The sequence below is a fragment of the Pseudorca crassidens genome, chromosome 9, assembly GCF_039906515.1.
Source record: "Pseudorca crassidens isolate mPseCra1 chromosome 9, mPseCra1.hap1, whole genome shotgun sequence".
NCBI classification, from domain to species: domain Eukaryota; kingdom Metazoa; phylum Chordata; class Mammalia; order Artiodactyla; family Delphinidae; genus Pseudorca; species Pseudorca crassidens.
In genome coordinates, this window is record NC_090304.1 from 70,025,492 (window position 1) to 70,161,354 (window position 135,863).

General features: G+C 37.8%; 1 protein-coding gene across 15 annotated transcripts; it reads left to right on the forward strand.

Moving 5' to 3' along the window:
• Nucleotides 1-1,080: 1,080 nt before the first annotated feature.
• On the forward strand, nt 1,081-114,631 carry DEUP1 (deuterosome assembly protein 1). 15 transcript variants are annotated; one of them, XM_067750680.1, is made up of 17 exons: nt 1,081-1,213; nt 2,470-2,523; nt 10,272-10,550; nt 12,314-12,386; nt 39,981-40,152; nt 41,554-41,649; nt 48,647-48,781; nt 53,682-53,795; nt 55,802-56,044; nt 61,978-62,123; nt 65,522-65,627; nt 70,490-70,687; nt 72,403-72,489; nt 90,033-90,056; nt 93,236-93,387; nt 98,864-98,978; nt 114,169-114,631. In XM_067750680.1, exons 4-17 carry the CDS (start codon nt 12,340-12,342, stop codon nt 114,343-114,345), a joined length of 1,812 nt encoding a protein of 603 aa, XP_067606781.1. In that variant the 5' UTR covers nt 1,081-1,213; nt 2,470-2,523; nt 10,272-10,550; nt 12,314-12,339; the 3' UTR covers nt 114,346-114,631. The 15 variants fall into 15 exon arrangements, with proteins under 15 accessions (XP_067606781.1, XP_067606782.1, XP_067606783.1 ...); XM_067750681.1 differs by lacking the exon at nt 2,470-2,523 and having other exon boundaries at nt 1,083-1,213; nt 5,265-10,550; XM_067750682.1 differs by lacking the exon at nt 2,470-2,523 and having other exon boundaries at nt 1,102-1,213.
• The last annotated feature ends 21,232 nt before the right edge of the window (nt 114,632-135,863 follow it).

Genomic DNA, 135,863 nt, shown 5'->3' on the forward strand with positions numbered 1-135,863 from the left:
GATTTGTGGGTGTGGCTTTTGTCTAATGAAGTAAACCCTGATAAGATTCATGGCAGGCCCACAGAGTTTCTAAAAATAATTATAATTACAGAAATAACACCAGCTTAGACTGAAGGAGATAGTACACAATGAAAACAGGCATTTGGAACTCCAAAATTTTACTGAGAAAACTACACAGCTCCAAAATAGGCTAACTTTCAAGGAATGAATCAGGAAAGTAGAAAATGTACCTGATGTACCAGGTGACCTTCAGAGGTTCTTGAAGCCAAGAACCATGAACAATCATTCCTGGTCAGGAGTAGGAATGAGTTTGAATCAAGAACTTCTAACATGTAGCTGAGTGGATTTCAGAATTGCTATGGAACAGTGACTGCTTTGGACATCTCATTTTTTCTCTTTTTGAACAAGAATGTCCAGAGTGGTTATCCTGTGCCTGTCCCGTATATATATAGGATGAGTTATCCCCTCATGTATGTATTTATGTATGTGTATATGGATGTATATATATATGGATAACTTGTCTCTTTAGTTCACAGGGCTTGAGATCTAAGGAACCATACTCAAGGAGTTTCACTTAAGGAATGACACCTGACAAGCCGAAGCCTCACCTGGATCTGATTAAGTTGACATGTTTCTGGACTTTAAACCGATGCAATAAATTGTTGAAACAGGTTGGTTGGGGGATGTTGGAAGGGGATGAGTATATTTTCTATGTGAGAATAATTTTAATCTGTGGCCAGAGGACAAGTTAAAGAGTTTTAAAATACATCCATAAATCATTCAACACACTTTCCTCCAAAAATGGAGCCTAATTCACTTTCCCTTGAGCTTAGACTGGATTTGTTGACTTGGTGCTGCTGAATAGAATATTATAGAAATGATAATGTGTGATCTCCAAGACTAGTTCATAAAAGGCATTGCAGCTTCATTCTTGCTGTCTTTTAGATCATTTTTCCTGAGAGAAGCCAGCTTCCATGTCATGAGGATGCTCAAGAAGCTCCATGGAAAGGTTCACACGGTCCATGTAGAGAGGGACTGAGGTCCTCTGCCAACAGACAGGAGTGGGCCATCTTGGAAGCAGATCCTTCAGTCCCAGTCAAGTCTTCAAAGCCTCCAGTCCTGTTCAACATCCTGACTGTAATCTCATGAGAGACTCTGAGCCAGAAGCACCCAGCTAAGCCAAAACCAAATTCATGACCCTTAAAGAAATAAGGTAATAGATATTTGTTGTTTTCAACTGATAATTTTGGGGGTAATTTGTTACACAGCAATACATAGCTAATACAGGTGTACACTATTCTGTTGCTCTCCCCCTTCCTTTTTTGCTATTATAAACAATGCTGCAACAAAACCTCTTTGTATGTATATCTTTATGTCCTCAAGAAATTATTTCTATAGGATAAATTCTTAAAATTGGAATTTTAGGCTTGCACATTTTAAATTTAGGTAGATATTGTTAAATTGCCTCCCCAGAATAATTGTAACAATTTATACTCTCCCAAACAGTAGATGAGAATGTCTCTCTCTCTTTGCCAATTTTAAATGTTATTAGTCTTTCTAATTTTTCTCAATCCTATTTGATATTTTTATTAATTTGTATTCTTTATTGGTGAGGATGAGCATTTTTTTGTATATTTATGATTTGAAAAAAGCACCTTGCTTATCATATGAATTTCTCTTTGCATGCTCCTACCCCTTGATCTTTCCTCTCCCACAATGCCTAGCATATAGTTCACATTACATAAATGTGCTGTTTTTGAATGCATGAATAATGGAATAGTAAATGAAATTTCGACACACAGAAAGTCTTTATTTAACCCCATGGGATTGACTTTTAATTGGGAAAAATACCTTAGCAACCAATTAATTTAATTACCTTTCCCTTTCCCTTTATCAATATTTAATTATCATTCAGGTGTTCTCTGAATAAGCTCTTTATTTTAACTTGTCCAGGCTAATTTGCTTCTAAAAGTTTTTCTCTCTGAATATATAAAACACAGCAGAATAGTTATATAACAAATAATAACACTACAATAGAAACAACCATGTAGTGATGCTAATTCCAACTATTCTTAGGTACCTCCTGAGTGACAAGCACAGCACATTAAATACATCATTGACCTAATTTAACATTTACTACAGCCCTGTAACTACTGTTATTTCCCACTATGGAACGAGGAAACTAATATTCAGTGAAATTAAATAAATTAGCCAGTCATATGGCTGTTAAATAACAGAGTTGGGATTCAAACTCTTATCTGTCTGAATTCAAAGCCCATCTTCTTTCTGTAATGCTCAGCTGAATTTCTCAGAAATAAATCACTTGTATAGTTGTATTTTAATATTGTATATTCAAAGGAAAAGAAGGGTTCAAGATAAGAATTCCACAATTTTAAATGATGAACATTGAAATTATATATTTTTTCCTGCTTGGAGGGCACTGTCTACTGCTATTGATTCTTTTTTCAGAAGAATGAATTTCCTTTCCTTCATTGTTAACAAACCTAATTCAGCCATCGACAGGTAAGTGATTTAGCCCCAGTTAAAGTGAGAAATGCAATTGAAACATTTAACAATGAAAAGAGAAAAAAAAAAAGAAAATGTGGTTTCTTCTCACAGTGATCATCAGTCTCTACCATCTAAGGATCTATGTCAAGCTGAGAAAATTCTCCCAGTCAGTTCAGATATAGGACTGCATAATGAATTTCAGCACAACCCCATGATAATGAGATTGATGCCTTCTTTACAAAGCAATTTACAAACTTTCAGAGATAATTTTGGTTTCTGGATGTTGAGGTTACCATAAACTGAAGGCAAGTATACTTTTCAGGTGACACTCCACAATGTTCCATCAGAATGATGTAAATTTATTTTTTAGAGATGATCAATCCCTAAATTGTCAAAAGTTGTTTTCTAACAAGTTTTCTGTAGAATCAAGCACTGTAGAATGCAAGCAGGTGGGGAGTAAGCGGCACTATATGTAAGGGCACTGGGAACTAGATTTTATGGTACATGTTTCTCTGCTTCCTTTTCTGAGACATAGCTAAGAGATTTCATCATTTTTGTCCAGGAAAAGGAAAAGAGAAAAATGTTCTGGTTTTCTTTTTTCCTATTGAATGTGGCAAACTCATGTTCCCTCAACACTGAACTCAGATGCCTCCTGGAATAACGTTTTATTATAGGCATAACAACTCATATTAGGTAGCAACAGGGACAGTGCTAACATGCTTTATACCAGGAACAAAAAGAGGCATAATGGTGGCAACATGATGAGTAGTCTTGCAACACAAACCTAAGAAACAAAGGTACTAGGAGTCACTTTCCTTCAACCTTCATGTTGTTTCATATGCTCATTGAAGGGTGACACTAAAATGGATAAAACACTGATATCTCTCTAAAACAGGAGCTGCAGTCTCTCGTGGTGATGATAGAATGTTTTTCCATTGGAATTTGTTTCTTCATGTATCTCTAATTCAGTTTTACTCAGCCACCTGCACATTAACCACTGTTTATAGGATAACTAGGAAACATGACACTCAGAGATACACAGAAAGTAATTCTCAATTCATAGAAGTCATTTCAATAAAATTAAATAACAATAAAATAATGATAGTTAGATTTCCTAATATAAAATCTGTGTTCTAAATATATTTTAAAGCCATATTCTCTTACTCTACACATTGCTATAGTCTGTTCTCTAATCTCTCACTAACAACACCATCTATAGCAGATGGGGGCTGATCTTGAAGCATTATTTATTTAACTCATTCATAATTTTTACTGTTGCTGTTTCTAAAAATAAAGAGCTGAGGAAACTTAAAGAACATTTATATATAATATGATACGAAAAAATTTTAAATAATGTAGAAAAGACTTCCATTTCTGGCAGCATGTTTGATTAGGTATACTGAACAACCCTCCTTATCAAAACAAATAAAATATAAAATATAAATATATTGCTGAGTTGGAAAGAAAGAACGGAACCGATAGATTTATAAACCCAAGTAAAAGCAAGACCTCTAACAAGGGAGTGAATGCTAACAGCAGCTTTGCCCTGAGTGTTTCTTCTTACACTGTGATGACTATGGGCAGAAGGGCAATGGATATAAAGCCCAGGACCAGCCCAGGTGAGGATTCCAATAGAAGACCCCTGCAAAAAACTGGGATCCCCGAAGTCTACTCTCACTATAAAAGTAAATGACAGACAAAGAGTAAACTTTAATGCATACAAATTTATAAAAAGTGATTTAGGGGGTTGAAGGATCCCAGGATGGAATGCAAAATGTGACATTCTAACTGTATTATAAATGTATGAAAGAGGTAAGGGGAAAAGGTACTGATCTAAGTAACTTTGGGTATGAATAGAATCTGTAAAAAAAAGGCAAAATTAACTATACATAAGTACTGTACTCTAATTGATAAAGTTGTTTTTCAGAGGATACAGGTTAACGCTTCCAATACTGCGATACCTGTATACTTATGCAGTTGAGTAATTAAGTAAATAGATGGTGGATGGTGGGAGCCAGTTTTTTCCTGTTGGAGTAGGAGTTTACACATAAGCAAGGAGAGGAGGTTAGAATGATCCACATAATAGGTTAGTTGGAGATTACAATGGGAACTCATGTTTAGCCTAATAAAGAAATAAATGGTTACATACAGAAGCATTCATAGATACTTGTAGATATAGACATTTATAGATATAGATGAGCCTGGAACATCTTATAATGCCAGAAATTCATGAAGTGCTTCAAAAAAACCCAAAACTAAACTAAACTAAAACCCACAATGATGAGAGTATGTCAAAGGGACATAGAAGTTAACTGAAAGAATTCCCAATGGCCAAAGCTGGAACAATTTGAGAAACAAACTAAATAAAAAGGCTTTGAATTATAATTCAAAGTATACAATAAATATCCATGAGTCCATACAGATATAAATAAATGATAGAGATGAGACAAAACTTCCATGCAGAGGAATTTCAAATAATTTATATAGAGACCCTACCCTTAAGGAGGTGATGGAGCAAAACTCCTTACTCCTTAAGTGTGGGCTCTACCTAATAACTTCCATCCAAAGAGCACAGAGTGGAAAGGGAGGGGAGAGTAACTTTACAGTGGGGAGACCTGACAAACACTATCTCAATCAGGTGACCAAGATCAACACCCACAGTCATAAACCATGTTGACAGTAGGTACCCTTGATACAACGTGATGAAAATGGCAGTTTACTTCTGTGATCTTCTTCCCCCAAACCCATAATCCCAGTCTAATCATGAGAAAAACACAAGACAAATTCCAATTGAAGGACATTCTACAAAAATACCTGACCAGCACTTCTCAAAACTGTCAAGATCATCAAAAACAAGGAAATTCTTAGAAGCTGTCACAGCCAAGAGATGCCTAAGCAGACATGATAACTAAAGGTAATGTGTTATCCTGGGTGGGATCTTGCAACAGAAAAAAGGATGTTAGGTAAAAACTAAGGAAATCTGAGTAAAGTACAAACTGTAGTTAATAATAATACATCAGCATTTGTTTATTAATTGTAACAAATGGACCATACTAATAAAAGATGTCAATAATAAGGGCTATTGGATGTGGGGTATATGGGAACTCTCTGTATTATCTTCATAACTTTTCTGTAAATCTAAAACTATTCTAAAATAAAAGACACTTATTTTTGGTCACAAAAATGGAACAGCAGAACACATACCTATCTTAACTTTGACCCTAAGTGAAGGAAAATTCTTTCTCTGGAAATTTATATCATAAGTTGTCCCTACACTTATTTTTCATTCATTCATATTACCTGTGTTGTCTTAAAAATCTCCTGTCAAGGGCTTCCCTGGTGGCGCAGTGGTTGAGAGTCCGCCTGCCGATGCAGGGGACACGGGTTCGTGCCCCGGTCCGGGAAGATCCCACATGCCGCGGAGCGGCTAGGCCTGTGAGCCATGGCCACTGAACCTGCGCATCCGGAGCCTGTGCTCCGCAATGGGAGAGGCCACAACAGTGAGAGACCCGTGTACCACAAAAAAAAAAAAAAAAAACTCCCGTCAAAAATTTAATATAAAATAATTTGGGGTTGGTTATGCTGTAAGGCAACTCTCAAAAGCAAATGCAAATCCTCTGGAAGAATTTAACCTCAATTCTAGCCTCAAAGATGTCCCAGAAATAAATCCCCCCCCAAATTATCTTATAGTCAAAACTCATAAAGCATACAAGAAAATAAGATAACATGATAAGAAATAGCAGTAATAGATCCCAACATTTCAGAGATTGGAATTATGAGACACAGAATAGAAAATGACTATGATTAATATGTTTAAAAATTAAAAGAGAAACCTGAATACTTTGACAAAGAAATGGAACTTATAAAAAGTGACAAAGATGATTTGTGAAATAACCAAATTTCAAATTCAACAAATACTTCTTGAGTACCCACTAAATGCAAGGGCATGTACTAGATACTTTCATATATAGTATCTATTTTTATTTTCATAACAACAAATAATTCTATTAATAAGTACTAAAGTTGTAAACCTTCATCTTAAAATATTTTCCAATATTTTGTCTTTTCCCTACAATCTGGAAAATTTCTTCTGATCTATTTTCCAGTTCACAAATTCTCTCTGTACCTGTATCAAATCTACTATTACACTCATCTGCTGTGTTCTTAATTTTTGTTATTAGTAATTTTTTTAGCTTTAGAATTTCTATTTGGTTCCTTTTCAAATACGCCAAGTTGCTTTTTATATTTAGCACTCCTTACAGATTTTTCAATCTTATTTTTATTTCTTTAATCATATTATCCATAATTTTATAATCTTTGTCTGATTCCAGTTATAAATCTTCTGTGGTTCTGTTTCTGTGGTCTGTACTTTCTACCAGTTTTCCCTGTTTCCTGATCCTAGATTATATTTGCATCTGTTCCGCTATTTGAGAAATTATTCTTAGGAAGAATTTGAGGCCTAGAATGATTTTAATCTTCACCAGAGAATATTTTTGCTAACTTTCTCCAGGTGTTTTAATCTACCAGTCCAACACTGCCTTATCCATGCTCAGAGACTGAGATTGTCCTGAATTACTTAGGTGATCCAAAGCTGGGCTGCATGTTAGTGAGAGGACTGATTTATTTCCACTTCCCATTTTCCTGAGGGCAAAGCTCTTTGGGATTCCAGCTTAAAGGCAGAGGGTATTTATTGACTCCTTATCTGGGGTGAGCCCAGGCTTTGTCTTTTGGCCGCTTTGCTTCCCAAGACTACCAGAACTGCTGCTCAGTTTTGTGGTTATTCCTTCCAGAACATCGAATGCCTTCCAGGCAAAAGCAGCATTGAGCTCTGGACTCACTTCTCTAGGTCCTTGCCTTTCTTCGATTTTGACCCAATAATTTCTCACTATCATATTAGTTCGAGACCTGAAAGGTTTTAACAGAGATGAGCTTTTGGAAAGAGTTGACCCCTGGCTCCAAATTTGTCTTCCCCGTTGGGAACCTTTCACTTCAGTATTAACCCTGCCATACCTGATTCCAGGAAATAAGCTATTCCACCCACGAAACTTTAGCTCAAGACTGTAAAAAATCTTTGCTTCCCTTTAATATCCAAGAGAGGGTTACATTTTCAAAACCACAAAGCAAAACACTAAGGACCTCTAAGAAGGAAAACTATAGGAAAAAATCATGGTAGCCATTTTCCAAAAAATTTAGTTTTGTTTTCTGAACCTAAAATGAGATCCGGTGTTCCTAATTCCCATCAGGAGGACGTGCTTCTGTGGCACCTGGGCCCCTGGCCAGCCCACACAAAGAGGCCCTCCCATCAAACCTGAATTGTCTGGATTCTCTTTGGAGAAGCAGCCCTGTTGAGGAGAATTGACAGGACTGTGAGTCATGATGCAGTGAAAGGCCTCACCCTGCTTTGCTCCAATCCCTCTCCCAATGCAGAGAAGGTTAATGAGGATTTTGAGGGAGGAGACTTTCATAGTCCCTCTCAAATCACACCCAAATTACTTAGAATCTCTCTCATTGTATGACCCTTCACACTTAACAAAGGGCTTTAGTACATTGACCAGGCACCCGTATTCCAGGGATATGCTGTCCAATGTGGTAGCCACCAGTCATGTGTGGCTATTGAGCACTTGAATATGGCTCTAGGAACTGATCGTGCTGGAAGTAAAAACTACACACCAGATTTTGAAGACTAAGTATAGAAAAAAAGAATGTAAAATATCTCAATTTTTTATACTGACTCTATGTTGAAAACATATTTTGGATATGTTGGGTTAAATAAATATGCTTTTCAAATTAACTTCACCTGTTTCTTTTTACTTTTTAAGTTTGACTACTAGAATATTTTAAATTACATGGGTGGATAGGTGGTATGCATTATATTTCTATGGGCCAGTGCTGTCTCTAGGGTGGCCTTGGTTCTAAAGACCGAATCTCCTTTTCCTGAATGGCTATTTTCTCAACTGGAATATGCATTGAAGCATCTCCAGAAAACTCCCTCAACCTGCTTCCACTTATAGAAGTGGCAAGATACCATAAGGAAAAAACCTGGACTCTAATCTCTATTTTTGTCATTAACTAGAAATAAAACTAGTCAAATCATTTTAATTCTTTGGGTCTGAGTTTCTTTATATAAAATGAAGGGTTGGACTAGGTGCCCTTAATGAATTCTTCCAATTCTATGGTTATTTCATAATTATTATTATTAAAATTTTTTTCTAAAATATTTTCCATGCATAAGGTAGTCATAACTTTTCATTGTAATATATATATATATAATTTTTTAGCCTTCTTTTGAAAATGATATAAAAATAAATATTCCCATGTTGATAAAAAGACAGACATAAAGATAATTTATATAACCTTCCATATATTAAAGTTGTATGTTTGTTTTCTGTACTACTATTATAAATTTTGGCATGAAAACTGTTTTGTTAATGAAGGTTTTTCAATGTTTAAGGTTCAGTCTATAATGATTATTATGTATTCTACATAATTCATCCCTTAGTTTTTCTTCCAAACACCATCCTCGATCCTCTCCTCATCCCTTTCCAAACAATTTCACCTGAAAAGATCTAATAATAGGTACATTTCTGGGTAAATTCAAGGCTTTGCAGTTCTTACTTGATGGCGGGGAGTCATGGAGCAGTGAGGAGGGGGGGAGGGTAGGTCTTTGCATTTTAAGTTTTAAGTCTCACCCTGAAATGAAACCTTTATTCCTATTAAATTGAATGGGGTATTTCTATTCTGTATTGAAATTTTCTTTAAATCTGTCATAGTATGTGAACTCTCACATACCTATGCTTTGCAAGCCCTGCTCACATTCATTCTTTCTTGTGAAAATATGGCTTTAAATACATCTACAGTTACCTGTGCAAGATTCTGACTGCTAAAGAAACCTGCTCAACCTTAATTTTAGGACAGAGTTTGAAGAGCACTGGATTTGAAGTAAGATGATCTTGGTTCATATCTTAGCTGCACTTGAACTAGATGAATCCTCTTGGACAAAATTTTTTTATTCTCCCTAAACCTTAGGTTCCTAACATGCTAAAAAGAGCTACAATAACACCTGTCACACTTGTGTTGCATGGTACATTTTGAGCATATAAGGAACTAATGAACATAAAAGTACTTACCAATGGTAAAGAGCTACACAGCAAGAGTGATGTTGGGCATCCTGAAACTTCATTAAATTTCATTCCTAGTTCCATTTTCCCTTCCTGGGGTCAGAATAAATACATTGATCCATTCAGTTTAGACAAGAATAGAGAATATGACTAAGGTTTACAGAATAATGGAAGGTCTCAAGTTAAGATAAAATGATCACTTTCTTCATTCAAACATAATGAGAACTATGAAACACTTATTAGCACTAATGACCTGAGTTACTTGACACAATTCATCTATGAAACTCAATTTGTCGAGAAACAGCAAATGTTATTTTGGAATTTGGATGGAGGAATTGAGGTCAGTATTAAATTGATAGCCATATTAAAGTAGCAAATTAATGTTAATATTATGAAAGTGGAGTGCAAATAAAAGATTTTAAGAATTAGGAATTAATCGACTGAATGTATTGCAAGGAATTCTGTCCCTAAAATAGATGCTAGAATATTTTCCAAACACAAAATCTAAGTGCTTAAAATATCACTCGTGGTATCAGTAGAAAAAAAATGGGTATATATATATATGTGTGTGTGTGTGTGTGTGTGTGTGTGTGTACGTACAAGTATTTATGCATATATTCTTTCCTATCATTTCTTTGAAATCAGAACCATGAAACAGAGCTTCTGTCATCAGTTATACTTGGAATTTGGTGAAAAAAAGAAAGAATTTGGAATCAATCACTCTGAGTTCCGTCCGTGTTCCCCCACTTAGGAGGTATTTCCTTCTCCCTAAAAGGGAAGCAACACTATCTGCTCCGTCTAACTCGCAGAGTTGCTCTAAGGACCCAATGCGCTGGATGGGAAAGACAGGTACAGTTGCTGCTGAAAGTAAAGCTCTTCCTAGCTGGGGCCACTTTGGTGACTCGAAAGGCAGCTCTCTTTGCCGTAAGTCTATTTCTTTTTCGTATCATTTCAAATGTGGGTAAGAGGAGGGGGAAGCCAGGGGGATTTAAGGAACCTGGATGCAGAACCCTCCCTCCCCCCAGCTGTTTACACTTTGTTCCCTCGTTATTTCGTTCATTCATTCGACAAATATTTCTCGGATCCCCGTCGAGTGCCGGACACTCTGCTAAGCGGTGGGAGCCACAAAGTGGACAGCACCCAGAATGTGGTCTCGGGGAGCCCTCCGTCTGCTGAGCAGACCCCACACGCAGAACTGCAGGGCGGCGAGGTCCCGGGTAGCCCGGCAAGGCGCGGCAGCCGCGGCCTCCCGCGGGTCAGCCCGCCGCGCCGCCGAGCCCATCCCCCGCCTCACCCCCCGCAGCAGCGAGTTCGGCCGCGTCCCCATGGCAGCCAGCGGCGGCTCTGTGGAGGCGGCGGGCCGGGAGCGAGAGGCCGTAACGGCCTCGGAGGCCGCGCGGCGGGCTGGCGGGCTCGGGCGGCGGGCGGCGGGGCCCCTCGGGGCGGGCCGGGCTGGCGGTGGCCCCGGCGTTCCTACTCTCGGGGCTTCAGATCTCTCGGGAGAGCGCGGCGCGGCGCAGGTAACCCTCCTCGGACCCTCGACCTTTAGCCCAGCTTGCCCAAGAGGGGCGGGGGACCCCCAACAGACAGGCTGTTCCGCGGAGGCTGGCCTTGAACCCTCCCGGGGGGCGCGGGCTGTGGGACGGGTGGAGAGAGGCTCGGACTGACCCTGTAGAATTCAGAACAGAGATTCTCCCTAAACTGGAAGGTCTGTGTTCTAGTTGTGTGGCTTTGGGCAAGTCACTTGGCTCGTCTGTGCCTCAGTTTCCCTGATGTTAAAGTGAGGGATTTGAGAACCTACAAAATGAAATTATTCATCTGAACGTACTGGTCAAGTTTTCATTGCCCATTCCTGCTCCTCGCCCTTCTGCTCCACTCGCAATTCCAGGGTCTCTCTTTAATCCCTTTGATTTGAGAGGGACTTGAGCCCGCCTGTCTTCCTCCTCTTTCTACCATCTTGAATGCTGTTTAACTTTTATTCAGAGGAGTCAAAGTCCTTTTCAATATTTGTCCATTTATCCTCATAGATTTTTTTCTTTTTAATTAAAACTACGTTGCTGGGAAAACCTTTTTTTTTTTTACTTTAGGAAGTACTAACATCCCTATATTGTCAAAAGGGTGAGCAGGTGCCCACAGAGCTACTGAGGAATTGTTAAGATTTCTATTTTTCTATTTTTATTTTCTTTTTCTATTTTTATTTTCTATTTCTATTTTTCTATTTTTAGGCAATTTTACGTTTTTTGTCCTAAATCTCGTGGTATATTCATTCTAACTAAATCCAGACAGGACCAAAGAAAGAATCTACTCAAATAAAGGTAGACCTTTAGGGGAACCACCAGGAAGGAAAGTTTGAGTCCCTTCAGCTGGGACCCATCTGGAGTAGGAATTCTGTTTTACTCATCTCATGTGTTGGCACTTTGCAAAGTACCTGGCACCAAGCTGTTGTTCATTAGATAGTGAATGAATGTTCACTTCAGTCAGTAGCATCTATTTCAACTCATCACTAAGCCAGTAAATGCATGGGGCACACACACACATGCAAGTTTCTACGTTTTGTGGAACCAAGAGTACTACACTCAGAAAAACTCATATAACAGCATGGTTTGCCAGTAGCAAAATTTTCTTGTTTTATAGGTTAATAAATGTAAGCATTTTAGGAATCTAGATCATTTTTTTCCTCCTCACAGATTAAAAATCAAGAAATACAAACCAGATGCAGCAGTTTCTTGACATGGAGAACCAAGCCCATAATACAGTGGAGTAAGTGCTGAGACATTGCTTTTTAATGACGTTGGTACTTAATTATGCCAAAATCTCCCTGATGATATGTGAATTTTGAAATTTAGTATTAATAGAGGATGTACCAATTATTTTTGGTGAAGAGGTTGGGAGAAACTCAAGTGACTTTAATTAAGAATCTATAGTTTGAGTCTTTCCAGTTTTGACTATGAATCTGTAGTCAAAAATCACCATTTTCCAACTTTTAGTGAAATTTTCCAGTTTTCTAGGGTGATGGATGCCCACATAGGCCTCATGTGCTCTTGGGTTTCCACAGTGCAGCAGCTCCTGGCCAGCTTGCTCCTTTCCTGCTGCATTGAGTGTCCAAGCATCCCTCCAGGCTTACCCTTAAGGCTGAACTCAAAACGTAAACATAGCCTCAAAACAGACTTAGCTCCTCAAAACTGCAGCAAGAACTGGATGTTTTACCAAACATTTCAGGAAGAGATAAGGAATAGAGTTTGTATGGCATTTGCCATTGTAAAAAATTAAATTCTTTTTGACAAATGTCTGTCCTGCCCTGCCACCAGCACCATAAAGGTTTCTCTTCCTACTGTTTCATTAGCCAACTGGCCACTGGCTGACCCTAGAACTTAGGGAGTTGAGAGGGAGTGGAGAAAAGTGGGAGAGGGATTGGGGATAGGAGTGATACTATAGTGCCTGATCTTGACTGTGACTCACTTTGGCACTAGTCAAACACTCCAGATATCTTACTTTCAGTTATTCTGCTCAGACTGTGACTTTGACAGCAGGCTAAAAGCTGCACAATTCTTAAACTTCTACTGCATACTCCTCCTTAGAACAGCCCTGCTAGGTATCATTCTCATTTTACAACTAACAAAATGGAGCATATTAGTTAGAGTATAGTCTAAGCTCTTGTGACAAAGAGACCCCCAAATACAGAGGTTTAAAAAAGATTGAAGTGTATTTCTGTTTCGTCCACAAGACCAGAGATGAGCAGACCAGGGCTGGTAGGGCAGCTCCGCCATTCTCACTACATGATTTCCAGCTCTGGGCCTGAAGTGATTACTTTAGCTCCCACCGTCATGACTGTGCTCCTGCCAGAGGGAAGGGGGAAGGGCAAGAGGAGAGAGTAAGACCGGTTCCTCTTAGGAGTATGACCTGGAAGTGACAAGCCTTGCTTCTGTTCACTCCGCATTGGCCCGAACTTAGCCCCAGGGCAAGAGCTAGCTGCAAGGAAGGCTGAGAAATGCAGTCTCTAACTGGGCAGCCATATGGCCAGTTAAAGCTTAAAGGTACTATAATAAAAGGAAAAAGAATGGATATTGGTGAACAACTAGCAGCCTCTGTCACACTGAGTTCAGAAAGGTAGAAAGAAAGAGAAATAAAGCAGGAACTTGGCCCAGAATACACAGCTGGTTTCTGGAGAAGGTAGGCTTTGAATTCAGCAGATATGTCTGGCTCCAATCCCAGCATTTTGCTACATTAGAAATGGATGGCAAAAAGATGTGGGGAGCATCCTGCCTGGAACCCATAGCAGAGCCAGGATAGGGTTCTGAATTGAGCAGGTGGTAAGTCCCTGGTGTGAAGATGGCACTAAGGGCTATGATGCAGATTGAAGGTCTTGAAGCTAAGGTTGGGTACCAGATATCACTTCACTCCTGCAAATCTGAGGCATGGAGACTGCTGTTTCTCTTCATTCTTTTGGAAAAAAGTATGGAGGACTGACTGTATGCCAGGCACAACACTAAGCTCTCTGACTCATACAAAGACCGTTAAGGAACAAACCTTAAAGAACTTAGTATTTAGTAGGGAGCCATAGAGCTCATTTGGGTACAATGTAATTACAAACCAGAAGTGAATGAGAATTACTGGAGGTTTCCATGAGAAAGCCACCACTTACAACAGCAGACATGGGACCAGACCTTGTCGACCTTGGTCTCCAAAGAATGGAGAGCCGGGTTGGCTTTGCCTCTGTCCCATGCATTATTGAGAAATACGTAAAAATTTAGATCATGAAGATGATAAAACCTCACTCATCACGGATTTGTTATATGCTTATCAAACTATGTCACCTATATACACAGTAATGATTTGTGGAGCAACCTTCATTTGACGAAGATTTCATTTATCTAAAGTCTACAATGAGCCATTCATTGGTCTAAGCGCCAGGAAGACAGCAGTGAACACACCAGGAAGACAGCAGTGAACACACTAGAGCCCGCTCCTCCAAGGGATTTTTACATTAGTGGGAGAGACAGTGGGAGATATCAACATGTTTCATATGTGATATGAAGAAGAATAAAGCAGGCTGAGGATGAAAATGGGGTGGTCAAGCAAAGATTCCTGGTAAGGCAGCATTTGAGCAGAGCTTATGTCTGGGAGAAGACGGTTCCAGACACGAAGAACAGAAAACACAAAGGCCTGAGGTGGGACCTTTTACACAGAACATTTATGATGTGGGTGAGTCATGATTCTCTGACATCTAGGTTATAACAGGGTTTGATTTTTATTTATCCAAGATTTCTCCCAATTATAGGTGTTTGTGCCATGATTATCAACCTAAACTTCTAAATGAAACATTTATTTATTTATTTTTGTCATGGGGTTTTTTGTTGTTGTTTTTTATACATCTTTATTGGAGTATAACTGCTTCACAATGCTGTGCTAGTTTCTGTTGTACAACAAAGTGAATCAGACAAGTTTGTCCTTTTTCTTTTCAGAGTGTATGCCCAGAACATAAATAACTATAGAATGAATAAATAATCTACTTTTATTGGACTTGTTAAGAGAACCACGTCTACATTTTACTTTGTTTTTGTTTTATTCATGAATTACTGCTCTTTGTCCTTTTATGTTTTATTTTACTTATCCTGTTCTGATTTTTGAGTTGAAAAATATGATTCAGTTATTTTCGTGATTTCTGGATTTCATGATTTCTTTAAATAATACAAGCATTTAAAGCTAAAGTTCCTCTTGGGCTCAACTTTGCTGCAGGCCATAGAATTAGTGTTCCCACTCTCATTTTCTAAATTGTCTATTATTTCAGCTTTGATTTCCTCTTTGACTCAAGAGATATTTGGGAGATGTAACTTCTGGGGGCGGGGTTTAATTATCTTTTTATTATTACTTTCTAATCCACCTACATCCATGGTCATAGAATATGACCTATATGATAGTTCAGTTTCATTAAGATTATTCTTATGCTTTGTTACATGATCAACTTTTATTAATGTCCTTTAGGCATTGAAAACAAATGTATATTCTCTTTTGCTTAAGAAAAAAGGTTAAAAAGTTATACATATATAGCCAAACTGTTTAATTGTTATTATTATTATGTTTAAATTATGCTTTTCAAATCCATTATTACCTTTTTGTCTATTTGATCTGTCACATTTTAAGACAGATCTTTACTATAATTGTAATTTTTATCCAATTCTTCTTTTATTTCAGGCAGTTTTAATTTTCTATGTCCAGTGTTCTGTTGCTCAATATATTGAGGTTCATGGATGTTATAGCTTCATGGTATATTATATGGTTTAGCTTCATAGAATGTCTCACAAGTATAAGTGAGTGATTTTTATTTGAATTCTACTTTGCCTGATATTGATATTGCCATCTCTGCTTTCTTCTTAATTTGCATTAGTCTGTAATAGCCTTCTTCATCCCTTTTATAAAGGAAAAAATTCAGTCTTCTCATTCCTTTGTAGGGAAAAACCCATTTCTTCCCTACTGTGTCTTTCTTCCCTGTGTGTCTCCTTTACCTTCACAGAGAACACTTCACTTCTGGTCACCAAATGTGTGGAGGTTTTTTCCCCCACCAAGCAATTCTCTGGGACACCAGCTGGGTGTCCTGCAATTCAACTCAGTTCTGACACTGTGTACCTAGAGACAGCACCAGATCCCACAGGTTGAGGACTTAGTCCCACAAGACTGCTCACCACCCTCTTCAGCTCCAGTTGCAAGCCCAGGTTGTCACCCGTGCTTCTGACCAACCAGTTACAGATCAGAGGTTCCAATAACCCCTCCTTGGATTTGATTAATTTGCTAGAGTAGCTCACAGACTAGGGAAAACACTTACCTTTAAACTCTTACTTTCATCCAGCTTGTTAAAGGATACAGGTGAGCGTCCAGATGGAAAGGATGCATAGTGCAAGGTATATGGGAAGCGGCATGCCACTCTCCCAGCACCTCCACCTGGTCACCAGCCCAGAAGCTCTCCAAACCCCATACTTTGGGGATTTTTATGGAGGCTTCATCACGTAGACATGATTGATCACTAACTCCATTTTCAGACCATCTCCCTACACAAGGGAATGGAGGGGGGAGAGGCGGGGCTGAAAATTCCAAGTTTCTAATCATGACTTGGTCTTTCTGGTGACCAGCCCTCATCCAGGAGTCATCTAGGAACCTGCCCAAAGTTGCCTCATTAGAACAAAAGACACTCCTATCGCCCAGGAAATTACTAAGGTTTCAGGAACCAAGGTCTAAGACCAATATTAGAGCAAGAGATGCCCCTAGAGTTCTTATCACTTAGGAAATTACAAGGTTTTAGGAACTTTGTGCCAAGAACGGGGGGCAGAGACCAATACATATTTTCTATTCTCTCATACCCTTGTTTGCAATATTTTTTTAGTATCATATTGTGTCTCTTATAAGTAGCATATGGTTAGATTAATGTATATATATACCTCAATTGGAATGTCTTTGCCACTAAAAAGAGGATTTTATGATCATTAATATATTAACATTTGACCCTTTTTGCTTTGCCAGCATTTGCTAGTCTTATCTAGTTTTCTTTTTTTCTTAGAAGTTCTACATCCTATTTTATAAGTTTTTAATTTACATTTTTTACAAATTTTTTTTTTTTTTTGCGGTACGCGGGCCTCTCACTGTTGTGGCCTCACCCACTGCGGAGCACAGGCTCCGGATGCGCAGGCCCAGCGGCCATGGCTCACAGGACCAGCCGCTCCACGGCATGTGGGATCTTCCCGGACCAGGGCACGAACCCGCGTCCCCTGCATCGGCAGGCGGACCCTCAACCACTGCGCCACCAGGGAAGCCCAACAAATATTTAAAATTTGGATTTCTAGTCTGGCTTCCCGAATTTTTAGTGTAACTTTGACCTCCCTCAATCCTATGTAAGACTTCACCTTTAGTACTGTTTTTGCTTCCGCATTCCCTTACTTCACCTCCAAGAAATAATCTGGATTTCTAGTCCTGATTTCTATTAATTTATATATAAATGATTATATATAGGATAATGTTATCTATTTTATTCCTCTTTTAAGAATCCTCTTTAACAGCTGTAAATTTTATTGCATCGCTTATTACTATTATATAAAATTTTCCCTGTTCTTAATTTAATTTATTTAAAATTCATTTTTAATTTGACTGAAGTACTGCCTTAGGTAATCTTTTCATAAAAATGAACATAGGTAGTGTACTTCTTAACTTTTTTCATGTCCAAATGTCTTATTTTTACCCTTACACAGGAACTCTGTAACAGTCATTACTCCCATGGTCTTGAAGTGTAGTGTTGAAGATGGAAAGTCCAATGCCAGTCTCATTCTCTCCTCCAGGTTTTGTTATCCCTTTCTTTTTTTTTTTTTTCATATCTGGAGGCTTATGGGATTTCTTTTTATCCTTGAAATTTACTAATTTACCAAGATAACTTTCTAGGTATAGATCCTTTCTCAATAATCCTTCACAGCATTTGGTGAACACTTTTATTACTGAAGATTCAAATCTCTTCAGCTCAGTGAAATTTTCTTCTATTCCTTTGATTAGTAATTTTCCACCATCTTGTTTCAATCTACTAGAATGCCTACATCTTTTTCTTTTTTTCTCGTAATTTCCATCATTGTCTTTTTTGTTCTGTGTTCTGGAGGAATTCCTTGCATTTTGTCATTTTTATTTCAGCAATGATTACATTCTGGTTTTTTATTGCTTCTCTTGAGATCTTTAGTATTGACAACCATATTTTTATTTCCAATACTTCTTTTTTGTATGTTTATTTCATTGTTCCTTTTACATAGTAAATTGCTTTTCTTTATCAATGCAATACACCCTTTGACTCATTAAAAATATGAATAAGAAATGTTTGAAATTATCTCTTGCTTCTTATATTAACTCCTTTACAGTCAGTCATTCTGTGGGTGTGGCTCTGGCATATTTCTCCACATCCTTCAATTTGTGCCTCTTTCCAAACCCCAACAATTACTCCACGGCGCTGCCTTTCTCCCAGCCTCTGCTACTCTAGAAGAGAAATCAATTACGTTTCCAGAGAAATCATTCCACCAACTACAGTGCAGCTACAGCTCCCTAAGGGCTCAGTATAACCACCATCCAATGTGCTGTGCAGTCTAATATATTTAAGATTATTAAAGCTTATGTTTAATAAACTTATCTCTGAAGGTCATTTCTAAATAGGAATTCCACAAATGCACTGAGCAATGCTAAGGTCAATAAAACACAGAGAGTCCCAAAATTTCTGAATTCTGGAGTGATGTTTTGAAAAATGTCATTTTCCTTGTACAATATAAGTGGATGCACATATGATGGATTTTTTTCTTTAAAATATCTTTTCTAACTGAAAAACAATATTTATCCAGATTTTCCTTTACTTAGTTACTCATGTATGTAATTTAAAAAGTCATTTGGTTCTTTGTCCCTGTTACCAAAAAACAGCAATCTCCTATTCCTGCTCCAGTTTTCCACTCCCGAAAGGCAAGCACTTTCATTTCTTTTGGCTAATCCTTTGATATTTATCTCCATATCTCTAAAGAACATGCTTACATTGCTACTTCTTGATTTTTCAGTTTTGGTCACCTCGTCATCCCTGCTACACACACACACACACACACACACACACACACACACACACCATTCCTCCGTTCTCTCAATACACTATAATTTTGGTTGGATCAATATTCTGTTTGCCTTGTTATGACTTTATAAATACCTCTACCTTTATAAATACTCTTCACCTCTGAGCCATATAGTATACAGTGATTACTCTTCCTTTCCTGCATGTTTTGTTTTTCCTGGCGCTAATACCTCTAGTATCTTAATCATACATTTTTTGACGTTTTCTTCTTTCTGCATAATTTTCTTCAAACAATGTCTTTCTGTGTGTATTTGACCTCGCTGTGTGAACTGCTTCCCTCAGATGTCTGTGATCTCTGACTGCTTGCTCCTATTTAAGAGTAATGGCATTGGAAGCTGATGGGAGGATCCAGTGTACAGGGGTAGGGCTTGTTAATAGTGGTCTTCACTGTCTGATTATCAGGGTAGTCTCTTTCCTTTGTCTCAGGCTGATCAGTTTCCAGAGAACGTGATTCAAAATCCTCCTGCTTACAGGGTATAAGTTGGGCAGCCAGCGTTCACCTCCTACTTCCAGAAATATCTAGTGGGTTGCTTCTTGGCTTTTTCCAATACCAGCTCCCATTTTTTTTGTCCTGTAGGTTTAACCTTGTAGGTTAAAAATATTCCTTTGCTTTATTTTAGTAGGATTTGGGAAGGGAGCAAAATTTGTATGTTCATCCACCTTCAGCCAAAAGTCTCATTTTCTCTACTGAATCATTTACTCTTTATTCTGTGACTTATATCTGAGTCATTGATCTCATTCATAGAATCTTGTAAAATCCTTCCTAAAATCAAGGTACTGCTACATGATCTACCAAAATGTTTTTATCTGCTGTGAAAGTCATATTTTCAAAGACCAAGACAGATGAATATTAAAGCACATTCTCACATCTGAATTCAGAAAACTCCTTTAAAGGAGTACTCTTCTATGTATACAACTTTCTTTTTTTTTTAACATTTTTATTGGTGTATAATTACTTTACAATGGTGTGTTAGTTTCTGCTTTATAACGAAGTGAATCAGTTATATATATATACATATATCCCCATATCTCTTCCCTCTTGCATCTCCCTCCCTCCAACCTCCCTATCCCACCCTTCTAGCTGGTCACAAAGCACCAAGCTGATCTCCTTGTGCTATGCGACTATTTTACATTTGATAGTGTGTATATGTCTATATATACACTACCACTCTCTCACTTTGTCCCAGCTTACCCTTCCCCCTCCCTGTGTCCTCAAGTCCGTTCTCTAGTAGGTCTGTGTCTTTATTCCCATCTTGCCCCTAGGTTCTTCATGACCATTTATTTATTTAGATTCCATGTATATATGTTAGCATACGGTATTTGTTTTTCTCTTCCTGACTTATTTCACTCTGTATGACAGACTCTAGGTCCATCCACCTCACTACAAATAACTCAATTTCGTTCCTTTTTATGGTTGAGTAGTATTCCATTGTATATATGTTCCACATCTTCTTTTTCCATTCATCTGTCGATGGACACTTGGGTTGCTTCCATGTCCTGGCTATTGAAAATAGAGCTGCAATGAACATTGGGGTACATGACTCTTTTTGAATTATGGTTTTCTCAGGGTATATACCAAGTAGTGGAATTGCTGGGTCGTATGGTAGTTCTATTTTTAGTTTTTTAAGGAACCTCCATGCTGTTCTCCATAGTGGCTGTATCAGTTTACATTCCTACCAACAGTGCAAGAGGGTTCCCTTTTCTCCACACCCTCTCCGGCATTTATTGTTTGTAGATTTTTTTTTTTTTTTTTTTTTTTTTTTGCGGTAAGCAGGCCCCTCACTGTTGTGGCCTCTCCTGTTGCAGAGCACAGGCTCTGGATGCGCAGGCTCAGCGGCCATGGCTCACGGGCTTAGCTGCTCCGTGGCATGTGGCATCTTCCCAGACCGGGGCACGAACCCGTGTCCCCTGCATCTGCAGGCGAACTCTTAACCACTGCGCCACCAGGGAAGCCCTGTTTGTAGATTTTTGATGATGGCCATTCTGACCGGTGTGAGATGATATCGCATTGTGGTTTTGACTTGCATTTCTCTAATTATTAATGATGTTGAGCATTCTTTCATGTGTTTGTTGGCAATCTGTATATCTTCTCTAGTGAAATGTCTATTTAGGTCTTCTGCCCATTTTTGGATTGGGTTGTTTGTTTTTTTGATATTGAGCTGCGTGAGCTGCTTGTAAATTTTGGAGATTAATCCTTTGTCAGTTGCTTCATTTGCAAATATTTTCTCCCATTCTGAGGGTTGCCTTTTCATCTTGTTTATGGTTTCCTTTGCTGTGCAATTTTTTTTTAAGTTTCATTAGGTCCCTTTTGTTTATTTTTGCTTTTACTTTCATTTCCCTAGGAGGTGAGTCAAAAAGGATCTTGCTGTGATTTATGTCATAGAGTGTTCTGCCTATGTTTTCCTCTAAGAGTTTTATAGTGTCTGGCCTTACATTTAGGTCTTTAATCCACTTTGAGTTTATGTTTGTGTATGGTGTTAGGGAGTGTTCTAATTTCATTCTTTTACATGTACCTGTCCAGTTTTCCCAGCACCACTTACTGAAGAGGCTGTCTTTTCTCCATTGTATATTCTTGCCTCCTTTATCAAAGATAAGGTGACCATATGTGCATGGGTTTATCTCTGGGCTTTCTATCCTGTTCCATTGATCTATATTTCTGTTTTTGTGCCAGTACTGTATTGTCTTGATTACTGTAGCTTTGTAGTATAGTCTGAAGTCTAGGACCCTGATTCCTCCAGAATCCAACAGCACATTAAAAGGATCGTACACCATGATCAAGTGGGGTTTATCCCAGGAATGCAAGTATTCTTCAATATACGCAAATCAATCAGTGTGATACACCATATTAACAAATTGAAGGAGAAAAACCATATGGTCATCTCAATAGATGCAGAGAAAGATTTCAACAAAATTCAACACCCATTTATGATAAAAACCCTCCAGAAAGTAGGCATAGAGGGAACTTTCCTCAACATAATAGAGGCCATATATGACAAACCCACAGCCAACATAGTCCTTAATGGTGAAAAACTGAAACCATTTCCACTAAGATCAGGAACAAGACAAGGCTGCCCACTCACACCACTCTTATTCAACATAGTTTCGGAAGTTTTAGCCACAGCAATCAGAGAAGAAAAAGAAATGAAAGGAATCCAAATCGGAAAAGAAGAAGTAAAGCTGTCACTGTTTGCAGATGACATAGAGAATCCTCAAGATGCCACCAGAAAACTACTAATCAATGAATTAGTTGAAGTAGCAGGATACAAAATTAATGCACAGAAATCTCTTGCATTCCTATACACTAATGATGAAAAATCTGAAAGTGAAATCAAGAAAACACTCCCATTTACCACTGCAACAAAAAGAATAAAATACCTAGGAATAAACCTACCTAAGGAGACAAAAGACCTGTATTCAGAAAATTATAAGACATTAATGAAAGAAATTAAAGATGATACAAATAGATGGAGAGATATACCATGTTCTTGGATTGGAAGAATCTACATTGTGAAAATGACTGTACTACCCAAAGCAATCTACAGATTCAGTGCAATCCTATCAAATTACCACTGGCATTTTTCACAGAACTAGAACAAAAATTTCACAATTTGGGCTTTCCTGGTGGCGCAGTGGTTGAGAGTCCGCCTGCTGATGCAGGGGACACGGGTTCATGCCCTGGTCCGGGAAGATCCCACATGCCGTGGAGCAGCTAGGCCCATGAGCCATGAGAGCTCAGCCTGCGCGTCCGGAATGGGAGAGGCCACAACAGTGAGAGTTCGCGTACCACAAAAAAAAAAAAAAAAAAATTCACTATTTTTATGGAAAGACAAAAGACCCCGAGTATACAACTTTCTTAACCTTTAGAGTGTCCTTTCCCTCTGAGGCCTATTCATAATCACAACTTTATTTACCTGTTTCTTATGAGTTAAATACAGTTTTAATTATAATTTGTAAATAATTCTAATATAAGTCAATATATATTTGTAGTTTAATAAATTGTCATGTATTATTTTTGCACATTGAAAATTATTTTTAATTTGATTGATTCTCGTATCTGAGTGGCCCAGACTATACCCCATTATTCTCCCTCCCTCATAATTTATCCCCCACAAAATACACTTTTTCCTCTCCAGAGTAATCAAATTTAACAAGTTCTAGTTTCTTGTTTCTCTGAAGAAGCAAAGTGAAGTGGACCTAGGGTAGAATTCTGATCTCTCAGACTTTGAAGTTAGACCTGAAGTGTTAGCACAATGCTAAGTGGTTGTAGGAATTCACTGAGTGACTTTGAAAGGAGGGAAAGACACATAGGAAGAAAGGGGAGGGAGTGAGATAGAGGGGAGGAGGGAGTGAGGGGAGAAAGAAGGGAAGAGAAAGATTCCTTTGAAAGACTCGTTAAGCTGCTATTAAGTTAAGGCAAAGATTAAAGATTACCTCTGTGTAGGATAAATTTGCACGTAATTTTTACAGGACAATGTTTACAAAAGGTTGGTTGTATTAGTTACAAGTTACATTTTTTAAAAAATGAAAAAGAAATAAGCCATGATATGTGTAAACCTAGGCATGTACATCAGGATCCAGGCACACTCACCCTGACCTGACATTGCAGATGCTCCATGGTCTGGCACCTTGGAAGCACTTGGAGCAGTTGCAAGCCTCTTGTCAGAGCACTGGTGAAACAGAGAGGTGTTGAAACATGAAAATGATAGAAACAGGAGGAGCTCGTTAGTTCTCTCCCCTGCGGCGGAAAAAGCAGTTTCACTGGACCGTAGCTCATGTAAAAGCTATGTACAAAAAGAGCATAACAGAGCCAGGTGCACTATAGAATCATGCAGTGAAATGGCTTCCAAATTTTCTCTAAAAAAGAGAAAAGCAGAAATGCAAATATCTTGTGATAATCTTATTTTCAAATTATGAAAATACTTTTAAAAAGTTCAAGAATAGGAAAAAATGGGTGGATCAGCAAAACAACTGACTCATGAAGGACAGCTGGTCAGAGTACAGATGAAGTCTGTACCATTCATATAAGAAACTGAAGTGGGATATGAGGCACATTTGGTGCTGTGGCCCAGGGACCCTGGAATACCCAAATCTTGCCTCAGATCACAGACAGTCTCAGGGAGATACATACATACTTACGATGGCAAAGAAAAACAGACACTTTGAGCAGTGAATGATAACGAGGCCACCCACTTCCCACAGTGTCCATGGGGGCCATGAGGACACCCCTGCCCCTCTCAGCCATGGTGCTATTGGCAAAGGACTAGTGGGGAGCCTGAACCCCTCCCCTGGCCACCCAGCAGTAATGAGGAGTCCCTTCTCCCAAGTAGCAACAGATGCTTAGTCAAGAACGTGGATTCCACCATGGCCTGGCAGGAGTGAGACAGCGCCCCATCTCTCTGATGGTGCATTCTCAGAAAAGGCCTGTTGAGCACAAATTTTATAAAGGATTCAGAGTCTCATAACACAGTACCCAAACAGATTAGGGTTTTTATTTTTCTGCAGGTTGGCAGTTCAGAGCTGACACTGGCTCTACCATACCATCAGGGATTCATGGAGCTTACAGTGCCGTGGGGGGAAAGATTTTAACAGATAAATGAGGGTATATTCTGTCAGAGGGATGGTAGTGACTGCTTTGAAGGAAAATTAATCAGGTTATGGTAGTAGAGAGTTACAAAGTACATCTGATAAGGTGACATCTGAAGAAAGACCTACAGAAAGTGAGGATTCTCTTCATATGTATTCATATATATGAATATATATATGAAATATATATATGAATATATATGAAAATATATAATTCATATATATATATATATTCAATATGGCCTGGGGAATGGCATTCCAGGCAGAGGAGACAGCAAAAGCAAAGGTTCTGGGACAGGAACATGCTTAGTATTTTCAAGGAACAAAAAAAAGGCCAGTGTGTTTAGAGAGGAGCAAGCTGGGAGGAAGGTGGTAGGTGGTGACCTCAGAGAGACAAATAGAACCAAGTCCTGTAGGGCCTTCCAGACCCTGGTAAAGACTTTAGGTTTCACTCTGTACAATGGGAAGTCACTGGAAGGCTTTGAGCAAAGCAGTGACATTTTCTGACCTAAAGTTTTGAAAGGCTCATTTTGGTTGCTTTGTGAAGACTAGACCATAGCAAAGCAAGGGTAGAAAAGACAGACAAGCTGAACTCTAATTCAGTGGGAGATGGCAGTGGTTTGGATCAGGTTGGTAGAAATAGTGACAAATGGGGATGTTGTGACAGAAAAGCTGATAATATTTAGAAATCATAGATTGAATGTGGAGTGTGCAGGAAGGAGATGCGATGGTGGGCTTTTGTCCCACCAATTGGAAAGATAAGATTGTCATTTATTAAAATAAAGAAGACTGGAGAAAATGCAAGCTTGGTTTGAGATGCTGTTAGCCATCCAAGTAAAGATCAAATAATTAGATGTATATCCAAGTCTAGATGTATCTTTCTGCTTTATCACCCTCAGTGTGTGGCTTTATTGTTTGGCCCCAACTAATGATTGCAAGATGGCAGAACCATCTCCAGCATCGCATCTGCCTTCCAGGAAGGGAGCAGAGGAAGGGCAATGGGTAAAAACAAAAGAGAGCATGCCAGCATTTTATTTTGGGTTCCTACAGAAGCCAAAGCCCTGAAACAAGGATTTGGATACAAGTAGTTTATTTGGGAGATGAAAGTATGGTCTATTAGTTTCCTATGACTGCTGTATAACAAACTCAGTGGCTTAAAACAACTAAAATGCATTTACTCACAGTTCTGTGGTCCGGAAGTCCAAAATCAGTGTCACTGGCCAAAATCAAGGTGTCAGCAGGGCTGCATTCCCTCCAGATGCTCTAGGGGAGAATCCGTTCCTTGCTTCTTCAGGCTTCTGGTGACTGCCAGCATTCCTTGGCTTGTGGCTACATCACTCTGATCCTTAAGGCCAGCATCTTCACATCTGTGTCTGATTCATCTTCATATCCCCTTTTCTTGTGTGTGTCAAATTTCCCTCTGCCTCTTTCTTAGGAGCCACCCAGATAATGTAGGATAATCTCCCCATCTCAAGACACTTAATTTATACAAAGAACTTTCTTCCAAATAAAATAACATGAACAGGTTCTGGGGACTCAGACCTTACATCTTTGGGGGCCATTTTTCAGCCTATCACCTGTAGGGTTGGGGAAGTAAAACAAGGAAAGGCAGGTTATCAAACCAAGTACCATTGAGGGTGACTGGAGCAAAATCCTGATGGGGAAATTCTGGAACCCAGTATAAATCACACTCCTCAGAGTTCTTCCATCCAAGAAGCAAATGAATGTTTATACACCAGTAACCGACAGTTATTGGTTGAAGGTTGCTCCTGGGACGGCTTCAATTCCCTGTCACTGCTGGCCTATCACACAGGAGGCAAAGAGGACTCCAGTAGCAAGAGAAGACACTTAGGCAAAGAAATGCAGGTTCTGTCCACTGGAAGTCAGGCTGAGTGCCCTGAAGTGGTAAGTGTGAGAGATGTGAGGGACACCAACAGCAACTGCTGTGGCCTTCTTTTCAACAGCTTCACGGCAACTTCCGCTTACATTTCATAGGCCAGATTTTGTTACATGGCCATGCCTAGCTCCAGGGGAGACTGGGAAATGTAGTTGTTTTTTTCACTGGACACATTTCCACACTGAATAACATCAGAGCTCTGTTGGTATGGAAGAAAGGAAAGCTGGATGTTGAGTAGGCAACTAGCCACATAGGAGATAAGGATGGAAGCAGGCAAGAGATAAGGATGACTCAGACTAGGGTTTTATCACTGGATATGGTGAGAAGTAGTCAGAATTTAGTATACTGGAGGCAGTGCCAATAGGACTATGGTTCTGGGGTTTGAGGAAAACCCAAATCTAGAATCATGAAGAGTTTTTTATCTTGAGTAACTGTAACTATGGTGCCAATTAAAGAAAAGGAGTGGACTGGAGTGGGAGCAGGTTTGTGGCACAGGGAGTCTAGCATTCTGCTTTGAACTTGTGAAGATTGAGATGCCTATAGACGCCTATGGGAATGTCAGTGTTGAATAGGTAGTTGGTTAGAGAAGTCTGGAGCTCAGCAGCTCAGGCTGCAGATACAGATTTGGAAGTTATCAGGACAAGCTGGCATTAGAAGTTTCATTAGAAATTTCTGACATTTAGGGAACAGTATATTTCTTAGTTTTCTAGCATTGGAAAAACAGATTTTATCAGTGTTTGCCTAATTCTTCACTGTTAGGATCCAGTGAAATAGACGGCTGTAGTTTTAAATAGAAAAAGGGTAAAGTGACTGTCCTCACATGTACTAACACTGCAGTCTCTCATCAGATAGACCTTTTGGCAGGAGGGAATTTTAATTGTCTTAAGAGATTGGCTTATAGAATCCATACTTATGGTTATTAGTGGAAGTCAATTATTAAATATTTAAATGCTTAAATAGTCAAAAAAATTACAAAGGGTAATTATAGATGTTGAAAATGGGATAGCAATATACGTCAGATACAAATTTGATTTTGGGTTCATACTTTTTCAGTGGCTTTATAATATGTCCAGATTTGCTTTAGTTTCAAACTCTCCCATAGGCTTAAGAAAAGAAATATAAAAAAAAAACAAAAAAATCTAAGCTAATGCGTGTGTAAATATTTATTTACTATTAATTGTATCCTATGTTTGTATGTATTAATATGGAATCATTTTTCAGATAATTATTTATGCTTCTAGATGATTGTAGAAATCACCCTGAAGAAAGAGGGTTAGTGCTTGCTAACATTTCACTGTCTCCTTACCTCATTCGATCTGTAAACCAAGATGTTACTCAGAATGTGAATAATTATCATAGAAAAGTTTCAAGAAAAAGTTTATCTGTAATGTAGATCTTTAAACAGAATTTCCATTCCCTTTAGAACATAAAAAAAATGAGATTTTAAATTTGGATGTACCTAGAATTCTTATAAAACATTGATAGAGACTTGAAAGCTATGACATTGCATTTTCTTTCTATAAACATCTTTTTTTGATGATTATAATGAAGGCTTTAGAATAAGGCCTTTATAAGTACAGTTAAGCATGCTTTATTGGAATAGTGGGATTTACACCTCCTCCACTTCCTAACATTAAGCTTATCACAAATGAGAGCAAAGAATGGACTGAATATGAGCCACCATCTCAAATATGCAATAAGAATAGGCATTGCGGGCTTCCCTGGTGGCGCAGTGGTTGAGAGTCCACCTGCCGATGCAGGGGACACGGGTTCGTGCCCTGGTCCAGGAAGATCCCACATGCCGCAGAGCGGCTAGGCCCATAAGCCATGGCCGCTGAGCCAGCATGTCCGGAGCCTGTGCTCCGCAACGAGAGAGGCCACGACAGTGAGAGGCCCACATAACGCAAAAAAAAAAAAAAAAAAAAAGAATAGGCATTGCAATGCTAGTATGTCAGCAAACACTCATGGTGACAGTAAATAACATTTTTTGGACAACAAAAAAAAGTGCTTGAGAAAAAGCTACTTTTAACTATAATTCAATAATTAATTTTGAACAAGGACAACCATGAAACTATGACCTAAAAATCATAAAGTGATAAATCTTTCATTTACTGTTTTAGGAGAGACAGTTGACTAAAGAGCAGGCTGACACCACAGACATGTCTACAAAAGTGAGTTCTAGGAGTTCTGCTGGAGTCTCTCTCATTTGGTTCTAATTATGTTTCAGGTGTAGTACAGAATGTGACGTGCAAATAGGATTTGTGAGCCACCACAGAAATGTTCAATTCTATTTATTTATTATTATTTTTGAAACTGAAAAAACAGTTTATCCATTTCTCCTACCTCCACCTCTTGCCTCTGGCCACCACTAATCTGTTACTTGTATCTATGAGTTTGGTTTATATATACATATATCTTATATATATATGTATCTTAGACTCCACATATAAGAGAGTACATATGATATTTGTCTTTCAGTGTCTGACTTATTTCACTTAGCATAATACCCTCAGGGTTCATCCATGTTGTTGCAAATGGCAAGATATCACTCTTTTATGTGGCTGAATAATATTCCATTGTGTGTGTGTGTGTCTATACACAAACACACACATATACATACATGTACCACATCTTCATCCATTTATCCATCAATGGACGTTTACTTTGTTTCCATAACTTGGCTATTGTTAAATAATGCTGTAATGAACATGGGGATGCATATATCTTTTCAAGTTAGTGTTTTCATTTTCTTCAGATAAATGCCCAGAGGTGTAATTGCTAGATCGTATGGTAGTTCTAGTTTTAATTTTTTGAGGAACCTTCATACTGTTTTCCATAAAAACTGTACCAATTTACATTCCCACCAACAGTGTACAAGTGTTCTCTCTTCTCCACATCCTTGCCAACGCTATATATTTCTAGTCATTTTGATAATAGCCATTCTGACTGGTGTGAGGTGATATCTCATTGTGGGGTTTTTTTGCATTATGTTTAACGATTAGTGATGTAGATTAATGATAAAGAGCATTTTTCATGTGTCTTTTGGACATCTGTATGTCTTTTTTGGAAAAATGTTTATTCAGATCTGCTTTTTTTTTTTTTTTTTTTTTTTTTTTTTGCGGTATGGGGGCCTCTCACTGTTGTGGCCTCTCCCGTTGTGGAGCACAGGCTCCAGACGCACAGGCTCAGTGGCCATGGCTCACGGGCCCAGCCGCTCCGTGGCATGTGGGATCTTCCCGGACCGGGGCACGAACCCGTGTCCCCTGCATCGGCAGGCGGACTCTCAACCACTGCACCACCAGGGAAGCCCCAGATCTGCTCATTTATTAATCATATTTTTTTGTATTGAGTTGTATTAGTTGTTTATATATTTTGGATATTTGCAAATGTTTTCTCCATTTTCATTTTGTCAATGATTTCCTTTGCTATGCAGAAACTTTTTAGTTTGATGTAGTCCCACTTGTTTATTTTTGCTTTTGTTCCTTGTACTTTTGGTGTGAGAATCAAAAAATCATCGTCAAGGCATAATGTCAAAGAGCTTTACCACCTGTTTTCTTCTAGGAATTTTATAATTTCGGGTCTTACACTCCAGTCTTTAATCCACTCTGAGTTAATATTTGTGTATAGTGTAAAAGTATTAGTCCAGTTTCAATCTTCTGCATGTGGCTGTCCAATTTTCCCAAAACCATTTATAGAAAAGACTGTCCTTTCCCCATTGTGTATTCTTGGCTTCTTTGTCATCAGTTATCTAGCCATATATGCTTGGGTTTATTTCTGGGCTCTTTATTTTGTTCCTTTGATCTGTGTGTCTGCTTTTCTCTGAATATCATACTGTTTAAATTACTATAGCTTGTAATGTAGTTTGAAATTAGAGAGTGTGATACCTTCAGCTTTGTTCTTTCTCAAGATTGCTTTGGCTATTTGGGGTCTTTTATGGTTTCATACAAATTTTAGGATTATTTGTTCTATTTCTGTGAAAAATTCCATTGGGATAGGGATTTTGATAGGGATTGCATTGAATCTGTAGATTGATTTGGGTGGTATGGACATTTTAACAATATTAATTCTTCCAATCCATGAGCATGGAATATCTGTCCATTTACTTGTATTGTTTTCAATTTCTTTAAGGTCTTGTAGTTTTCAATATACAGGTCTTCCAACTCCTTGGTTAAATTTATTGCTAGGTATTTTATTCTTTTTTGATGCAATTGTAAATGGGATTGTTTGCTTAATTTCTCTTTCTGATAATTCATTATTAGTTTATTTAAATACAACAGATTTTTGTATATTGATGTTGTATCCTACAATTTTACTGAATTTGTTTATTAGTTTTTTGATGGAGTCTTTATACTATATATATATATATATATATATACATATATATATATATATATATATATATATATAGTGTCATCTTAATAGAGTGACAGTCTTACTTCTTCCTTTCCAATTTGGATGCCTTTTATTTCTTTTTCTTGCCCAATTATTCTGGCTAGGACTTCCAATGCTAAATTTAATAAAAGTGGTAAGAGTAGGTATCCTTTTCTTGTTCCTGATCTTAGAGGAAAAACTCAGCTTTTCACCATTGAGTATGATGTAGGCGTGTCACATATGGCCTTTATTATGTTGAAGTTCTTTTGTATGTCCCCTCTGTACCCACTTTATTGAGGGGTTTTGTCATAATGGATGTTGAATTTTGTCAAATGCTTTTTCTGCATCTATTGATATGATCATATGATTTTTATCCTTTATTTTGTCTATGTGACATGTCACAGTGACTGATTTGTGGTTGTTGAATCATCCTTGCATCCCTAGAATAAATCCCACTTGATCGTAGTGTATGCCTGTTGAATTTGGTTTGCTAATATTTTGTTGAGGATTTTGCATTTGTGTTCACCAGGTAATTTTCTTTTCTTGTGACATTCTCGTCCTGTTTCAGTATCAAGGTAATGCTGGCCTCATAAAATGAGTTTGGAAGAGTTCCCTCCTCCTTTTTTTTGGAAGAGTTTGAAAAGGATTGGCATTAATTCTTTGAATGTTTGGTAAAATTCACCAGTGAAGCCATCTGGTTCTGGACTTTTGTTTGTTGAGAGGTTTTTGGTTATTGATTCAATCTCTTTACTAGCAGTCAGTCTGTTTAGATTTTTTATTTCATTATGATTCAGTCTTGGTAGATTGTATATTTCTAGGAATTTATCCATTTCTTCCAGATTGTCCAATTTGTTAGTGTATAATTTTTCATAGTAGTCTCTTATGATCTGTTTATTTCTGTGGTATCAGTTATAATATCTCCTTTTTCATTTCTGATTTTGAGTCCTCTCTTTTTTTCTTGGTGAGTCTAGCTAGAGGTTTGTCAATTTTATTTATCTTTTTCACAGAACCAGCTTAGTTTCACTGATCTTTTTTTATTGTCTTTTTAATCTCTATTTCACCTACTTCTGCTCTAATCTTTTTATTTCCTTCCTTCTACTAACTTTGGGTTTTGTTTGTTCTTTTTCTAGTTCCTTGAGGTGTAAAGTTAGATTGTTTATTTGAGACTTTTTTTTTCTTGAGGTAGGTATTTATAGCTAAAACTTCCCTCTTAGGACTACTTTTGCTGCATTCCATAAATTTTGTATGTTACATATCCATTTTCATTTGTCTCAAGGTATTTTTTACTATCTCTTTTTATTTCTTCTTTGAACCTTTGGTTATTCAGTAGCATGTTGTTTAATATCCACACATTTGTGAATTTTCCAGTTTCCTTGTATAATAAATTTATAGTTTCATAACACTGTGGTCAGAAAAGTTGCTTGATATGACTTCAGTCCTTTTAAATTTAGTAAGACTTGTTTTGTGACCTAACATATGATCCATGTACACTTGAGAAGACTGTGTTTTTGTTGCTTTTGGATAGAGTATTTTATAAATATCTATTAAGTCCATCTGATCTAATGTGTTGTTTAAAGGCTGATGTTTTTTAATTGATTATCTGTCTGGATGATCTATCCATTAATGTAAGTGGAGTATTATAGTGTCCTGTTAGTGTATTGCTGTCTATTTCTCCCTTTAGGTCTGTTAATATTTGCTTTATATATTTAGGTGCTCCTACGTTGGGTGTGTAAATATTTACAAATGTTATATCTTCTTGTTGGATTGACTTCTTTATCATTATACAATGCCCTTTTTTGTCTCTGTTACAGTCTTTGTTTTAAAGTCTATTTTGTCTGATAAAAGTATAGCTACTCCAACTTTTTTTTCAGTTTCCATTTGTATGAGATATCTTTTTCCATCCCTTCACTTTCAGTCTATGTGTGTTCTTACATCCTAAATGAGTCTCTTGTAGGCAGCATATAGATGGGCCTTATTTTCTTATCTGTTCAGCCACTCTGTGTCTTTTGATTGGAGAATTTAGTCCATTTACATTTAAAGTAATTATTTTTTTTAATTTTAAAAATTATTTTTATTTATTATTTATTCATTTTGCCTGTGCTGGGTCTCAGTTGTGGCATGTGGACTTCTTAGCTGTGACATTCAGACTCTTAGTTATGGCATGAGGGCTTCTTAGTTGTGGCATGTGGACTTCTTAGTTGTGGTGTGCGGACTCTTAGTTGCAGCATGTGAACTCTTAGTTGTGGCATGCATGTGGGATCTAGTTCCCTGACCAGGGATGGAATCCAGGCCCCTGTGTTCGGAGTGTGGAGTCTTACCCACTGGACCACCAGGAAAGTCCCTAAAGTAATTATTAATAGCTGTGCACTTACTGCCATTTTGTTAATTGTTTTCTAGCTGTTTTTACAGTTCCTCTCTGTTCCTTTCTTCTTCTCTTGCTCTCTTCCTTTGTGATTTGATGACTTTTTTTAGTGGTATGCTTATATTCCTTTATCTTTTGGGTATTTACTATAGGTTGTTGCTTTGTGGTTACCATGAGGTTTACATGTAATAATTGCTATCTATAACAGTTGATATAAAGTTGATAATAACTTAAGTTTGATACCATTGTAAAGCTTAACATTCTTACTCTTTCCCTTGCTGCATTTAATGTTTTTGATGTCACATTTTACATCTTTTCATCTTGTATATCCCTTAATTGTTGTAATCATAGTTATTTTTACTACCTGTTTTTGAATCTTCTTACTAGCTTTATAAGTGATTAACTTACTACCTTTACTATATATTTATCTTTCCAGTGAGATTTATTCTTTCATATGTGTTCTTGTTATTAATCAGTGCCCTTTCTTTTCAGCTTCAAGAAGTTCCTTTAACATTTCCTGTCAGGCCAATTTAGTGGTGATGAACTCCTTTAGCTTTTGCTTTTCTGGAAAATTCTTTGTATCTTTTCTGAATGATAACTTTGCTGGTTAGAATAGTCTTGGTTGAAAATTTTTTTCTTTCACCACTTTGAATATATTGTGGCACTATACATTTAGTAGAACTAAATAATAGTAATATAACTAAGACAGATAGTATGTTAATACATTTTTAAAATGAGTTTTATTAGAATATTTTGAAAAAGGTAAGACCTGATAAGATTGCTCATCAGCCTTTTGGAAACTCATTTTCTTAGGCTTGTCCATGTTGCATGAAATAGTGTCCTCTTTATTTTTTCTCCCTGCTTCCCTTCCTCTCTCCCTCCCCTTTCTCCGTGATGACTTCTATATTTGTTTTTTAAGGCAGAGCCCCTCTTCTCTCTCCCAAGGTGAAGATCCATTTCTGTCAGACATCTCTCATGTCCTAAACTGAACTCACTCTTTTTTTTTTTTTTAAATGGACCTGTTATCCCCTTCTGTTTTCCAGACTGGTGATGTATAGACTGACTCTACATTTCAGTTTGCCGAGAACAGCCACTGTTTATACCTGTTGTCCTGGAATAATTAATATTAGTGCCCCTTTCACTTTTAAAATTGTCCTGGGTTGGATAACAAATCATGTGGTCACCATAGTTATCTGTCTGATGAAGGTCTGCCTTTTAAGAATCAGCACCTGGGCTTCCCTGGTGATGCAGTGGTTGAGAGTCCGCCTGCCGATGCAGGGGACACGGGTTCGTGCCCCGGTCTGGGAAGATCCCACATGCCGCGGAGTGGCTGGGCCCGTGAGCCATGGCTACTGAGCCTGCGCGTCCGGAGCCTGTGCTCTGCAATGGGAGAGGCCACAACAGTGAGAGGCCTGTCTATCGCCAAAAAAAAAAAAAAAAAAAAAAAGAATCAGCACCTAAGCCCATTGTTAAAGGACTTTGGGGTGACATATATTACATGTATCTTACTCTAGCCCCTTTTACTCTGAATGGCTCTCTCCACATTCCATTCCCCTGCCCTTTCCCAACACACTTGCCACTACTGCCGCCATTTACATCACCAGCTTTCTAGTTTGCTCTCTCTTCATCTCCAAATAATGATGTCCTGATATTTTAACCCTAGGATCCCCAGACTGATATGTTACCCTGCAAGTCTCCATGTGCCCCCTCCTTTCTGGCTTAATGCATTCAGACTGCTGTCCTGACCTCAGGATCTTTCTCTTGTGAATTGCTCCCAAGGATAAACCCCATAGTTAGGGCGGGGGTTTACATGTCTTAAGTAGTGTTATCCAGCACAATCCAACCAGTCTCCAATGCTGAAAGATTCAGAGAATTTTTTTTTTTCTTTTTTAGCTCCTCAGTCAACTTTTCTAAACTTGGAATAATAAGGTCTACTTTATGGGATGTTATGAGGATTCATGACAGGAAGTACAGGAAAGTAATTAGCATAGTGTTAGTCAGCATTTGACTAAAGGAAGAAATAAAAATATAAATGATGTACTGTCCAGTTATGGAGGAGGCTAAACTAAGCCTTTTGTATTTTATTTTAAAGTTCACTAGATTTTGGAACAGATATTGATACTGAGACAGCTGAACTGCTATTAATTATCTCTGAGAAACTGAAGACGGGAAAATATACTACAAGATTAGACAATTGACTTTCAAAAGGGAGTATTAACTGTGACCCAAAGCTGAATTTGATGTAAAAGTGTGTTTGACTAAATCTTAGGTAAGACTCTGGAAAAGATTATCAGTGGTTTGTGAGCATCCAGAAGAGGAAGCAGTGGCCACCAGGACGCAGCGTGGATGCGCCTGGACCACTGCGTGCTAGACCAGCCTTGCTTCAAAGTGCAAATATGCTGGTACATCAGAGAACATATAGACAGAGATGTACTTGGGCTTTGGCATATTTTATAGGGCTTTTCACCACATATTTTGTGGGGAAAAAAAGTAAGGTTAATTAAGTGGATTAACATCTGATTATAATAAAAGAAATAATCAACAGATCACTGTGACCCTGAAGGGCTTGATAATGGAAGGCCAGAGGGCTCTGTCCTGTCTCCTGTCCTTTATGACATTTAACAATCACTTGTATGAAAAAAAACTGTATATGTAAAACAAGTAATGCTGACACAAAATTGGGAGGTATAGTGAATATATTCTCTGACAGTACCAGGATCACAAAATATATGTTCAGGTGTTACCTCTTTTCAGGAAGGCTTCTGTGATAGTCCACGCTGTCCAATACCCGAGGGGTATTCGGGCCCCTCCCTTCTGTTCCCAAAAGAACTGTATGTATTCATCAATCTGTTACTGTACCTGCCTGCCTTGCAAGTCTTCCTATACACAGGCAGTTGGTCTTGTGTCTCTATCTTCCTAGTTCCTCTCACAGTGGGGAGAAGTCACCTGTGAATGTTTGCTTCCTTAAAGAATCAGTGATGACAACCTACATCGAGGCTGAAACCGTAACACTGAAATGTAATGAAAATAAATACAAATCCCTGCCCTTGGAGCATCCCCAAAAATGAAACAATCACAAGATAGTGAGTAGGTGGCTCTACTCATAGCATTCATGAAAAGGAAAAAGCGTGTTTAGCAAGAAAAAACTCGCCTTAAAAGTCATATGATATCACTGCTTTACCCTTCCCCCTCCCAAATTCAAAGCTAAGGTGATCTTCATCTGCTTGAATGAAAGTATGTATCACCTAAAACAAAGGATGTGAGAGTCCCTCTCTGAGCTAATTAGACCATACCTTGGGTACCATGTTAAAGTTCTGAACAATACATTTCAAGGAGGAAATCGACAAACAGGAAGGAACTTGTTCAGAGGAGAGCCGCCAGGATTATGAAGGTTCTGAAAATCTTAAAATAGTCATTCATTTCTTCAACTAATACACAGTTCAACAACTGTATATTAAGCATGTAGTATTTCCTAGACAGTATACTAGGCAGTGAATGGTAGAGAAAAAAAATCTCTACAAGCAATTGAAGGAAATAAAGATAACTTGTGAAAATAAACAAAGACCACCCAATAAGAACAAATGAAGGCTATTTATTCAAAGATTTCTATAAAAAGGGAGTCAGCTATCACTTGCATTTGGCAGACTCAAAGACAGGCAGGAGAGTAGGAAGGCTTAACAGTGAAAAACCAGAAGGCTTCAGGTATGCCTCAGCCCTAGGCTGTCGACATGGGGAAGCTAGAGGCAGGATCGTTAGAAGCAGGGCCTCCTATGTGATTGGTTTGGGGAACATATTTGCCTTTCTCTGGTTGGTCCTGAGTTGGAAGTGGAGGCAAAATTGGGGAAGCTGTCAGTCATTGACCAAGTCTTGACCATTCTAGGACTGTTGCTGCAAAGGTTTTGGGTCAGAATCCATTACCGTATATTCTGCATTGTCTGTTAGTATGTTCAGTCTCAAATATTGAACATTGAGAAGACTCAGGGAGAATCTGGAGGTACACTGATAACTGTATTCAGCATATTGATAACTGTATTCAAGTATTTTATAGTCTACAGTGTTGAAAAGGCATTTGTTCTCAATGGTTACAATGGATCAAATTAGGACCAGTGGATGAAAATGTTCTTCAGTATAAGAAAGAACTTTTAAAAACCCACTTCTGTCTAGATGCAATCTCAGACAGTGGTTACCTGCTAAAGGAAAAGTTCAGACCTAGGCTGGGTGACCTCTTGGCAGTGATATTACAAAACAGATCACAAACTTTGGCATGCACCAAGTGGCATGTACTTGATACCTTTTTTACTAATGCAGAATCTGGGCTCTGTCCTAGATTTGCTGAATCTGATCAGTGGGGTATGATAGATGATTCTCTCCAGAAACATTTGTGGAAGGTATGCAAACACTGAATGGGTAGTTGGACTAGATGACTTGTAAAAGCCCTTCCACCTTGAAGTCTAATATTCTGACTTTTGCATATCATAGTCATAACCAGGAAATAAACACTTTGTTCACTTATTTAACAATACCAATTGAGTAGCTCATATTATGCTACACTCTACTTTAGGCCTATATTTTAATTCTATTAGTATGGTACATTCCTATATGCCAAGGAGATAGTAATGGAAAAAACTCGTTTGTTGACTCTTCAGAGATTTATTGAGCATCTGCTATGTGCTGGAGCACTGTGCTAAGCCTTGGGGAGATGGTGATGAACAAGACTGATGTAGTCCTTTTTCTTTCAGAGCTTACACCAGCAGAAAAAAATAGACAAAATGTATTTACAGTAAAGGGTGATACATGTTGTTATGAAATAAAAATGGTGTGAAAACCATTCTTTTCGTTCTGTTTTTTTTTTCCCCACATCAGAACTCCAACCAAAATCCAATCAAGTTTTTTATAGAGGAACTAGTATTTCCTTTCCTCAGACTTGTTTTAGGTTTTAAGTAAAAACTGAGAGCCTTTGGGCCTTAGCCCAGGAATGTTAGAAGACTTAAGAATGGCATTTTGTACTTAAAACCTCTGTGGTGTCAAAACTGGTGAATCTGCTGTTGAATAAGCCAATCAAAGGGACATCTCTTGTTCAGGATGATTCTGGGTACCTGAGAAAGGGATTCTGGAAATTCTGAGTTCTTTGAGTTCAAATACCTATTTCTAAACCTATTGCAACAGAGCTAATTTGTACTACATTTTTCAAGCAAGTTCTTATGCAAAACACCATGTCTTTTGCTGTGTGGTATACAGGAAGGAGCTTAATTAAGATGGGAAGCAGCCGTCTAAGATCTAGTTCTGGCTCTTCCATTAATTAATGTGTGACCTTGATGTCGCTGGGCTTCAGTTTTTTAAAAATGCTAAATGATCCTTAATTAGCCCTAAAATTCTGATTTGGTGAAACTAAATGGAGGAAATGATGTCTTTTACACCTGCCTCTCCTGCCTTCCTCCCAGCTACGCAAATATATTGGAAGCCCTATCAGCACCATTGAATGGATACTGAAGTAACTTGCTTTTCTCATCTGGACATTTGTGTGTTCTTTAAGCTGAAGTCTGAGGCCTCAACATCTACCTGCTTATCCAGGCTGAATGACTGGATTTATACCAGGTCCTTGCGGAATGCTTCAGCTTCTATGAAGGAGAACCCTGCCCTGGGAGCACTTAGCAATCTCTCCAACTCTCGGTCTCTATAATTCTAGTTATCATCAAGCGTCTTGTTTCAAACACAGTAGACCTTCCTAGACTCAAAATATTACCACTTTTCTGACTAATAGTATCCCCATTGTCTAAAATCTTACATTACTCTGCCCACACCTGCCCACTTAGATTCCTTCCAAAGAGATACCACCAGCCAGATCACACCAAGTTTCTCTCCCGAAGGAGCAGCAGTGTAGCCCAGATAGTACATTTGAATCTGGTCCTACCTAGCCTGGGCTTGTTCCTCTCTCCCTGGCAGGCACAATTGAAGCCCCAGCTGACCTGCCGTCAAACCTCCTCAACTTATGATAAGCACATAGGTATATGTATATTTACATGTAAGAGCATGGAATCATTTTTCATAATTAGAATTTTCCTTCGAATTAGCCCACTTTAAAATTAATTAATTAATTTATTAATTTTAAACTAACTTTCTTTATTGTGACCTTATTTCTGATGTAATCCACACAATATTTTTTCATTTTAGGACTCCCTTGTCTAAGTCAAAACTTTTGGGTCAGGGAGATCCATGCATTACCACCAGTACATAAGAGAAATGCAGGCAGTGACTTTATCAATATATTGCATTATATTATGGCAGCAACTGTACTTTTTAAAATGCCTTTGAAAAGTATGTACACTGTTAGCTCTGAAATTAGCTTTTAGTTTTAATTTAAAACGGTAACCTCTGGTTTTCGGAATTCTTCCTATTTAAATAATTGAACAATTTGAGGAAATAATGATCAAGCTATTCAAAGCAAGACCATAATTTTTCTTGTTCTCACATTCCACTCTTTTTAAATGTATTTTACTTTTCTACAATTGCCAGAGTTTCTCCTTGTGAGGCTGAGCTTCAGGAATTAATGGAACAAATTGACATCATGGTAAACAACAAAAAACTGGATTGGGAAAGGAAGATGCGGGCTCTGGAGACACGATTAGATCTTCGGGATCAAGAGTTGGCAAGTGCACAAAGTTGTTTAGAACAGAAAGGTCAAGAGGTACTGCATAGATGTGTTAATAAATTGTTAATTCCTCAGACTGTTATAAATAGTATTTGTCCTGTCCAAATATATTTTTCATTACACATACTTTTTATCAGGCATCAGCAATAGCATTTATAGCTTGAAATTCTGTCACAGTGTGCTAAATGTATTCTATCAAATAAGCGGCAAGCAGAGCTTAAACCGGTAGTAATTTGCCAATGCAGACAGAAATAGAGTCTAGTCAATGTCATCTAGGAAAGTGAACAAACATTCAATATGTATGTGAAATAAATGCTGTTTGCAAGCAAAGATGTCCGTGCCTTTGCTGCTGTAGAAACAAAGTAGTCAACAAAGCTGTGCCTTTGGATGAGGCAGAGTTCAGGAGCATTTGCCTTTTCTCATCTGCTAGAAAAATCTTTCCTAAAAGAAGTAAAAGGTAAAGCCTTGATTGCAGAACAAGAGAGAAAACAGTTTGGTGAAGGGAGTGTGTGTGTACCTGGGCGCCCACTTGGGAGGAATGCCCTGGGCCCCGGTGAAGGTGCTTGTGGCCAAGCTGGTGATGGTAGAAGGAGGTCTGAGTGCTCTCGGGCCTGCAGAGGAGTTCAGGAAAGGCATACGCTTCACCTGATGTGGACTTTCATGTCTGTGAATTTTTCTTTGGGGTGAGGCATAAGAAACATGTTTACTGATCACATGCTAATAACTAAAACATCAAGTCAACTTGTTCAGTGGCCGTTTTTCTACCTCTAATGGCCTCTCAATGGAACTTAGTTTTTTGTCATGGTTAACTAAGTTAATGTTTGGCCTAGTTAGTTATCAATAGAGGCAGGTCATAAGACCTGGCATATGGAAGGGACTATTTTCTCATTTTTGTACCTGTCACAATACAGATGTGCGAGCAGGGGCCTCGCCTACTTTTTAAGCAGACAAATTCTGTAAGCCAAATCCCTAAGAACTCCTCTTAGACATTTCTCTTTTTCTTTTTAATTTGTTAATTCTTATAAAAATGTAACAATTATTCCACAACACCACTAAAACAGAGCTCCCATTGAAGGTAGTAGCACCTAAAATAAAGGCTGAAGTGTGTCTGCAGGGGTTCTGCCCCAGGAACGATGACATAAGCCTCCCAAAAAGATAATGAGAAGTAAATTTTAAATCTTGCTTTAGAATGTGCCGGTGAGAAGGATCTTTTGTCAGACATCCATACCATACTGTCTTAATGTGTACCCAGTGGAATAGTGCTAGCTACATTTGGTTTCTGTGAATTTAATTATTAATAACTATTCTAAGAACCACAGTACAAATATTTATTCTTGGTTTGGTACAGCAGTTTTATGTGAACTGTACTCCTCTTTTGTACATTTTCTGATTTTGTCAGGCAAAATTTAGAAAAATTAAATTTTATTCTTAATTCAGGTGGGGTTACTTAGACAGAAGTTGGACAGTTTGGAAAAATGTAACTTAGCAATGACTCAGAATTACGAAGGACAACTACAAACCCTAAAAGCTCAAGTAAGGAAACTTATTACAATTTAATATTATATGTTTTGGTATATGTTTTGACCTATAAAATTGTGTTAATTTTGTTAAAATGAATTATTTTTAGTACAAGCAAAAGTTCTAGTATTTCAACTACAGGTTATATGTTTGGCCCTGTGTTTCATTGTTTTATGTGTATTGATTTTGTCTCTTTTATTAGATTGTCAGCTCTGTATCCCTTTAACTCTTAGCACAGTGCTAGACTAATGGCTTTCTATTTATCAAGTGATTAGTAGGTTAATTATATCATGATAATTAGCTTTGTGAACAACAACAACAAAGTATTATCTTTTGTAGTCACTACTTCCTAATAGGAGTGTCCTTTCTTCTATGACAATTTAAAATATGGAGGTTTGCTATTATGAAATAGATGTTTGAAAGAACAAAACTGGTCTTTATTGCTTTATTACTGGTAGGGCTGTTTCATAAATGAGAGGGCTTCTGCATATATGATGAGAGGGATACTGATTTCTTTCTGATTTATCCCTATATTATACTCCCCACTGTGCTAGGAAGCAAAAAGTCTTCTCTTTCTTCCCACAGGTGACACATAGGGCAATAGCATCTGAGCATCTCAGGTCTCATAGGTACTGTATCCTTGCTTCACTTAGTAAATTAATCAATGGGAAATATGGTTTGATTATGAATTTTACTTTACAACCAGCTTTCTCTGGAGTGCAGAGATTTCACAGATGATAATATAGTTAAAAGAGCCCAAAGAAGTTAAAGTTCCTCCTTATGTACCTTTTTAGGGAGGTGATCGGCCATTACAATAGGAATATGAAGCATTTGATTCCACTTAATGGGTATGATCTTACAAGACTAGCTCTTAAGTCTACCTAGATATTTTGCCTGCAATTTAAATAGCTGCTGCTAGATGGTAGCTTGAATTATGAAACTTTATATGGGTTTTCCTAGTTAAGACTCTAAGCATTTAACACTTAAGTCAATCAACCTTACTTTTTCTATAAAGATGAAGCTCTAACATAGCAACATAAATATTGAATCACTATAATTTTTCAGTATAAACAAAGAGATCACAACCTGGAATAAGTTTGAAAAAATACAGAAATCTAGATACAAGTTAAGTACCATCTCTAAATTATATTTAACGAGATCAGCCGTAGCTTACTAGATCTTTAATTTCTGGATTTTTTTTTCATGTCTGTTGTTAAAAAGTTTTGGGCTTGTTTACAGGCACTGAGCAGTCATTTAATATATGAATCCTTGCCATTTGATGCTTTGCAGCTCTATTTTATTACTCAGCTGCCAGCTAGCCAACAAATGTCTTTACGGCAATTTTCACAAAAATTTGTTCTGTGTACTAACACTGAGAGCTTAGGAAATGCTATTTACTCTTCCTCTTCTCCTGGACATTCACAGTGCATAGTAGCGTATTACAGGCTGTGAGAAGTCTTGCTTTAAAAACATCCATTTAGCCTTTTTAATCCATCATTTTTCAAACATATTTGACCATGGAACCCTTTTGTTTTTTAAACTAAAACCAACTAACACCATAGCACAGCTACAATGTAAACACCATAAACAGGTATTTCATAGAATACACTTTGGAAACACTACATTGTTGTTGAGAGAACAGCCATATGCTTCCGCTGCAGTTTTCTGCCTCTCTTTTCTTCTCTGGTTAAAAGAAAGGAAAGGAGAGAGTTGAGGGGGGAAGGCAGAAGAGAAGGAAGAGGAAAGGAGGGAAAAAGACAGAGAGAAAAAGAAAAGTACTATGTATTTGACTTGGTTTGCATAATAACTAGTAATATGTCATTTTTCTAACCAGAAAATGATATCTTGTGGCAAACATGCTTTTGTTGCTGCTGGCTCACTCTACTGCTTCTTTCTTTGAAATTCCTCATTTCTTTACAATCTTATTTTCCTAAAATTTCTTAAGGGTACATTTTACCACACTCTGCCTTAAAAAACTCAACTCTGTCAAAACTTTCTTGTAGAAATTGCTTCCTTTTATAAAATGGGATGTTTTCTTTTCCTTCTAACCATTATAAAACTATAATTATATATATATTTGAGATTTCTACTTCTGGAAAGATGGAGTCAATGTACTTTCCCCTATTCTTCCTGCTAAATGGAACTAGAAATCCTGGGCATTATTTATAAAACAATAAGAAGACTCTGAGAAGTGGAGAGGAAAGACAGACCAACTAGGACCTTGGGACCCAAGGAACAACATGGTGGTGAGTTCCTGGAATTTCTTTTTACCTCTTATATCCCAGACTGGATAACAGAGAAGCCAGCAACCCAGACACTCCAGTGGGCACAATCAAACAAAAAGAGCCCCAAGGAAAGCCTGCTGCCTACAACTGAAAAACCAGAAGAACAGACAACCTACCAAGATTAAACACTTTTAGATAATAACTGCTTGACACTAGCCAAAGGCCACAGAATAAGACTATGGCTGCAAACCCACTTCACCAGCAGAGACTGAGTGGACAGCCTCGGTTCCACCCTTACTATCTATAATGAGGTAGCTCAGGCCCCAACCTGGATGGAGTCAGAGAAGACTGAGTGGAAATCCAGGAGTTTCATCGCCACGGGGTGTCAACAAGGCCCTCCCCAGCCCATGGAGTCAGTGGAGACCATGTGGAGAGCCTGGACTTCTCTGCCCACCTGGTGGTGATGAGGCAGCCCTCCTCCTCTTCTCTGGAATGGTATCCAAGGAAGCCTAATGAGGAGTCAGGACATTCACCACCTCTCCATAGTAACAGGGCTATGCCCCTCACTACAGCATCATTGAAGGCCGTATGAGAAGCAGTAACAAGGCACCTATGCCCCTCCAGTCAAAGTGTTGTCAGTGGAAAATGTGGGGAGGCTGAACTCTCACTCCCACTCAGCAGTAATGAGGAATACCTCCTCCCAGTTACCAGCTGAGGCCAAGTTAAGACCTGAACTTTCCCTGCCAGCTGACAGCAACGAGGCAGCATTCTATTTTTCCCTACTGGGATGTTGTCAGAAAAGGACTGCTAAAACACAATATTTAAATAAAATCTAGAGTCATGTAACACAATACCCAAAAATGGCCTCAGTTAAAAAATCGCTCATCACACCGAAGACAAGGAAAATCTCAACTTGAATGAGAATAGGCAATCAAGAGACACCAACACTGAGTTGATATAGGTGTTAGAATTATCTGACAAGGAGTTTAAAGCAGCTATTATAAAAATGCTTCAGTGAGCAATTACAAACATCCCTGAAACAAATTAAATTACAACATTTTAGCAAAGAAATAAAACTAAAGAGCAAGCAGTTAGAAATTTTATAACTGAAAAATACAATAACCAAACTAAAAAAATTCAATGGATAGGCTCAAAAGCAGAATGGAGAGGACAGAGGACATAATCAGTGAACTTGAACATAGCAAAATAGAAATTACCCAATCTGAATAACAGAGAGAAAACAGACTAAAAGAAAATGAACCTCAAGGACCTGTAGTATTATTACAAAACGTTGAAAAATTGTATCATCAGAGTCCCAGAAAAGAGGAGAAAAAAGGGTAGGACTGAAAAAGTATTCAAAGAAGTAATGACTGAAAAGTTTCAAAACCTGGCAAAAGATGTAAATCTACAGATTCAAGAGGCTGTGTGACACTCAAATATGATAAATCCAAACAAATCTACACCAAGACACATCATGGTCAAAGTTCTGAAAACTAAGACAAAGTCTTGGAAACAGGAAGAGAGAAATAACACTTTGCCTATATAGAAAAGCCAATTCAGGTAATGGATTTCTTATCAGAGACCACGGAGGCCAGAAGGAAGTGGAATGTTTTTCAATTGCTGAAAGAGAAAAAGTGTCAACCCAGAATTCCATGTTCAGAGAAAATATCCTTAAGAATCAAGAGGAAATTGAGAAATTCTCAAATGAAGGAAAACTAAGAGATTTTGTCAGTAATAGATCTGCCCTAAAAGGATAGCCAAAGGAAGTTCTCTTGGTAGAAAGGAAATGATAAAGACTTTTGAGACATCAGGAAGGAAGAAAAAAAATGGAAAAAGTGAGAACATGGGTAAATGCAATAGACTTTACTTCTCTTGAGTTTTCTATTGATAAATTGTTTGACAGCTGAAGCAAAAATTATAACAGTGTCTAAAGTGATTCTTAATGTATATTGAGAAATTTCTTAAAGACAATAATGTTAGAAATGGGTCATGGCAAAGGGACATAAAGAGAACTAAGATGCTGCACTTCACTTGAACTGGTAAAATGTTGACACCAGTAGATTGTAATAAGCTATGTATCTATAATATTACACCTAGAGCAATAACTAAAAATGCTATACAAAGAAATACATTCAAAAATACTATAGATAAATCAAAATGGAATTCTAAAAAATGTTCAAAGAACCCAGAGGAAGTCAGGAAAGCTAAAACAGAGAAAACAAAACCTGGATAACAAACAGAAAACAAATAAATGTCAGGCTTAAACCCTAACATAATAATAATTACATTAAATGAAAATGGTCTAAATACACGTGTTAAAAGATAGAGATTTACAGAGTAAATTTTAAAAATGACCAAACTATATGCTGTGTTCCAGAAACTCACTTCAAATATAACTACATATGTAAATTGAAAGTAAAAAATAGAAAAAACAAAAAAAGATAGAAAAATATATACCCTGCAAATATTAATCAAAAGAGAGCAGAAGTGGTGCCAAAATAATTCAATGGAGAAAAACTAGTCTTTTCAACAATGACAGGACAACTGGATATCCACATGAAAAAGAATTAAGTTCAACCCTTACCATAGACAAAAATTAACTCAAAATGGATCAAAGACCTAAATATAAAAACTAAATCTGTAAAACTCTTAGAAGAAAACATAGGAGTAAATCCTCATGATTTTGGATTAGGCAATAGTTTCTTAGATTTGGCACCAAAAGCACCAAAAGAAAAATTAGGTAAACTTGATTTCATGAAAATTTTAAAAACCTTTGTGCTTCAGAGCACACCAAAAGAAAGTGAAAAGACAACCGACAAAATGGGAGAAAACATTTGCAAATCATATATTTGATAAGGGACTAGTGTCCATAATTTAAAAAAAAAAAACTCTTACTAGTCAACAGTAAAAAGAAGACCAAATTTTAAAATGGGCATAGGTATAAATAGGCATTTCTCCAAAGGAGATATATAAATGACCAATAAGCACATGAAAAAGTGCTGAACATCATTAGTCATTAGGGAAATGCAAATCAAAACCATAATGAGATACCCCTTCACACCTGCTAATAGCTATAACCAAATGATAGATAACAGCAAATGTTCGTGAGGATATGGAGAAATTGGAACCCTATACGTTACCACTGGAAATGAAAAATGGTGCAGCCACTTTGGAAAACTGTTTGGCAGTTCCTTAAAAAGTTAAACTTAGAGTTTCCATGTGACCCAGCTATTCTACTCCTAGGTATATACCCAAGAGAAATTAAAACATATATCCACACAAAAACTTGTACACAGATGTTCATAGTAGCATTTTTCCATAATATCCAAAAAGTGGAAACAATCCAAGTGTCCATCAATTGATGAATGGATACACAAAATGTGGTATATCCATGCAATGAAATATTATTCAGCCATTAAAAGGAATGAAATATTGATACATGCTACAACATGGATGAACCTTGAAAACATTATGCTAAGTGAAAGAAACCAGACACAAAAGACTACATGTTGTATGACTCCATTAATATGAAATGATCAGAATAGGCAAATCTATAGAAACAGAAAGTAGATTAGTTGTTGCCAGGCCTTGGGGAAGGAGGAAATGTGTAGTCCCTGTTAACAGATATAGGGTTTCTAACGGAGGTGATGAAAATATTCTGAAATTAGATAGTGTGATAGTTATACAACTATGAATATACTAGAAACCAATGAAGTATATACTCTAAAGGGTGAATTTTATAGTAGGTGAATTATATATCAATTTTAAAAACAATGTGAGAAGGAAAAAGGAAGCAGCAATGACTACATTACTGTCAGATAAAGTAGACACAATTGTTCACAGCTTTACTTATAATAGTCAAAAACTGGGAGCAACCAAAAACGTCTCAATACGTGAATGGTCAAACAAACTGTGGTTACATCCATACCATGGAATAATACTGAGCAATAAAAAGGAATGAACTATTGATACACTCATGCACATATTGTACTGACATCAATTTCCTGGGTTTGATACTGTACTATATAGTTCAATAAGGTGTAAATAATTGGGGAAACTGGATGAAGAGGACCCAGAACCTCTCTGTAATACCTTTGCAACTTCCTCTGAGTCTATACTTATTTCAAGATAAAAAATAAAAACAAAAAAACTTGTTAAGTTATTTAGAAATTTCCTATCAACAGATGTTGATAGACCATGACACTTATAATCAATTACTTGAAGGTAGAAGCAAGAAAAAAATAATACAGAGTCTAAGTTATAACAAGAATTACTGGTAAGAAAAAGATCATATCAAGCTTGATATTTAATTTTATTTAAACTTATATCAACATGAATAAGTGTATGTTGTTTGTATCTTTTAAATTAAGTCCTCAGTTTTCTTAAATGGAGTATAAGTTGGTTATTTTATAGATTGAGTTACTGAAATTAAAATCGTCAACACAAGATGTCACTAAATAAAAATAAGAAAAAAACTTGGTGGTTTTAAATTTTGAGCCTTGCTACATATGATTAAGACAAAACTGAACAAAACATTTTATCAAGTGAATCGCTGTTTAACTGTGCAGTTAAAGAAGTTCCAAATTTACATGAAAGCTGAATTGCATTCAGCTTCAATAATTTAGTTTTAATAACTAGTTCTATCTTCACTAATTGGAACATTTAAGCTTTACTGCATTTCCTAATCGTGACTTAAATTTTGAAAGAGGTACACAAGAAAAGAACTATCGTGAAATCGAGTTAGAAATAACCAATAGTAAAATGTTATCATTCTGTATTATTTACAGTTCTCCAAACTAACTAATAGCTTTGAAAAACTGAGATTACACCAGATGAAACAAAATAAATTTCAACAAAAAGAAGTACCACACGTCAAAGAAGAAATACCCTTTGAACTGAACAATTTGAACCAGAAATTAGAGGTGAGCTATATTTTCTTAGTTTCTCCCTGTGTATTGAGATTGGTTTTTGTTGTTGCTGTTGAGGGCTATTTGTCTCTAGTGTACACAATGACATGTACCGCTGTGGTAACAAACTCCATTAGAAATCAACTTCTCATTGAATATATTTTCTTAGTGCACCTTCCCTTCAGGCACTTAGTGAATTAAAACATCACTTCGATTTATACATCTTTTATGTGTATCAGCATTTTTGGAGAGCAAAAAAAAAAGTTCAAAGGAACTGCAGATGTTGAGTGAAATTGAAGGACATCCCTGGGGTCACTTAAAGCGAGTGTCTAGTAAATCTTTTAATGGCTGTTTAACTATTAGGTACTTAAATCCCAAAGAAGCCTCATAGCAGTTTTCAGAACAGAGCTTGTAGTTTCAGGATCTTTTCTTTGAAGAGGTAGTGCCACTCCAATATAGCTACCCCATGTTACCCGGAACTTCTAAAATCTCAGTCCCTATAAAGGTTTACTATGGCACAGATACACTTATTTTAATGCCCTTAACTTCCCAACCTTGGAAAAAATAAACCAGCTATTTTTCTTCCCTGTGCCCTTGAGCATTCCTGCTACTGGTCACATAACAGCAAATAGATTCTAGTATGAATCCCTGTTCTCTAACCTTAGCTAAATTCCCAGTGCTGCTCAATCATTGTTTTTTAATTGACCTCAAGTTGACCCCTATCATGTTATCCCAGTCATTTTTTTTTTCACTGTTCTCAAGCCCTAAACCCCAGCTTCTCCCACCGTCAGCCAATGATTTCAGTTTCTTCTACTTTGTTAATAGGTAATGGTTCTGTACTTCCCAATCACCCAGGTAGAAACCTCTTAGGAATCTTTGATCTGTTCCTTTCTCTTACTCTCATATTCCAGCCCAGATTTGCCCCTTTCCTTTGTCTAATGCCTCTTATCTCTGTCTTTCTCCTATCTAATTGTCCTCGCCCTGTTTCATACTTCTTCATCTTTATCATGACTCTTCAATTAAGTCCTTCTCAAACTTTTCCTCCAAAATATTTTTAAGAGCAGGAAAAAACAAAAATCTGGAATCACAGTCCTAAAACCAGCCTATTGCAAGAACTTTGTTGGAAGTCTTTGGTTTTAGTTTTTAAATTCCTGCAAATTTTATATTGTACTGAATAATAAATGTACCTTCTTTTAAATACAAAATTACTACCACTGAGTGAGGTTGACCCTCTAGGAAAATGCACTGTGTATAACTCGCTGGCTCTTGCAATGGTGTAACTCGACTGGCTTCTGAAATATTCTGGTCTCACAGAAGATGCCCAAAGATTGCGACATAATATACACGAGCTTTCACTGAAAATGCAGTTAAGTCACTGATGTTCCATTTGATTGACTTCTCATGGGGATTAGTGGGAGAATTACATTCATATAAATTGTTTGGACAAAGAAAAAGCCTTACATTAAGTACTTTGTGTGTATACATTTTACATTTAGGGAGCTAAATATTTAAATAAAATGTATCTCATGAAATTATAGTGGAAATTAGTAGCAAAGTATGACTTGATATGTTTGTACTTATACAAACATTTTTAAGCACACTATGTAGATACAGTTTAATCTACTTTATTACAGAAATGCTTCATGTACCTGTTTTTGCTTAGAAGCATCTGAAAAATTAATGTGTAGGAGATGGGCTGTTCCAGTTTTAGTCTACATCTAAGCATGTTTCTCCTTGGGGACAAACATTTATACACTGGTACAGCGATCGAGCAATGGGAAGCAGCTTGCTATAGTGGAAGAACCTGACAGTTTACAACTTAAAATAGGACCTGACTGACTCATTTATTTGCCCTGTGACCTTTAGACAAGCTGTTAACTTCACAGAGATTACAGTTTTCACCAATAAATGGGGGCTAAAAATATAAGTGACATTGTGGTTATGGAAGAAAAAAATATATGTGTGTGTATGTGTGTCTAGATGCACACTCAAGCATTTGGGGGTAAAAATACATGAAGTCTGGAAGTTGCCTTAAAATACTCCAACAAGAATGGGTGGAGCGATAGATGAAATATAGATGGACTGAGTTGACAGTAGTTAAGCTGGGGGAAGGGTATATGGGAGTTTGTTTTACTCTCTACTTTTATGTAAGTATGGACATTTTCATACTAAAAAGTTAAAACTATCTTGCAAGTGGAGGTTTGTAGAGTCCCTGACATACAGTAATCACTAAAGAAATGGTTATTCTACCTCTCAAGATTTAGTAGAGGGATTAAAAACTATATATAATAATATAGCTTCTGCTAGAAACTTTGATTTTAATGCCTCTGATCCACTCTCAAACTTAAAGACCCAGAAAAGGTTTCTAGCTGTGGAAAACGTACTCTAGAGGTTTAAGCAAGTGTACAGAGCCTCTGGAGCTGGAGCCTGGGCCGACACCTCCAGTCTCTACAAAATCCTCATAAAGCTTTTCTCTGTCTTTGCACGGCCCCATGACTGCTGGAGATATTGTGCTTACTTGTTTGCTGATCTTGATTTGTTTTCTTTTTTTTTTTTTTTTTTGCGTTATGTGGGCCTCTCACTGTTGTGGCCTCTCCCGTTGCGGAGCACAGGCTCCGGACGCGCAGGCTTAGCAGCCATGGCTCACGGGCCCAGCCGCTCCGCGGCATGTGGGATCTTCTTGGACCAGGGCACGAACCCATGTCCCCCGCATCGGCAGGCGGACTCTCAACCACTGCGCCACCAGGGAAGCCCTGTTTGCTGATCTTGAAATCAGTACATCTGTAAGACCGAGGAAGCCAAGACTGTTATAAGGACCAGCCTATATGTTTGTGACACACATTTTTAGCCTTGTTTGGCCTCATTCTTGGCCTCATTTCTACCTGTTGTAGAATTTGTAAGGAAGTGAGGCTGATGTTCCTGCCTCCTCCTAAAGCATGCTGGGAAATATTTATTGTCAAGATTGAGATTGTTGGGTGTTAAGTATTAATATCATTGAAAGATATGAACTGTGCAAGTCAACCTTGCCCACATTTTGACTTCTGACTCCAAATACTCCTTTCTAAATTAAACAGCAATTTTTTAATCCACCTTGTACTGATTTGAAGTGTACCTAGTTTTGTAAATTTGTCACTATTTCTGAAGACCCTGTTTTCATGTACCTAATTTTAAATTGTCAAATGTCAGAATCAAAATCAATAACTTTAAATGAACTGTCTCCATTTATCTTAATAAATATGGTCTATTTATCAGGGTATTATTATATATTTAAAACAGGGTCTATCTATATTTCTCCATCTTTCTTACCACCACACAATTTCAGGTCACCTTTAATTACTATTAAACCTCCCAATTTATAGCCTTCTTTCACTGATTATTTTGGGACTTTTGGATTTATAAAATGAAGATTTCCCCAAATATTCTTTAAAATCATTTCTCTATAGAAAATATGAAATGCCATATTCTCATTTTAAGCAAGTTGTAGCTTTCATTCTCTAAATTAATATATTTATTTTCCAGCTAGCCAATCCAGTCATTTCAACCATCTTCAAAACATCGCCAATCTCTCTAGCCAAATGAACTCTTTTCCAATTGACATATTATTAGGGATGGCTAAGATAATCATGGCATCATCTGCATGGCTTTTATGTGGCACTATTATTGTACTAATAATTTACAATTATTTACATGTACATTTCCCTACTTTATTTTATATATAAATTGATTTTTTCTTTCAAAAATTTGTTTCTTTTAATCATGAAATATTTCCAAATTCTCCTCTCTCCACAGTACCTGCTGGACACTAATACTACTAATACTACAATTAATACTACTGAGCTGATAATTGGAAACATCAATGCATTCATGCCATGTATCTACATTCAGTAATATATCGCTATGGACTAAGTAGCTATAGAGTTTGTTTCCAACCACATTGTTTTCTTTGCAAAATTTAGTGAGAAATGTTTACATTTTTAGAAATATTAATACCATGCTTTTGTTTGTACATCCCTGTACGTGGTGCCTGGCACTTTGTCATGCACTGTGAGCAATACAAAAGTAATGAAATACATAGTCCTTACCCTTAAGTTGCTTACAGCCTGGACAGAAAGATGAGATATGATGGCCAGCCCTAGGCAAAATTGAGAAGCAGTGAAGTTTTCTCTGGGATTCCCAAAGCCACATTCTTTCCTCTTATAAATCTGTGAACAGATAACCAGGCTCCGTGAAGACACTACTTGAGCAAAACGGTGAAGAACTGAGAGCATGCTGTATCAAGTAGTTCTACCACTTCTTCCCCAGCTTAGCCCAGTTGGTACTGCCTAAAGGAGGCCTGAGATGGTTGTTCTGTCTGTTCTCAAGAATGGGTCAATCTTGGCTTCACCTGGGATAACAGTTTTGAAAGCCACAGGGGACAAAGTCACTAAATCAGTCCAAGCCCCACCCCCTCAAAAACAAGAGAGCAGGTTTGGTGACTGAGTGTAAAGAATGAAAGAAGGGAAAAAAACTTCTGGTGTCAGCTCAGGAAATAGAAAGGAAGTACTGGTTGATGCAAAAAATTGTTTGAAACTCCGCTCTTTGTTATCAGTATTTGTTATAAAAATTTTTTTATATTTTTAACAAACAAAAATCCTTATTTTTAAAAAGATGCAGTAAAGGAACTATACTCCAATAAAAATTAAAAATAAAAATAAAGTAGCGGATTCAATTCCATACTTTCCTAGCAAAAATTAGAAGATATATCTATTACTAAATCCAAGATGAGTGATTTGATACTTTTTTGTTTTCCTAATGGGGAAAGAATGGATTTACTTTTTTTCTCAGAAGAAAGATGTACAAATGAAAGAAGCCCTGTTCATTGTGCTTTAAAATGAATAATTTTTTCAATTTATATTTCTCTCTCCACTTTTTAAAGGAATTTAGAGCAAAGTCAAGAGAATGGGACAAACAGGAGATACTATATCAGACTCATCTGGTTTCTTTAGATGCTCAACAAAAAGTATTATCTGAGAAGTGTAATCCATTTCAGGTACATTATCTAATACTATCCTCTAAATCAGAATAAATTAGAAGTTAAATACTATTACTCTCTTTACCATTCAGCATGTAATCCTTCTACAGATACAAATGCCAACTAAGGGAAAATAACCAGAGTAGGTCCAACACTGGGTAGAGTTACAAGTGCGTGAAATATCTGTAATGGTGACTTTAGTCTGTATGTCTCAGAAGGTGGTGCTATTAAAATTCTCCATTGTTATTATGTCATTAAATAACATGTTTTTGCATGCCTATGAGCAAGTCATTTAGAAAGTCTTAAGATTGCTTGATCCTGGCACTGTAGAACCTTACAGCCTAGACACAGATAATACATGTACAGGTTTACAGATAATTAATGACAAGTGAATGAAAAGGATACAAATCCTTTTGGAGGTCGAAGGAGTACGAGAAAAATTTGGACTGACATAGTCAGGAAACATCCTCCAGCAGGGGTGGGACTAGGCCTGGGCCTAGAAGAAGAATGGCTATATTTTGAGACAAGAGAGAATGTATTCCAGGTGGTGGAAATAACATGAGCAAAGTCACTGAGGCAAGAGAGCAAAAGGCAAATTCAGGGAATGGAAAGTGGGCCAATTGGCTGGAAGTCCATGTGGGAGGTGAAGGGGCAGTAGGCGGGAGGGAAGGCTGGCGAGTTGGATATTAGATTGTAATAAGCCTTAAAGGCTTACCTAAGGAATTTTGAATTTTTATTAAAGCTGGTAAGAAACATTTTTGTTTGATATATACTTATTTTTCATTCTTTCTTTAAGTTACTTGAATTATATGTTATACATGTTCCCTGAATTCAACAATACAAAATAATGTGATGTAAAACTGATAGCCTCATCCTCTATTTCATTCTTATCCATTTAATATAAACACTGTTAACAATTAGGTGTTTATCTTCACATACATTTTCTTTTGTTTGTGCAAATATGTAAATATATGCTTGTGTGGAAATTGTATATTTTTCTTTTTTAAATTTTGCTTTTTTACTTAATAAGCCATGAAGAGCCTTTTGAGTCACTACTTAATTAAAATATTTCAAAGTATATAGTGTATATATATCATATATACCATAGTATATCGCAGATGTACCATAATTCTTTCAATCATTTCCTTATTAACTAACACTCAGGTTGTTTCCAGTTTTCTGCTATTACAGTAGTGTAACAAATACCCTTGTATGTACATCTTTAAATACGAATACTTTCGTTTTGTTAAATAAAAATCCTAGAAATGATCGCTGAGCCAAAGGGTTTGTTCATTCAAAATTTTAATAAATATTAGCAGATTCCTTTCTTAAAAATGATAGTAATTTATAATTCATGAACAGGCAACAAGACTACCCCTACTCTCACCAGCATGGACTATCAGTCTTTTGATTTTTACTAACTTGATGGACTAATAGTAACCTTGACTTCATTTGTTTTACGTTTCTCTGACTACTTGTAAGGTTGAGCATCTCTTCTTGTGTTTTTCAGCCTTTTTCATTTCCTCTTCTGTGAATTGCCTGTGCATAAACTTTGCCCACTTTTCTTTTGTGTTGTTTGTCTTTTTCTTATTGATGTGTAGAAGTTTTTGTACATCAGAAATTACCCTTGTTATACATGTTGACAACTTCTTTGTACAATCCAGATTTTTTTTATTTTGTTTATTTTTTGTCATAGAGACATTTTCAGCTATTATGTAATTGAATCCATGCTTTTTTTCATATCTTCTATATTTTCTTTTTTGCTGAATAAGAATTCCCTAGCAAAAGCCATCTACTCTACTCTGCATCTATGCTCTGAGGTTATACAGATATATTTTCTCTTTATGCCACCTGAAATTCAGGTTTTAGAATAAACACAAGACTGAATTATGAAGGACAAAGCTTCACTATCTAATAATATATTTAAAGATGTTTTTACTAATTCTTTTCTATCATTCTTGAACTTTATGTAAGCTTAAATACGATACTCTTCACTTAACTGACACAATTTTCATATTTCTCAGAAACAGGAGCAAAGTTACCAAACTCCACTAAATAGTAAAAAACAGGACATAGAAGAAGACAGCAGCTCTGAAATTCCTTGGATATGCGAACCAGATACCAGTTGTGAAACCAATGAAAGAGATGAGTTCATTATTGAAAAATTAAAATCAGCTGTGAGTGAAATAGCGCTAAGCAGGAATAAGTTACAAGATGAAAATCAGAAGCTCTTACAAGAACTAAAAATGTACCAAAGACAGTGCCAGGTAAGGATTTATTTGTTTTTCAACTGTTATAGCCCATGAGTTGTACAAATGATGACTCAACAGGCATGTGGATTAGAAAGCTAATTTTTTATTACATATGTAAATTCAGCTCATATTTCCTCTTAATAAGTAATTCTTACTTGATGAGTAAGTTCAGTATTCCCGTGGGTACTTTTCCCCACTAGGTGCACTCGGGTTCTGCAGCGACGTGATAATAAATATTACCAGTGCAGTAGAACAGTGGTCTCTCACAGACCTCTCTTCCTAAAAACCATGGCCCTTTAGCCACACCACACCCTCTGTCTCCAGTGTTCATTCTCTCTGACACTGTGCCTCTTTGCCTCTCAGGAGTCCTGGGCTGGAGACCCAGGAAATGATTAAGGGTTTGACAATCTAATCACCTCCCTGAGAGGCATGAGGGTCACTCCCTGTGATTTATCGCCATTAACCTTATCATAATCGTTTACCAAATAGGAGGTAACTCCACCTTGGTAGATGTGATGGATGGTTTTTCCAAGGATTAATTTTTTTCTTAACTCAAAAATCTTTTTTTTGTCTCTCTCTTGGAACCGCTAAGAAGGTTATGCAGCATTCATCAAAATTGATCATTACCAATTTCTCGACTAAATGTGTATTTCTTATTCATGGCTCTCCCAGTTACTTGAGACATTCTGTGGTTTTCTCTCCCATTCTAGGTCTTATCTCCCACCAGCAAACATTCAGCCTCTTTCTACTGATTCCTCTGTGTCAGTTGGCCCATTTCTTAGTCCCACTCTATTCCCTCCTCAGGCTGAGGTCACCTTTCCAGGTCACTGCCTGAGCAGACTCCCACTTCTCTAAGATATTCCACCTCAGGTTCTTCTTCCCAGGGTCACTTCTTAGTGTTGGGCCGACTTCTCCTTCCCTCCTTCTGCCACATTGTATGTGGGATTACGTGTGGGATTCATCCTTTCACTTCTTTCTCTGCCAGCATCTATCTTCTGTGTTCCCCTGTCCCCACGTTGGCAAGGGGACAGAGCACAGGCTCCCAGCTTCTCCTATCCTGTGGCATTTCTACGAGAAGTACAGCTTCCCACCCCAAACTCCAGCTTTGTTTGGGGAGGGGGTGTTATTCCAATACAAATGAGAAAGCAGATGTACACAAACCAGGCTAAACCACAAATGCTAAACACTGAGAAAGTCATACATCTTCTAGAAACAGAAAAGTTATTGATGATGTTTTCTCTGGATTCACTAGAATGTAAGTGAGACGAGCCCCTCCCCTTCTGCTCTAGAGCTTGTCCAGGTGCTTTCTAGTGTTTAGCTCGCCATCAGCCCACCAGTCCTGGTGGAGCTGGGTTTGCGTGACTGCTAGTTCTGACAGGCTCCCCTTCCTCCCAGGGGCTGCTTCCCCTTCATCCCCCTGGACAGGGGCCACGGGTCACACCTCTGGCCCTGATTTAAAGACGACTTAAATTTACATTTTGCAGCTGTCTTTATACTGCTAGAGGCTGCACCAGGATCACAAGGGTTCACTTGCAGAAAAAAAAAAGCAAATTATTCTGGAGTATGGTTCACACACACACACACAAAATATATTATAGTTCTAATGAAAAGATTTTTGAGAAGTAATTTGCTTCAAAAACTTCAAGGTGTCTAAAAGCTAAGATTTCTACTTCCAGGAAAACACTAATTAGTTTTGATGCAACTAGAAAAAAATGCTGCTTTTGTTTGGCCTTTTCCCTGTTTTACTTCCAAATTTTACTTACGTTTCATTCTTTTGCTTTAGAATAAGTATCAATTATTTACTGCTTGATAGCTGATTGAGGGTTCAAACTCACTGCTTCTCTCAAACCATTAAGCAAATTTCTAACTAAACAGATGGGCCTCAAACTAGTTTTACAAAATTTATATTTTACCAAATGGGAATAATTAGAAGTGAATAATCACTGTAACAAGTGCATGTATTTAGAAAGAAGTTTCTCTTCTCTTTTTGCAAAACTGTCATATGATGGTGTTCCACGTCTTGCACATGAATTTAAAAAGACAACCATTTCAGTCTGAATTACTGTCACTTATTGTATATAAAATTCTCTTTAGTTTACAACACACTTTAATGCCAGCTGCATCTGAATTTTCACACGAATCACACCTTCTCACTTGTCTTTCCACAACCTTGAAATGTGTCAGCATAGCTATTAATTCCATTGCATATGTTTATTTACTGTGCTGCATTACTCACGTTTTGAAAGTGTACAATATTTCCCATTGGCAGTTAATGACAGAAATAAATTGTTCTGCATTTTTTCTAATATCTATGCCTAAAAAATGGACCTTTTTTCTTTGCTTGTAAATGTGTCATTAAGGTACTAGAGCAGCACTGTCCAATAGAAATATAATGCAAACCACAAATGTAATTTAAACTTTTCTAGTAGCCACATTAAAAGAAGTAATACGAAATGGGTGAAATTAATAGATAATTGTAATAAACTTTATGTAACACAGCATATATCCAAAGAGTTATCATTTCAACATATAATCAATGTAAAAAATTATTAATGAGATATTTTACGTTTCTTTTCATACTAAGTCTTCAAAATCTGGTGTGTATGTTACACTTACACATCTCAATTTGGATGTTTAGTATTCACCGGAAGTTCCCAATCTGTATTAAGATTTCATAAAATTTACAGTTAAAAAGGTAGAGATCTACATACCCAAGTTGTTCCAAGCAAACTTGAAAGTGTTCCAGTAACTGAATCAAGTACCAAAGAATCATTTTTCCTGAATATTTGCATCCACACTGACAAATAATTGATTTGACTTTTATACAAAAGCATGCTAATTTTAAATCACCTAATCTAAGTTAAATCACCAATTCTTGTGTCAACTCAGTATTATTAACATTGAATTCAAAGGGATATTACACAAGTCAGAAAACAACTCAATTTATCAATATCAACAAAGCTTATTTTTTTGCACTTTCTAATCAATTTTACATAATCTTGTCAATTATAATTAAAAACTTTCACATATTCCTTCATGTTAGAAAAACCTGTCAAATCATTATTATTGTAAAAGTTTCAATTCTAACATAAATTCTTCTACCTGTGCAGCTAGATCACAAAGAAGCTTTTTTTCCCTTAATGATATCTCCAAATGTCACTCTTTTTTTTTTTTTTTTTTTTTTTTTTTTGCGGTACGCGGGCCTCTCACTGTTGTGGCCTCTCCCGTTGCGGAGCACAGGCTCCGGACGCGCAGGCTCAGCGGCCATGGCTCACGGGCACAGCCGCTCCGTGGCACGTGCGATCCTCCCGGACCGGGGCACGAACTTGTGTCCCCTGCATCGGCAGGCGGACTCCCAACCACTGCGCCACCAGGGAAGCCCCAAATGTCTCTCTTTTAGGTATTATTTTCTAATGACAGTACACAAATAGACTCCATTATTATCACATTTTACAGAATTCCATGGTGACACTACATTTCATTGTCCTGGAGTTAGAGCCCTTTTGTACCCCACCCCTTCCCCAAGTGAAGGCAGGCCCACTCTTCTACATGCAGGTTCATGTTAGATTGCTCCCTGGTAGTAAATCTGCAATGCAGGGAGCCGGGAGAGTGCCTTCCTCAATTGGGTAAAGTAATCGATGAAATTCACATCGTTAATTTGTCTTTCTATTTGCTAATCTATTGTTTCACATTTCTTTTGTTTATTTTGGAATTTTAACCTCATCTGAAAAATCCCCACTGTTTGAGACAAGGACTTTATCCAAACAAGTCTGTTAGGTCACCTATTTGAATATATTTTCATTCTTATTTCCAAATCAGCCAGGAATTTCTGGGGCTAAAGTATTGCAGCTAGGTCTTTTACTGAGCCCAGGTCTCTAGGTCTCCTGGAAAATAATACATTATATTTAAGACTTTGGTAAAAAAAAAAAAGAAAGTTTATCTGGGAACCCATATGTCCTATACTGTCTACATGATTGTAATTCTAAGCTGTGAATTTTTGCGTAAGAATTAATGAATAAGAAAACGTATGTTCACGTAAAAGCTTATACATGAATTTCATAACAGCATTATTCATAATAGCTAAAAAAAAAGGAAATACCCAAATGTTCATCAATTGATGAATAAATAAAATGGTATATCTATACAATTAAATATTATTAATAAAAAGGAATGAAGTACTGATACATGCTACAACATGGATGAACCTTGGAAGCATTATGCCCAGAGAAAGAAACCAATCACAAAAGGCCACATGTCATATGATTCCATTTGTATGAATTGTGCAGAATAGGTAATTCCATAGAGACACAACATACGGTAGTGGTTGCCAGGGGTTGGAAGGAAGGGAAAATGAGGAGTGGTTGCTCATGGGTATGTGGTTTATTTTAGGAGTGATGAAACTGTTCTGGAATTAGATAGTGGTGATGCTTGCACAACTTTGTGAATATTCTCAAATCCCCCGAACTGTACACTTTAAGTGGGTGCATTTTATGGTATATGGATTATATTTGAATGAATCTATTATTGATATATAAAGCATTATTGAACAAATGATTTTTTGAAAATATCAACAGTGTTTTTTTACAGCCTTTATTAGCAGTGCCCTCAGAACAACACCCCCCCCCAACTTTACCGATAAGCTACAGGTCTGCTTTACTTATTTTGCACAAAACAATTATTTTTGCGTCTTGAATGTTCTAACTGAACTAGTAGACAAAAGATCTGGATTTTTGCATTCCAGAATCTGCAACTTATGAGCTATGTAACTTTGGACCAAGTCTGGCCCTCAATTTCCTCATCTATAAAAATGGCGATGGATTTGACGACTTGGGTCATCAAATATATTAATATGTTAATATGTTAATATTAATTACATTAATAAATATTCATTTCTCTGTGTAATTGAGTGGAGGAGACCTGTTGATATGAAAGGACTCTTCCATTCCTCTCTCCCAGAGAACAGCCAAGTTCTGCTGGAGAAAATCACTCAACAGGTCATGGGCACAAACCTCAAATGAGTATCAACATTGCCAGGAGTCCTACTGTGTTGCTCCAAACAACTAACTCTCCCATGCCCATTGAAGGCCATCTCAAACCTTCTCCACTCTCAAAAACCCCTCCCCCACCCCCACCTCCACCTCTCCTTCCACTGACCTGACATTGCCTTTTTCCTTCACAAGGAAAATAAAAGCCAACAGGTAGCCCCTCTCCTAGCTCCCCATTTCCAAATGCATATACGTGTCTCCATTCCATCTTCCTTCCTTCTTTCCTACTGCAGGAGCAGAGGGACTCTTTTGCTTTAGGCAGTTCTTTCACTTGTGCTTTGGGACCCACCCCACCTACCTTCTCAGGAACCTGACACTGTTAGTATTACCCCTTCTCTCTCCCAACTAGATCCTTCCCAACAGCTTCTAAACTTGCTCAAGTCCCTGCTATTAGCCAAATAAAACACTGGGCTCACAGGATTGCTGGTATTTCTAGTTACCAGCTGAAGTAGGGCTATGATTGGGCAATAGTGGAACCGTAAACCATGGTTTATAATTCACTTTGTTGGCCAGCTTTGAAATTAGATTTTTCTTGGCTATTATCTTATTTAAATTAGGAATTATTTGCATTCATTCAAATTTTATGCATTGATATTTTATTCATACTTTTATGTTTCCCTCTTTCATACAGTATGGCCATATTTGGATGCTTCTTTGTCTTTATCACTAGACTGTAAGCTCATGAGGACAGATCCTGTGTCTGTATCCTCAGTGCTGAGCATAGAGTAAGAGCTCAGTAAATGTTGAATAAATGAATGAAATTCTGTAAGACAGAGCCAGCAAAGGATGATATATCAGTTCATTTGAAATTAGGCTGCTTCATAGATGTTAAATATTTTTAAAAGTATTATACATCATGATATCCAAATGTGAGAATTGAAATTTTTTGATGTTTTTATTTAGGCCATGGCAGCAGGACTCTCAGAGGTGAAAAGTGAGTTACAATCACGTGATGATCTCTTGAGAATTATAGAAATGGAACGATTGCAGTTGCACAGAGAATTATTAAAACTAGGAGAGTGCCAAAGTGCTCCAGAAAATAAAAAAAGGTATATTTTTATATTCAGCAGCCTGAGAAAAACTATTCAAAACATCATGTTTGAATGTTTTTAAGAGTTTTATATTTGAAACTAGAATTAAAAGTCAGTTTTGTATTAACATGCTGTTAATTATTAGGTAATATTAGATATTAAAAATAAAGTTAGTGGGGGCTTCCCTGGTGGCGCAGTGGTTGAGAGTCCGCCTGCCGATGCAGGGGACATGGGTTCGTGCCCCGGTCCGGGAAGATCCCACATGCCGCGGAGCGGCTGGGCCCGTGAGCCATGGCCGCCGAGCCTGCGCGTCCGGAGCCTGTGCTCTGCAACGGGAGAGGCCACAACAGTGAGAGGCCCGAGTACCGCAAAAAAAAAAAAAAAGTTAGTGATTATTTATCTTCAAAATCAGTATCTTTACTCACCTAGAAAATTATATCATGCTCTGATATGTGGACATTTATGTGTCATAATGAAGTCAGAGACTTTCTTAGAACTTTATTCTTCAGAATATCGTAAAAACAATAGAATAGAGCTGGTATTTAATTATCAGTGTTGGTAAATAAGATTTATTCCATATTTTTCAAATATTTTTATTTTGTTGGCCTTAAACCTGTTACTAACTTTTCACTCATAAATGTTGTATTTATTTTGGCCTCCACACTCACCACCGTGTCAGTTCCATCAAGGGTTTTGTTAGACCAGACTTTTTTTCCCTTTTTTAAAATCAGACAGATATTGTGTACTACCTAACCACAAAGGAAATGGAACTTCAGAGGATTATTAAATGTTTATGTTTGTGAATAGACAGTTTGAATGTTCTAACTATTCACTGATGTTCTAATTCTCATTAGAACTTGAATCCTTCATACATCTGAAGGCGAATGCCAGACCAATGATAGGATTTTAGAAACTGAATAGCCAAATGGTAAGGGATATTTTATTGAAGGATCATTACATTGTTTTAAAGGCAATAATTATTTCTTCAAAGTTGTGGGATCTGCTAGCATTTCTTTGAGGTCTACGCTTAACAACAAATGGCAAATTAAGATCCGTAAAAATGACCTACTGTGCATCTAACGAGGGATGGTAGAATGCCTGTTAGCCAGTTAGCATTATAGAGTGCTCAGATATATAAGCTATATGTCATCACCGCTGATCATTAATAAATCCATTGGAAATATATTATGTGCAAGGCACTGTCCCAGTGTGGTGAGTTGGTGAGAAATGTCTTTGCGCAAGGAATATATATGCCTAAAAACGTAAGAAGTTTCCTACAAGAGCAAACCATTCAACCCATGTCTAGCTCTGGTTTGTGAAGAGCATTGTAGGTATTTTCTCTGGAACTTCCTCACAAGGCCAATGCTGAATTCCAGACATTGCCAACTGTCCTTCAATACATGATTTAATCTAAAATCTTGCCGTTATTCACATATTTGGCTAATACGACTCTTCTGGTATGCCTGCTTGCCATCTTCTATTTAAGTTGGTATATATTTTGGTCTCCAAGCTACATCTTTCTAATTTGGAGGATATTCTTCAGTTCTAGTATTCTGAGATTTGATGAAAAGATAGATATTTAACTTTTCACAGCTTCCATTGTATTTCAGACTTTGGGCAGAGTCTTCTCAGCCTTCATCTTTCCCACTAAAAGTTTCTAATTCTTTTAGTTTGTGCTCATATGAGCATGATTCTATCCTCTTTATTGTTTTGGGTTTTTTTTTGAATTTAGACTCTGTTTTGTCTTTACAGCTGTATTAAGGTGAAGCAGCCATGGCTACTGAGTGTAGACACACAATGGCTTTATAATAGTAGCATTATAATGTCTTCATTCATTTTCAGAACCTTTCTCCGTAATGCTAAGATTTTGTTAGCTTTTTCTTGTCTTACTTATAGAAACACCTTGGGCTGATACGTTCTGAGAGTTATAAAAATAATTTCTACATTCCCTTCTTACAAGATAAATGATAGTTCCTTTATATCTTTATATTAGCATGATTATTGTTTTCTTCTTTAAACTTGTCCACATTAAAGCTTGATGTTTGTTCCCTTCACTTACTGAAATTTATAAGGTCATTATGAGGTTTTACCATTCAGTTCAGCATTCCACTCCCTGAATTGCTTAGGAAGAATTAAAAAATTAGGAAATTTCATTTTTCACCTTTTTAAAATCATAGCAAATAAGAGAAATTTAAGATTGATCCTGAAATAATGTTTTAGGAGAATATTGGATAAAATACAATATATTACTGAGTGGGAAACAAAAGGAGACTGAAAAATAATGTGTTCAGTACATTCTAATTGTACAGGAAACATGTATGTTTCCATACACAGGCAAAAAAGACAATTAATGTACACAAAAATGCTGACAACAGTTTTTCCTAGATGACAATTTATCGCAGTATATACTCTGATAAACTGTTTTCTACACTTAACATGTATATTTGATAATCAGAATAAAAGCAGTCCAGTCCAGACATGTGTACCTCAGGGGTATCACTATTAATTTATACCTTTTAAAAGAGCCCTTTATTTTCCATCTTTACATTAGTTATTTCTCTATCATTACTCAGATTTTGTTGTGTTTGAATGTGTGGCTTAAGTTTTCGATTTGTGGAACTTTTTAAAAAGCTCTTTGGAAATCTAAAATTATGCTCACTTATAGGTGGGTACATTCCTCAAAACCCCAGACTCTACCAGGTTGGTCCAGCAATAGTGGAAAGCATGTTTCTTTTCTTGCCTGGTTATCTTTATTTTTCTGTTTTAATGTTTTTTTAATTTTACCAACCTCCCTGATGTGGAAGTGAACATTACCTGTTTCTAGTTCTCCAACCTTCCTATGGAAATGGTACTTTTTATACTAGTTTCTGCCTTTCCTCTCTAGTGTCCATATATGGTTGCTATTCCATTTTATAAATTGAGCAGCCAAAAAATAGACATATTTGCACTCTCTCTGGGTAGCCTGTCAGATTTAATCATTTTGAATCACTTTTACAGAGTAGCGGCTCCCCTCAGACATCTCCTGACATAGTTCCTTTCCACGATGTAGAAGCAGGTCAGGTGTATTTTCTTTTTTAAACTGGCTCCCAAGCTATTTTATTATACCAAACAGTCTTTTCTTCTTATCCAAAAATCTTATCTACATATGCAAATCCAGTATTCAGCCAATTTTTAATGTATAATTGAAATTCCATATTAATAACTAGGTTTTATTTTTTTCACTAAGACTATTTGCACTCAGTTAAATATGCAAATACTTATGGGACCTGAATGTATTAGAACTTGCCATTTCTGTAACTAGAAATGTTTCCAGCGGACTAATAATCTATCTCTGCATCCTATGATGGCCTAAATTAACAATATAATCACAACAATTTATCAAGTTAAGCTTAATTTTTACTCATTATAATTTGTAGACTTGAATCATCTTATTCACCATCTATTAAAGAATCAGAAAAACAACGGAAAGAGCTGTTTGCAGTGACCCCAGATCAACCAAATCATGAAAAAGAATTGAACAAGGTATGGCAAATAATGAGCTTTGTTCTTCCAGGCAGATCTGAAGTCTCTGAATACAAAGGGGGAAAAACATCTTCCCTCTCACTCCGTTCTTTTTTTTTTGCAGTACGCGGGCCCCTCACTGTTGTGGCATAGGCTCAGCGGCCATGGCTCACGGGCCCAGCCGCTCCGCGGCATGTGGGATCATCCCGGATCAGGGCACGAACCTGTGTCCCCTGCATCGGCAGGCGGACTCTCAACCACTGCGCCACCAGGGAAGCCCCCACACTCCCTTCTTTTTCCTTCTGTGTTTTCTCCTAAGATAATAACCTACCAAGCTGCTAATTCTGACACTCCTCTGTGTGATGCTACAAGAAAGACAAACCTTAGGTCATCACTCTGCTGCTGGGAGACTGCCCAGGAAACACAGAGGGCCTGTGGCTCAGTGCAGGGTAGCTGAGCGCAGGAAGTGTGAAAGCAGAGGCCTGCACTCAACCACACGCTAGGTGCGTGAGCTTTGGGAAGTTGCCTATGCGAGCTGCTTGTGTTTCTCATTTCTAGGATGGGGGTGGGATAATTCGCCCTACCTCATAAGGTTGTGATGAGGATTAAACAAGCTTAAACAATGCTTGCCATGTGCCAGAAGCTGTTCTAAGGGCTTAACAAATCCTAATTCATGTATTCCTCACAACCATCTTATAAGGTAGGTACTAATACTACCCTCTTTTACATTTAAGGAAACTAAGGCACAGAGAAGATCAGCAATTTCCACCAATATTATATAACTAGTAAGTAGCAGGGGCCGGATTTGAATCCAGGCAATCTGGCTCCAGGATTCATACTCTTCCTTTAAGAGTATGAATTCATACTCTTCCATTAAATCCATAAAATAATGCAAGTAAAGTGCTTAAAACGGGGCCTACCTAGCTCAGAGGAAGCACCTAATAGATGTTGGCTGCTCTTGTTATTGGTGACACCCACATTTTGTCTTTGAGCACCTAACATGTGCCAAGTACTCTGACAGGAGCTAGGCAGCTACAAAAACTGTCTTCTCTTCTTCCTCTAGTCAAATTCAGTAGTGGCTTTCCCATGAGTTTCTCACGGCTGCTACCCACTTCTCTGGTCTTTCAGTTTAAGGATTACACAGAATATTCAATGCTGTATAGTCTAAACAATTGTTAAAAGCAGGAAAATACTGGGTGTGCCTTTGAATTATCATCCGGTGCCCAGCAAAGTGCCTGACACACAATGAGAAAATAAATATTTAGAGAACAAATTAATTAATATTAAGGCTGAAGTCTCCCATAATTGTATAGGGTCATAAATTCAGTTGTTTGTATAAATTAAACAAACATTTATTGAGTATCTAGTAGGACTGTTGCTGTACTGCTTATTTCTGTAGGAAATATAATAATGTAAAAGCCAAATCCCATCTCCTGAAGAATTGACTGTCAGGCAACTATTAAGTGTAGAAAAGGTGTTATGAATTACTGATCATTTTCCTTATATTTTTCACATAATCCCATGAAACTTATTTTACTGATATTTTAAAATATAACTTTAAAAACTGTTCTTGACTGGAGTCCCCAGTGAATACATTATGATAAAAGGTTGATTAAATCCTCCTAAAGTATAGTTACACCGTTCTTAACCTCATAGATTTAGGTAGAGTAATAAAACTTAGAAGGAATCTACTGATTTTGCACAGTTTTGATGTGGAGGGAGAGACTGCAAGACACAAATCTCTTTACAGACTCTGGGAGACCTCTAGATAATGCATTGCTGTGCAGAAAAGGTAACAAATGAATTGTGTATAAATAGCTATAGTTTCTGGGAAGTGTTTGTAGAGAGCATTTTCATTCTCTTGTAATAAAACCAACAAGAGCCATGTACTATGAATCTTGCAAGTGTTTTATTTCTTTCTCTTTTGTCAATATAGAATGATTTTTAGTAACTTATTTTGTGATAAAATTGACATTTTTAATAAAGCCAAAAGTCATTTACAGCTAGGTAAATTAATCTCATTTAAAAAGAAATTTTGCAGTATAGCATGTTTTAATATCTAAATGTTGTAAAAATAATGAAAATAGTTTACTCCTTCTTCATGATAATATATTCATTTTTTTCCCACATTTTAAAAATACCATTTTAAGAGAACATGTTAAACTACACCATGGGGATGCAATCAGCAAAATCCAAATTGGGGCAAATGATAGAACAACCCCATTGTTCATCAAATAAATTGTAAGAGAAAAAAATTGGAGAGAGAAGATGGGAGATGAAAGGAGATGTGTAATATTGTCCTGGGGTAAGGGTATTTGTACTTCAGTCTCCTAGTCTACGCTTCTGTTCTTAGGAGCTGGATAACTTAGACCCAGTCAGTTCCTTTCCCTATGAGCCTTTGTTTTTCCATTTTTTTAATGATGGAGTTAGGCCATGTGATTTCTAAGGTTATGTCCAACTCTGAAATTCTAAAAATTTTGATAAAAAGAATAGACTCAGGTGAGAGATTGATGGTATAAAGCCTGAGGCTGGACCATGGTTGCCTTACTGACCTGAGAACTTTCCATGTTAGGTCATCCCACTCTGGCTTTTTTCCAATGTGGGAACCACGTTCTAGGGCTATGCTCACAGAGGTTACATAGAACAATGGGTAAGGACCTGGAATCAGACTGCCTGTCACCAAGAATGTGACTGTGAACAGTTATGTATCTTAATTTTCTGATCTGGAATATAGAGATTGTGGTGATTAAATAAGACGATGTATGCAGAGTACTCAGAACACACACACACACGTGCACACGCACATGCATGCACAAAGAGAGGCTTTAAAAAGATAGGTGCCAGGGGCTTCCCTGGTGGCGCAGTGGTTGAGAGTCCGCCTGCCGATGCAGGGGACACGGATGCGTGCCCCGGTCCGGGAGGATCCCGCATGCCGCGGAGCGGCTGGGCCCCTGAGCCATGACCGCTGAGCCTGCGTGTCCGGAGCCTGTGCTCCGCAACGGGAGAGGCCACAACAGTGAGAGGCCCGCGTACCGCAAAAAAAAAAAAAAAAAAAGATAGGTGCCAGTCGCAATGTGTGGACCATATTTAGATCTCAATTCAAATAAGCAAACCTGCAAACCATTCATTACACTTCTGATACAATTTTAAATTTGATAGTGCCTGGATATTGTATGATATTGAGGAATTGTTGTTAATATTTTTAAGACATTATAATGGTATTCTGGTTATGTTAGAAAAGAGAGAGAGCACACCACTATTCTTTTAGAGATATATCCTGAAATGTTTAAAGATGAAATGAAAAAAAAGTTTTTGAAGTAAGTTCCGAGAGGTAAATTCATATAAATCTCTTTGTGAATGGCCCCTCCTTAACTCTCCAGCCTTACTTCTCACAACGCGCCAAGTCCCAGCCACTCCAAGCTCCTTTGGGTTCACTGAGTGTGCCTTCTCCATCTGACCCCGTTCCTTCACTGCATTCGTTGCCTGGGACCTCACCTCCATCTCTCTCTTCCATCTGGCTTCCATTCATCCTTCAGTATTCCGTGCGATGTCCCTTCTTCTGGGAATCCTATCCTGGCATCCCCAGGCTGGAGTAAGCACTACTCCACTACATACTGCTGATATCAGTTGCTACACTGTGTTCTAACTGTTTATTTTCCTGTTTCCCCCGATGGACTGTGATTTTTTTTTTTTTTTTGAGACCGGTAATTACATACTTTATCTCTGATCCTCAAGAATTAGAGAGAGTGAAAGATTTCTAGAAAGACTGGAGGAGGCTGGACTAAGACAGTGGTAGTAGGAATGGAAAGCAGAGGTGAGATTTAAGAGAGGTTGAAATAGAAGGGACAGAATTTGCTACCTGACTTGATTTGGGAGGATGAGGGAGGGGAGGAGTCCAAGGTGATCCAGAGGTTTCTACTGTGGAAGGTTTAGCTAAAGTTAAGAATATGAGACTCCACCGGCTTAAGAAGTGTAGGTGATGCTTTTTGATGGACACCTTAAGTTTGAAATTTATTGTAACAAGATTCTTAAAAACATAGTGTTCAGTCGCAAATAGTACAGCCTGATTTAGTCCAAAAAAGCACTGAATTTAGATCCAACAGTCCTAAGTTCTAGACCTAGCTCTGCCAGTTAATAGCTTTATGAATTTGAGCAGGTCACCTAACCTCTCTAAGCCAATTTTTTTCTCCCTAAAAAATGGTTCATCAGCCTCTGGGCTGTGGGTCCAGTGCTCTTCCATGGCACCAAATCCGGAGTGGTGGTTTAATGGGTATCAAGTAAGTTACACGAGATGAGTGAGTTCCACAGTCTGCTGCACAACACAGTGCAACAGTAAACAGTAAGGTATTGTGCACTTAAAAATTTGTTAAGAAGGTAGAGCTTGAGTTAAGTATTCTTACCACACGTACACAAAATTAAAACAACAAAGGGACACAAAGAAACTTTTAGGTGTAATTGTCACGTTTATTTTCTTGATTTTGGTGATAGTAACACAAGTATATGTCCAAACTCACCAAATTTTATCCATGAACTATGTGCAGTTTTTGTATAGCAATTATACCTCAATGAAGCTGGGAGAAAAGTGCTTGATAATACTTTCCCCACCTTCCTGTCAAAGTCGTCATTAAAGTGGTATCAGTAGTTGGTGATGACTTACATACAATAGAAAATAGAAGTGAAAAAAAAATTTTGAAATTGGAAGGAAAAAGTCAATGAATCATTATTGTAAGTATCTTTTTCATTTAGCATTGATCAGAAAAGGAGGGTAAAGTGAGGTCTGGCAAAGTTTTAAGATAGGATGGGAAGACCGAACATGGCCAATAAAACCTTTTAGCTGCTGTATAAAGGATTTGTTACTATTTTCTGGAAAATATCTGCTGCAGATAAGAAGCCAACTCTATCAGGAGGAAGAGTACCATAGCTCTGAGCAGGAAAGAATGAGGAATGAAATCTCTGACCTAACTGAGGAGCTTCATCAGAAGGAAATCACTATAGCAACTATCATGAAGAAAGCTGCCTTTCTGGAGAGACAGTTAAAAATGGAGTTAGAAATAAAAGAGAAAATGTTGGCGAAACAACAGGTATGCAAGCGGCAGGAAGCACCTGTCCAGGTCACTCTTGCTCAGTGCAAATAGTCGCCTTCCTTATTGATTAATAAAAGGGTTGTATTTCTTGTATTGTTTCTGAGACTAACAGCACAGAAATGCTTTGTGGAGTCACATAAAACCTTGGTGAGATAATGCAAAGTGTCATCAAACAAGAACCAGGGAAACAAGTGACAGCACAAGAAAATTTCTTTAAATCTCATGCTAACATTTTCTAGTGACCCATATTCTGATCACCTCCCACAGCATGCTCTGGTCAAAGATTTCTTCCTGAATTTGTTTTCCATAGTTCTCTTCTATTAACATTTGTATCTTAAAAAAAGCTTCTACTCCAGCTTTTCTTGGACACTTCCCACTCCCATTTCATACCTTTGTTTTAGAGTTTTAAAAAATGGACATGAAACACGAAGATTACTTCATATTTACTGAACATGCACTCAATGCATAGCTTGGTTCATGGGGAAAAACAGCCATTATAACGTTCTACTGTTAAAATACTGCAAGTGACTTCTAAGTCTTCCCTCCCTCCCTCCCCTCCTATTCGTTTTGAAATTCCCTCAGTCCCATACTCATCATCAAACTGGTGGCCTGCTACTGAAAGTATAGGGTTTCTCAGTGTTTTTACCCCAAATATAGAGGGATTTTTAAATTTTATTTATTCATTTTTATACAGCAAGTTCTTATTTGTTAGCTATTTTATACATATCAGTGTATATATGTCAATCCCAATCTCCCAATTCATCTCACCACCAAATAGGGTTTTTGAGAGCACCATTCAATAATTTTCTAGCCATATGAGGGTTACTTCATAAATAACAGGGCTATTTCAATCCTGAGTATTGTAAAAACAAGAAAAGATTCTGCCTTTGCCCAAATATAAGCTTTAAACTGTTATTAATTTGTATAATATACAGGAAAACAGCATAGATAGGACAATAGCATTGGTTGCACCTGTAAAGGAAATGATATTTTTACAGGTGTTAACAGTGATCTGGGTAGTTGGATCATGAATGATTTTTAGTTTCACCTTTATATTCTTCTATATTTTTAGATTTTTGTCAAGGAGAATATATTTTGTAATTTACAAAAGTAAACCTTTTTAAGGGAAGTGTTTTATATGGAAATGAGCCCTAGATAAATAAAAGGGCAAATGCTGTCTAAGTGCTCTTAAGTAGAAGAAATTAGGGAAAAAAATAAATGAGGAGACAAAATGAAGTTGTCACAAAAAAGAAGGAAATTTGGCAGAAGTATCAAGAAGAACAAAATTAAACATGAAATCATATTTGCGTATTGTAAAAATTAATCAGGTCATGAACAAATTTAACGGACACTATTATTCAAGCATGTTTTTAAAACTGTAATTTTTCTGATGGTAATTTGCATACCATAAAAAAATAGAAGTGAGAAATGGAATTTTGGAATAGAAAAGTATAATGAATCATTATTGTAAGTATCTATTTTTAATTTAGCACCAATTTAGCACCTCCTTAGAAAAGGAGGGTAAAATGGGGCCTGCTGAAGATCTGAGAACTGAATGAAAATACCTGATTTATGATGATCCTGCCTAAGAAGTGTTTCCCTTCACTACACTTTGAAAATATTTACATTAACAAAATAAAATTAATTTTCATAGAATTGTGAACTTTTATTATGAATTTTACATTCACTTTTAACTACTAATCTCCTTTCAGGTCTCAGATAAGAGAGATAAAGCTGTCAGAACTGAAATCACACACCTGAAAGGCATGATGGGAGATTTAGACCCTGGACGGTACATGGTAATATGCTGAAATCATTCAGTAACTTGAACAGAGAGATTACTTAGTTGGTCAGGATTTACCCAGACATTCTTTACTGAATGCTTCCCACATGTCAGGCATGCAGGAGATGGGGTGGCAAATTATCTTGCACTTAGATTGAATTTACTTTTATCCTCAGGCTAGAACATGTGAATTTCTAGTTTTCTCCCTTGTTCTTTTCTTTCATTGGGCTCAATTCTGATCATTTCCTCAAACACACTACTTCCTTGCTTTTGCTCTTGCTGTTACCTCTGGAATCCTACACCCTACATGGCCTGACTCATGTGTCAACTTTCCCCTTGATGAAGCTGCTCCTGAAACTCCAGTCAGAATAAATCATTCCATCTACACTTGGTTTGTATTTTGGGTCCAACTTGTTTCATAGCTTATCACTTCCCCACTGGATGGTGAACAAAGACTGTGCCTCACTAATGTGTGTATCAAGAGTACCTCCCAGCGTCAGGAGTATAGACAGTATTCAGTGAATGCTGGTTGAATAAAAAGGATGGATCAGTGAATGATTGAGGACTGACCGTGTGGTTTCAAGCAGTGTCTTTACAGGTTTACACAAGGCAACTTAAACAGGTTCTGTGCCTTTCATTTCAAATGTTTAATATAACAGTTGAGGGTTGGTTTTTTACATGTAAAATAGAAGAATTTTATTTATTGAACTAATGAAATACCATTGTTACTTGTCTACCATTTATTTGCTCTGAGTGAAAATTCTGAGATAAAATAATTTTCTGCCATGCAGGGAATGGAGGGAATCGAGTACGGCAGGTGCTTAACCTGGCCGCACATTCCTCAGCTGTAAAGTGAGGAAGTTGGATCGGGCATTTTCCAAGGTCCTTTCTTAAGCCAGGATACTGTATTTCTTTTTTTGTCAGTATTTTATTTTTGCTTTTTTAATTGAAGTATAGTTGATTTACAATATTATATAAGTTACAGGTATACTACATAGTGACTCACAATTTTAAAGGTTATACACTATTTATAGTTATTATAAAATATTGGCTGTATTCCCTGTGTTATACAATATATCCTCATAGTTTATTTTATACATGATAGTTTGTACCTCTTAATCCCCTACCCCTATCTCTATATCTGTGAATCTCTTTCTTTTTTGTTATGTTCACCAGTTTGTTGTATTTTTTAGATTATACATATAAGTGATATCATACAGTATTTGTCTTTCTCTGACTTATTTCACTTAGCATAATACCCTCCAAGTCCATCCATGTTGTTGCACATGGCAAAATTTCATTCTTTTTTATGGCTGAGTAGTATTCCATTGTGTGTGTGTGTGTGTGTGTGTGTGTGTGTGTGTGTGTGTACCACATCATCTTTATCCATTCATCTGTTGGTGGACGCTTAGGTTGCTTCTGTATCTTGGCAATTGTAAATAATGCTGCTGTGAACATTGGGGTGCATATATCTTTTTGAATCAGTGTTTTTTGTTTTTCTCAGTTACATACCCGTGAATGAAATTGCTGGGTCATATGGTATTTCTATTTTTAGTTTTCTGAAAAACCTCCATACTGTTTTCCACAGTGACTGCACCAATTTACATTCCCATCAACAGTGTGTGACAGTTCCCTTTTCTCCACATTCTCAACAACATTTGTTATTTGTGTTCTTTTTGATGAGAGCCATTCCGACAGGTGTGAGGTGTTATCTCATTGTGGTTTTAATTTGCATTTCTCTGATGATTAAGAATGTTGAGCATTTTTTCATGTGACTGTTGGCCACCTGAATGTCCTCGTTGGAAAAATGTCTATTCAGTTCTTCTGCCTATTTTTTGATCGGGTTGTTTGTTTTTTTGATGTTGAGTGTATGAGCTGTTTTTGATATTAACCCTTATTGGTCATATCATTTGCAAATATTTTCTCCCATTCAGTAGGTTGTCTTCTCATTTTGTTGATGGTTTCCTTTGTTATGAAAAAGCTTTTAAGTTTAATTAGGTCTCATTTGGGGTTTTTTTTGCTTTTATTTCCTTTGCTTTAGGAGACAGATCCAAAAAAATATTGCTACAGTTTATGTCAAAGCGTGTTCTGCCTATGATGATACTATATTTCTGTGATAGTATGTGCTTGTTCTCCTAATAGTCTGTATTCTAGCATCATAGAATAGAAGCATTCTGCATTCTTCTTTGGGCCTTGTTATGGGTCCTGTGATTGGAGTATAAATGGATAAAAAGTAAAGTATGTGTGATTTCCCTGTCTGTTACAGAAAATCTGTGTAACACAAGGACTTTTTTTTCTAAACTGGACACACGAAAACGTTATTTAGGATCCTGCCCTCATCTATGTCTTTTTCTCTCTCAAATAAATAGTTTTTATGTTAATTTTTTACATTTCAATCTGGATTTTTTTTTTTTTTTTTTTGGCGGTACACGGGCCTCTCACTGTTGTGGCCTCTCCCGTTGCGGAGCACAGGCTCCGGACGCGCAGGCTCAGCGGCCATGGCTCACGGGCCTAGCCGCTCTGCAGCATGTGGGATCTTCCTGGACCGGGGCCCAAACCCGTGTCCCCTGCATCGGCAGGTGGACTCTCAACCACTGCGCCACCAGGGAAGCCCCCAATCTGGATGTTTTTCGTTGTGTATTCTGCTTCGTCACAGCCCCCACTAAGCCTGCTTCACTCTGGCTCCTGTAGGCATTTGGCTTTGTTCATTTATTGGTTTTCATTTTTTCAAGAAATAAAACACGTGAAGATGTGTAAAGAAGAAGCTAATTATCTCTGCTCCTATCCCCAATCCCAGTTTGGACTCCAGAGGTATTCAGTGCTAACCAGCTAGTGTGTAGCATTCTATAACTTTTTCCTTGCTTGTGTACACACTTAGGAGGGATGAGCTGAGTGTTGTTTTACAGAAATACATGTGTAATATATACTTTATTCTAAACTAGCTTTTGACTATGTGTCACGGACAACTCTACAAGTCAGTAGAGAAACACCTTTTTATTTTTCTTAATTTCTTAGAAAAAATAAATGTATATATACTCATGTAAGGTATATACAAATTTTAATGAATTGAAGAGTAACTTACACACTAGTGATTTTAGTGCAGTCTCTCTTTTTCTCTTGCTTCTCCCCTTCCCCTTTCCTCCATTTCTCTAGCAACCTCCTAACCCATCCACCAGATAACACGTTAACTATTCACTATGTATCATTTTGTGTTTTTTCATACATGTTTGTGTGTGTGTGTAGTCATATACCTATTTAGGGGTTTTAATTTTTTTTTTTTTAATGGATTAGATTTTACACACTTCTCTGTGTCTTGTATCCTTTGCAGATCCTATGTCAACAAGTTTAGGTCTTATTTGATTGTACAGAGTAGCTTAATAATATCCCATGATGTGAATGATCAAAAGTTATTCAGCTATTTTTTCAGAATTATGGTTGACCCTTGAATAACGCAGGGGTCAGGGGCGCTAACTCCATGCAGTCAAAAGTCTGTACATAACTTTACAGTCAGCCCTCCTCCATATCTGAGGATTCAACCAACTCTGGGTCTTGTAGTACTGTGGTATGTATTTAGGGAAAAAAATCCATGTATAGTGGGCCCACACAGTTCAAACCCCTGTTGTTCAAGGGTCAACTGTAATTCATTCATAATTAATAACTGTTTCTAGATTTTTACACAGATACACAATACTGTCAAAAACATCCTTGTACATACATCTTGGAATAGCTTTCTGAGAATGGAATTGCCGATTCAAAATATGTTTTAATTTTAAAATATTTGTTGTCGAATCATATTTCTGCCGTCTCTGTATGAGAGTACCCTTTTCTTTCATCCTTAGTGGAAATAATAGGTGTTATTGCTCTTTTATATTTTTGTCGGTCTGATGGGTGTAAAGTGATCTCTCAATAGTAGTGTAATTTGCATTTCCCTGACTACAGTGAGCATATTTTTGCGTATTTATTGACAATGTACTATAAATTCATTATATTCTTTGCTCCTTTTTCTCAAGCAAAACTCAAACTCATTTTCTTTGGACAATTTTTTCTTGTCAGTTTATAACAGCATTTTTCTAAATTTGTTGTTTCTAATTTTATTTATGATATCTTTTTATCATACAAAAAATTTTAAACTCTTATTTGTCAAACATGTACATCCTTTTGTTTATAGCATCTGAATTTCCTTCCTTGTGTAACATGGTTCTTCCAACTTCTAGACAATACATATAGTTTATTCAAAGATCTTTATATTCTTCATCTAAGTCTTTAATCCATTTGAATTACACTTTTGCGTGTGACATAAAACAGGAATCCGATTTAAATTTTTATATAAATATTAAGCTCAGTTAATCCAGTTTCTCCTGATAATTTCCTGTTGGATTCTATTTGGAGTTGAATTAAGTTTATATATTATCTTTGAAAGAATTGACATTTTTATAATAGTAAAATTTGCCATCCAAGAATATGGCATGGCTTTCCATTTCTTCATCTCTTATTTTATGCTCTTCAATAAGACCTTACAATCATCTTTGTATAAATTCTGTGCCTTTCTTTTTAAACTTATTCTCAAGCATTTTATAATTCTTGTCACTGTTGTAAGTGGAATATTTTCCTTTTTCCATATCTAAAAACTTACTGCTAATATAGAAAAAAGAGCCAAATTATCTTTTAATTTTAGTAGGCATTTTACTAGAGGTTCTTAAGTTTTTTGAGATATGCAGTTGTCTCAACAAAAATAGTTGTATCTCTTCCTTTCTCCTGTTCATATCAGTAATTTTTGTCATATTGAACTTGCTAGCACTTCCAAGAGAATATTAAATAATAATAGTGATTGTTGACAGATTTGTCTAATTGATGAAATTGTTTTAGAGTTTTACTGTTTAGGATAATATTTGTTCTTGACTTATGGTCTTTATTTTGTCTTTCTATTCCTAATTAGGGTTTTTAAGATTTGCCGCCGGTTTTATCAAATGCCTTTTCAGCATATGTGACATCATGTAGTTTTTGTCCATTAATTTGTTGCTGTGTAATAGACTATGATTGACAGATTTGCTGATATTGATCCACCTTTGAATTCCTGGAATAAACCTTCTTGGTCATTGTATTCACTTTCTAGTGCTGTCATAACAAAGTACCACAAACTGGGTGGCTTAAAACAATAGAAACTGTTGTAGAGTTCTGGAAGCTAGAAGTCTAAAATCAAGGTGTCAACAGGGCCATGCTCCTTCTGAAACCTGTGTGGGAGGATTCATCCTTGCCTGTTTATAGCCTCTAGTGATTTGCCAACAATCTTTGGCAATCCTTGGACTGTAGATGCATCACTCCAATGCTTTGTCTTCACATGGCCATCTTCTTTCTGTTTCTTCATATCATCTTCCCTCTGTGCATGTCTTTCCCGGTGTCCACATGTCCCTTTTTTATAGAATACCTGTCATACTGGATTAGGGTCCACCCTAATGACCTCATTTTTTATTTGATTACCTCAGTAAAGATCCTGTTTACAAGTAAAGTCCCATTCTAAGGCATTAATAATGGTTAGGACTTCAACATATCACAGTCATACTCTAACAGTTTTGATATATTTCTGGATTCTATGTGGTAATATTTTATTTAGAAATTAAGATGTATGTGTATAAATGAGATTTGTATATAGTTCTCTTTTGTCTTCCTTGTTATACAGTTATGCTGGCTTTATAACATAAATTGGGGGCTTTCCGTATTTATGAGCAGTCTAGCATGGTTTAAATAATATTGGAATTACAGTTCTTTAAAGGTTAGAAGGAGCTTAGCTATGAAACTGTCTGGATGTTGAACCAGTGAAGATAAACCATAATGGAAAAGAATATAAAAAAGAATGTATATATATGTAACTGAAGTTTCAGCGAAGTAGATTTTCAATTACCTTTCTATTCTCTTTCAGGGTACCTGGTATATTCAAATTTCACTTCTTCTTAGGTTGTTTGTGGTCATTTTTATTTTTCTAGGAAATCTTTACCCATTCCAGTATGTTTCCTTGTTACCAAAGGGAGTGATATCCTAAAGTTCTTTGCATCTCTTCTATATTCTGTATTTGTTTCCTTTCTTAATTCTAAGTTTGTATAGTTTAACTCTCTCTCTTTTTTAAGTCCGGCACACAGAATCATTGCTTATTTTATTAGTATTAAAAGTATTGACTTTGGATTTGTTATTATTTATTCTTCCTAATTTCATTATTACTGTCTTCTATTAATTTCCTCTTCCTGATTTGTTTTGTTGTACTTTGTCTAATATCTTAAGATAAATACTGAATTTCTTAATTTTATATCTTTTTCTTTAATCGTAAGGGTTTTTAAAGCTCTCTGTGTTCCTCTGGATATAGCTTTTGCTGCATCCCATCAATTTTGCTGTGAAATGTTTTCCTATATGTTTCTCTTCAAATGCACTCTGCCAGTCATAGAGTGGGCTTGGTCTCTGAGAACTGGACGATCAGGCACACCCAAGAGGGCTAATATAACCCAGCCAAGCCCCTCCTGGGTTACGTGGCCCTGCTTGCTCTGAGGGAGGGAAGGAGTCTTCACCAGCTTTCCCTGACAGGAGCCTCACTCACTTGGCTCAGGAGCAAAAGGTTAGAAATAAACATGGTACAGGGGAGATGCAGCAAGATGCCAACTTCCAAGTCTCCCTCACTCCTCAAAACAAGAATATTAGAAAGTATATATCCCACAGAGAAGTTAGCACTCAAGTTTTAATGAAGTTAGTCAGTTTCACATTGGTTTCTTAAAGCTTTCTTTTGTTCCCCCCTAGATTTATTAAGGTATAATTGACAAGTAAAATTGTTTATATTTGAAGTATACAATGTGATGATTTGATATATATATACATTGTGAAATGATTACCACAAATTATTTAACACATCCTTCACTCACATAGTTACCATTTGTGTGTGTACGTGGTAAGAACACTTAAGATCTACTCTCTTTGCTAATTCCCAATGTACAATACAGTGTTATTAACTATAGTCATTATGCTGTACATTGGATCTCCTGAAGTTTTTCACCTTATAAATGAAAGTTTGTATTCTTTGATTCAACATCTGCTCATTCCACCCCCGCCCCAGATAGCCCCTGGCAACCACCGTTCTACTCTCTGCTTCTATCAGTTTGACTTTTTAAAGAATTTCCACATATAACTGCAATCATACAGCATTTGTTTTTCTCTGTCTGGATCATGTCACTTAGCATAATGTCCTCCAGATTCACCCATGTTGTCACAAATGGCAGGATTTCCTTCTTTTTATGGCTGAATAATATTCCATTATGTGGAATTTTCTGTGTCCATTCATCCATTCATAGATACTTAGGTTGTTTCCATATTTTAGCTATTGTGAACAATGCTGCAATGAACATGGGAGTGCAGATATCTCTTCAAAATACTGATTTCATTTCCTTTAGATATATACCCAGATGTGGGATTGCTGGGTCATATGTTAGTTCTATTTTTAATTTTTTCAGGAACCTCCGACCAGTTTTCCAGAGTGGCTTCTCCACTTTACATTCCCATCAGCAGTGTACAAGAGTTCTCTTTGCTCCACATTCTCACCAACACTTGTTATCTTTTGCCATTTTGATACTAGCCATCCTAACAGGTGTGAGGTGATATCTCATTGCGGTTTCGATTTGCATTTCCTTGATGATTAGTGATGTTAATAACTTTTCATGTGTCTCTTGCCATTTGTATGTCTTCTTTAGAAAAATGTCTATTCAGGCCCTTTGCCCAATTTTTATTGTTCGTATTTTTGCTGTTAAGTTGAATGAGTTTGTTATATATTGTGGAAATTAACCCCTTTTCAGATAAATGGTTGGCAAATATTTTCTCCCATTCCATAGGTTGCCTCTTCACTCTGTCGATTGTTTCCTTTGCTGTGCAGGAAGCTTTTCAGTTTGGTGTAGTCCCACTTGTATATTTTTGCTTTTGTTGCCTGTGCTTTTGGTGTTATATCCAAAATATCATTGCCAGGGACCATGTTAAACAGCTATTTCCCTTGTGTTTTCTTCTAGGAGTTTTACAGCTTCAGGTCTTACATTTAAGTCTTTAATCTATTTTGAGTTAGTTTTTGTGAGTAGTCTACGATAGAGGTCTAGTTTCATTTGTTTGCTTGTGAACGTCTAGTTTTCCCAACAACACTTATTGAAAAGACCATCCTTTCCCCATTGTGTGTTCTTGGTGCCCTTGTCAAAGATTAGTTGACTGTACATGTACGGGTTTATTTCTGGGTTCTCTATTCTGTTCTGTATTTATCGCATGCCACAGTCACCACAGAATGTTTTCATTCATTCTATAAATACTTATTGAATGTCTGCTATGTGTCAGGCAGTATGTTAGGATTGTAAGTCAGACTACATCCTTGAATTCATGGAGCTTAATATTAGTGGAAGGAGACATACATTAGTGGATACAGACAATTAACTAGATAGTTATGCTAAAGAGTGATAGGAAATTGCAGAGTGCAGGGGGCTGTATAGGGATTACCTAACCCAGTATTGGGAGTCAGAAAAGGCATCTGAGGAATAATTAGCCAGACAGAGTGGTGGGAATGAGTCATGATAAGGTAATATAATGTACAGAGACTAGAGATAAAAAGTCAGGGAGACTGGTAGAACTGTATAACAACAAAGAGCTGCTGTTCATTGGGTGTTTACTACATGCCTTGCCCTCTGCCGAATACTTTACGTACATTAGTGTCTACATCCTCATACCGTGTGTGTATGGTAGGTATTATTATCCCCATTTCACGGAAAAAGAAATGAAATCTTTAAGTTTTTAAGTAATTTGCCCAAGATCACATAGCTTGTAAGTAATTTGCCCAAGATCACATAGCTTGATAACTCCAAGTGCATGATATTAACTGTTATTATATCCCGTGGTTCTGTTTCTTCTGTTTTCTCCACTGGCTCCTCACCCTTCTTCCTCTGCTCATCCTTCAGATTTGGCCTTGGCCCTCTGCTTCTCTGGCTGTGTACTTTCTCTTAAAGGATAGAGATAACGTCAGTTATCTCTTCTGGATCATAGAATGGCTTCCAAGTTGGGCACTTCTCAGACCAGATATGCTTTCTTTACATAAGCTTTCCTTGTAGAACATGTGCTCAATTTCCCATAGGAAGTCAGAACTCTTCACATTCCACGGCTTCCTTAATCTGGCTCACCCACTTTGTTTCCCTGTAGTGACTTACACAAAGCCTCCACTATAGCTAGAGTAGCTTATTCTCATCTGTGTGTGTGATGCTCATTTCTCATGTTCTTTCTTATTACCAGGCCTTTGCACATGCTTTTCCTTCTCCCTAAAAATCCCCTTTCCCTACTTCACATGGCCATGCCCTATCAGTGTTTCAAGTCTCTCCACATAAATTTTACGTGTTATACGAAATCTTCCCCGATTTTCCTCTGTTAAGAGTCCCTCCTCGAAGCCATCATAGCATCCTTTACTTAACACCTATCATACCGCAATATTAAAATTACCTGTTTCTTGTCAGCTACCCATCCCCTTACCAGTAGGCTCACTGAGGGCAGTTATGGTCCTAGTTTACCATTGTACCTCAGCACTTACTATAGTGCCTGAATATAGGAGGCACTGAAAAAATCTTCTGTTGGATGAGTGAATGAATAAATGAATGAGTGAATGATGAATCAATTAACCTATTATATGTCCTCCACCTTTCCTTTACTTTACGAGAATAAAGACATACCCTTTTCTTTATTAAATCCTACCAGTCCCGGGCTTCCCTGGTGGCGCAGTGGTTGAGAGTCCACCTGCCGATGCAGGGGACACGGGTTCGTGCCCCGGTCCAGGAGGATCCCACGTGCCGCGGAGCAGCTGGGCCCGTTGAGCCATGGCCACTGAGCCTGTGCGTCCGGAGCCTGTGTTCTGCAATGCGAGAGGCCACAACAGTCAGAGGCCCGCGTACTGCAAAAAAAAAAAAAAAAATCCTACCAGTCCCTTAAGGGACTAGATTAAATTTTATTTCCTCCATGAATTCATTTCCCATTACTCTAGGGCCCATTTTGTTCTCCTGTCTTTGACTTTCTTTAGCACTTAGTTATAACAGTTTAGCACTAAGTTTAGAATTGTCTTCTTTTATTTTTTTAATTGTTTAGTATGGGTATGTTTTGTCTCATCAATCATAGACTTCTTGAGGGAAGAAGTGGACTATGTTTTATACTTTTTCTTCATATAGGGTTTGGTATAATGTAGGGCTCAATGAATACTTGCGGATTTATGGGACTCACCTGTAGTCTAAGAAGCATGAATAAGTTATCATGAAAATCATTTCTAATATCATTAAAAAGATCACTGAAGCCTTGTCTTATCTCACTTTCTGGATGATCTCAATCCCAATAATTGTTGACATTCATTGATTCAGAAAACATTTGAGTTCCTACTTTGTGCAACATAATTTAACACATAATTATACCATATCTATATTATTTACTATTTTTTCATACATGTTAATTTAGCCTACTCAATTTTATTATATTTTCCATAAAGGCAGAGTCACTTTTTGATATTTGATTACATCTGGAGAACTTAGCACATATATATTATATATATATATATATATATATATATATATACACACATATAATATATATGTCTAAAGATTTGTTAATGGGCTATCATAAAATGGAATGCCATTGATGTATAGCCTTCAATGTGATCTTATTAAAATAGCATTTAATCATATATATTTTATGTAACATTTTACTTCATATAGGAAGGTTATTTTAATTGAAATATACTTGACATAAAATATGTTGGTTTCAGGTGTGCCTCATAGTGATTTAACATTTGCATATATTATGAAATGACCACAATAGTCTAGTAACCATCTGTCCCATATAAAGTTATTTCAGTATTATTGACCATATTCCATATGCTGTTTAGTACATCCCATTGCTTATTTTATACCTGGAGATTTGTACCTCTTAATCCCCTTCACTTATTTCACCCATCCACCCTTACGCCCTCCACTCTGGCAACCATCAGTTTGTTCTGTGTATCCTTGAGTCTGTTTTGTTTTGTTTTTTAGATTCCACGTATAAGTGAGATTATATGGTATTTGTCCTTCTCAGTCTGACTTATTTCACTTAGCATAATAGCCTCTAGATCCATCCACTAGATCCACTTGTTGTCCCAAATAGCAAGATTTCATTTTTTTTTTAATTATGGCTGAATGATATTCCATTGTATATATACACCACATCGTCTTTATCCATTTGTCTATTGATGGACATTTAGGTTGTTTCCGTATCTTAGCTATTGAATTAGTGTTTTTATTTTCTTTAGGTAAATACCCAGATGTGAAATTGCTGGATCATATGACAGCTCTGTTTTTAATTTTTTGAGGAACCTCCATATTTTTTTCCTTAGAGGCTGTACCAATTTATATTCCCACCAGTAGGGCACGAACATTGCTTTTCTCCACATCCTCACCAACACTTGTTATTTTCTGTCTTTTTTATGATAGCCTTTCTAACAGGTGTTAACAGATAATCACATTGTGGTTTTGATTTGCATTTCCTTGATGATTAGTGATGTTGAGCATCTTTTCATGTCTTTTAGTCATCTGTATGTCTATTGACATCCACATTTTTTAATCAGTTTTATTTTTTGATGTTGAGTTGTATCAGTTCTTTATATATTTTGGATATTAACCCCTTATCAGATGTATCATTTACAAATATCTTCTCCCATTTGTTAAGCTGCCTTTTCATTTTGTTTATAGTTTCATTCCCTGTGCAAAAGCTTTTTAGTTTGATGTAAACACACTTGTTTATTTTTGCTTTTGTTTCCCTTGCCTGAGGAGACAGATCCAAAAACTATATTACTAAGACCAGTGTAAATGAGTATACTGCCTATGTTTCCTTCTAGGAGTTCTTTGGTTTCAGGTCTTACATTTAAATCTTTAATCCATTCTGTGTTTATTTTGTGAATGGTGTGAGAGTAGTCCAGTTTGATTCTTCTGCATGTAGCTGTCCAGTTTTCCCAACACCATTTATTGAAGAGACTTTTTCCCATTGTATATTCTTGCCTCCTTTGTTGTAGATTAATGACCATATAAGTGTGGATTTATTTCTGGGCTCTCTAGTCTGTTCCATTGATCAATGTACTATTTTTGTGCCAGTGCCATACAATTTTGATTACAGTAGCTTTGTAGTATAGTCTAAAGTCAGGGAGCATGATATATCCAGCTTTGTTCTCCATTCTCAAGATATTTTTTGGTTATTCAAGGTCTTTTGCATTTCTAAACAAGTTTTAGAATTATTTCTTCTAGTGCTGTGAAAAATACAGTTGGTATTTTGAAAGGGATTGCATTGAATCTGTAGATTGCCTTGGGGAAAAGGGTCATTTTAACAATATTAATTCTTCCAACTTATGGGCACAGTATATCTTTCCATTTGTTTCAGTCATCTTCAATTTCTTTCATCAGTGTCTTATAGTTTTCCAGGTATAGGTCTTTCACCTCCTTAGGTCGATTTATTCCTAGGTATTTTATTTTTTTAATGTGATTATAAATGGGAATTTTTTTTTAATTTCTCTTTCTGATAGTTCATTATTAGTGTATAGGAATGCAAAGGATTTCTGTATATTAATTTTGTATCCTGAAACTTATTGAATTCATTTATTACATCTAATAGTTTTTTGGTGGCATCTTGAGGGTTTTCTATATATCATTTCGTGTCATCTACAAACAGTGACAGTTTTACTTCTTCTTTTCCGATTTGAAATCCTTTTATTTGTTTTTCTTGTCTCATTACTGTGGCTAGGACTTCCAGTACTATCTTAAATAAGTGGCAAGAGTGGGTATTGATCTTAGAGGAATTGCTTTCAGCTTTTCACTGTTGAGTATGATGTTAACTGTGGGTTTGTCATATAGGGCCTCTATTATGTTGAGGTATGTTCCCTCTATGCCCACTTTCTGGAGAGCTTTTATCATAAATGGATGTTGAATTTTGTCAAAAGCTTTATCTGTATCTATTGTGATGATCACACGACTTTTATTCTTCAATTTGTTACTGTGGTGTATCAAATTGATTGATTTGCAGATATTGAACCATCCATGCATCCCTGGGATAAATCCCACTTGATCACGGTGTATGATCTTTCTAAAGTGTTGTTGAGCTAGATTTGCTGGTATTTTGTTGAGGACTTTTGCATCTATGTTCAGCAGTGATATTGGCCTGTGGGGTGTGTGTGTTTGTGTGTGTGTGTGTGTGTGTGTGTGTGTGTGTATGTGTATGTGTATGCTGTCTTTGTTTGGTTTCAGCATCAATCTGATGCTGGCCTCCCTCACAGAATGAGTTCAGAAGCATTCCTTCCCCCTCAATATTTTGGAATAGTTTGAAAAGGATCAGCATTAACTCTTCTTTAAATGTTTGGTAGAATTAACCCATGAAGTTGTCTGATCCTTAACTTTTATTTATCGGGAGTTTTTTGATTACTGCTTCAATTTCATGACTGGTAATGTCTGTTCATATTTTCTACTTCTTGATTCAGTTTTGGAAGATTGTACATTTCTAAAAATTTATCCATTCCTCTTGGTTGTCCATTTTATTGGTGTATAATTATTCATAATAATCTTTTACAATCCTTGGTGTTTCTGTGGTGTCAGTTGTAATTTCTCCATTTTCATTTCTGATTTTATTTATTTGGGCTGTATTTCTTTTTTTTCTTTATGAGTCTGACTCATTTTAAAAGTTTATCAATTTTTTATCTTTTAAAAAGTTTATCAATTTTTTATCTTTTAAAAGGAGCAGCTCTTAGTGTCATTAATGTTTTCTATTTTTTTAGCTTCTAATTCATCTATTTATGCTCTGATCTTATGATTTCTTTCCTTCTGCTAAGTGTGGGTTTTGTTTATTCTTCTTTTTCTAGTTTCTTTAGGTGCAAGGTTAGATTATTTGAGATTTTTATTGTTTCCTGAGGTAGGCTGGTATCACTATAAACTTCTCTCTTGGAACTGCTTTTGCTTCATTCCCATAGATTTCGAATTGTGTTTCCATTTTCATTTGTCTCCAGATATTTGTATTTTCTCTTTATTTCTTCAGTGACCAATTTGTTGTTTAACAGCATGTTTTGTTTTGTTTTGTTTTGTTTTTACAATTTTCCGTTTAGTTATTTCTAGTCTTATAGTATTGTAGTCAAAAAAGATGCTTGATATAATTTCAATTTTCTTAAATGTATTGAGACTTGTTTCTGGCCTAGCATGTGATATATTCTAGAGAATTTTCCATGTGCACTTGAAAAGAATGTGTATTCTGCTGGTTTGGGATGAAATGTTTTGTATGTATCTATTAATTCTAACTGCTCTAGTGTGTCATTTATGGGCAGTATTTCCTTATTGATTTTCTATCTGGATGATGAGTCCATTGATGTAAGTAGGTTGTTATAGTCCCCTACTATTATTGTATTACTTTCACTTTCTCCTTTTATGTTTGTTAATATTTGCTTGTGTATTTAGGTGCTCCCATGTTGGGTGCATATATATTTACAATTGTTATATCTTTTTCTTGAATTGATCCCTTTGTCATTATGCTATGTCCTTCTTTGGCTCGTTATAGTCTTTGTTTTAAAGTCTATTTTGTCTGATAGTATTGCTACCCCAACTTTCTTTTCATTTCCACTTGCATAAAATACCTTTTTCCATCCCCTCGCTTTCAGTCTGTTTGTGTCTTTAGATCTAAGTGTGTCTCTTGTAGGCAGCATATATATGGGTCTTGTTTTTTAATCTGTTAAGCCACTCTGTGTCTTTTGATTGGAGTGTTTGGGCCACTTATATTTAAAGTAATTATTAATAATTATGTGCTTACTGCCATCTTGTTCATTGTTTTCATAGTTCTTTTTTGTTCTTTTCTTCTTCTTTTGCTTTTTTCCTTGTGATTTGATGACTATGTTTATGATGATTTCTTAAGTTCAGATGCATTTTGACAACTCTACATTTTTACTCCCCACTCATGTTTAATGTTTTTGAGGTCATGTTTTATATCTCTTTGTTTTGTGTATTCCTTAACTATTTACTATAGATATAGATGATTTTAATACTTTTGTCTTTTAACCTTCTACTAGCTTTACTACCTTCTGTATGTTTGCCTTTACCAATGAGAGTTTTTCCTTTCCTAATTTTCATATTTCTAGTAGTGACCTTTTCTTTTCTGCTTAAGGAAGTCCCTGTAACATTTCCTGTAAATCCGGTTTAGTGGTGCTGAACACTTATAGCTTTTGCTAAAAGCTTTGTCTCTCCTTCAAATCTTAATAATAGCCTTACTGGGTAGAGTATTCTTGGTTGTAGGCTTTTCCCTTTCATCACTTTAAATATATCATGCCATCCTCTGATGGACTGCAAAGTTTCTGCTGAAAAGTCAGCTGACAGTCTTTCGGAGTTCCCTTGTATGTAACTAGTTGCTTTCTCTTACTGCTTTTAAGATTCTCTTTACCTTAATTTTTTTCCATTTTAATTATAATGTGTCTTGGTGAAGGCCTCTTTGGGTTCATCTTATTTGGGACTCTCTATGCTTCCTGGACCTAGATGTCTGTTTCCTTCCCCAGGTTAGGGAGATTTACAGCTATTATTTCCTCCAGTAAGTTCTCTGCTCCTTTCCCTCTCCCTTCTCCTTCTGCGACCCCTATAATGTGAATATTAGTATCCTTGATGTTGTCCCAAAGGTATCTTAAACTGTCCTCATTTTTTAAAATTATTTTTTCTTTTTTCTGTTCAGGTTGGGTGATTTCCACTACTGTCTTCCAGTTCACTGGCCCATTCCTCTCTATCATCTAATCTCCTATTGATCCCTTCTAGTGTATTTTTTCAGTTATTGTATTCTTCAGCTCTTTTTGGTTCTTCTTTGTATTTTCTAACTCTTTGTTAAACTTATCACTGTGTTCATCCATTCTTCTCCTGAGCTCGTTGAGCATCTTTAAAATCATTGCCTTGAACTCTTTATTGGGTAGATTGCTTATCTCCCTTCACCTACCTCTTCTACATATGGAATATATATCTCTCTCACCTTGTTTTGCCTAATTTTCTGTTTTTATTTCTTCATAGTAGGTAGGTTGATTATGATTCCTGATTTTGGAGAAGTGGCTTTATGTAGGAGATGTCCTATGGGGCCCAGCAGAACACTCCCCTCTATTCACCAGAGTTGTGTGCTCTTGGGATGCCTCATATGTGGGCTGCATGAACCCTTCTCTTATGGCATGGCTAACTACTGTGGGCACACTGGTTGGCAGGGCTGGGCCCTTGCGAGGGTGGCTGCCAGGCTTTGCCTCATGTGGTGAATGCTGGCCCACAGGTGGGTGGAGTTGGGCCCCAGCATAGCTGACCATGGGGCCTGTGGGGCCTGAGGCTGGTTCCAGACCTCTGATAGGTGGGGCCATGTCCTGGCACAGCTGGATGTGCAGCCCATGAAGTCCTGGGACTGATGCCATCCAGCTGGTGGGCAGGTAACCCCCTGGCACTAAGAGGCTAGAGGGAGATCTCCAAAATGGCGCTTGCCAGTGCTGGTATCCATGTGGTAGAACGAGCTCCCAAGAATGGCTGCCACCTGTATCATCATCCCCAGGGGAGTCCTAGTTGCCTCCTGCCGTTCCAGGAGGCTCTCCAAGATTAGCAAGTTTATCTGATCCCGGATCCTTTCAAACTCTGCCTCTGTGCTGAGACTTGGAGCATGAGAAATTTTGTGTGTTTTCTTGAAGAGCAGAGTCTCTGTTCTCTACAGCCCTCTGGCTTAACATAAGTCCTGCTGGTATTCAAAGCCAGACATCCTAGGGGCTCATCTTCCTGGTACAGGACCCCCAGTCTGGGGAGCCTGATGTGGGGCTCAGATCCCTTGCTCCTTGGGGAGGACTTCTGCAATTATGATATTCTTCCAATTTGAAAGTTGCTGATCCAGGAATGTGGGTCCTGACCATACTGTGTCTCCACCCCTTCTACCCGTCTCGTTGTGGTTCTTTCTTTATAACTTTAGTCATGGAAAATCTTCTCTGCTAGTCTTCAGGTTGTTCTCATAGGTAGTTGCTCTATAAGTAGTTGTAATTTTGGTGTGCCCCTAGGACAAGGTGAGTTCAGGATCTTCCTACTATGCCATCTTGAACACATTCCCCTCATAGGAAGTTGACTTTATAATTGCTCTCCATTTTTTATATATGAAGATTTGGAATTGACTTTGATAATTGAAATAGTCAAGCCACTGCCCAAAGAGAAAAATCTTGTGTCTATTGAATAATAAAAAAGAATTCAATATGACTCGGCTCTTTAAGCCTTTATAATCTATTGTCACCTATTTAGCACTTATCTGTTTAAAGATTAAATAAAGAAAACTCATATCTGCTATATGTTAAAATCCCATAATTAGATAGTTAATTTGCTCTGAAATCACTAAAATTAATAAGTAAACATACAATTAAATAATTTGTGCTGAAACTTTACCTCATGCAATAAGAAACATAATATTTACATCATTATTTTTAGATCTTCTAAAATATGTAGTATTTGTATAATATTAAAATAACAATTATTTTTTCCTTCCTAGACAAATGGAATTACTGATATAAAGGTAGGTCATTTCTGAATAACTAGAGCTTTGAGAACTTTTCTGCTTAATTAATTGTGAAACTCCCTGATTATTTACACTTAGGGGAAAAAAAGGTTGAAAAATGACACCCACCCAGTGGTAGGACCTACCCAGGTAGGAACAGCAGCCCTGCACTCAGTTCTAACCTATTGCATACCTGGGGCTGTGACCACCCCCATTTTCCTCTGGAGAATTTACTGTTGGGACTATCCACCTGGTATGTAAGTTGTCCTCCGGTCTCAGTGAGACACTTAGAATAGGAACAGTACTAGCAAGAGGTTTTTTGTGCAAAAACTTGACTGTATGGAGAAAAGTGAGGGGTTTATCTTTATTCTGCTCCTGGGTAAATTATGAAGAATCAATTTTATCATGATAGATTTTTGTGATTCCATATTTATTTAGACCTATATTTGTATTTGTTAAATTTTCTTTTATTTAATGAAGGTGTAATCCAGTTAGATTTAATCAGAACTCAGAATTTATGGTAATTTTTAAGACTAATTTGCCTTTCACTATCCATAAAGTTTGCTAAACAAAATAACAGCATAAAAAATTAGTACCCTCATAAGCATCTAAAAATCCATTTATATACTAAAAATTAATATAGTAACCTTAAATTAACATGATTAAAGCCAGTCCTTCTGTAGAAGTACTTTGTTAGCCTAATTACTATTGTAGAATACACATGAATTTAAGAGAAAAAGTGCACATACAAAGTACTATCATTCAGACGGTTCAGCACCTCAACTGGCCTTGAGCCGGTGAGTTCAAGTAAACAGGCACCAGCAGGTTTTTCCATTTCAAGAAAAAAAGTCGAAAGAAAAAAACTATGAAACCGTAAAATTTGGGAGGAAAAAAACAAGAAATTGAGATAATGGGCCTGTAAAAGAACTGATCAGCAGTACAGAGGTAAAGTTTAATCAATGCATGATAACCATCTAGTGGAGGATATATTTCTGAAATCCCTAGAAAAGTATTTTGGAAAAAAATAAAACGAGAGAGCCCCAAAATGTTGTCCAGGAAACTGGAAAACACTTTTAAATACAAATCGTGTAGATACATTACCTGTGTAATTCTTTCAGGTCATGCTCACACCACATTTAATTTTGGTGCATTTAGAAAATTCTGAGTTTTTTAAAAAATCATTACTATCATTCTTAATTACTTTAAACTAACACTGGGCCAAAGAGTCACAGATGGAATCTAATTTTATAGAAAATTTTTGAATAAAATTGTAACAGAGCAGCAGACCATCAAGAATTATATATTTTGACCAGTAGATGTCTTTTTAGGAGTAAAATTTTGAATCTTTTCCAAGATCTTTTTTAAACAGATCTGTGCGTATGAGTATTCTCCTTATGCGTACAAATTTTATAAGATCTGCCTCCTTTATGTTTATCACAAATCTGCTCTAATTTTAGAATAAACAATCCTTTCTCTTTTAAAGCAGATTATAGATTACTCTTTTATATGCAGCAGTGTATCTCAAATGAGCAAAGTTGAGATATACTAAAGGCAAGGGCCTAACAAGCAGAGAAATACCTTGAATGGCCCTTCTTTCCCAAAGGGCATCTTGGTCAATAGACATATAAGCATATAACCCTTGCTGTACTGTTTTGAGGACACTTGATCTCCTGGAGCACTTTTTTTTTCATTCAAAAGTAAGATCTTTCTAAAATTCATAAACTTCTATAATACATTAGGCAGTAAACAAAAATTTTAATAAACAGACTTTGCCTGTGAAGCAAAAAATAAGACAAATAGGTAAACATTTTAAATGCCTAATATATATTTCTATACTTATCAATGTTGATACTAATATGATAGTATATGAATAATTTTAAATGTGCAATTAGTCAAAAATTTTTGAATGACTTTATGGCATGGCAGCCCATATGAAATGGCACTCAAAGCCTTAAATTTAGAAACTTATAAATGAAAGTTCTAAGCCATAATCAGCTATAGTCTTATGAGCTTTGAAACATAGACATTTGTAGCTTCAAAAGATATTTTACTCATGTCATGCTTTTTGTGCTAAAATATTATCCTTCTGAAAGCAGAGAGCTATTGTTTAATCAGCAACTACATAATTTATGGGTATTCGAATCATAACACTATAAAGGACTACATGGGGTCATTTAAAGCATTTTCATGAGTTTTCATGTGAGTATATATCCTGTTTTTTAAAATTTTGTGAGAAAAAAGTTTAGGGCTTCCCTGGTGGCGCAGTGGTTGAGAGTCCACCTGCCGATGCAGGGGACATGGGTTTGTGCCCCGGTCCGGGAAGATCCCACATGCCATGGAGCGGCTGGGGCCCTGAGCCATGGCCGCTGAGCCTGCGCGTCCGGAGCCTGTTGCTCCGCAACGGGAGAGGCCACAACAGTGAGAGGCCCGTGCACCGCAAAAAAAAAAAAAAAGTTTAGACTCTCCCTAAAAAACTTCTTACAGCATTTAACTAAAACTGCATCAGGAATCTTTCTTCTTGCTCTAAACCTCTCATTTTGTGATTTAAATATGCTGCTTATTCTTTTATGAAGACATTAAAATTGGGTTGCCCGTACTAGAGAGTAAAACTTTATCATGTAGCTACATTGCTCAAAACTGTGTGGTATTGGCACGCTCTCAACCAGGATCTAATGATCTTGGTATAGAATGGTCCAGAATCATATCGCAGTCTACATGGATTTAGTATATAATTTGTTGCATCACCCAACAGTGGGGAATTGATGTGTGATTTTCTATAATGACACGTATTGTTTTAATCAGAAAAAAATCTTTTAAAATTGAAAGCTATGTTAATTCTGGTTCCATTATTAATCAGCACTAGAAGGCATACCCTATAAACACAAAAACTCCTTTATCTAGCCAATTTCTTCTAGCTGCAGAGAACGGTAATGCGTGGAGTGAGCCTTTTCTGTACTGGAGCGTGGGCAGTAGTGAGTGCACCCCTTTTACTGGGATGTGTTCAGTGGCAGCTGTCCCTGAGTACCTGTGTTGTGAGAAGGCGGGGGTGAGAAGAGGCATTTAGGAGGCACACAGGAGTAGAGCGACATCACTTGACTCAAATTAAAGGGTCTTTCCAACGTGTGTCCAAACGCACAGAAAACATGCGTCACTTGTAAGTAACAATTTTTTCAATGATAGTTTATTTTATTCTCTAGAGTATGGACTTCACTAACAGGGAACATGCAAGGCATACATCTATTAACAAACTGGAATATGAGAATGAAAGGCTCCGAAATGATCTTGCAAAACTTCATGCCATTGGAAAATCAGCATGGGCTAACCAAAATACCTACAAAGAAATAGGAAGGTATGCCTATCAGAGCCAAAAAAATAAGGGAAAAAATGAAGATTGGTATGCTGACACCATTACATAAGGACATAAATGTACAGACATTTAAGTGACATTTATTTTTAAACAATTCAAATTATAATTTTATATACTTTCTCTTCAGTTGTTTAACATTTATTTTATGGTGATAATTCAATAGTCTAGATATACCGTTTTTTATATGAAATTCTGTGTTGCCAATAGCTTTCAAAGTATAACAGTGAAATGGGTAGAGTGTTAAAATGAGTTTTCGTCACTTCACATCCTTCTTAGAACCTGATGTGGTATACAAAATATACAAATAAGTAATCTTATTTTTTACGTCAAAATATAGGAAGATAGCATGTCTGACTTAACTTCAAATATATATACACTTTATATTGACACTCCGGCAGTGGTGAAAAACTGTGGTCATTTCATAGGAAAGAATCTATGAATGTGTAAGAGAGCTCTTTTCTGTGTGAAAAGAAGAGTGTGGAAAATCACTATCTGCTGCCCTCATTATCCCCAGGCTCTTTAAAATGTCTTAGTTGAAAATTTAAGTAAATACATCAGCCATAAAATTGGCTAATTTCTTCAACTTTAGTAAAGTATTTATGGAGTCAGAGCTGTCTCCGGAGTTCTTTCACCATTTTCCCATACTTGGAAAATGCTCAGCAAGACAAACAAGTTTCTTTTCTACAGGATTTCTCAAAGTCATTAATATTGCTAATTACATTGTGAGTTTCCAGGAACAGGTGTGATGTGCAACATTCCCCAAACTTATTTGATTTATTAACATTCCATGGTGCTTAGAAACGGCAAATTAGTAAGTCCAGACCCAACTTCAATACAACTTTTGCTTTGAAGCTCATAATACTTAGCATGAAAACTTTACATATTGTTTTCATAAAATATAATTAATATTTGCAACTTCGGGAAATTCACTTAACCTTTGTTTTCCCATCTGACAGATACAGATAATAGTTATAGGGGTTTTCTGAGGATTATAGGAGAAAACATAGTTCCATGTAAAATATATAGTCCCCTAAATGTTAGCCATTATCATTGATGTTATTATTACCAACAAAATTGTTAGTATTTATAATAATGTTAATACTGCTCCAACAACTCACAGTACCTAAAAAGTATATTATTTTGGTGGATAAACAAATGGCTGAATCTGACATTTCCTCAAAAGGTAGTCCTGTTGGGGAGGAGTGATGCCGGGCTTATCTTTGTAACTAAGCGGTCCAGTTCTACAGGTAGATAAATCCATAAATCCAGGGGCCGTACTAAAAATGTCTGCTCAGCATTCTTGCGGGTGTAGTACAGCTCTCTCCCACTTTCACCGCCCCAGCCCTGTACGTATTAGAGGGATATATTCTAAACTGATGTAAGAAACAGAAAGCATTCAGAAGCGCTAAAGTAATAACTCCTCTTCAGGTGGTTAGGGAAGGGAATAAGGGAAGACTGGCTGCTACCCAAAACAAGCACCGTGCGTGGGGTGCTGTGATGGGGTGGGAGCAGCAGCACAAAAGCAGTGTGGGGAGGATGAAAGCGGGCACTGCGCCACCAGGGCCCGGTACTCTGGTGAGCGTGCCCACGTTGACCGGCCAGTATAACTGAAAATCTGTCCAAAGGGGCCTAATCTTGATTTGAGGGTAAGAATGTATTTTCTAATATAGAATGAACACTTTACAAAGTGCTTCCCTACACTATGGATTCATTTCTCCATGGGTCAACTCACCACCCCATCTGTATAGTTTCTCATTGTAGGAGAAAGCAGGCCTCTGTGTTACAAAGGATCTTCCAGTGTATCTTAGTCACTGGTCTGTGTTGAGTGCCCATTAGATGCATAACACTGTTTCCTATTCTTGCTTGTTGGGAATAACTTTGAAAGCCTTGGATGAAGGTACTAGGTGTTGTTATTTAAACAGAAAGACAGCTACTCTGCTTTTTACTATTTTTAAAGAGTGTTTTTATTGTTTGGATTGCTCCCTTTTCTCTTTGCCAGGCAGTAGGGAATGTGTTAAACATGCCTAACGAAAACAAGACAGTAGGGGACACAGAGAGCAGCATAAGAGGTAAAATGCTCAGCAGGAGACTATCTTAATAAGCAGTTTGGGTGACTATTCCTGCTGCAAAGCCTTGTGTCCTGCCAGTCTGATTTGTTGAAAGTTTCATTAAATTTGTTTTAATGGCTTGTCTGATTTCAGTGTTCTCCAGTGACCTGATTTTTTTAAAAGAAACAGCATTTCAAATGTTCTGAATAAATTATTACCATGTAAAACCCACTATGGGGAAAGAGTTGTTGAGAGGCAAGGACACTGTGAACTCACCAGTGGAGAACAGTAAAGCACATATCTATTAATTTTAGCAAGTGAAAAAGGCAATGTGCTTTCCTTCCCTCACAGCACGGCTCAGTGAAGTCAAATAGTGAAAGCTGTGTGTACTGATTAGGCAGAAAATAATTTTAAAAAATACATAGTCATATTTACATATCAATGGTTAATGCAATAAGGTCATATTAAGCTATTTTAGAAAGGAAAAGGCTTTTAGGTAAAGGTATATAAAGATAACGTTCGTTCCACAAAATTTTTAAGTCTGTAGTCTAATTTTTAGCCGCTTCTTGCTTTTACCTGAGGAAGATTTGTATACTGTATTATTAAAATAATCTTTTATCCACTTGGAGGTGACTCAGTTTTTGTTGTTGTTTTTCACTCCTGTTAGAAGTGATAAGAAAATTTTCATGCTCATCCACTTAAAATGTGAAGCCTTTTAGGATATTCCAGAGGATTTACTTTCCAATAAGAAAGTTATTCAGCACTTAAAAAAAAATTAATGAATGAGATGAAATTAAATTTGGTGAGGATGTATTAAATGTTTTAAAAGTTTTTTAAGTTAGAGTTTTGAAGTTTAAGGATCATTTACATTCTCACTTAGAGTAGTGGTATCCAGAGCTATTAATATACAACTAACTTTAATGGCAAATCAGTTTTATAATAAATGGAGCTTTATCTCTATATACGATTCATACTTAAAACTGAATATACGGCTTTAAAAATTATATCCTGTACTGGAAAGGTTTTGGTAATCACAAGCAAATCTAGTCAATAAATTAAAAGTTTGTAATACTAAAAAACCACAAAGTCAGTTTTGTCTTAATCACTCTACAGGATCCCTTGTCAAGGAATGAATAGCTGGTTAGAAGCAAAAAAGTAAGTTGAGTAAGTTTTGGCACCATGGTGTTGCTTAATCAGGAGAAAAACACAGCAGGCGAAAGAGTTCTAGGCCAGGAAATAATGAGTCGTTCATAGAATAAGGGAGCGTTATGTGGAGTGTTAGAAGGCAAGGCTGGAAGCAGGTAAATTAGCATAGTTTGTGCAGGGATCCTGTTCCATGCTGAGGACATTATGCGACAGCCCAAGGAGGGTTATAAAATTAATGGAGGGCCAGGATTGGATGTACAGTCGGACAACTCTGCAAACTGTGCAGAGTTGACTGAGGTCTCAAGCTGACTCCCGTTGGATAGAGTTCTGCTCCCCAACAAAGCAGCCAGGTCCTGCACTCCTGGCAAAGCAGGCAGAGGCCTTAGAATGGGGCCTGTGGAAAAGCTAATTGAACAGACCGGCTTGTGAGAGTGTATTAAAAGCCTTCTGAAATAATTTTTAAGATAGCTTTTAAATTGATATTCTTAGCGTGTTTTTGCAAGGTGGTTTTATGAAGTATTTGAATAGCTGTATTCTAGAAGAACAACTTAGATATAAAGATGATTTAAAGCAAAAGTACTTTACTTCATAATGTAGTCTTTCCTTTCAATTTCTACATTTTATTGATCTTACAATAAAGAGAATGTTCCTACATAAATTTTAGTAGTTAAGACCGTAAAATTGTATCTATACATCCAAAGCCAAATGGATAATTGAGATAATTATTTAGATAATTTAAGACAAATAATACTTTCCCTGAATTCTCTGTATAATTGAGATTATAGAGAGACGTATATTTCTTGAACCACTTCTATAATTATCTTATTTTTTCCCCACTGTGCTTTGAAGTATAGATGGTAGCCTCACTCAAATTAAAAGGTTCAGCTGAAGATTCTATGCAGATGTACTAGGCAATTGTTGTAATTCTATTTGAATTGTGGGAGGTTTCATTTTATTGTGCACATCATAAACCATGTTATTTCAGTTTAATTTGCTGTTCTGTTTCCATGGTAATTATGGTTTGGAAGAATGGATTTTAAAAAAAGATCTATTTCAAGATAAGTAAAAATGTAAAGCATGTTGTGTTTGTTTTTATGTACCAATTTACAGATGCCTCACTTACCTTTTATTGCTATTTGTATGCATAGCTTTGAAAATGTTTGCATAATAAAAAACAAGTTTATATAGCTAGTCTTTGGATAAGAACAGAGGAAAAGAATGTAACTTTTTTGAACGGTGTGAAGTTAAAATATGAAGACTTTGAAAATGGTTAATCAATACCTGTGGAGAATTTGAATTATTAGTAAAAATAAATAATTTTAAATTCAAGGGGTTTTTATGTTTTCATGGTCTTCGATGATTTTGATTTAATTTAAACCCCATTTTCATGAATTAAGGTTCAGAAAAAATATTTATCTAGCTCCAAACAGCCCCTACTGTTAGGATCTTTTTGTGTAAAATTTTAGGGTATGTTGGTTTGTTTCTTTGTTTCATTATTCATTTGTTTAGTCAGCATACCAAAATTTAAAATCTCACTGGTATTTTGTTCAGTCTCATCTTCTACCCCATATCTTAGCACAAACAGCAAATTCTATACTGCGCCTTTCATCAAATTGTGGAGTTCAATTCTCATAACAACCTTTTTTTATAAATGAAAAAATTAAGGTCACAGAAAGATATAGTCACCTGCTCAAGGTCATACAACTAAGGGTGGAGGAGTTCAGGAGATGATGTAAATTGAAAACATGCTATAAATTATTAAGCTCCTTAGAAATTGAATTATTATTATACAGAGACGTATTAGCATCAAAAAAAAAAAAAAAGGAATAACTCTGCTAAGAAAGCCAGTGAGGTTAAGTGAAATAGAAAATTAAAAAAAAAAAAAGAGTACCTAGTTAGAACTGTCAAAGGCAGCCGTGTTAACTGTTTTGAAATTTTTCTCAAACTGTTTTAATATTATTTAATTAAATGGCCAAGAGATAAAACAGTAAAACACAGAAAGGGAAAAAACGTAGGCAATAAGAATGGCAGAATATTTTTTAACAATTATAAAAGTTTTCTGCTTCATTATTAATTGTTCTAAGTCTTTTAAGTGGAATAGAAATTATCAGCAAAATTATTTTCCAAGAAATAGCCAGATAACAAGCACAAATGTTTTATTGTGTTTTCCTCACAGTTAGATATCAGAGAAATTTAAATCCTTAGCCCCATAAATAAGCAGGTGTCCTTGGGAGCAATAACGACAACCAGTCCTTCTCTTTTAGATTTTGCCACGATCGTGAGCCAAACAAAAGTGCAACACCTTCGTTGCCACCTTCGCCATTTCAAACCAAAGAAATGACAAGTCCTTTGGTTAGTGATGATGAAGTATTCCCAATGGTGAGTTGCTGATTATTGGTTATTGTTTTTTTTCCTTTATAGGGTGATTACTCTTACACTGATACTGATATACTGATGTGTACATAGTGGTTAAAAAAAAACATTGCTCCTTGAATAGGACTCCAAGATGGGTCTTGTGAATCATCTGGCCATGACTACCTATAGAAGGAAAGGATTCATAATGTTTCATGAAGTATTTCACTTCTAGAACAGGCCAGAAGTACTGGTGACTTTTTTTTTAAAAAAAATGCAAGTCACCTCTGCACATTCTAAGACCCCTCAAAGATCTGTATATTTTAAAGAGCTACAAGTGATTTTTTGTGCCAGTTTTTTTTTTTTTTAAAAACTCTTTTATTGACTCTGACATACATACAGAAACATGTGCAAATCAGAATTGGACAGCTTGATGAATTATTGAAAAGGGAACCCAGCAGTGTAACTACCACCCAAGTAATAAAAAGAGCATTAGTTGTACTCCAGAGGCTCCCTTCTGTGCCCTTCCAGTCACTCTGATTCGCTCCCAAGATAACCACTGTCTTGACCTTTAACATCGTAAATTAGTTGTGGCCATTTGTAAATTTTATATAAATGGTATTACACTATATGTGTTCTTTTGTATAGCTTCCCTTGCTCAACATTGTTTCAACATTGTTTGATGAGAGTCATCACCCATATTGTTGGCTGTAGTTTATCCCTTTTTGTTTCTCTATAGTATTACATTGTATATAAATACTATATGTAATGATAGTGTTTTATAATGATACTGATACAATTTATCCATTCTACTATTGACAGATATTTGAATTATTGCTGTTTGGGGCAATTACAAATACTGCTTCTAAAAACATTCTTGCAAGTGTCCTTTGGTGCACATGTGTACATATTTCCATTGGATCTATATCTAAGAGTGGAATCGCTAGGTTATAGAATATGCATAAGGTCAGCTTTAGCAGGTACTGTCAAGCTGTTTTCCTAACTGTTTGAGTCAGTTCATATCCCTACAAGTTGTGTGTGAGTATTCTCCTTTTCTATATTCTAACAGTTGGTGTTATTGGTCTTAATTTTAACTTTTATGGTCAGCGTGTAGCAACATCTTATTGTGATTTTAATTCTTGTTTCCTGGTGACTAATGAGGTGAGCACCTTTTCATAAATTTATTGGCTATTTTGATATCCTCCTTTGTAAAGTATCTGTTTGATTTTCTTGCCTAGTTTTCTATTGGATTCTCTTTATTCTTCTTGATTTATAGGAGTTCTTGGTATATTCTAGATATAAGCCCTTTGTTGAGTATATGTATTGCAAGTATCTTCTCCCACTCTTGCTTGCCTCTTCCCTTAATGGAATGTTTTGATAACCAGAAGTTCCTAATTTTAATACATTCGTACTTATGAATCTTTTCCTTTATGCTTCATATTTTTGGTGTCCTATTTAAAGCTTTTGCCTGTCCCAAAGTTATAAAAGATATTATCCTATGTTATCTTCCGGAAGCTTTGACTCTTTATTTTTTACTTAAGTATACACCTGGAATTAATTTTTTGCATATAGTGCAAGGTATGACCTCAGTCCCTTTTCCCATGGAAATATTCAATTGAATTTATGCATGTTTTCCAGTTCTGTAGATTCTTTGAATTTTCTATATTCAGAATCAAAATAATGATAGTTAGACTTCCTACTTTCAAATCTTTATACCTTTCTTTTCTTCTTCTTGCCTTATTGTACACTAGGACCTCTAGTAAATGTTCAGTAGTAAAAGTGGTATTGCCAGCATCTTTCTCTTATTTTCAATTGCAAAGGGAAAGCATTCAATGTCATCATTGTACATAATATTTGCTATATATATTTTGTAGGTTCCTTTTAAAAGATTAAGAACGTTCCTTTTATTCCTAGGTTGCTAACTTTGTTTTCACGAGTTGATATTGAATTTATCAAATGCTTTTACCACTGCTATTGAAATGACCATATAATTTCTCCTTTGCTCTGTTAATGTGGTGTTTTTTTCTTGACGTTAGATTGTTAACCCAACTTTGAATTCTTAGAATAAACACACTTGATTACTGGCTTTGGTCTGTTAGCATTGGTTTAGAATTTTTGCTTTATGTTCATGAGAAAAATTAGTCTGTAATGTTTCTTTGTTGTCTTTGTCAAGCATTGGTATCATATTTTGCCGACCTCATAAAACAGGTGGGAAGGGTTTTAAATTTCATATTTCTTTGTTCTTTGTTTTCCCTGACTCTCTGTGTTGGTTTCTCTGCATAAGATAAAGAGCCACCTCTCCCAGCCTTGACCTCTCCCAGCCTTGAGGAAGTGGTCTCATGTAGGTTAATTTCAGTTTTATTATTTTTCTGTTCTTGGATTTTCATTTGATTTTTCTTTTTAGTTTCCAGTTCTTTGCTGAAATTTTCTACCTTGTGATTTGATTTACTGAACATAATCACATATTTTTAAAAGATATGTAGGTTTTTCACCTCAGAAACTAGTAGTACTCTTAGCAGTTACCTTTGCTTATATTCAAAGTGTATTATGTAATTTTTCAGTGCCTCTCCATGATATACCACTATTAGATACAAATTATAAAAACAAACAATAACAAAAAAACCCAGAAAATGTTTAAACTGGTTAGGCATCCCATGAGTACTTTTCTGCTTTTCTGGAATCTATCACCTTCTTTGGGAGAGACTGGTAGTAAGATTTAAGCTGTTGTGGAAGAAGAAGACATAAATCCACTAACTTTGGATGTTTTAGAGATCTCTATAGCCCTGAACTGCTCTTTTGTTTCATCTCAACATAAAATGCCAAAATTATTTGAACAGAACAAAATTCCATAACAATAAAGTAAAGTAAATAAATTTCCTCATTTAAGCTAAGGGAACATCTAAGGGGACTTAGCAAATTTTGATCAACAAAACTTTGATCTTTAAGTACTCCAAAGTAAGCACATACTCTAGTCCAGCAAGAGAAAAAAAAGGGATAAACTGCTAAATCCTTCATTGTTCTAATATCAGATGATTTTAGGATTTTAGGATGATTTGTCTCTGCTCAAATATCACCTCATCAGAAACACCTGCACAGCTACCCTACAGTAGCACCTGCCTTGTAGACTCCCTGTCCCCTCATCCTATTTTTTGTTTTTCCACAGCACTTTACCATAAGATATTTTGTTTGTTTGCCTCCCTCTTCTAGAACTTAAGCTCCATTAAAGTAGGATTTTTTTTTTCTATTTTTGTTTACTGTTTTAACCCCAACACCTAAAACAGTGCCTGGCACTAGCAGGCACAAAAAGCATTCAAGAGTGTTGTATAACTTAACACGGGGTTTCTTTCCACCTCTAAAATTCTACATTATTCCTTTGAGGAGTTCATAACTACAGAGTCAACCAGGAAAGAAAATTCTCTACTGTTGTAGGTCTGGGCACAGGGAACTTAAGATGTGATAGTGGCCCTAGAATTTCCTGAAAGACATAGCCCAACCCACTGTTCTGGGTCCAGTGATTTCCATCCACTGCTGCATTTTTACTTCTACACCAATACTGTTCCTACTCAGACCACCAGTGACATCCTAGTTGTTAATTGAATACACAGTTTAAAGAACTCATCTTCCTTAATCCTTTTCTCTTGATACTCTTATGTTCTCTGACTTCTAAGATGCTGTTCTCCACTGATTCCCCTACTGCCTTTCTGGTTACTCTTTCCCAGTCTGCTTCCAAGGTTCTCCCTCCTATACCTGTCCCTTAAATACTAGAGTTCATCATTCACTCAGTCACTGATAAAATAAACATGTATTAAGCACTCACTGTATGGCAGGTTCTGTTCTAAACACATCTTTGATGAGACAGACAAGTCTATAGACTGGTGAAAAATGAGGAGAACTCCATCAATGGGTGAATGGATAAACAAAGAGTGGTATGTATACATGGTGCAATACTATTCAGTCACAAAAAGGAGTAAAGTACTGATATATGCTATAATGTGGATGAACCTGGATAATATTATGCTACGTGAAGGAAGCCAGACACAAAAGGTCATATATTATATGATTCCATTTATACAAAATGCCCAGAATAGGTAAATACATAGAAACAGAATGAAGGTTGGTGGTTACCAGGAGTAAAGGGGGAGGGAGGATTAGGGAGCCGTGGCTTAATGGCTATAGAGTTTCCTCTTGGGAGGATGAAAATATTTTGGAACTAGATAGAGGTGTTGTTCATTTTGAAATGGTTAATCTTATTTTATGTGCATTTTATCTCAAAAAAGAGGGAACAGTTAATGACTAGAAACAAATGAACAAGTAAGAAAATATCAAAAAGTTATAAATCCTATAAAAAATGATGAAAAGAAAGCAGACGATGTGATAGGAAGTGATGAGAGTATGGGGGATGACTTTAGGTTGAGTGGCCAGGAAAATGATTACTGAGGAGGGGACGTTTAGGATGAGACCTAAATAACAAAAAAAGATCCAGTCTTGCAAAGGTCTGGAAGTAGAGCACTTCGGGCAGAGGGAACCACTGGTGCAAATCTGTATGGCAGGAAGAAGTTTGGTAAGTTTGAGAAGCAGAAAAAGGGAAGGGGGTGGTCTGGAGCTTAGAAGGACAGAGAGAGAATGTAATGAAATGGGGACAGAGAAATAGGCAGGGGAAGTCCAGGTATGTAGAGACTGTAGGCCATGGGAAGGAATTTGGATTTTATTTTAAAGCAATGGGAAGCCATGGGAAAGTTGCAAGTGGGGGAGTATATGATCTTTTAAAAATTTTTAAGAGATCCATTTGACTGCCAAATAAAGAATAAACTATAAATTATAGATGGGCAAATGTAGAAGTGGGGAGAACAATTGTCAGCCTATTTCAGTAGTCGAAGCAAGGGATGATGCTGCTGGCTCGGGAACGGTGGAGGTGGAACCACATGTTAGATCCAGGAAATGTTTTGGAGAGATCAGACTTGACAGTGGATTGGCTATGGGAGCGAGGGAAAGAGAGGACTCAAAGATGACTCCTAGGATCTCAGCCTGAGCTCAGGTAGATGCTCATACCACTCTCTGACATGGAAGGCTAGGAAGGAGCCAGGGTTAGAGGAGAAAATCATGATTTCTAGGTTAGACATTTAAATTTAAAGTGTTTATTAAACATTCAAATGGAGATATTAAATAGGCAATAGATATGTGAACCTGTTAATCAAGGAAGAGATCAGAGCTGGAAATAAAATATGGGAGTAATCAGCATAAGGCGGATACTTAAATCTATCAGACTGGTTGATAATACTTAAAAGAGTATAAATGGAAAAGTTGTCCCAAGACAGAGCCTTAGACCATAACATTTAGTGGTCCAATGGGCATCTTCAAGGAGAGGAGGAAAGTTTGATGGTGAAAGAGGTGGGGTGGGACCCAGGGAGGGATGAGGTTCATTTGTAGAAGCAAAGTCATTAAGCAGGTAAGAAGGAATAGAATCCACAGTGTAGGTAGAAGGAAGACTCTGAAACAGAGTATGGCCTAAAATATGGCTCCAGGTGCAAGTGGTGTGGAGAGATGAAGGAGTTTCCACCTGAGAAAGAGGCAAGGCTACAATGCCATGAGTGAGAAAGTGAACATACTAGGGAAGTGCAGTAGAATGGCCAGGCAGTGCTAACTAACCATTTGAATTTGTGGTCATGAATTTCAAGTCCCTACAGTAATGTAATTTCTCCTCCATCCACCTGCCCAGCATTCAGTTGCTCAGGTACAGGCATGGTGCAGGCAGTTTAATTAGGCCTGGGTTTTACCAAATACCTAAGATAGAGCCAGGATATAGGGAGGGACAAGTTGCTGAATGGTTATCATAATGGATATGGAATATGAGCAGAGTTAGAAAAGAAGGAAGATATGAGAAAGTGGGAATACTAGACTAAGTCAGATGGAAGGGTAATAGGTGGGTTGCATAAAATCTTTATTAGTAAGTAATGCAGTTATCACTGATGACAATGTCAAGAATATGACCACGGGAGTGGGTGCCTGAAATGAAGTGTTCCCCTACGTTTTCCTCTAGGAGTTTTATAGTATCTGGTCCTACATTTTGGCCTTTAAACCATTTTGAGTTTATTTTTGTATATGGTGTTAGAGAATCTTCTAATTTCATTCTTTTACCTGTAGCTGTCCACTTTTCCCAGCACCACTTATTGAAGAGATGGTTTTTTCTCCATCATATATTATTGCCTCCTTTCTCATAGAGTAATTGACCATAAGTGCATGGGTTTATTTCTGGGCTTTCTGTCCTGTTCCATTGATTTATGTGTCTGTTTTTGTGCTAGTACCATACTGTTTTAATTACAGTAGCTTTGTAGTACAGTTTGAAGTTAGGGATTATGAGTCCTCCAGCTCCGTTCTTCTTTCTCAAGATTGTTTTGGCTATTTGGGGACTTTTGTGTTTCCATACAAATTTAAAAATCCTTTGTTCTAGTTCTGTGAAAAATGCCACTAGTAATTTGATAGGGATTGCATTGAATCTGTAGATTGCCATGAGTAGTACGGTCATTTTTAACAATATTGATTCTTCCAATCCAAGAACATGGTATATCTTTCCATCTGTTTGTGTGGTCTTCAATTTCTTTCATTAGTGTCTTATAGCTTTTGGAGTACAGGTCTTTTGCATCCTTATGTAGGTTTATTCCTAGGTATTTTATTCTTTTTGATGCGATGGTAAATGGAATTGTTTCCTTAATTTTTTTTCTGATATTTTCTTGTTAATGTATAGAACTGCAACAGATTTCTGTATATTAATTTTGTATCCTACAACTTTACCAGATTCATTGATGAGCTCCAGTCATTTTCTGGTAGCGTCTTTAGGACTTTCTATGTATAGCATCATGTCATCTGCAAACAGTCACAGTTTTACTTCTTTCCAATTTGAATTCCTTTTATTTCTTTTTCTTCTCTGATTGCTGTGGCTAGAACTTCTAAAACTATGTTGAATAAAAGTGGCAAGAGTGGACATCCTTATCTTGTTCCTGATCTTAGAGGGAATGCTTTCAGCTTTTCACCATTGAGTATGATGTTACCTGGGGGTTTGTCTGTATGGCCTTTATTAATATTGAGGTATGTTCCCTCTAAGCCCACTTTCTGGAGAGTTTTTATCATAAATGAATGTTGAATTTTATTTAAAGCTTTTACTGCATCTATTGAGATGATCATATGGTTTTTCTCCTTCAATTTCTTAATATGGTGTATCACACTGATTGATTTGTATATATTGAAGAATCCTTGCATCCCTGGGATAAATCCCACTTGATCCTTTTAATGTGTTGTTGGATTCTGTTTGCTAGTATTTTGTTGAGAATTTTTGCTTCTATGTTCATCAGTGATATTGGTCTGTAATTTTCTTTTTTTGTGATATCTTTTTCTGGTTTTGGTATCAGGGTGATGGCCTCACAGAATGAGTTCAGAAGTGTTCCTTCCTCTGCAGTTGTTTGGAATAGTTTCAGAAGGATAGGTCTTAACTCTTCTCTAAATGTTTGATAGAATTCACCTGTGAAGCCATTTGGTCCTGGACTTTTTTTGTTGGAAGTTTTAAAATTACTGATTTAATGTCAGTACTGGTAATTGGTCTGTTCATATTTTCTATTTCTCAGTGTTGGGAGATTGTATCAATACCTTTCTAAGAATTTGTCCATTTCTAGGTTGTCCATTTTATTGGTACATAGTTGCTCATAGTAGTCTCTTATGATCTTTTGTCTTTATGTTGTGTTGGTTGCATTGTAACTTCTGCTTTTTCATTTCTAAGATTTGGGTCCTCTCTTTTTTCTTGATGAGTCTGGCTAAAAAAATGTATCAATTTTATTTATCTTTTCAAAGACCCAGCTTTTAATTTAATTGATCTTTTCTATTTTCTTTAGTCTCTATTTCATTTATTTCTGCTTTGATCTTTATGATTTCTTTCCTTCTACTAACTTTTTGCTTTGTTTGTTCTTCTTTCTCTAGTTGCTTTAGGTGTAAGGTTAGGTTGTTTATTTGGGATCTTTCTTGTTTCCTGAGGTAGGATTGTATTGCTATAAACTTCCCTCTTAGAACAGCTAATCCCAGTTGTTGTATTGCTGCATCCATGTATACATCCATGATGTATTGCTGCATCCCAGAGGTGTTGGATTGCTGTGCTTTCCTTTTCATTTGTCTCTAGATATTTTTTTATTTCCTCGTTGATTTCTTCAGTGATCCATTGGTTGTTCAGTAGCATATTGTTTAGCCTCCACGTTTGTGCTTTTTGCAATTCTTTTTCTTGTAATTGATTTCTAGTCTTATAACGTTGTGATCAGAAAAGATGCATGATTTGATTTCAGTTTTCTTAAATTTACCAAGGTTTGTTTTGTGGCCTAGCATGCGATCTATCCTGGAGAATGTTCCATGTGCACTTGAAGAGAATGTGTATTCTGCTGCTTTTGGGTGGAATGCTCTATAAATATCAATTAAGTCCATTTGGTCTAATGTGGTATTTAAGACCTGTGTTTCCTTATTGATTTTGTCTGGATGGTCTATCCATTGATGTAAGCAGGGTGTTAAAGTCCCTCACTATTAGTGTATTACTGTAAATTTCTTTTATGTCTGTTAACATCTGCCATATATATTGAGGTGCTCCTATGTTGGGTGCATATATATTGACAATTGTTATATCTTCTTCTTGGATTGATCCTTTGATCATTATGTAGTGTCCATCTTTGTCTCTTTAACAGCCTTTATTTTAAAGTCTATTTTGTCTGATATAAGTACTGCAACTCTGGCTTTCTTTTGGTTTCCATTTGCATAGAATATCTTTTTCCATCCCCCCACTTTTAGCCTGTATGTGTCTCTAGAACTAAAGTGGGTAATTTGTAGGCAGCAAATATACAGGTCTTGTTTGGTATCCATTCAGCCAGTGTGTGTATTTTAGTGGAGCATTTAATCCATTTACATTTAAGGTAATTATTGATATGTATGTGCTTATTGCCATTTTGTTAATCGTTTTTGTAGGTCTTTTTTTTTTTTTCCTTTTCTTCGTTTGTTCTCTTCTTTTGTGATTTGATTACTATATTTAGTGTTATGTTTGGATTCCTTTTTCTTTTTTGTGTGTTTATCTATTATAGATTTTTCATTTGTAGTTACAATGAGGTTTTGGTATAGCAGTCTACATATATACATGATTGTTTTAAGTTGCTAATCTCTTAATTTCAGATGCATTTTAAATGCCTTGCATTGGTACTCTCCTTCCCTCATGATTACTGTTTGTTTGTTTTTTTGTTGTTGTTGTTGTTTGCGGTACGCAGGCCTCTCACTGTTGTGGCCTCTCCCGTTGCGGAGCACAGGCTCCGGATGCGCAGGCTCAGCGGCCATGGCTCACGGCACAGCCGCTCCGCGGCATGTGGGATCTTCCCAGACCGGGGCACGAACCCGTGCCCCCTGCATTGGCAGGGAGACTCTCAACTAGTGCACCACCAGGGAAGCCCGATTACTGTTTTTGATATCATATTTTACATCTAATTGTTTTGTGTATCCCTTAACTGCTTATTGTGGATATAGACAATTTTACTACTTTTGTCTTTTAACCTCCCTACTAGCTTTGTGTGTGGATGATTTCCTAGGTTTTCCTTTACTGGTGAGGTTTTTCCTTCCATAATTTTCTTGTTTCTAGTTGTGGCCTTTCTTTTTTGCCTAGAGAAGTTCCTTTAATATTTGTTGTAAAGCTGGTTTGGTGGTACTGAATTCTTTTAGCGTTTGTTTGTCTATAAAGCTTTTGATCTCTCCATCCAATCTGAATGAGAGCCTTGCTGGGTAGAGTATTCTTGATTGTAGGTTTTTCCCTTTTATTATTTTAAATATATTGTGCCACTTCCTTCTGAACTGCAGAGTTTCTGCTGAAAAATCAGCTGATAGCCTTATGGGGATGCCCTTGTATGTTATTTGTTGCTTTTCCCTTGCTGCTTTTAGTATTCTCTCTTTAATTTTTTTTCATTTTGGTTACTGTGTGTCTTAGTGTACTCCTCTGTGGCTTAATCCTGTATGGGAGTCTCTGCATTTCCTGGACTTAGGTAACTATTTCCTTTCCCAGGTTAGGGAGGTTTTCAGCTATTACCTCTTCAGATATTTGCCTGGGCACTTTCTCTCTCTTCTCCTTCTGGGACCCCTATAATGTGAATATTAGTGCACCTGATGTTGTCCCAGAGGTCTCTTAAACTGTCCTCATTTCTTTTCATTCTTTTTTCTGTTCGGCAACAGTGATGTCTACTACTCTGTCTTCCAGCTCACTGATCCATTCTTCTGAATCATTTATTCTATTATTGATTCCTTCTAGTGTATTTTTCATTTGAGTTATTGTATTCTTCATCTCCGTTTGGTTGTTCTTTATGTTTTCTAACTCTTAGTTAAAAAATTCTAACTTCTTGCTCTGTGCATCCATTCTCCTCCTGAGTTCTTTGATCATCTTTATGATCATTACTCTGAACTCTTTCTCGGGTAGATTGACTATCTCCATATCACTTAGTTCTTCTCCTAAAGATTTATCTTGTCTGGAACATACTCCTCTACCACCTCATTTTGTCTGAGTTGCTATTTGTATTTTTATGTATGTGGTTGGTAAGTTAACATTTCTCGACCTTGGAGAAGGCATCCTATGCATCCGAGCAGTGCACCCACGGTATATGCTCTAGGGGTTCCCCCTAAGAGGGCTGGGTGGGTCCTCCTCTTATGACAGGCTATGTGGGTGGTCTGGTAGGCTTGGTTGGCCCCTAGTCTGGTTGGTTGCCAGGCCCTGCCTTGTGCAGTTGCTGCTGTCTGCAGTTTAGTGGGGCCTTGTCATGAGGCGGCTGGTTGTGGAATCCTAGGGGGCCCTGGGGCTAGTGCTCACTGGTGGGTGGAATCAGGGTCCCAAAGACTGAGGCTGTCGCCAAATCACTGGCAGGTAAAGCCAGATCCTGGGGTTAGTGCTGGAATAGTGGCAGGGAGAGCTGGTTCCTAGAGTCTGGCTGCAGGGCCCTGGGATCCCAGAGCTCATTTCAGATCACTGCGGGGGGAGGCAGTTGACTATGGGGTCCAAGGTGTCTGGAAGGTTGCGTTGGCCTGCTACTGGGCACGGCCAGGGCCCAGCTAGTCCCAGGAGGCCTGCATTGTGGGATTGTAGTTTTCTTGCTTCTGGTGTCTGCTCTGTGGTGGGTGAGGCTTATCTAGAGGTTTGTGTAGGCTTCCTGGCAAGAGGGGCCAGTGCCTGCCCACTGGTAGGTAGAGTTGGGCCTTGGTCCTCTGGTGGGCTGGGCCCTGTCTAGGGGTGTGTCCACAGGCGGCTGTGGGCTCTTTAGTCTGTAGGCAGCCTGTCTGCTGATGGGTAGGGCTGTGTTCCTGCGCACTTAGTGGTTTGGCCTGAAGCACCCCAGCACTGGAGCCTGCAGGCTGTTGGGTGGGGCCTGGTCTTGGTGCTAATGATCCAAGATGTCAGTTGTCAGGACTGTTCCTGCAGTTGAATGTTTCCCGGTATGTCTGACACCAGTGTCTTTGTCCCCAGGGTTAGCCACAGCCACTCCTTACCTCTCCAGGAGACTCTCCAAGGTCAGCAGGTAGATCTGACCCAGGCTCTTATCAAATTACTACTTTTTCCCTGGGTCCTGGTGCATGTGAGATTTTGTGTGAGCCCTTTTAAGAGTGAAGTCTTTATTTCCCCTAGTCTTGTGGGGCTCCTGCAGTTAAGCCCGGCTGGCCTTCAAAGCCAAATGCTCTGGGGACTCCTCTTCCCAGTGCTGGAACCCCAGGCTGGGGAGCCTGATGTGGGGCTCAGGACTCTCACACCTGTGGGAGAACCTCTGCAATATAATTATTCTCCCATTTGTGAGTCGCCCACCTGGGAGGGTATGGGATTTGATTATATCGCAAGTCCCATCTTGTTGTGGTTCCTTCTTTATGCCTTTCATTGTAGAAGATCTTTCCTGGAAGGTTCCAGTCTTTTTCTTCGATGGTTGTTCTGCAGACAGTTGTGATTGTGATGTGCCTGTGAGAGGAGGTGAGCTCAGGGCCTTTCTACTCTGCCTTCTTCTTGGCTGATGTTCTGGGCCCTGTGTCAATCAGTCACTGCCTCTGAGAAGAGGGGGGAATAGTAACTTCCCAGGTGAGGCGGGAGGCTCCAGTTTAGCCACAGGCAGATCTCCAGAGAAGTGGCCAGCTCTGAGCTGTTAGCAGCCAAAACCCGCAGCAGCTGGAGAATAGATGCACCAGCCTGGTGAAGGGATCCAGGTAGAGCACCAGCGGCATCCACTGCGGTCCACTCCTTGAACCACTCAGAGCCATGTGCTTTTCATGTTGTTCATTCCATTCAGGCATAGCTTCTCCAAGATTCTGGCTGGTTATAATTTCTGGGAGAATTTACAGAGGAGGGTTGGTAGAGCAAACTACAGCCCTTGATGCTGTCTCAAGGGCTTAACTGATACTCATCATCTCCTCACCCACTCTAGGTTCCCACCCCCCTCAACTGGCACTTCTGTTGGTCCAGGTGGCTTGCCTTGTGGGGTGAGCCCCTGGTTCCCGTGCCCTTCTCAGGATGTGGTTTGTCATCTACACTTAAATCTGGGCATGAGAGCACCAAAAGACCACCTCAGTGGATTACCCGAGTTCCAAACCTATTCCTCACTGCTTCCATTATGTAGTAGTAGCCTTACCTCTTCATGATGCTTGGGGTCAGTTCCCGCCGCCAGTATAGTACCTCTTTTCTGTGCCTCTGATCTGTCAGCATGAGGAGGCCAAAGTGAGTAGGTACAGCCAAAGCTTTAAGTTTAGGGAGACTCTTACAGTCTCACTTGGTGAGAGGCATTGCTCCTCTGAGACCAAAGACCTGTAGACCAACCAGACAGAGACAGAAGGAACAAATTCTCCAAGAGGGCCAACAGAAAGTGAAGCCATTCCTACATCCTCCCTTCTGTTCCCAGATCACTGTTACGAACACAGCAGCCTATAACAGCCATTGGTTTAAAGTCTCTACCATACGCTGAAGAATGGCATCCCATCCGCGCGGGGTATGATTTCCAAGCTAATTCCTCAGCTGTGCCTTCAAGAAGCCTATCAGGCTAGCATCCTCTGGAGACACTTCATGCTGTATGTGGTAGAACCAGTAGATACCTGGTCATGCCCTCACTGCCATACTCCTCTGCTGTAAAGTAGGCTCGTTTATTATTAATCAGGATCTCATGTCAGTAAATCAGTTACTCTGTGAGCCCTCGGATAGTGGTGCTGACCGAGGCCCTGCAGGCAGGAAAGGCAGACTATAGGATACACATCAGTTCTGGTAAGGATAACACATTGCCCTTTCCAAAGTGTAAGGGACCTGATGTAATCTAATTGCCACCGAGAGGCTGGCTGATGTCTTTGAGGGACGGTGCCACATCAGAAGCTCAGCTTTGGCCTCTACTGCAAGCAGATCAGCCATTCAACAGGAACAGCAGCTAGATGAACCTGGGTAAAAGGGAGATGGTGCTGTTCGGCCCATGCATAATTTCCACTGGAGTGGCCAAGGACAGAAGCTAGAGCAAGTCATCCTGTCTACTTGGATGCTCTGTCTCAACCGGGGCGCGCTAGCGTGACAGGAACTGTTCTGCAAATAGTATACAGTTTTCTGCAGCAGATGGCATGGCCTTGCTGCAGAATCTCAAGGGTTTGTAACACAACTCCCCACCGAACCTTGCCAAAGGCTCCACAGAGCACTTTTCTCTATGAGAAATTCTTCTAGTATGAGAGCTGCTAAGTCATTTCACCCAACTAGCAGGACTGCTTTTCCCCCCATTCCCAACTTACTGCAAAGCCCTTTCTTGCTCTGGGCCCTGCTCAAAAACAAACAAAACTGCCTCTGTGTCCACGTAATAAATGAGTCAGGTTATTCCTCCCAAGAGTGGAACATGCTGCCTTCCAAACCTGAAGAGACCTACCAAGCTTTATGCTTCTTTCACGGTGATAAGAAATGCAAGGTGCATTAATTTGTGCTTAAAAGGAGATGTCCTGACATGTTCCATATCACCAGACACCTACAAACAAAGTGTCAAGCCTTGAATTGCTTCTGGGGTTTACCTTTCACTCTCTGGAGTACCTGTGTCTTTCCAACCTTCAACATGCTTGCCAATTCTTGCTCATCAGGGCTTAGCATGATGTTCATGTTACTGTATCATGTCCTATAGTCTGCAGTCCGTGGAACGTCCAGGTGGTCCAGGCTCCTTGAGAGTGTATTATGACAGCATCGTTAACATAAAACATAATGTTGGAGCAAGAACATGGATGTGTACTGTCTATCCCGTGAGAATGCTAACTGCTTCTGATCTTCCTCCTTACTGAGTATTAAAAAGAATGCATTTTCCAGGTCAACAGCAGCATACCATGTCCCCAAGACTGTGACATTCTACTTCAGTAAAGATGTGATACCTGGCACGGCAGCTACAGTTGGGGCTACTACTTGGATAAGCTGGCAGTACTCCACTGTCATCTGCCACAATCCCTACACTTCTGGCAGAGGCCAGACTTGTGAACTACATCCCCCTATGACAGAGTTCACCTGCATACAGATCGCTGACTCTCCAAACGCTTTATAAAAATCACATTCTTCCCATAAAACAAAAGTTGAAGAAAAGTCTGGGGGGTGCCGCAGAACTAAAAAATTAAAGTACAGATTTCCCCAACTTATTTTTTTTAATTGAACAAATTATTTTGAATGAAACACTGTAAAATTATGGTATCATTGCCCTTTATTCCTCAGCCACACATTGTATGTGTGTGCGTGTGTGTGTGTAAATAAGCACTACACAGGTCACAGTTAACTGAGCACTTCCATACCACATGAAGGGTGGAAGCAGGCACTCATCACTGAAGTGTTCTCAACTGCAGTTGGACAAACAAGCTAGCCCAGCATTACGCACCCACCTCCACTATACATCATGCTTTTAACCCACCTCACCTGGCCACCTCCATGCAGCAGCGAGCCCCCTTGAAGCCCAGCCTTAAGTTTCTTTCCTCTATAAGCTTTCTTTGCCCGACTCGACTATACTCTTCACTTGCTGTTTTCGTTCCTTAAGGGTTTCATTAGCAGCAACTGTATTACACTGGTGTAGAGAGTTCAGCTCAAGACACATTATTTCATTAAGAGTTGCAGTGTTCTGTCAGGGGTGAAGCATACCAAGAAATAGGAAAACTTTTTGTAAAAGACCTTGTGTTCCTCATCTAACTTTTCTTTTTCTTTTTTCAGTCGCCCCCAGATATAGCCTTCCCCGCTTCTTTGGCCGCACAGCATTTCTTTCTGGAGGAGGAGAAGCGAGCAAAAGAACTTGAAAAACTTCTGAATACACATATTGATGAACTGCAAAGACACACAGAATTTACTCTTAATAAACACACCAAGCTAAAACAAAACAGACACATATGAGCTTTTAAACTTTTTTATTTGCTTCGCCCACCCCAAGGAAAAAAGCTCTGGCAAAATAGTTACAAAGCTGATTCGTGAAACTGAGAAATTTTGTTCTGTTTTCCTGAGTAAATCATTTCTGTAAGGCAGCTAGAAAATAGTATTTTGTTCAATAAAGCTGTTTGTATGTCTGCATTAACAAACAAATTGTTCAGCTACAGTTACTCTAAAATAAACATGACTTCTCCAAAAGAGATTTTTTTCTCCAGTCTGAGGAATAGTTTGGAATTAAATATGCAGTTTTTTCCCACCTGAATCATGTATACTGAAACCCATTTCCTCTGTAACAACACATGATGAGGGAAAGGGACACACTATATTCTAAATACAAACGGATCGAGTGCAGCTCTGTTGTACTAGGTTTGAAAACCCAATGATTTTTTGAAATGAATAGCTATGTAAACATCCTAACATTTCTTTTAGGAAAAAAAGATACAGCTTACTGTTGCTGCATTCATCTTTGTAATGTCTCTCTGTTTTTTGTTTGTTTGTTTGTTTTGTGGTACGCGGGCCTCTTACTGTTGTGGCCTCTCCTGTTGCAGAGCACAGGCTTCGGACGCGCAGGCTCAGCGGCCATGGCTCACGGGCCCAGCCGCTCCGCGGCATGTGGGATCCTCCCGGACCGGGGCACGAACCCGTGTCCCCTGCATCAGCAGGCGGACTCTCAACCACTGCGCCACCAGGGAAGCCTGTCTCTCTGTTTTAACACAAAAGACCTGGAATGTGCTGTTTGCACACTTAAAACATATGTGCCAAATATTAATGCTTTCCTGTTAGTACTAATTATTACTTCATGGACATAAGATAAAGAAACTATAAAGCATTGCTGTTGTTACCTTCTCCTTTGTCATACCTCTGTTTTAAATACAATTAAAGAATGAGAAATTCTTTGGACTTAAAACATAAATGCCAAGTCTGTAAAGAACAGTAATAGCATGGTGGTGAACAAGGAAACTCAAGTTCCAGATATACAAGCATGATAATCCATTTTTCTTTCTTTAAAAATGACATTTATATAAAGATTACGAAAAATCCCCATGTCATTACTCCAGGTTAAGTCCTACAGTTTTTATAGTTTTCTTTTTCTCTTTGAAGAAACTAAATCTCCACATACGGAAAGATAAGTCACAATGTCCTTAGACAAGTGTCATTGCCACGGGAAATGCAGAGCCCTGTCCACTTCAGCTGAAACAACCACGTGGGTTTGTAGAGCTCTTGACATTTGCAAAAAGCCTTCAGAGAGCATTATTCATTTCAGCCCAAAACAAGCCTGTGCAGTCAGCAAGGCTAGTATCCTTGTTCCTGGGAATCAAGCTGTTAAGAACTTACTAGAATCACGGTGAGCAACAGTCAGAAACGCCAGCCTCTGATTCCCAGCTCTGGCTCTTACCACTTCCCAGCATTATGTCTTGTCAGCAAGCAGGTGGTGAGCAGTGCTCTATCCACAGAAGCCATGTTTCATGGCAAAACATCAGAGGGTACAATGACCCACATGAGGAAAATAACCCGTTACCATACCTTTAATTAGAAATTTAGTAATTTCTAGCCTGGACACAAAGAAAATAGAATACTTTTCAGTGTTATCTTTAGAAGATGGGAAGAAAAAGTACATTTAGGTAAAGGACAGTTCATAAACAAATTCTAAAACCTTCATATCCCTAATGCAAATGCAAACAATGCAAAAATTTAAAGGTACATATCTTTAAAATACACTACGTCTGCATGCTGGATCGAAGACTCTAGACTACAATGATTTTAAAACAACAAAGTCAAGAGAGCATGAACCTGGAATATGTCCAGGACTCACAGTGCATTTGCCCCTCCAGATTATTCTGTCAAGTCCACAAGCAAACTTCTTTTAAATCACTAGGTTCGGCATTCCTCTTCATACCCACTTTCTTAAAACTGGTTTTCAATAGTTTTTGCTTAACAGCAGGATTCAATGTTTGAAAGGAATCATATGCTGAAGCCCAACATATATACAGTCAAGATAAAAAGCAAGCAGCTCTGGTTGAATGTTGAAAGGAGAGGAGTGAGGCCTACCTTCTGCTCCTCCCTTCCCCTCCCCTCCCCCCTCCCCTCCCCCTCCCAGCCCCGCCCCTCTCCCTCCCCTCCCAACCCCTCCCCCTCCTCCCCTCCCCTCCCCTCCCCTCCCTCCTCTTCCCCTCCCCTCCCCTCCCTCCTCTTCCCCTCCCCTCCCCTCCCCTTCCCCTCCCCTCCCCTCCCCTTCCCCTCCCCCTCCCAGCCCCTCCCCTCCCCTCCCCTCCCCTTCCCCTCCCCCTCCCAGCCCCTCCCCTCCCCTCCCCTCCCCTCCCCCTCCCCTCCCCTCCCCCTCCCCCTCCCAGCCCCTCCCCTCCCCTCCCGGGACCCAGGGAGTTGACAGAGCAGTTGCCCATGTGTTGCTGTGGGAGGGGTCGAAGGAGAGGCAGCTGTGCTGTTACTACCTCAGGACAGAATAGTTTCCTACAGAAACCATGTCATGAAGAGGGTTATAACACCCTTCATATTACAAAAGTCAGCTTAGCCCATGATTGATCTAAAACACAACGAAAGGAGTAGAAGCAGAGCCGCAGGAGAAAGACCAATCAGGTCACCTAACGCTGGGAGTCAACTCAAAGAGGAGGTGGGACTTGAGTTAACTTTTGCCTTGTAATGGCCTAAATATATACTTTTACTTCTTAATTATCCAGGAGCAAACTGGTTTGAGAATCAACCAAATTTGAAGGAGGGAAGGCTGCTGGAAAAACACAGATAACCCCCAAATGTCAGTTAAAACAAAATGATGGACAGCTCTGGATTATCTGTCAACAGCGCTGCTCTGGCTAAGTGGGACGCAGTCTCCCCAGGACCATGATCCTGAGACAGTGCCCTCCTCTCTGGGAGAGCAATCAGCTCAGCAGCTTGGGCTGCCTAAATAGAGGCCTGCCCTGCGGTGAGTTTGTCTAGATCCCTGCCATGCCTCAACCATGGTTAACCTGACCCAAGCAATCCGTAATCGTGGTTTTAACAGTGCTGTGCAGTTATCCCCTCCCCATCCCGTTATCTCACTTAATGTACATTTCCTCTTTATACATGCACCTCCAGTCTCTCCAACTGGCCTGAAAGCGCCTAGAAAAGAGGAGTATTAGGCTTCTTTGCCTCCCCTGTGCACCTAGCACAGGGAGGTATTGGATAAGTAGCAGTCAGTGGGTGGATTGAATCCAAACATGGGGAATGCCTTTAGCAAAGGCAAAAAGTAGAGGAAGTTTGAGGCAGTTTAGATACAAGACAAACTATTAGCCATATCAAATTGTCAGCTGCAGAAAGGAGCACAGAACTGTGAATTTGTCTGAATGGTGATGGGCGTGGGGGGAGATTTTCACTTCATACTTGACCTAACGTAGGACCATCTGAGCATCTACACACTCCTTTTATATGTTTTAACTAATGTCTAATAGGAATCTAATATAGAACAGCAGCCATGGTGCTTAATAGTTAGAGCAAATGAAACCATTAGAATCCCAGGATTGTGAGAGGGATTTGGGCCCAAGGACTTATACCCAACTAGCAACTGAAACTCTGTCCTACCCTCCCAATCCCACAGCCTAGAGCATCACCAAGAGCTCAACCCTAAGGGATAAAGCATTCCAAACTGATGAAAGGCTCTTTCCTGCTACAGAGAGGATGCACTCACTGTGCCAGGGATGACAATGAATGGGCAATGGGCCTATGAGTCCTGGCTGAGGGAAGAGCCTGGGGAAAAATTTTCATGACCGCCAGGGACTCCCAAGGCAGGCATGAGGCAAAAACATTGGCACAAGTCACAGAAGCCAACTGGGCAGTGTTCAGAGGCTACCTGCCACACAGCACCATCCTCCAACACGGGTCAAGAGGGGTCACAGTAGCTCATGAAGCTCAATAACAACCAACCAACCAAATCAAACAATGGGCAGAAGACCTAAATAGACATTTCTCCAAAGAAGACATAAAGATGGCCAACAGGCACATGAAAAGATGCTCAGTGTTGCTAATTATTAGAGAAATGCAAATCAAAACCTCAATGAGGTATCACCTCACACCAGTCAGAATGGCCACCGTTAAAAAGTCTACAAATAATAAATGCCGGAGAAGGTGTGGCAAAAAGCAAATCCTCCTACACTGTTGGTGGGAATGTAAAGTGGTGTAAAGCCACTATGGAGAACAGTATGGAGGTTCCTTAAAAAACTAAAGATAGAGTTACCATATGATCTAGCAATCCCACTTCTGGGCATATATCCAGAAAAGACAAAAACTCTAATTCAAAAAGATACATGCACCCCAATGTTCATAGCAGCACTATGTACAATAGCCAAGACCTGGAAGCAACCTAAATGCTCATCGACAGATGAATGGATAAAGAAGATGTGTTAGATATATACAATAGAATATTACTCAGCCATAAAAAAGAATGAAACAATGCCATTTGCAGTAACATGGATGGATCAAGAGATTATCATACTAAGTGAAGTAAGTCAGAGGAAGACAAATATATGATATCACTTCTATGTGGAATCTAAAAAAAATGATAAAAATGAACTTATTTACAAAACAGAAAGACTCACAGACATGGAAAACAAACTTATGGTTACCACAGGGGAAGGCAGGGGAGGGAAAAATTAGGAGTTTGGGATTAACGGATACACACCACTATATATAAAATAGATAACCAACAAGGACCTACTGTATAGCACAGGGAACTATACTCAAAATCTTGTAATAACCTATAATAGAAAAGAATCTGAAAAACACATATATATGTTTATATGTGTGTGTGTGTGTGTATATACAAAACTGAATCACTATGCTATACACCTGAAACATGGTAAATCAACTATACTTCATTAAAAAAAATTCTTTGACACCTCAAAGAAGAGCAGTCACAGTCTTGTGACAAGGAGAAACATGAGTCAGAGTCAGCCAGGTAATTATTGTTATGGTGACCAGCAATTTCATTGCACAGCAGAACTGCCAGGTAACCTAGAACAGCAAGGCTTCAAACAGCAAAGGCTTCAGGAGGGCCAAGCATAGCACAAAGGAGATGCTCAGAGCCACCTAGCCAGACCCATGACCAGGCTAGAAATTCTTAGGTCTTAAAGGTTCCCGACACATTTGGACAGGTCAGATCTGTTGGAGGCCAGGTATTCTCCATGCCTTGACTCCAGGACCATAACAAAGCTTCCATTTCCTTTTCTGTAGAACAGGCACAGTGTCAGAGAGTTGTGAGATTAAAGAAGGCAATACACATAAAACGGTTAGCATAGAGTCCGGAACAGTGAGTACTCAGTAAATGCTAGCTGTGAGCACGTGCCATCCTTGCCCTCTTGAGGCATTAGGTCTGAGCTCAGAAGAGAAAATACCTCTTCAAAGAATAAGACTATCATTTATGGAGGACCATGTGCCAGCCACTATAATATATACTCATTTAATCATTAACAGTTCTATTAATAATTTACAAACCATAAAATTCAGCCATTTCAAGGGTATAATGCAATGATTTTTACTAAATTTACAAAGTTTTGCAACCATTGCCACAACCCAATTTTACATTTCCATCATTCCCCAGAGATCTCTAGTGCCCATTTGCCGTCACCCCCCCTTCCCATGCCCGACCCCAGGAAGCTGCTAAACTACTTTGTCTTTATGATTTACCTGGACGTTTCGTATAAATGGATTCATATACAGTGTGGGTTTTTGCATCTGGCTTCTTTCATTTGGTATGTTTTTGTGGTCCATACTGTAGCATGTATTGATATTTTGTTGTTTTTATTGTTGCTGCTGAATAGTGTTCTGTTTATCCATTTATCTGTTTATCCATTGCACTAGTTCATTGACATCGGAGTTGTTTCCACTGAGGCTATTATGAATAAAGCTATGATGAACATTTACATACAAGTCTGTGTGTGGACATCTTTTTGTTTCTATTTAGTACATTCCTATGAGTAGAATTTGAGTCACATGGTAAATGTATGTTTAACTTTTAAAAGAAACTGTCCAACTATTTTCCTAAGTAGCTACACCATTTTACATTCCTACCAGCAAGGCCTAAGAGTTCCGATTTCTCCATCTCCTCTCCCATACCCGGTACTATCTTTTTGGTGAGTCATTTCAGTGTGTGTGAGTGGTATTTCATGCTAGTTTTAACTTGCATTTCCCTAATGACTAATCATGTGAGCATCTTTTGTGTGCTTATTGAGTATTCATGTTTTTTTTGGTGAAATGTCTGTTCAAATCTTTTGCCCATTTTATAATTATTTCTTCTTTTATTGAGCTATAAGAATTCTTTATATATTTTGGCTATAAATGCTTTATCAAATATATGATTTGCATATATTCTCTCCCAGTCAGTGCCTTCTCTTTTCATTTTCTTCATGGTGTCTTTTGAAGCACATAAAGTTTTGAATTTTGATGTAGTACAGTTCATCAATTTTCTCTTTTACGGACTGTGATTTTGGCATCAGAGCTAAGAAATATTTGCTTGACTCAACGTCACAAATATTTTCTCCTACATTTTCTTCTAAAAGTCTTACAGTTGCAGGTTTTACATCAGGTTTATGATCCACTCTTAGTTAACATTTTTGTATAGTGTAAGGGTCTAGGTTCATCCTTTTACATGCAGATGGATACCCCATTGTCCTAGACCATTTTTTGAAGACTATTCTTTACCCCCATTGAATTATCTTGGTACTTTTTGTTGAAAAATCAACTGACCATAAATACAAGGCTTTATTTCTAGACTCAGTTATTTTCCATTGATCTATATGTTTATCCTTATGCCACTACCACAGTCTTTTTTTTTTGAAAACTTGAATTTTATTTTTTTATACAGGAGGTTCTTAATAGTTATCTATTTTATACATATTACTGTATATATGTCAATCTCAATATCCCAATTCATCACAACACCACCACCCTCCTGCCGCCACTTTCCCCCTTGGTATCCATTCGTTTCTTCTCTACATCTGCATCTCTATTTCTTCCCTGCAAACCGGTTCATCTGTACCATTTTTCTAGGTTCCACATACATGCATTAATATACGATATTTGTTTTTCTCTTTCTGACTTACTTCACTCTGTATGACAATCTCTAGATCCATTAATGCCTCTACAAATGACCCAATTTCATTCGTTTTTATGTCTGAGTAATATTCCATTGTATATATGTAGCACATCTTCTTTATCCATTCATCTGTCGATGGGCATTTAGGTTGCTTCCATGACCTGGCTATTGTAAATAGTGCTGCAATGAACATTGGGGTACATGCGTCTTTTTGAATTATGGTTTTCTCTGGGTATATGCCCAGTAGTGGGATTCCTGGGTCGTATGGTAGTTCTATTTTTAGTTTTTTAAGGAGCCTCCATACTGTTCTCCATAGTGGCTGTATCAATTTACATTCCCACCAACAGTGCAAGAGGGTTCCCTTTTCTCCACACCCTCTCCAGCGTTTGCTGTTTGTAGATATTCTGATGATGCTCATTCTAACTGGTGTGAGGTGATACCTCACTATAGTTTTGATTTGCATTTCTCTAATAATTAGTGATGTTGAGCAGCTTTTCATGTGCTTCTTGGCCATCTGTATGTCTTCTTTGGAGAAATGTCTATTGAGGTCTTATGCCCATTTTTGGATTGGGTTGTTTTTTCTTTAATATCGAGCTGCATGAGCTGTTTATATATTTTGGAGATTACTCCTTTGTCCATTGATTCATTTGCAAATATTTTCTCCCATTCTGAGGGTTGTCTTTTCGTCTTGTTTGTAGTTTCCATTGCTGTGCAAAAGCTTTTAAGTTTCATTAGGTCCCATTTGTTCATTTTTGTTTTTATTTCCATACTCTAGGAGGTGGGTCAAAAAAGATCTTGCTGTGATTTATGTCAAAGAGTGTCCTTCCTATGTTTTCCTCTAAGAGTTTTAGAGTGTCCAGTCTTACATTTAGGTCTGTAATCCATTTAGAGTTTATTTTTGTGTATGGTGTTAGGGAGTGTTCTAATTTCATTCTTTTGCATGTAGCTGTCCAGTTTTCCCAGTACCACTTATTGAAGAGACTGTCTTTTCTCCATTGTATATCCTTGCCTCCTTTGTCATAGATTAGTTGACCATAGGTGCGTGGGTTTATCTCTGGGCTTTCTATCCTGTTCCATTGATCTATATTTCTGCTTTTGTGCCAGTACCATACTGTCTTGGTTACTGTAGCTTTATAGTATAGTCTGAAGTCAGGGAGCCTGATTCCTCCAGCTCCGTTTTTTCCCCTCAAGACTGCTTGAGGCTATTCGGGGTCTTTTGTGTCTCCATACAAATTTTAAGATTTTTTGTTCTAGTTCTGTAAAAAATGCCATTGGTAATTTGATAGGGATTGCATTGAATCTGTAGATTCCTTTGGGTAGTAGAGTCATTTTTCACAATATTGATTCTTCCAAACCAAGAACATGGTATATCTCTCCATTTGTTTGTATTGTCTTTAATTTCTTTCATCAGTGTCTTATAGTTTTCTGCAAACAGGTCTTTGGCTCCCTAGGTAGGTTTATTCCTAGGTATTTTATTCTTTTTGTTGCAGTGGTAAATGGGAGTGTTTCCTTAATTCCTCTTTCAGATTTTTCATCATTCGTGTATAGGAATGCAAGAGATTTCTGTGCATTAATTTTGTATCTTGCAACTTTACCAAATTCATTGATTAGCTCTACTAGTTTTCTGGTAGCATCTTTAGGATTCTCTATGTATAGTATCATGTCATCTACAAACAGTGACAGTTTTGCTTCTTCTTTTCCAATTTGTATTCCTTTTAATTCTTTTTCTTCTCTGACTGCTGTGGCTAGGACTTTCTAAACTACGTTGAATAATAGTGGCGAGAGTGGACATCCTTGTCTTGTTCTTGATCTTAGAGAAAATGCTTTCAGTTTTTCACCATTGAGAATGATGTTTGCTGTGGGTTTGTTGTAAATGGCCTTTATTATGTTGAGGTAGGTTTCCTCTATGCCCACTTTCTGGAGAGTTTTTATCATAAATGGGTGTTAAATTTTGTCAAAAGCTTTTTCTGCATCTTTTGAGACGATCATGTGGTTTTTATTCTTCAATTTGTTAATATGGTGTATCACATTGATTGATTTGCATATATTGAAGAATCCTTGCATCCCTGGGATAAATCCCACTTGGTCACAGTGTATGAACCTTTTAATGTGTTGTTGGATTGTTTGCTGGTATTTTGTTGAGGATTTGTGCATCTATAGCCATCAGTGATATTGGTCTGTAATTTTCTTTTATTGTAGTATCTTCAGCTGGTTTTGGTATCAGGCCTCATAGAATGGCCTCATAGAATGAGTTTGGGAGTGTTCCTTCCTCTTCAATTTTTTGGAAAAGTTTGAGAAGGATGGGTGTTAGCTCTTCTCTAAATGTTTGATAGAATTCACCTGTGAAGCCATCTGGTCCTGGACTTCTGTTTGCTGTAAGATTTTTAATCACAGTTTCAATTTCATTACTTGTGATTGGTCTGTTCATATTTTCTATTTCTTCCTGGTTCAGGCTTGGAAGGTTATACCTTTCTAAGAATTTGTCCATTTTTTCCAGGTTGTCCATTTTAGTTGCATACAGTTGCTTGTAGTAGTCTCTAGGACGCTTTGTATTTCTGTGGTGTCTGTTGTAACTTCTCCTTTTTCATTTCTAATTTTATTGATTTGAGTCCTCTCCCTCTTTTTCTTGATGAGTCTGGCTAAAGGTTTATCAATTTCTTTTATCTTCTCAAAGAACCAGCTTTTAGCTTTACTGATCTTTCCTATTGTTTTCTTTGTTTCTATTTCATTTATTTCTGCTCTGATCTTTATGATTTCTTTCCTTCTACTAACTTTGGGTTTTGTTTGTTCTTCTTTCTCTAGTTCCTTTAAGTCGAAGATTAGATTGTTTATTGGAGATTTTTCTTGTTTCTTGATGTAGGCTTGTATTGCTATAAACTTCCCTCTTAGAAGTGATTTTACTGCATCCCATAGGTTTTCGATCATCGTATTTTCGTTGTAATTTGTCTCTGGGTATTTTCTGATTTCTTCTTTGATTTCTTCAGTGATTTCTTGGTTATTTAGTAACATATTGTTTAGCCTCCATGTGTTTGTGTTTTTTTACGTTTTTTTCCCTGTAATTCATTTCTAATCTCATAGCATTGTGGTCAGGACAGATTCTTGATATGATTTCAATTTTCTTAAATTTATGGAGGCTTGATTTGTGACCCAAGATGTGATCTATCCTGGAGAATGTTCCATGCACACTTGAGAAGAAAGTGTAATCTGCTGTTTTTGGATGGAATGTCCTATAAATATCAATTAAATCTGTCTGGTCTATTGCATCATTTAAAGCTTGTGTTTCCTTATTAATTTTCTGTTTGGTTGATCTATCCATTGGTGTAAGTGAGGTGTTAAACTCCCCCACTATTACTGTGTTATTGTCAATTTCCTCTTTTATAGCTGTTAGCAGTTACCTTATGTATTGAGGTGCTCCTATGTTGGGTGTATATATATTTGTAATTGTTATATCTTCTTCTTGGATTGATCCCTTGATCATTATGTAGTGTCCTTCCTTGTCTCTTGTAACATTCGTTATTTTAAAGTCTTTTATCTGATATGAGCATTGATACTCCAGCTTTCTTTTGATCTCCATTCATGGAATATGTTTTTCCATCCCCTCACTTTCAGTCTTTATGTGTCCCTAGGACTGAAGTGGGTCTCTTGTAGACAGCCTATGTACGGGTCTTGTTTATGTATCCATTCAGCGAGCCTGTGTTTTTTGGTTGGAGCATTTAATCCATTCACGTTTAAGGTAATTATCAATATGTATGGTCCTATTACCAGTTTCTTAATTGTTTTGAGTTTGTTTTTGTAGGTCCTTCTCTTCTCTTGTGTTTCCCACTTAGAGAAGTTCCTTTACCATTTGTTGTAGAGCTGGTTTGGTGCTGCTGAATTCTCTTAGCTTTTGCTTGTCTGTAAAGCTTTTGATTTCTCCATCGAATCTGAATGAGATACTTGCCGGGTAGTGTAATCTTTGTTGTAGGTTCTTCCCTTTCATCACTTTAAATATATTATGCCACTCCCTTCTGGCTTGCAGAGTTTCTGCTGAGAAATCAGCTATTAACCTTTTAGGAGTTCCCTTTTATGTTATTTGCCGTTTTTCCCTTGTTGCTTTCAATAATTTTTCTTTGCCTTTAATTTTTGTCAATTTGATTACTATGTGTCTCGGCACGTTTTTCCTTGGGTTTATCCTGTATGGGACTCTCTGCACTTCCTGGACTTGGGTGGCTATTTCCTGTCCCATGTTAGGGAAGTTTTCAACTATAATCTCTTCAAATATTTTCTCGGGTCCTTTCTCTCTCTCTTCTCCTTCTGGGACCCCTATACTGCAAATGTTGTGTTTAATGTTGTCCCAGAAAAATTGCAGAAGGTAGTGGAACAAAAGGATGAATACGTTGTTCAATCAAGTTCTCGGTGAAAATGAAAAATGTGTCTTTTATTTTTACTTAAAAACCGAAGGCACTTTTAGCCAGCCCAAATATAATCAATTTCTGTACATTGGTCTTGTCATCTGTGACTTTGCTGAGCTCATTTATTCTGGGCAGTGGGGGTTGGATGTGATGAATTGGTAGATTGGGATTGACATGTATACACTAATATGTATAAAATAGATAACTAATAAGAACCTGCTATATAAAGAAATGAAATAAAATTCCAATATTCAAAAAAAAAGACTGCGGTAGTGGCATAAGGATAAACATATAGATCAATGGGAAAGAATTAAGAGTCTAGAAATAAAGCTTTATATTTATGGTCAGTTGATTTTTCAACAAAAAGTACCAAGATAATTCAATGGGGTAAAGAATAGTCTTCAACAAATGGTCTGGGACAATTGGGTATCTATCTGCATGTAAAAGGATGAATCTAGATCCTTACACTATACAAAAATATTAACTAAGAATGGATCATAAACCTGATGTAAAACCTGAAACTGTAAAACTTTTAGAAGAAAATGTAGGAGAAAATATTTGTGATGTTGAGTCAAGCAAATATTTCTTAGCTATGATGCCAAAATCACAGTCCGTAAAAGAGAAAATTTTCTACATAAGGATCATGTTGTCTTTAAATAAAGACAGCTTTTACATCTTCCTTTCCATTCTGGGTGCACTGTCTTTTTTTTTTTTTCTTTCATACCTGATTGCACTAGCTGGAAACTCCAGTACAATGTCAACTTGAAGTAGTGAAAGCAACCATGTTTTCCTTGTGCCTGATCTTATGGAAAATGTTTCAGTCTTTCACCATTAAGCATGATGTTAGCTGTAGGTTTTTTTGTATATGCTTTTTATCAGGTTAAGGAAGTTCCCATCTATTCCGAATTTGTTGAAAGCTTTTATGATTGGCTGTTAGATTTTGTCAAATGCTTTTTTTGCATCTATTGAGGTGATCATGTGGTTTTTGTTCTTTATTAATATAGTATATTATACAAACTTATTTTTAGGATGAACCAATCTTGCATTCTTGGGACAAATCCTGCTTAATCATAATGTATAATCCTTTCTTACATGCTGTTGGATTTGGTTTACTAACATTTTGTTGAGGATTTTGTGTCTATATTCATAAGCAATAATGGTTTGTAGTTTTCTTGTCATGTCGTATCTGGCTTTGGTATCAGGGCAATTTTTATTTTATCTTTTTAATTTTTTTAAAAAATTACTTATTTATTTATTTATTTTTGGCTGTGTTGGGTCTTCACTGCTGCATGCGGGCTTTCTTTAGTTGCCTCGAGCGGGGGCTACTCTTTGTTGCAGCGCGCGGGCTTCTCATTGTGGTGGCTTCTCTTGTTGTTGATCACGGGCTCTAGGCACACAGGCTTCAGTGGTTGTGGCACATGGGCTCAGTAGCTGTGGCATGCAGGCTCTAGAGCACAGGCTCAGGAGTTGTGGCACACGGGCTTAGTTGCTCTGCCACATGTGGGATCTTCCTGAACCAGGGCTCTAACCCGTGTCCCCTGCATTAGCAGGCAGATTCTTAACCACTGCGCCAGCAGGGGAACCCCAATTTTTACATCACAGAACAAACTGGGAAGTTTCCCTTACTCCTCTATTTTCTGGAAGAGTTTGTAAAGGACTAGCATTATTTCTTCAAATATCTGATGGAGTTCACTGGTGAAGCTATCTGGGCCTGGGTTTTTCTTTGTGGGAAAATTTTAGTTATTAATTCAATTTTTCTCCTTGTTATAGATCCATTAAGGTTTTCTATTTCTTCTTGAGTCAATTTTGATGATTGGTGACTTTTACATTAAATGTAATCTTTATTATAATCCCTCAAAATAATAATTAGGCCCATGTTATTTTGAGACTTAAAAGATTGAGTGATTTATCTCAGGGTAAGATATCAGGAAAATGTCCAGTCAGTGGGACTGCAAAGTCCATGCTGCTTCTACCAGGTCACACTGCCTCTAAACAGACATAGGGCTTTATAAGGTGACCCCCAACCCCCAGAGTCACCACTAAAAACAACCCTTTTTTGTGGATGCCTTAATCTATCCACGTTTGGGGGTTTTTTTAAATCAAAGACTTGTGACTCCCTGCAGTACGAGTTGCTGGCAGCAGGGATGCCACCCACAGCCCAGGGTTCCCCCTTCTTTAAAGCCCCATGGAGAATCACTGCCTTAGGAATCCCACTCAGCAGGATACAGGTAAACCCTCTTGGGAAGGCACCCAATGGCAGAGGCTGCACTTAACAGTTTAAACGGATACACCTTCCTCCCCTGCCTGCCAAGGAGGGGAAAAACAAAATATGCCCAAGGACATAAGTGGTTAGACTGATCCACACTTGTTTTGACAATGACAGTTGACAACTGATACTCAAGACCGCTTCTAGATCAAGAGAAGCCTGATGTGTGACTCCCTAAATTTTGTTTACTCACACAGAAATGATACGGTTGCTCCCCTAACAGGAAGAACCATCAGCGATAAAATTTATTGGCTCTGTGTGCTTCACATAAAATAAAGAACTAGGCTTCTCACTTATCGGGTCAACATGCCTTTTATCAGGGATGGTGAACCGCCTAAAGATTATTATATAAGATGAGGCCAAAGGGCCCATACTAAGTAGATGCTATGCTGTACTTGAGGTGCGCACAACAGATCTGTATCAGAAAATTTTATACATTAAAGTGACAAAATAGAAAAGAACTGAGCTGGCCTTCCCTGGTGGCGCAGTGGTTGAGGGTCCGCCTGCCGATGCAGCGGACACGGGTTCATGCCCCGGTCCGGGAAGATCCCACATGCCGCGGAGCGGCTGGGCCCGTGAGCCATGGCCACTGAGCCTGCGCGTCCGGAGCCTGTGCTCCGCAACGGGAGAGGCCACAACAGTGAGAGGCCTGCGTACCACAAAAAAAAAAAAAAAGAACTGAGCTAACATTCTTCCCATTTTGGTATGATTTCTTTTTTGTTTGTTTGTTTCTGAAAATCAGAACAGCTTTGAAATTCCTCATTTTCATCAGCTTGAGGTACTTCCAAAAGTCAGTACTGTTTCAGGTTCAAACCATTTCCAATCCCAAACATATCTCTCAGCTGAGATAAATTATTTGATGAGTCTCTCCCAAATGACTCTGATGGATAAGATGATGAGTAACCAAATTAAAACAGCTCTTTGGCTTCATTTGCTGCATTAAAAGTTTAGCTTATAACAAAAGGTTTTTATATTAACAAGAGTTGCATCCAAGAATTTCAGGAAAATAAATATATACATATATATGTATATGTATACACACAAATGTGTGTATATGTACATAGACATGTATGTATATGTAAGCAACATATACACATACATACATATATACACACACTGTTCTGAAAATAATCATCAATAAAATAATAAAGAGAGGGAGGAAACTTTTGAAGCTGATAGATAAGTTAATGGCACAGATGATTTCACAGATGTATACTTATCTCTAAACTCATCAAGTTGTATACATTAAATATGCACAGCTTTTTAATCTGTCAATTATATCTCAGTACAGTAGTTTACAAAAACAAGCACGAATCAAGAACAGTCTCAGTGGGACTTCCCTGGTGGCGCAGTGGTTAAGAATCTGCCTGCCAATGCAGGGGACATGGGTTTGAGCCCTTGTCCAGGAAGATCCCACATGCCACTGAGCAATTAAGCCTGTGCGCCACAACTACTGGGCCTGTGCTCTAGAGCCCGCAGGCCACAAATACTGAGCCCGCGTGCATAGGGCCTGTTCTCCACAACAAGAGAAGCCACCGCCATGAGAAGCCCGCTCACCACGAGTAGCCCCTACTCGCCACAACTAGAGAAATCCCGCATGTAGCAACAAACACCCAATGCAGCCAAAATGAATAAATTAATTAATTAATTTTAAAAACAGTCTCAGGGCTTCCCTGGTGGCACAGTGGTTAAGAATCCGCCTGCCAATGCAGGGGACATGGGTTCGAGCCCTGGTCCTTGAAGATCCCACATGCCGCGGAGCAACTAAGCCCGTGTGCCACAACTACTGAGCCTGCGCTCTAGAGCCCGTGAGCCACAACTACTGAAGCCCGCGCGCCTAGAGCCCATGTTCCGCAACAAGAGAAGCCACCGCAATGAGAAGCCTGCGCACCAAAATGAAGAGTAGCCCCCACTAGCTGCAACTGGAGAAAGCCCGCGGGCAGCAACAAAGACCCAACACAGCCAAAAATAAATAAAAATAAAATAAATTAAAAAAATAAGTCTCAGAGCTTAGAAAATAAAAACTTAGTTTAGACACTACTTGAATATTAAAAATATGAGGGCTTCCCTGGTGGCACAGTGGTTGAGAGTCCGCCTGCCGATGCAGGGGACATGCGTTCGTGCCCCGGTCCGGGAGGATCCCACATGCCGCGGAGCGGCTGGGCCCGTGAGCCATGGCCGCTGAGCCTGCGCGTCCGGAGCCTGTGCTCCGCAGCGGGAGAGGCCACAGCAGTGAGAGGCCCGCACACCACAAAAAAAAAAAAAAAAAAAAAAAAAGAGTACTTTAGGAAATAAAGAATTTAATGGCCAAACATAATAGCTTCATTTTGGAGAAAATGCATTTATTTAATTGAAGACACTATGCTAGATGTATAAGGCACTCCAAATTTTGCGTCTATTATTTAAGCCACCCAGTTTGTAGTACTTTGTTACAGGAGCCCAGGCAAACTAATCCACTTATATATCCCAGACTTGGAGCTGAAAACGCTGACAACCTTGAAAGGGCAATGGGCCCAAACAAAAAAGCCCCCGCAGAGTCTGCTCTCTCTAGACAAAAGACAAGGAAAGGGGCAGCAGAGCAAGGCAGAAAACGTCTAGACAACAACCACTCTAATTGAGCCAAACACCACAGACCAAACTGGAGCCCCTCTCCCACCACACCAGCAAAGGTAGGCGGATCACCTAGATTTCCACCCTCAACCCAAATCCCCCACCAAAGTGGTGTCAAGAAGGCTAAGTAGGGCAGCAGAACAGCAGCACTTTCATCCCCACCAGCAGGTAAGGAGGCATCACTTCAGCAGTACCAGTGGAGATTAATGTAGGGAGCCCCCAGGAGGCAGTAACAAAGCATCCTTACCCTTCTCCACTAGGGGGCATCAGTGAGGTCTAGTGGAGAGTCAGGATATTAACCACAGCTGGGTGGTAATGAGGCCACCCTCCTATGCCCCACAGTGAGACTGGAGTCCATGTCAGAAGCAGTAATGAGGAACCCCTGCCCCTCTCAGCCAGGGTGGTATCAGTAACAGACTACCGGGGTGCCAGAACTCCCACCCATCCAGCAGTAACGAGGAGCCCCTCTCCCCAGGTGTCAATAGAAGCTGAGTCAAAAACTGGGGTTTCCACTACCATCTGACGGGAATGACGCTGCACCCCATCTGTGCTCTAATATTGTCAGAATAGGCCCACTGAAACACAAGCTTTAATTAAGATCCAGAATCTCATTATATAATGCCCGAAATATCCAGGTTTCAATCAACTGTCATACCAAGAACCAGGAAGATCTCAACCTGAATGAGAAAAGACAATCAATGAGGGACAACACAGAGATGACACATGTTAGAATGAGCCAACGAAGATTTCAAGCAGCCACCATAAAATGCTTCAGCAAGCAATCAGAAACATAACAGGAAAAAATGAAAATAAGGGAAGTTTCAGCAGAGAAATAGAAGATGTAAAGTAAAACCAAATGGAAATCTTAGAACTGAAAAATACCATATCAAATAAAAACTCAGCAGAGGGGCTCAAGCAGAATGGAGGAGATACAAGAAACAATCAGTGAACAATAGAAATTACCCAACTTGCACAACATGGAGAAAACAATGAAAATTAAAATCAACAGACTCTCAGGAACATGTGAAACTATAACAAGGGACCCAACAACTGTGTCACTGGAGTCTTGGAAGGAGAGGAGAGAAAGGGCAGGGCTAAAAAAGTACTCAAAGAAATCATGCCTGAAAATTTCCCAAGAGGCTGAGCGAACCCCAAACGGGATAAACCCAAGGAAATCCACACTGTGACATACAGGTGTCTCCTGCTTTTCGCAAGTTTGCTTTAAACCACTTTGCTTCTACAAAAGACCTATGCTAGTACCTGTTTTCACTCACTAAAAGAAATCTGAAGAAAATCTTTGCTTTTATGAAAAAAAGAATTGCTTCTTTGCTTTACACCATTTCGGCTTACAAAAGGCTTCATAGGAACGCTCTACTTTCAGGTAACAGGGGAAGCCTATATTATAGTCAAACTTCTGAAAACAAAACAAAACAATCTTGGAAGCATCAAGAGAGAAACAACACCTTAGCTATAAAGAGAAAACAATTTTAATTAAAGCAAATTTCTAATCAGAAATCATGGAGACCAGAAGTAACTGGCACAATATTTTTGAGGGCTGAAAGAAAAGAACTATTAACCCAGTATCTTATACACAGTGAAAAAGTCCTTCAGGAATGAGGGCGAAGTCAAGACGCTCTCAGCTGAAGGAAAACCAAGAGAATTTGTCATGCTTTATACAATAATTAACTTTTTTGGTAATTAAAAAATTATAAAATTAATTATACAAAAATGGATCATGGACTTAAATGTAAAACTATAAAAGTTTTAGAACAAAACATACGAGAAAAGCTATGAGACCTAGGGCTAGGCGAAGAGTTCTTAGATGTAAAGGAAAAGCACATTCCATAAAAGGGAAAATTGATAAATTGGAAGTCATCAAAATTTAAAACTTTTGCTCTGCTAAAGGCCCTATTAAGAGAATGAAAAAAGCTACCACCAGGAGAAAATATTTGCAAACCACACATCTGAAAAAGAGCTAGCATCTGAATGTATAGAAATCTCTCAAAACTCAACAGCAAAAAAACAAATAATCCAGTTAGAATATGGGTAAAAAAATGAAGACACATTTCACTGAAGAGGATATACAGGTTACAAATAAGCACATAAAAAGATGGTCAACATGTTTAGTCGTTAGGGAAATGCAAATTAAAACCACAGTAGGATATCACTACAGATCTATCAGAATAGCTAAAATTTTAAAATAGTGACAACACGAAATGCTGGCAAGAACACAGAGAAATTGGACTGTATTGCTGGTAGGAATGTAAAGTGGTACCGCCGCAACTCTAGAAAACCGTTTGGTAGCTACCACATGACCCAGCAATTGCACTCCTTGGCATTTATCCCGGAGAAGTAAAGACTTATGTTCACACACAAAAAGCTATACATGAATGTTCATAGCAGCCTTATTCATAACAGCCCCAAACTGGAAACAACACAGATGTCCTTCAACAGGTGAATAGTTTAACGGGGGGAGTGGTACAGGGTACATCCTTATCATGAAATAACCACACAGCAATTAAAAAAACAAACAAACAAAAAACTGATTTATATAAAACCTAGAGGACTCTCCAGAGAATTATGCTGAGCAAAAAAGTCAATCCTAAATGGCTACATTTTGTTATATAACAAATGTATACATAACAAAGCCATTGAAATAGAGACCAGGTTAGTGGTCACCATGGGACAATGGAGGGAGTGGGGCAAGAGGGAAGTCGGTGTAGCTATAAAAGGGGAAGAGAGCATCCTTGTGGCCTCTGTTGACTGTGCCAGTGTCAATATCCTGGTTGTACTAGGTCATTGTACTACAGATTTGAAGAAGTTAATATTGGGGAGAACTAGGTAGAGGAAACATAGGATCGCTCTGTATTACTTTTTACAACTGCATTTGAATCTACAATTATCTCAAAATAAAAGGCTTAATTTTTTAAAAAGTAACTATTCTTAGCTCTCCATCTGTTCAAAAACAGGTGGTAGGCTGAATTTGGCCCACAGGCTGTAGTAGTTTATAGAGCTTAATGCAAACAGCAAGAAACACTACATGTTCATTCAATGCTGTCTTAGATGCTAAAACTTTAGAGAAATCTAGACACAATCAGAGGTCTTAAAATGTGTTTACAGTAGTTAGTTCTTACACTTTTTGCAGTGGTTTCCTAGGTGGCAAGTGTCCATTCCCAAAGCTAACTTGGAAGGGGATAAGAGCAGTGGGTATGTAACCCCCTCTGGATTTGGAATCTTCAAAATCCTCTTTCTCTTATCGTTGCTCTCATATCAGTATTGTGAGCGCATCTTCTCCAGTTATATGCCACCCCTACTTTCCTACATCCTGGATTTTCACTGCATCATGGACGCTAGTTGTTTGTTTTATTCAACTGTGTTGTGGTCCATGTAAATATGATTGCTCTCTGAACAGGACTTCTGTTTGAATTGCATGGACTGGTATTAACTTTCTGTCTTTCCGTTAACGATCTCAGTTTTGTCCACTGTGCAGCACACACAAAAAATTTAACACCATATTTAAAGCATCCGTATTCACATTCATGTTAGGAACTCTTTCATCCAATACAGCAGTCATTACCCAGCCATTCGGTGTGGCCTCTGTTTCCGCTGCATTGCTTTGTAATTGTTTATTTTGGCCTCTTAACAATTGTATTGTGATCCTTAGCTGTCTGATTGTATTTAACGGTGAGGCACTAAAAAGCTCTGTGTCCACGGGTGAGGCTTGGTAGAGCTTACTGAAGCCCAGGGTTCTACTGAAGGCTAATCCAAATAGATCGCTTCTTTGGGGAGCCCACAACATTAGTCCTTAGGTCTTTTCTCCTGGGTCTATTAAATTACCTGGAGAAGATACTCTTCTGTCTGAAGTTCATGATCCTCCTTGACGCATTCTGGGGGCTAGATGTGGAAAAAAGGCTTCTCACTTTCTCTTCATCCTGGGAATTTAGTTCCTTTTCCTTCACTGTTGTTTTATCATCAGGCGGGAGCATGTGTTTGACTCGCCTTCTTTAACCAGAGGTCTTTATTTAAATAATCATAGTCTGAGCCAACACATGAGGAATGAAAGTGGTTGTAAGGGTTTAACATGACATCTGGGTTTGTCATCATTCTCGTGCCCCAGCCCCATGGTTACTTCAAGCACATGGACTCACATTACCACTGTGGATGTAGCTGAGATGAGCTCTCATCATAACTGGAGGTGGTTAGACAAGAAGGCAGGAGGTCAAATCCCAAGCCTAACTTGAAGGAGGAAGTATTTGGATGTGGAATCTTCTTCAACATCCTTTCTCCTGCTTTTTATTTTGTTTCATTAATACAAGCATTTGGGGCCCATCCTCTCCAGTTGTAGGCTCTCCTAATCCTAGATACCTAATCAGAATCTATCAGGGTGATACAGGAAGAAGTAGGCGATTAAACCAGTCATTTCTATAGAGCTTTCAGCTCTAAGGTTCTAAAATTCAAACAGTTTTTTGTGGGCCAGTCTGGAAACGTAACCATGAAATATGCACCTTTATTGCTATGTGGAAATGCACTCTGAGTTTCATGTAGCAAATTTACACGTCAGCTACAGGCTAATATATGTCACCCTGGGGTAGATACTCCCTTGGGGGAGAGCACCAGAGCGGGGCAGACTCACAGTGACGGGCAAGAGCAGCTAAGCAGAGAGTTCCTGGGCGCTGTTCGGAAATGGGTCGACCTCAGCTGTGGGCCTATCAGGATGAGATGCCATCCTGCCTGTGGCCACGCCACCCACTGAAATAAAGGGAAAGTTAGAATGTGACCTAACACAAGTAGTACATTTCCTCAAGGTCATGGCTCACCTTGGACGTTTGCGTGAGAGGATCTGGAACTGGGAAGAACCGTGTGTGTTACCTGTTCTGCTTGACATTTTGCAGAGCTGACACAGTATCTAGGTATGCATTTATATATATAAAGCAAGGATTTAGAGCATGTTATTTTTTTTTTAAGCTTTGCCAACTTGATAGGTAAAATGATATTCTTTTGATATCTGAATAGAAATAACTTTGGTTATAAAGTTGTGCTTTTTTTCCCCCATGAGCTTATTGACCATTTATGTTTTTCTTTTGTGCACTGTTCTTTCACTTACTCAAAAATATTTATTGGTCACCTCTGTTACTTC

Excerpts from the sequence above, each read along its gene's own strand:
- DEUP1 (XM_067750680.1), top strand. The coding sequence starts at position 12,340 with ATGCAGCAGTTTCTTGACATGGAGAACCAAGCCCATAATACAGTGGA. Across the intron at positions 40,153-41,553 it reads TAGAACAGAAAGGTCAAGAG|GTGGGGTTACTTAGACAGAA; the intron begins GTACTGCATAGA and ends TTCTTAATTCAG. Across the intron at positions 98,979-114,168 it reads ATGATGAAGTATTCCCAATG|TCGCCCCCAGATATAGCCTT; the intron begins GTGAGTTGCTGA and ends TTCTTTTTTCAG.